This window comes from Harpia harpyja, chromosome 23, assembly GCF_026419915.1.
Source record: "Harpia harpyja isolate bHarHar1 chromosome 23, bHarHar1 primary haplotype, whole genome shotgun sequence".
NCBI lineage: Eukaryota > Metazoa > Chordata > Aves > Accipitriformes > Accipitridae > Harpia > Harpia harpyja.
The window spans coordinates 13,018,557-13,162,400 of NC_068962.1; the positions used below are offsets into that span (position 1 = coordinate 13,018,557).

At 41.3% G+C, this 143,844-nt stretch overlaps 2 protein-coding genes and 1 long non-coding RNA gene across 12 annotated transcripts; all 3 read left to right on the plus strand.

Moving 5' to 3' along the window:
- The first annotated feature begins 18,654 nt into the window (after nucleotides 1-18,654).
- Nucleotides 18,655-114,630, plus strand: OSBPL8 (oxysterol binding protein like 8). Of its 10 annotated transcripts, none has more exons than XM_052774297.1 (24): nucleotides 18,655-18,794; nucleotides 51,632-51,737; nucleotides 57,159-57,195; nucleotides 62,702-62,839; nucleotides 82,228-82,298; nucleotides 86,911-86,991; nucleotides 87,863-87,964; nucleotides 89,188-89,391; nucleotides 93,996-94,080; nucleotides 95,248-95,419; nucleotides 97,422-97,656; nucleotides 99,035-99,219; nucleotides 100,002-100,083; nucleotides 100,781-100,879; nucleotides 101,329-101,425; nucleotides 101,786-101,884; nucleotides 103,343-103,440; nucleotides 104,810-104,899; nucleotides 105,481-105,617; nucleotides 105,973-106,158; nucleotides 109,317-109,404; nucleotides 109,809-109,911; nucleotides 110,513-110,618; nucleotides 110,873-114,630. In XM_052774297.1, the coding sequence occupies exons 2-24, from the start codon at nucleotides 51,696-51,698 to the stop codon at nucleotides 111,006-111,008; spliced, it is 2,673 nt and encodes an 890-aa protein (XP_052630257.1). In that variant the 5' UTR covers nucleotides 18,655-18,794; nucleotides 51,632-51,695; the 3' UTR covers nucleotides 111,009-114,630. The 10 variants fall into 10 exon arrangements, with proteins under 10 accessions (XP_052630257.1, XP_052630261.1, XP_052630259.1 ...); XM_052774301.1 differs by having other exon boundaries at nucleotides 62,705-62,839; XM_052774299.1 differs by having other exon boundaries at nucleotides 18,735-18,868.
- A 520-nt stretch (nucleotides 114,631-115,150) lies between these two features.
- Nucleotides 115,151-117,532, plus strand: BBS10 (Bardet-Biedl syndrome 10). The gene is made up of 2 exons (XM_052774306.1): nucleotides 115,151-115,346; nucleotides 115,427-117,532. Exons 1-2 carry the CDS (start codon nucleotides 115,162-115,164, stop codon nucleotides 117,381-117,383), a joined length of 2,142 nt encoding a protein of 713 aa, XP_052630266.1. The 5' UTR covers nucleotides 115,151-115,161; the 3' UTR covers nucleotides 117,384-117,532.
- A 15,023-nt stretch (nucleotides 117,533-132,555) lies between these two features.
- Nucleotides 132,556-133,457, plus strand: LOC128135401 (uncharacterized). The gene is made up of 2 exons (XR_008233072.1): nucleotides 132,556-133,099; nucleotides 133,209-133,457. It is a non-coding gene; the product is annotated as an uncharacterized LOC128135401 (long non-coding RNA).
- The last annotated feature ends 10,387 nt before the right edge of the window (nucleotides 133,458-143,844 follow it).

The following is a 143,844-nucleotide window of genomic DNA, read 5'->3' on the forward strand; positions in this document are numbered from 1 at the left end:
TTGGCACAAGTTACGTGAGTGCCTGATAGCTAGTTGCGGTTCCCAGTGGCTCAGAAAACCCTTCCAACCTGGGCTATTCTACAGTTCTGTGAAGTTTCTAAACCCTCAAACAACAAATTCAGCAACGAAATGGAAATTACAGACAAAAGCCTCATATCATGAAGGAGAGCTGTTCTTACTTTGCAGCGGTTCACCTCTTCAAACCCAGATGTGTTCGGTGGTCCTGTCGCTCCTGCTTTTGCGAGCAGAAGTGAAAGAACTCCACTCAGGGAAAGAGTGTAATGGTTTTAGTAGTTAAGTCAGAATAAAATAAGAATTTAAACATGCAAATCCACCTAATACAGTAGGAATATGTTAGAATAAATCAAAATTTTATTTCCTCATATTGTTTATATAATTTACTAGAGTAAGTAACATAGCAAAGTATCATAAGAGCAGCCATATGGGGTCAGATCAAAGGTCTGTCTAGCCCAGTATCCTACCACCAGCAGTGGCTGAAAATAGATGTCGAGAAGTGTCGTGCCCACAAGGGTTCAGATCATTGGAAAAGCTCAGACTCAAAAGCTGAAATATCATTCTACTCGGCACATTTTCTTATCTGATCTCCCTAACCTGCATGTCAAAGCTATGTGGAAAACCACTGTCTGTGGGCTTTCATACATATTATGGACAAGCTGTGACAATTCAGCTGTAGTTTAAACCTGAGCTACACAGACTACTGCTAGCAGTCCTGCCAGGTAACTTCCAAATCTCTTCCAGCAGCTTTTGTTATCTACACAACTCCTAACTCCAGCAGATTTTTTAGGAATCTGCAAGTCAAAAAAGGCTGGAGATTGCTTCCTTAGAGATTAGGGTTTGGGTGATTCTTCTTGCTGTTACCTGTTCGTAGCTGAGAAAATCCTACCATCTGGTGGAGAGAAGAAAATCTGCTCTGGTTCCTGCAGCTGTAACTATTCATCTTCCTGCACTTCATGTGCTCTTGTCTCATTTTTGTTTCAGTACTTTTTTTTGTTTTGTTTTAAGATGGTTTAATTATCGTGTGTGCACAACGATTTGGCTAGGTCATTTTGTGTGTGTACACATGCGGATATCTCGGATGTTCACTCTATTCTTTAACTCCCACTGCTCTTTCGCAGTGAGGCAAACAGAGCCTCACTTCATTCATAGTAATTAGAAGCTTCACGTGGAGAAAGAAAAGCTTACTTCAGCATACTTTTATTGCTTCTTGAGGTTTAAGGTGACTCTATCCCGTATGTTTCTGAAAAACAGGCTTTTCATGCTGACTAGAACAGAATATAAAAAAATTAACCCAATAGTAGTGCTCCAAGAGTACAGCTCTTTACTTATCACTTTGGAATTTCCCACTAGGTTACTCCAAGGAAGCAAGACCAACAATCCTACCCGTGCCTTTGTCTGGGAACAGAACCGGCTCGAGTCAGCTCTTCAAATCCTGGTCAGTATTGCAGAGGGACTGAGCTGCTCGAGCAAAGCACTCGTCACAGCAGATACTTTTTCATACTTCAGAGGCCATCTAAGCATGAAAACAAAAAGAGAAGCCACTGCACTCCATTACCTGCTGCGACATTTGCCCCCCATTTCTTCTTAAAGCACACAGCAAATGCAGCACCGACCCATGCACGACCTGTCCCTTGCAGCGAAAGGAATGCTGTGGAAGACTAACATGGTCTGACTGCTTCTGGGGAACAAGATATCTCACCAAAGATTTTCAAAGAATCCAGCTCTTTGGCACCCTTTTCACAGCCAGCTTTCTTCAAGACCCCAACCCAGTATAGAGCATGTGCCCATTACATATTTAAAGCATGATAACAGTTTCTCTTTGTCTGTCCCACCAGCCTGGTATCTGTTTCAACATCGTTCAGGTTATCTGAAGAAAGAACACATTACAGCGACCCCCTTGTCTACATTAATGCATTAGATTCCACACCTTTATTAAAGAAAACAGAAGGCTGGCATATTTGCTGTCCCTAGCACATGGTGTTTACATCCTACTTTAAACACGGGACACCCGTTCTTACATGCAAGCGTACCATACATGCCTACGAGCTTGTTCATGCATCCTGGCTCCAGCTGCCAGGGGTTTGATGGATGCATTGGTAGGAGCCACAGCAATAGTTGTGGCCCTCTTAGACTTCTGCACCAGCACCATCCTGACTCCTACAGCAAGCCCAAGAGCGAAGACACCAGGAATGCATTCTCGGATGGGTCCGCTGCGGTCACTTGGAGCTTGGCTGTATCACAGACGGTTCTTGCAATTGTATCTATCTTACCCTTTTACCCGTGTAAATCCTGTTGGTGTTTTCTTTTCCAGCTAACCCCAGCTTTTGTGCTATGATGCAGCATAACAGAAACCAGCAGGAAGCCAGAGAGGCAGACAGAGAAGTTTTCTCCCCCACTCTCCCTCAGTTTCACTACTTAGGCCCAAAATGTAACCCCAAAGTCCTACACATATCTATTTAGGCTCCCAGTTTTCAAACAATATTTATAATGACATACTGTCTAAGAGTCCAACTCTTCCATAACTCTGCAAGTCACAGGTTTAAAAAATATTATTTTATTCTTTCTACCGTGTGTAAAGCAAGGAAACCAAAAGCAAAAAGTGACCCATATTTTGAACACCGTTACTCTGCTTTGGGTGTCTGCAGTAACACCATCAAAAGAAACAGAATGATTTATGGCCTAATATATAGCTGTATGCATTATGAAACAGTAAACCAAAAAGGAACACATAAAAATCCAGGAAGGTAGCAAAAGTATCTTTGATCTCATATATTATTTATCTCTTCAAGTACATAAAACAAAACAGTACGTTTTGCTCTGCGTTCTGTGCATCTTACACCTAGAATAATAATCTAAATCATGTAAAAGGACCCTTGTCTAACAATCCAAAATCCTTTCTATGAAAAGGTGAAAATCCCCCCAGCCCACAGCTTGTTCCTTCCTGGGTAGTCGGGGAAAAATGAAAAAGATGCGTTCTGCAGTGTATCCAAAGATTGAATAATCTAACTCTGGCAGATCATTGAGTTCCCAGGGAATTTTCTACATAAAGGAAGTCAAGTACGAGCTGACGGGGAATGAGGGCTCTGGGAGATTTTATTACAAAGCTACAGCCTGGAGTGGTAGTTACGAGATGCACCTCCACTGATTTCTGTTCCATGCATTTGCAGCAATCCAGCAGTTATCATAAACTTCAGCCTGACTAAAACGTGTTGGGCGTTAGGCAGGACATTTTTCTTGTTATAAACTTGTTCCCGCTGTTGTAGATTATAATTTCCTTTCATCATACAGCTAGAAAGGAATATAATGCTGGAATCTTTTGATGCTTTACGTTCTAATGGAAATAAATAGGTTCTTCTGTTCTAAAGCCACACACAGAGTTGAAAAAAAAAGCTAGAGAAATATTGTTTGCACCAAAATCAGTCCCTCGGTGTGCATAAGGTAGGCTAAACAAGAACACCACAGATTTTCTCAGGGAGTGTCAGAGAGTGACATTGTAAATAATTTAAATTGCATACAGCTAGTTACGAGATGCTACTGTATTCCACGGAGATGCAGGAAAGATATAGAAATAAAAAACCTGGAAGAATTAGAACAGCTAATTCTTATGATTTCTGAGTAACAAAGGGTAAGGATAGAAAATACACACCAGGATCTTGCCTGCAGGCATACCTCTATTACTTCAGTTAAATTATGACTTAAATTGGTTTATCTAATGTAACACCCCTATACAGATACCTGCATTATTTTATCAGTTATTTGTTTGGATAACCAGCTTGAGAAAAATCAACATTAAACAACTCAGGGCTACCTATAAATTGGCCTGCTCTGGTATAATGAAACAATTTCTAAAAATGTCATTAAATTCTGTGTACGGATAAGACTTGAAATTTCTCGCTGGATAGTGCTTGATCAAATAGCAAAAAATACTTCTGGGGAATTCACCGATATCAGTTCCATCATTCTGGAAATGAAGATTAGAGAAAAATGCATTTTTTCTCATAGGCATGTGAGTGAATTGACTGTAAGCACACCCCTGTTTTATAGCTGTTTGAGAGCTCTTGCTCCTTGACACAGCTAGGAATCTCAACACCACTCAAGTTTATGCATGCAGGGCCACACATCCCCCCAAAACTGGCATTAGAACATCAGTGTTTAAGAAATGCAGTAAGAGCCAGGCAGTGACCAAGAGAAGGATGCCTGTGTTGATGAGTTTCATGTGGCAGGATGCAGTCTTCACCCAGTACAATTACTCTTTTGGATTAGGACTCCTGCCTGACCCGAGGAAGAGGACAGAGGACGTACCTGCCCTGGGGATAAGCAAACAGTGAGCAACAGTAAGTAAACAATAGGTGTCTTCAGAGATCAAACCCGGGGTATTTTTAAAGGTACATATGCTAGGAATAACATACAGACACTGGAAACGTTCATCCAGTTTCCAAATCATGTTCAAAAGGTCACCACCATTAAAAATTTGTAAAGCTTTTTAAGTAGGAAAAAATCACGCCCGTCAGTAGAAACGAGAATTCTCACCTGGCCCTACCCTTACCAAATCATCAAGTTAGAGTCGCCATCTCTCACAGCCACTCCACCTAACCTTGCTCCATCTATAGATGTCTTCCCCTCACCCACAAGCTCTTTTCCTCCCAAACCCTAAGGGTTTCTGTTCACCCTATTTTTTTCCTATAGCCTTTTCTCTCTCAGACTGCACCATTCCATATTGCTTGCTCTCTGCAGCTAAGACAAGTTTAGGTTATTCCTTCACCTGGTGCCTTGCACCCCCCCTCCAAGTAAAAATTTCCTTGAATAAAACTCAACATGTAGCACAACCAACCTGCACTTAATGTCATTTATTCTAGACATGACTGTAGAAAGCCAAGTTTAACAAGCAGCATGCAAATAGCTTCCTATTGCCAGCATCAGAGTAAGAAGCTGTGAATTCTTTTTTTTCTGACAGCATGTTATTTATAGTAAGCAGGCAAGGCCAGGGGTGACTGCAAGTGACTCCAGGCCAAACAGAATGACGGTGAAATCTGTCAGGATACGAACTCATCATCACTCCCTCTCGCTGTAAAGCACAGAAAAACAGGGAATGAGGATTTCCTGCCTGATACCGCAGGCTTCCAAATAGCCTGTTCTCTACCTTGATAAGAGTACAAAACAAAGCAGGCATTTCTTCCTGCAGTGGAGTGACCAGCAAAATGCTGAGGCATGGGTTTTCCTGAGGGTTAAAGTTCAGTGTCTTGTGCTTTTTGGCAAAACCCTTGCAGTTTGGGATGAGTTTCCCTGCCACCTCCTAATGAGTTATAATGCCCAAGATGCTGAAAGAAATAGCAGGCAGATGGAGCTAGTGATTTATGCATCATTGGGAACAGAGGCTAAGTGAGAGTGTTTATAGGAGCCATCTGCAGCTTTATACACTGATCCTACAGTCCATTCATTATGTTTGGGCTCGACACCAGCAAGAGGATCCTTCAGTACACAAGCGGCAGTGAACTATAGGGAAAGTCTAGTAAGATCAGTTGTAATGGACATTTTGAGCTCCCTGAGAAGAGTAGCTTACGTCAGTCTTTTACTGAAGAAGGAAGCTCCTGCTGAAGGTACCCCAACGTATCACTCACAGGCATACTAGTCTTTTCAGGGTAAAGTTTTCCTATGTTTGAGAAACAAAGTCATAAATCCTGGCATGCTTATCCTCTGTAACTTGGGTCAAATCCTTTGACTTTCTTCTTCAATTTTTCCATCTATAAAAAAAAGAGGATACTTTATTTACCTCATATAGATATTGTGAGGACATTTTTATATTTCTATATTGCTTTTAACATGCAAATACATTCTACAGTGGAACACAGTGCATATTACTTTGAAAGGCCACCAGCCTACGTTTTAGAACATATGAAGCATGTGTTTCAAAACTTTTTCTTATGCACAGTAGAGATGGGTCCAAATTGTAGAAATTCAGACAAGGCTCACGCTGTACCAAAACACTGTGTTATTTAGACTTGAGTTCAGGGTCAGGTCTACCTCCTATGAACAGACACTGTTCATGCTTTAGAAAATACTCAGTGAAAGGTGAAATTAGAAAAAGATATAAACATTATTTTTAATATAACAGAGTGCTGATGTATGAGAACTGGAAAATAATAATCAAATGAGATCTTCTGAGTGTTCACAAGTGTTTTAAGGTTCTTTCTGTCCAACCACACAATGAAATTTGTCAAGACATTCTTCCCCAAAAGTAGTATCCTAATAACTACCTTTTTACATAGGAAAAGTAGAAAGGGTAAAAAGAGTATAAAGGAGAAATCCCATGGCAGCCCGATAAGGGTAAAATCCTGGTCCCACTGAATTTAATCAGAAGTTTGACAGGGCTCCTATTTTAGCACTTTGGGATGGAAAGTTTTGGCTGGGTAAGCAATATTATGTTCCCAACTTAAAATAGAAAGACAACTGTTGTGGTGCATCCCTACAGCTCTCAAAAACTACGGGCTGGAAAGCGCTGAAACGAATGCAGAAATTTATCAGAGAGACATTTTGCCCCATAATTCAATACACAAAGGGATGTCCCAGAGCTAAAGCACCTCTTCACTGATGTAGACAAATCTTCAGTGACATCTTAAAAAATCCTGAGCAAGCTGGGACAGTCTTGACATTGAGGAAATGAGTTGCAGGAAATTTTGTTTAAATCTAGACGTTGTGGCATTGAGATGCCAACTCAGCAAGAAAAAAAAAAATCTGCTTTTAGTGCTAATGGAAAACTGATTTCTGAGATTGTCCTTCACCTGAGGTCTCTGCAAGTAAAGCAACAGAAGGAAAAAGCTTTGTGCCTCTGGGGCTTTAGATTAAGATCACTTAAGAACGCAAGGTATTTTCGCAACTGGTCACCACCCTTACACAGTGGTATCACAACTAACGTTTTCTGTAGTACAGGATTTGCAGAGATAGAAGAAAGCAGGTCAAGCAAGAAGAACTTCCTCTCTTTTTCAAGAAAAAAACTTAGACTTCTGGGGACAAAAATAAACTTAGCTACCACTTGATTACATTATTTTTTCTAATGCTGTATTTAAATGACAAGTGAGTGCGCTAACAGGGGCAGAGTACCTGGAAGTATTTTACCTTGATTTTGGCTTGCTCCTCATTAAGCCATACATTGCAGAAAGGTTTAGTAAGAGACAGTCTCTATGCCATCATCAAAAGGCTGACGTCTGCTTTTAGCTGACACAGGAATTGTACCTGATGGAAGACAGAAGAGGGTATTTAGAGGAGGAAACACGCAATTATACCTGGATTTGGTTTGGATGTAATTTGTAGCCTTTCAGAATTTGTCAGTTTAAAAATTTTAAAAGCAACATTATTTTTTAAAATTTTTTTCATATATATATATATATATATGAATGCAATGATCACTCCACTGACTTAACAGAATCCTACCCATGAAGGCAGGATCGTATTCAGGACCACTACAATTTATTAGAAGTAATCATCTAGGTTCAGATTCAGCCAATTTTAGTGATGAGAAGCATTACTTAATGGAGCTGTTTATTAAGTGAAAACTTCCATGGAAAAATCAGGGAAATTCTGTTTTTCAGCCTTCTGAATGCGATAAACTTGAATCTGCACCCACCCCCACTGGTGCAACTCAGCTGGAAGAGGTGAGTTCATTTCTGTGGTATAGAAGTATCATGGAGCAGAATCAGGTCAGAAATACATGCTGGAGAATAGAATAATAAATTGTCCAACTGCAGTGGGTTTTTTCATCTTATGTTTTCATGACTATTGAAGACAACTGAAACTGTGCAAATGCTTACCTTTAGCAAATAAACACTGTGCACAGGCTGGACTTCATGAAGTTGCCTTCACAGAAGCAAGAAATGATTAATGAATGTTTTTTAACATTTCTATTGAATATAGTCCAGTTTGTTCAAAACAAGGAACACTGTGCCGCCATTCTATGTTGGATTTTGTAGCTCCACCTGCCAGGCAGATATTCCCAGTCTTCCTCTGTATTTTTTCCATTCCTCCCTCTCTTGGAAAATTTTTATTATGAGAAATTTGCTTCAGTTATGTTAGCAGAAGTCCTTAATTCAACAAAATATTTAAGCAGATTCTAGCCTTCTTCCATCTTACTTACATAGGGCTAAATTAAGATTGGTGGATTCCTATGTCTCTTTCTGTTTTCCATTGGACTTTGTTGCGGGGAAATTATTAAACACTCTGAACTGTTATAAAGACTTAATAATTTGCATTTACTTGCATCAGGGACATGTAATTGTCTCTGATTTTATATTAAGCATTTACTAGTTTATTGCACCACATGACACAAACTAAGTTGAGAAAAAAAAATCAAAAAAAATTCTTTCATTCCAACTAGAGGAAAAGCTTCCAGTGAACTAGATGATTAACACCATTTTTAGTTCCCCTAAAATTTTAAGCCAGTCCTATCCATTGCCAAACAAAGGATGCTTCACCTAAACATGACCAAAACATAACTGCTGTAAAAGTCACTAGGGACTAGAGAGACTTATATGCACAGAATTTGGAATAGAGCACAACTGTGCAATGATTTCTCATTTAAATCATTTAAAGACATTTCCTAACCAACTGAACATTGACTAGTGGTCACCTGAAAAGTAATTGCTGGACACAATTCTGAAAGCAATTGGTCCTATTAGTCACCGACACTCTCTGAGTAGAATAACACCTTTAATATCCAACACATTCAAAAGCAGTAGAAAAAAAAAATACTAGATTCTAGCTTTCCTGTTTTCTCAAAAGAAGAATTACCCATATAGGCAAGCTAGTTACCAAATGTTATGGAGACTGATACTGCTGATTAACACAGTATAAATATTACCCATTAGACCTACTACTATAATTAGCAATAATAACAACTCAGCTAAGAAAGGTCAGTTTGGAACCATCACTGAGGGATTAAACACTAACATGTTCCTGAATGCCTGATTTCCAGATATCACCTTGACCTGCATGGATACTGAAATACCATTCATGAAGTAGCAGTTGCTTTCAGGAGGGAGCAGCATTTTCTGTCCTGTCAATAAACTTCATGGACCACCTTAGCAGCAAGAGCATTTACCAGCTTCACTAGATTTTTGTATCCTATTGGAAACTTTCAAAAGATTTTTGGTTTTAATCTGCTAGTTAGATGATTTAACTATGAATCTCACTGCATTACACTTTTTGGAAGGACTCTCTATCCAAGCGAAACAACAATTTCAATTTATGGCCTACTCCTGGACTGTAACTTGTTCAAAAGTCTGTTTTTCCCAGCATCATCTGCCCAACGTGCTAGTTGTGCCAGACTAATTTCACTTCAGTTTGGGTTGCTGCTTTCCATACTTTAAATTTAAAGATAGAGGAAAATTAAAGCCAGCATAATTATCACTACTAAAAATCTTTCACATTAGTTTCAATACAGAACATGGTATTAAAGATACTATTAGGTCTCCTTTAGCCCTTTCCTAAAACCCACAGGAACCACAGGCAAGTTTCATGACAACTGTACTCACACAGATGAAACCTAAAAGGAAATGACAGTTCAGATATTTCATGAGACAGAAATGCAGAACCATCTAGGCAACTTCCAATTAGATTTGCAGACTGCAAGGTTGCAGCAGAAAGGAATGACAAGAAGTTTCCTGTAGCTGGGGCAATGATGAGTATATACATCATATTTCATTTGTGATGTTTATAGCTATTAAACATATGCCAAAATGAAGGGCATAGCTCTCAACTTATCAAGATCACCTGTCAAGGTCCAGATGTGAGATACTGGCCTTTAACATATTAAGAAGGTAACAAGAACTTGGTGAAGAATGAAAAATAGCATTGCATAACATGGAAAGGACCTAAAAACACATGGCATGAGTTGCTTTTACATAGTTTTCTACGCATCAGGCTTTCTTATGACAGAAATAAAGTGTCAGATAACACAGGAGCTGCGTGGTACAAGACCTAAAATAGAGAAAATTGCCTGAGTTGCCTTTCCCTGGTCAGAAGATGTTTCATAAGCTTCTGACAGGCTGGAGACCACATAATCACAACACACATTTGCAGAGGTGGATGGAGTCTTGATTCAATTGCCCTACTGCTAAATAAAAATCTTAACAAGACTCTGAGAGATGCCTGTGCTTTGCGCTGAATTAATGAATGCTCGTCTGTGAGAGGAAAATCAAATGTGACAGTTGACTTTTTTTGAAAAAAATCCCCCAAGCATTGACTAGATAACCCCCCTGAACAGTGAATATATAAGTTTTGTTTTCAGTAATGATGTGCTTAGCATTTACAAGCTAAGTGAACTTAGCATTCTACCAGGAAAATGAAGGAACTGAGACATGGTCAACCCTGCTTAAGGTTAAGATAAGGCCTGGAAATAGAATATGCTTTGAGGATTATGCACTAAGGACATACAATATAAAGACATAAAACCTACATACATTAAGGGTATGAATCAAGCTAGCAATCAAGGGTCAGGAGGGAGGCTTACAACAAGACACAAGCTTTAATTCGCAGTCTGCTAAGGATCAATTGCAGTTGCTGCTTCAACTGAAGCATTGATCTCAACAGCTAGTCACAAGGGAACCATGCTCATAGCTGTCACGGTCTAGCTGAATGGGCTTGCTTAGCCAGCAAGTGATAATAGGTCTGAGAGAAGGAAGGGCCTGGACTCACTGAGTTAAAAGCACTCACTTTTGTCTAAATTTAGGCCATAGAATGGTATTGCATCCAATATAGTAGACAGCTATCGAAAAAATAGGAGAAAGAATCATCCCAGGGAACACAAAGAACCATAAAAGGAGACTGAGAAGAGAGCCTTGATAAAAAGCCTATTATGGAGGGACCAGCAGATATTGCCTACTGACTTCGCAAGGGATCAGAAAGGAGCCTCACAGCTATGGAAGTCCCTTCCTCCCCCCACAAGCAGGTTATCTCCTTTTGGAAGACAGGCTTATGACTTTGAGTATGTTTTCTTCCACTCTGTATGAGAGTCCACAATGAGAAGGAAAACACAAAGAACATGTCAGCAAGAAGTTCTGGAAAAGAAGGTTCAACCCAGAGCACCTTGATCTTAATGTGCGCGTGTCTTTCTTCCTGCAAAATTGACATGTGGTGGAGGAATTGTGCCAATGGGTTAGCTCCAGCCAGCAGCTCAGCACCACACAGCCGCTCAGTCACTCTCCCTACGATGGGATGGGAGAAAGAACCAAAAGGGTAAGAGTGAGAAAACTTGTGGGCTGAGCTAAAGACAGTTTAATAGGTAAAGCAAAAGCTGCGCACACAAGCAAAGCAAAACAAGGAATTCATTCCCCACTTCCCACGGGCAGGCAGGTGTTCAGCCATCTCCAGGACAGCAGGGCTCCATCACGCCTAACGGTGACTTGGGAAGACAAACGCCATCACTCCCAACATCCCCCCCTTCCTTCTTCTTCCCCCAGCTTGATGTGCTGAGCATGACGTCCTATGGGCTGGAATGTCCCTTGGGTCAGTTGGGGTCAGCTGTCCCGGCTCTGTCCCCTCCCAACTTCTTGTGCCCCCCCAGCCTGCTCGCTGGTGGGGTGGGGGGAGAAGCAGAAAAGACTTTGACACTGAGTAAGCACAGTTCAGCAACAGCTAAAACATGGTGTGTTATCAACACTGTTTTGGTCACAAATCCAAAACTTAGCGCTATCAGAGGTACTGTGAAGAAAATTAACTCTCTCCCAGCCAAAACCAGTACACAATGGTACTCCAGTAATCCCACAGATCTCTGTAAAAGCTGCTGCTTTGCACTCTTGACAAGCCATGCAAGTATGGAGTAAGTGCTGGACCACTTACATTCCTTCCAGTCTAACATCCCAGCACCTGGAGTCAGGGGGTGGCAGATAAATGAGGGGCTTAATGGCAAGCTTTCAAAGGACAAGTGTTAGGATCAGATGGGAGTCCCTGTTCACAGTATGCATCTGAAAAAAGAACACATGGATGACAGCAGTCAGGCAGGTGGGATAGCCTGTGCAGAAGACTACCACCATGTAGTCCCGCAGGAGTGGTCCTGGCCACCAGCTTTGTGGCCTTTAGCCACAACTCCTTTACAATGAATTAGTGCTTCTGCAGTCAATGTTCTGTGAAGAAATCCAGTTGTGATGGTCCAGTCCAGGTGATGTGCCTGGACAAGGAAAAGACTGGCACCACAAAGCCTTGACATAAAAATACCCTTGGAAGCAGTGGACTTGACTTTGACCAAACATTCCAGAGCCTTATACAGCACCTGCAAGAATCCCATCCTGTCAGCATTGGCTAACAGCCTGAGAAGAACTTAGATTGATCTCAACCTGTTGCGGACACATATTTAGCTAACGGTCGCAAAAGTATTCCAGACGCCTTTAGAAGGCCTTGAACAGAATAAACAAGACAAAAAAAAGAAAGATGCCAATTAGAAGAACACAGGTGCACATTCCAAGATAAAGGGAACTTGGCACGAAGAACCTCAATTCGGCAGTTTATCTTAACCAATTAGGCTGAGACAAGTTTCGCATGTTTTAGTTAGTATAACCAATTGTGTCCTATGTTTAGGCGTGTGTACAGGGTTAGTATAACCAATTGTGTCCTATGTTTATGCGCGTGGACAGAGATAGTATAACCAATTATATTTTAGCTTTTGGCGCGTGGACCACTGATGTTTAGCTTGACAAGGTATATAAGCACGCTATTTGGGCAATAAAGGGGGAACAACTTTAACCGTATCGGCTCACGTCTCCAGATGGGTCCCTGCTACATCAACCTTACAGTGGTCCAGTTCAGCAACTCACTTTGGTTTTCTGTAATACCATTACAAGGACTAGAAGTTCCTCCCTCTGCAGTGAGTGTCTCATATTTTCACTTTTTTAGGTGGGGGATGATATTAATCATTTAAGTATTTTTAGGCAGAGGAAGAATTATCCCCATTTCCACCTAGGAACAACTGGCAATTACATATGATGGTGCAGAACCAGCCCTATACTCTTCAACCGTGAAGTTCAGATCTGGATTCATTAATAACTGTGTATTCTTGGCCTGAACAGGTTTTGGTCAATATTGCTGTCAATCAGATACAACTGTATGCTAAAAGAAGTGCACTGGGGCCTTTCACCTTCTCCCTCCTTGGTCCCCTCCTCCCCTCCAAGACCCTGGCCAATCTGAACTTCCCAAAACAAAAAGAAATGTTTCAAACCTTGGGAAGAGCGAGTCTGATGGTGTCACTTAAGCCTGATGCATCTGGTATTGGCAGAGAGCCTTACAATGAAGAGCTATGAAATTCATTATTGGCAAGGGTTGTTTCAGACCCAGAAGAGAGCTGACGTTCTGTATGACACGTGAATGTCTTACATCCTTTATGTACGTTTACCCTTTTGTGCAAGAGTCGGTGCATTTTTGTTTTCTATTTCCTCACAATACCAAATACTAACAACAAAAAGTTCTGAGAAACCTGACTGCAAAGGTATGCAAGCTAAGTAGCAGGTGAAACAGGTGCATTAGGTGTCCTTGCTGCCACGAACTTCCTCTCAGCAGGATTACTGGATTAAAATCCTACTGATACAGCTAAATATAATCTTATCAAGCTCAGTTCACTGTACATGAGAAATGTGAGGTTCTTTACATGAAAGTTGGAGGCTAAAAAGAGACACATGGGGAGAAGGAGTTTTTCCAAGACAGCAGAGGAGCTGATACAGCAGATATTTAAAGAGGACTTGTCAGACAAGAGCATACTGAAAACTGCAAAAATGACAAACCAGATCAGGGCTAAGAATACTTGAACACTGGGGATGCAAAAGAATAAAAATATGCTGGCACTTGAAAAATGCCTGAGTTGAATTAAAAATCCTGTAACATCATGTCCTAAATAACTAAATATAATGCAGATGAGCAGGACTGACATTTTATACAGACAAGCTTAGATCTAAGGAAAGGAGGAACATACATAATGGCATTCTGGAGTGCAAATGCCTGTGACAGAATGAGTAGTTCCAGCATCTTATAAAATAAAAATGTGATCTAACAGTGGAAAATAAGTTTTAATTTTTTTTTATGTTAGTCCCATGAATGACTGGAGTAAATTATGGATGACTGTTGACAAAAGTAATTTCATAATGATAGCATTCGTAACTGTGAACAGACTGAGGACAATGAGAATTACTGTAAGGTAAATTAGAAATACTTCAGATACCTGCAACACAGCTTTTAGAATCCAAGTTGAAATATTGTCATCTTATTTTTAATTTTTATTAGTACAACCATGCTGACTTCAAGTCAGAAGCTCAAACCAGTATTAGTAATGTCTGTAGTTTTAAAGCTTCAAAACATTTATTCTAATAGCCATGCATTACCAAACTCCATGATAAAAAGGCTACTACTAAACGTTGTCTTCTATCATGAACAATGTACTTACAACCAAGTAATAGTCCTTTTAAATTTCAATTAAAATTTTAAATTTAATTTAATTTTACTAATGTCACAATGCAGATAATTTCTCCAAAACAGAGCAGAGCAACACACTGAAGCAAGAAGTGTTGAGGGGCTGCAGAGCTGACTGCTCTGCAAGCAGTGCTGAGGCTCTCCCGCAGAGGGCAACGGAGGACCTCTGAAACTGGTTTTCTTTCCATAAGAAGAGGCTAAAACCATTTTAGGTGAACATTTAGCTAAAAAGTCTTTTGCTGTTCTGCTTTTTAATTATAACCAAGCTTTGTTAATTATGACTAAGAGCCCAATTTTAACTTTTATTTAAAATGGTTTTTTTTTTGGCTAAGCTGAGAACAAAAGCCTCAGTTCTCTTTGAGAGATGTGGGAAGCTGAAACTTCCAGGAAGAGCAAGCAAAGGACAACTTTCCTGAAAACATAAACCTGCTGTATCTTTCATAGTAATGTTTTTAATACAATATTTCTAGTTTATTTCTGGTTTGGCAAGGAGTTTTTTTCCAATTTTCAGAGCTGTTCGCACCTACAGATGTAGCAGGAAGCTATAGTATCCACTTCAGAGAAACCAAAAAGAAAAAAAAAGAGGGGGTGCAGAAGGCTCCCTTGCCAGGACTGCAGAATTCTCACTTTACTTCAGACTCTGCTGTTGCTTTTAATCTTTCTCTGTTTTGTTTTACCAGTAAAGCCCCATGTGGTATGTGTTACCACTAGATAATAAGATAACACCTAGCAGGATTACAATGAGTAATCCTTTAGTGACTCTGCAAGTATGTTATCTGAGAACAATACAAATTTTCTTATCTTCTTTTCTGAACAGAGCTAGTTTGTATTCCTCTAGCATCTACCAGCTCTAAACATAGCCCACAAAGATATGCACAACCACAAAACAAAACGCTCTGCCTTTTTGTTGTACACCTTCATCTCTAAAGTACTTTATCTTGTTTTCTGAACATGCAGTGGAGAACACACAAACTTGGAAGGAGCAGTGAGTTGGTGGCACTGTCATAAGCTCCCACGCTCCAGATGGAAGTTGTTCTTGCCCACGGCTGAGCCTCATGTCTAGCATACAGATCTTCTGCTCACCATTTCACCCTTCCTTTTGCAAGAGTTGAGTCAGGAAGGAGCAGCTGTAGGTAACTGAGGTGAAAGGCTTGCTTCAATATATTATTGCAAACTTTACCCTGTAAGGAAGAGAGGGACTAGATGAACTCTTTGTGGGTCCTGAGTGCACTAATGAGCCTTAATGGCTCCGAGCAGCCTCACCTGTAGCTTCTACTCACACCCACGGCCCCAGGAGCTCTATTTAAGCTCAGCCCCGGGCCTTCAATCCTCCCCTGAGCTGTGTTAGAAGAGTACTGTTTTCAGTGCAGTTGTGTCTGTGCTGTAGCAATTCTTGATCCAGGTCTCAATCTGTGAACTGACTTCAGCCTGGTCTCACTGCTGTGGATCTGCCTTGGTGGTTGCTGGACCTGATCCTAACCACAACTGAAGGATTTTGCTCCTGGCTTCACCTTGGACCTCTCTCTTCATCCTGATATTGCCTTATGATCTGGACTCTTGGCTGAATGTGACCTCTGTCTCCAGGTCTGTCCTGCTTAGGTGCTGTGAGAGGGGGTCCTGGGCAGCGAGGTCCCTGCCCTGCCAGCAAGGTTATCTACTTTGGCTCTGAGATCACCTGTGCCTTGGGGAACAGTCCTGTTCTTGCTGCTCCCTGAGAACCTCAAACGTCAGGTCCACTCTTAAGTTACCTGAATTCCTGCTACTTTAAAGGGGGTGGAAATATGCCCTAATTAAAAGCCTAGTTCAAAGATGGAACAGAGCTTCCCCCCTTTCACACAGCAGCTTCCACATCCTTTTCCTGATCCCCATGTTAACAGGGGTTGGGATCTGTGGCCTTCCCGCAGGAAAAATAGATCAGTCTTCCCCTGCTACCTGTGGGCCTCCTGTTCTATACGTGGTCACGGATGCACACAATGCAGGCAAATGCTTTCCCCAGTCCATGTGTTTGTGGTGACAGTGAAGTATTTCTTCCACCTGACAGCCCTGATGAGTGAGGTACAAACTCCCACTACTTATCAGTGCTCTGTGTCCTCAAATCTGGAAATGTGATACTTTGTGGTCGTTTCCCCCCATTTTCGCTATAAGAGGTCCTTTAACGCAGAATTTCTGTGACATGATGCGGCTTTGTGCAACCTATGAAAACATCAGTTGAAGCTGCCTGAGCTTCTCCGTAAGCTATTGCTGCTTTGGTGTGCCGCCAGCCTTCCCCCTCTATCGCAGACAGGAATACAAGAACTCTATAAAGACAGGAAAGCACTGCAAGGAATGAGTAACGGTTTACTGGTGACCTCCAGGAGAAGCAAAAGGCATAGTATGGATTCATCTGGCATACTCACCAAGCGAACCAATTCCCAGCTGTGCACAACTGCCTGGTGTCACATACTTTGTACATCTGGAACTGTGACCCCTCCACGGGTGTTTAGCATGACTTGAAGAACTCCATGTTTTTTATGGAGCTCTGAAAGTGTGAAATACGGTGTCCTTGAAAATAGCTTTAAAAGAATTGCTCTGTCACAAGGCAAGACGTGTACACACATGAGCAGGACTGCTTCCCAAAGCGAGATTCGGCCCATTCGCTAGACCACGACCAGCCTTCTGAATGAAAGCTCTACAGTGAGAAAGCCCATGTGTGTAACAACTCGTGGATAATTTGAGATAATTCAAAGGGAATTATCTCATTCCAGGGCCCTCCTTTGGGGAGAAGTAGAAGATTGTTTAATTATAGAAAGCCTTGTACAAAGAAGCTTCGTATCTAATGATGAAAACAAAATTGTTCTCCGTATTTTTCAACATTTTATACTTCATCGCTGAGAAGAAAAACCAATCTTCCACAGTCAGGAATATATACATATCTTTCTACAGAAGTATTAAAAAGAAAAAAATACTGGGGAAAGAATACTCAGCCTTTTAATTAACTCAGATTATTGAAGGAACAAAATGAAAAGAACGTGAGTGGAACATTAGCCCAAGATAATGGACTCCTAGCGACACTGCTACATAAATGAGGTACAGCAGATAATTCTATGAAAAATAGATTGAGCTAGAAGCCTTATTTTCAGAGTTGGAAATATTAATCCTTTGACAAGTTTTCTGCGTCATTAGTTAGCAGGTCAGTGCTGAAGGTGCCAGGCATTTTCTGAATGTACTGACAGTACTTTCTCTTGAAATAAGTGGCAAGAAGATGCTCAGCATTTCCAAAAGTTATTCAGCATTTTGCAACCGTTTTCAGTTAGCTCAACTGGCAGGTGATGAAAACCCGAGGTACACAACTGATTTTATTTTAAATACGGTAACATGCGCAAGCTGCTCACAGCGGAGCATGTTTAAAACTGCTAGTAGGGGACACATTTTGAGATGGGGAAAAAAAAAAAAAATCCAGAGCGGGGTTCCTGTTGGTGTGTTAACTGGCGACCGCATCTCTTGCTGATTTATGGGTATTGTTCAGAGCATATTTTATTTCCGTTGTTACTACTTTTTGGCTGCCTACGTTATTACTTAATACCACACTTGATGATTAATACAATGCTGCCGTGCTATTTATGACTGTACTTTTCCCAGCACAGTTCACAGTTTATACTTGAAGGAATAGTGCCGCTGGACAAAAAAGGGTTTTTCTCTCGTAAGACACAAGTACTGCTCCCTCACAGCTAGGCCTCCCTCCCAAAACGCTTTGGGTTCGCCCTGCGGATTGGATTCTGCCTTTTGCTCCCTGTGGAACGACCTCTGGACCCTCTTCCCCCCCCCTCCCCAGCCCCTCAGCCGCTTCACAGATCCAGAGCCGTCCCGCTTCCCGCCTCCGCCACCACATCGACCTTCCTCCTCCAGCCCCCTTCAGCGACTGCCAGCCCCCCCCCCACCCCGCCACTAAACCCCGTCCTCGCCCCGGGGTGGTTTATCGCTCCGTCCTTCCAGCACCCCCGCCATTCTCCAGGGGCCGCCTCAGGCTCCGACCCCGAGGCCGCGCTAACGGCTGAGGCGGGAGGGGCGGGGAGAAGAGCGCACACGTGACCTCGCAGCCGAGGGGGCGGGGCGCGCCGCCGCGGCGGATGAGGGGATCAAGCGGCGACCGCGCGCCGCGCAAGGCGGGAGGAGGGGGGGATCCGGGAGCGCGCGCGCGCGTGCGTGTGTGAGGGAAGGAGCCGTCGGTGCCGCGCGCGCGGCAGGCGGAGCCCGCGGCGGGGAGGGGAGGGGTCCCGGCCGCCGCACCCCCCCCCCCCCCCCCCCCCCGTACCCGCACCGGCCGTGCCTCCCGCCGGACCCGGCTGAGGGGAGAGGTGAGAGAGAGCGGGAGAGAGAGCCCGGCGGGAGCGCGGGGGTCCGCCGCCGGGCCCTGGGCCGTGCCGCAGCGGTGGGTCCGGGGCGCGGGGCAGCGCCGCAGCCTTCGCGGCGGAGGGGGGTGTGTGTGTGGGGGGGGGGGTTGCCGCTGAGGTCCGCGGCCAGGCCCCCGCCGGTGCTGCGCTGCCGGGGGGGGTGAGTGTGTGTGGGGGGGGGTTCTGGGAGCACCCCCCCCCCCCCCCGGGGTCTCCGGTAGGGGCTGGGCCTGGCGCTCGGGTTGAGGAGGTGGGGGGGGTGTCTCCGCGGCGGGAAGCCGAGCCGCCGGCCGCGCTAAGGCTCGGGTTGGTTTGGGACCGGCAGCCCGCGCCGCCGTGAAGCCCCCGCGCCTCGGCGGAGGCACCTCACGGTCGCCTGGGTTTTATTGACCGGCGTGTGCGCTCCTTGGGCCGGCGAGGACCCGCAAGCCGCGGTCTGAAAACAGTCGGGTTAAGTACCGAACGCGGGTAAAATTTAGCTCCTTTGATTGTCGGTAACCTCCTTCCCCTCGCCCCGGGGAAATAATCTTCTGATTGAGCAACGCCCCGGGGAATGAAACCTAAATCCCTGTTACTGTCCCTAGTCCCTCGTTGCTGCCAGCCGCTCTTCTGTATCTTTATTAGCAGGCCTTATAAATGGCTCGCTTCCAAAAGAGTGCGTTCTCCTGTTGTCTGAAGGCGTTTTGCTTAACGCACTCGGTGATAATTCGGACGAGCTTCAGACCTTAGCTTGAAATAATAGTCTTCGTAAATTGTATGTTATAGAAATGCTGTAGAGAATGCATTTTCTGAGAGGAATCAGTCCTGAGATTTTCTGAAAGCCATCAATTCCTGTGTGTCACTGAAGGTGTTTCTAACACGAGATATTGCTGCTTGTGAGCTACTGTCCGAACAAAACAGAGTTTTTCGGGCCGAGGACAGGAAACCTTCTAAAACTGCTGATTTTCATCTGGAAGTTTTGACTTCACTCATTTCAACTTAATCACAGGAGACATGAATCTGTTTGATCCATTAAGCGTTACACAGTTAGGGCCCTGCTGATGCTTGTTTAATATTAACCTGATTTGCAAAGTTTTGAAAAGACAGTAGTTGATACCGAGTTGTTAGTCTACGGCAAGTGTGGGAGACGTGTGTATGGGGTGTTGCTCCCTGCTTGTCTTTGTGAGGTCTGTTCTCCAGCTAGTGAGAGTTCAGAGTTGATATAGTACTGGCCTTAAATGAAGGGGAAAGAAGGCCAACAACATGATTTCACTTGTTGGCTATCGAGTAGCTGTAGAAGGGACTGGTGAAATTCTGTGTGCTGTTTCACTTTAGAGTTCCCTGCAAACTTCTGAGGATGTTTGTTGTTTCAGCCATGCACTAGTTTTTCATCAAAACTCCTGAGCTTTGAAGTAATTTGTTTTGTGAGTATATAACTCCGCTGTAGAGCCCTCCTTTCCAGATGCTGATTTAACGCAGTCTGCTTCAAAATTGAAACTAGTCGCAAAAAGAGAGATGCGCAATTGTGGTCACTTGTGGGCTCTTTGGCTTAATTTTTCTATTGTTGTAGAGTTATGAAGGTGTTGTAAGTAAAGTAAATTTGTTGAGACATCTAACTTAGATCTAGTGATGAATAGATCTTTCTTTTTTTCCTACTTTAATCATGGAGCAGGGAAAAGAGCTCCTTTTAAACATGCTGTTCTGTAAAATTAGTTAAAAACTGACTTTTCAGAAAAGAGTCATCTAGCTCATGATTTTTTGCCCACAAATGTGAACTTCTGGGGTACTTCAAACTCTGTTTTATAAATGCTTGTTAAAGCTTGTTAACTTTACAACATAAGGAGGAATTTTCTGATGTTGCAGGAAAAAGTGTTGGACTTGTACACTTTTTACAGGGATTTGAATCACAATAAAGTCAGACTGATGTGCTGCTGTTCTTTCATTAGTGCTTACTGTATTATCTCAGGGTTTTACTTCCAAGGGAAATAAAATCCTGAAATTAATAGAAAGTAATCTTGGGGGGAAAAAAGTTTATTGAAGATTGCTCTCTTTTAGATTGCTTTTTTTTTTTTTTTTAAATTCTGTTGAACTGATCAAGATGTGTCTTGGGTGATGCAGTACTTACCCTTTTCATTTTGTCTGCTCTTACGCTTTCAAAGGAATGTTTGTGCAATTACCTAGTACGAGAAACTATGCATGTTTTGTATTCTGTGAAGCTGTGTTCCAGCCTACTTTCCCTCCGGTAAATCTTTGCATAGACCACCTAGCCAAGTTTTGATAAACTCTGTCAAGTCAGTTATTAGGCTTTCACCTCTTCGCTGACTACTGTTTTACCACCTGCCCCCCCCACTGCGTTTTGCACAACTTCTGGTACCTGAAGTGTACAGGGGAGATTTCTAAGGGGTTTTTGTCCCTTCTCCTTCCCCGTGCTGTGAAATTGCTGTCACTTTAGGCTATCTGTCAAATAATTTATCTGTTAGTCTCTTGGGCTTCTCTTTTGGAACAGAAAATAAATTTGTTGCAGAAATCACATGCCATCATATAGTTAAATGGGCCTAGCAGTGTGGTTTGTTTGTTTTTTGTTTGGTTGGGTTTTTTTTAATGAACCTGCATTGGGCTCTGGGTTATTTAAATTTATGATTAAACACAGAACAACTTCTAGTGCTTGACAAACTAGAGAATTGTGAAGGAAGACAGAAAAAGACCTTCAGTGAAGCAATAGTGGCAGCTGTTTTCTGGGAAACGGGATAATCTTGCTACCTAAAAGTGTGGGGTTTTCTTCAGTACGTGCAATATGATAGAAGCAGTGCAAGCACAGAAGTTGATCCTATTCCCCAAACTGTAATGTGGAAATCGTGGTGGGTAAACTGTGGATCATAATACAGTATGCTGTTAATGAAGATCTTGCTTGTATGGCAGGTGTACTGTTGGGGAGGAGGGGAGCAGTAGCTGAAAGCTCTTTAAGGCAAGTATTTATACAGTCCCTGTTTTTACAGGAAATGAAACAGCATAGTTCTTCACCTAAGCTGTTTCGGTGAATTGGTGAGGAAGTAAAAAATACTACTACTAAATGTCAAACAATTCTTTACCAAGTGAACTGTCTTCCCCCCCCGCCCCCCATTCCGATGTGGTTGTAATGATATTGAATTAATAAAGCTTTTCTGTTTTGTTAGACAGCCTTTTCAATTAACTTTTATTATAACAGGTAGTTGATGGTAATATAGTTCAGAAATACATCTGTTTTAAGATAGAAGAGGTGATGGGCAGAGTCTTGGTGGTTTTTTTAAACAAGCAAACAAAAACCCCACAACAACAACAAAAAGTTTTTCCCGAAGGATTTGATTCATTTTAGAGGACTGTTTCTGGATTTTGAGTGATTTTTTTTTTTTTTTTTTTCTTCTGTTGTCTCTGTGTTTTGGGTAAAGTTGATAACCTCTCTGTTTAACTTCAGCCTCTCAATAGTTTCCTTCCTTCCCTCTGCTGCTTACAGCTCTTCCACTAACACAAAGTGGAGAGTCATTCTCGGAGTTTACAGCTGGAGCAACGTAAAGGGTTTTGTAAGCTTCTTGCTTCCATTGAAAACATATGAGCAAATATTGAGACTAATGTGACTTTCACAAGTTCTCAAGGTGTTGGAAGGTCTAATTGTAACCAGAAAGTAGAAAAAAATAAGTTATTTACTTTGAAAAATTAACATTCACTTTCATGATACTGGGAATTAGTAGAGGAGATACATTGTTTCTGCTTTGTGGACTTACTTTGACCCTGGATTTGGAGAATCTGCATCATTTTGGCAATGTTTTTGTAAACTAACTTCTGATCAAGGAGATGGTTTCTGTGCCTAAGAAACTCCCATCAGTTTAGACACAGCAGCAGCAGCTCTGTGTAGCTTTATCTTAAAACAAACACTTGGCCAGCTCGTGGGAACAGCAAGTTCCATGCTTTTCCAGTAATTTGTCTCAATTAATTCATTTTTGTAATTTCACACCATAGTAGAGAGACTTGGTGGAGCTTGATGTTTTGAGAACTGACATTGACTTTTAAAGGGAAGATGCATGTGCAATGTTGAACCCCATAAACTGAGCGAGTGATGTTTAGGAAACAGTGCTTGTAATAGGGCGCTGATTAGCAGCAGATACGTTAGTCAGAAGTGTTTTATTCAGAGTAACTGGTTCTGGATTGTACACAGTTGAAATCTGGTGCAGTATTTTGCTATGTTTGTTATAAAACAATGTTTTATTCCATCTGTACAACAAGAAAATCTGTTGCAGATGTAATGTATATAGTAGCATAAGAAGCCTCTTGAGAGCAGCTAAAAGTGTTTGGCAGATGGTAAGAGGCATTTGGGAAGTGAGATTTTCATTTTGGGGAAATAGCTTGGACTTCTGGTGTTAGGAATAAATAAACCTCATTTTCTTCACACTCTTAACTGTGGATATGAGGTTCTATCTCAGCTTGTTGCCTCAGCACAAGGTGCAGCACTGATCCTTCATCCACTAAAAATGCTACATCTGTCTCTTCGGAAGTTCTCAAGGTTCCAGTGACTTTGACGCAATACAGGAGTGTGTGTATCTGATCTTCCTCTTTTTTCATTCATCCGTTTAAAAGTGTTCTCATTGCATCTAAGCTTGGGCTGGTTCATATGCTATCTGTATGTTCATATGTTTTCCAGTGCAATAATCCTGTCACCCAGTCTTTGTGTTTTAGTACTGCAGAAGCTGTTAATATGACTATTCAGTTGAGATAAGGGCAAACAGCTTGTTTCTTCCAGAGTTATCTTTTGCTTGCCTGCAAACCGAAGCCATAGTATTTTGAAGGTTGTTTTAAAGACCAGCAGGTTGCTTTTTAAAAGGCTTGGACTTGGGAGTGCATCTATATTACTGGTCATTTAAACATGTGAAAAAATATTTTTATTGAATTTGGTGTTCTTGCACAACTTAGGGAAGCATACATATTGTATGTGACTTTTTTTGCTTGACAGTTTTGGCTGTTTAGGGAATTATACGTCAGAAGAAAATAGGTTGGTTTTAATATTCATGTGTTTAAAGCTGATACGAAGTGGGTGGCCCAGTAAACTGAGTGGGGTATTTGACTGTGGCTTGGGCTTTACTTATCTTAGGAATGCTTTATTTATCTTAGGAATAGCTTTAATAAATTAAAGGATGCTTTTCATGGCTCCTTTCCCCTCCAAAGTAACGAATAAAGCCTTCAAATGATTTACTTGCCTCTTCAAATGGCAGAAGCATCATTCCAAACCTGGGTTCGTCTCATATATAGTAGGTCTTTTTTTAAGTACCTATAGAGGGCCTCATCTCAGCGGTTGGCATATATTTCCTCAAAAAGATGTTCTTTAGATGTTGTATTTCTTATAGATGATTTGGAGAGTTAAGACAAACAGCTTACTACTTATAACTAGATGATGCTACTTAGAAAGAGTGTTACATTGTTGAGATGAGATTTGTGTGGTAAATTATAGGTTCAGTTGGTGTCTAGTTCATGAATTATAAAAGATTCCTGACTGCATTCTAAAGGAGAAATGTGACATTTTACTATTCATGAAACACTTGTTGCCAGGTACACAGCAAGTTCCTTTGCTTGAAATTTCATGTGGATTTTTTTTTCTAATTACTGGTAAGGCATGTGGTAAAAAAGGATGCTTGTACAGGCAAAGTGAGTACTTTTCTAGGTAAAACATGGGTGTTTGCTTAAATATTGCATTGACTGATCTCATTTTTTAGTTAATATATTCAGATTTTACAGTCTTGCAGTCTTTGCAAGGTTAGAAAAAAAGTATGATGCTGCTGTAAATCTGCAATGAGGTACTCCTCAAGTGGCGCTGAATTAAGAAACACGTTTACTTGACAGCTTAGCTTCCCTTGTCTAGTTACGGTATAGTGGAAAAGATCACTCAGTATGAACATACATGATGGCAGATATAAGCCCTTTTCAGTACTAAATAGCATATTTTTTCTTTATTCTTGTACGTTAAATTCTGTTGTAAATACCTGCTTGAGAGCCACTGTGTTTTCTTTGAAACAGGCCACAGCATGAGAGGTCCTCCATGGTCTGTTCCTGCAGGTGATAACTAATACTGTAGAGTGGATGCCTGGAGCTGGGGAATAATACTGCTCTCAGTCACACAAAGCTTTTGGAATAAATCTGCACAAGTTTGTCACCCCCTGCACAAGCTGTTTCTTCCAGACCCGTCTCAGAGGTGGCTGCCTGAGGGACCTGCTGCGGTGTGCTCCTCCGTGCCTGGGGATGTGTGGTAGAAAGGAGCAGGGTAGGAGTCTTGTTCCTCACGTGGTGGGACACCAGTGCTGCCAAGAAGAGGAGGAGGCAGTTTGTTCGCAGTGGAGGTTTTAGTGCGACTTGTGAACCTTTACGCTGCATAAAGCAAATACTGTTCTTAAACACAGAAGTGATAGCTAGGATATTGTTTAGACATTAAACCAGTGAGTCTGCATAAACTGCAGTTCGTTGTTTTGCAACTGTGGGAGTCGAATCCTGCAGCGCCATACTGTACCAGGACAGTGGGTTTACCATTGTTCGTCACTGGAGAACTAGTCTAAGAGAAGGACTACAGCCTGAAAACAAATATTTAATATGGCTCTAGAAGATCGTCAGTCTCCTTCCTTGCATGACTTTACCTTTGTCCGATAAGAGCTCCATTGTAAGGCTTTTGATGTAAGCAGTTTCTTTTGCATAATTGAGAGCTCTCATGATGTTTTCTTTCAGTATTTTTTCCAGTGGAAAGCAATCACAAGAACAAGTTTATTTGTATCTCTGAAGTGAACTGAGCCAGTTTAGATATCCATTAAGAGTAGTGCAACTGACCGCGTAATGCATGGAAAATGTTTTGGTTGAAACAAACGTATTATGACTTAACGTATATAACGCAGTCTATGTTACTTGGGCCTGACTCTGAGTGTGAACTATTTAACTTTCTCTTCCCCCTCATCCCCACCCTCACATGTGTAGTGTGAAAATGAAGCAGCTCATTTGCTCGATGGATTGATTTATTTGGCCTTTCTTAGGCAGTTTACCATTGGTGTATCTCGCACCTTGTAGACAGGCACAGATAATTTTTGTGCTTCTTGTATAGCAAGATGGCAGTAGTGCTGACTCCTTGTCTGTACTGCCACCCACACCCTGGCTGCTGAATGTGAACCTGCATTTGTTCGTGTGCTTTACTGAATGCTGGCTCTGTGGAGTTACAACTGGGAGCTCAACTAAATGTAATTGCTAGGAGTGGTGGTGGGTGGAGGTGGTATGGATGACCAGGGAAGCTTTGTTTCAGGCTTTGGTCATTTCCAGGTGAAGAGAGCCTGCGAAGTCAACCAAGCACTTGAGAAAGTGGACCGCTTTTCCCCTGAATAGGTGGATGTCTAATTTAATGTTTTTGGAAGAAGTCACCTGCTCTATGCTCTAATATGACTGGTGCCAGTATTACCCTGTTTTTTCCACTAGTCCTGGAAGCTGCTGCACTGCTCTTTTTGAGGCATATTGGACATTCAAGATTACTGATTTTTTTTTTTTTTTTACGATCTAGAAGACTGAGTAACTTCAGAAAAAGAATATGTACTTTAAATACTTAAAACACACTGATCTTATTAATACATAGTCCATGTATAAATACAGAATACAGTATCCACAGACATTAGGATGATGTGTATAGGATGGTAACTAAGGGAAACTTTAACTTTTTCTAATATACTAGTCCTAGAAATAAGGGGGTGGTCCTGTGTTGAAATATTAACATGATGAAAATGACAAGAATTGAAGAAAAATAGCACAGCTATTGTTCCTTTTAGCAAACAATCTTTGAGTAATCACTAATAGGTTTAATCCAAGTCTGGAGGAAACAAAGTTTGCATAGAAGCCAAAGCAGAGTTAAAAAAATTTAAAAAAATCTTTAAAATTATTTGTTGAAGACCTCAAATAATAGCTAGTGTTATTGGGAGGAAAAAACGCAGAGGAAAAGTTCTGTAGTCTTGGGTCAGAAACAGGCATCAACTCGGTGTGAATACCTTGTACTTAATAGCTCAGTCTCTTTGCAGCCGACATTGACACGTGGAGGTACGGTACCTCAGCTAGCCTTTGTTAACAGTCTTTGCACTGTAAACCTGGGGCAAATGCAGTGATAATTTGGCTTTGACTAGTCTCTGTGGGCTTGTTACATGCACTATACAGCCAACATACATTTATTCTGAGTATAGTATAATGGGTTCTGTCTAATTTTGGATAATACATTAAATTTTGCTAGTATGAGCTGTACAGTTGAGTAACTGGTTATGCTGCAGCAGAAGTTAATGCAGAAATGCTCTCTTCCCTTAATGGTCATTCTTCTTAATGCTCTCTTCCCCCTTTGGGAGGGGAAGAGAGAGGTCTGTGCATCAGAAGGAGAAGTCATTTAGGTCTTGTATTTGGGAGCCAAGATCCAAGGTATACAAGAAGAAATTTCAGGATGAATAATAGTCTTTAGACTTGTGTGATTTCCAGCTCTCCAGATGCTAGACCATGAGTAATTCTCTGAATAAGATATGTGCTTTTCTGCTATTTCCATTGCTTATAGGGAGAGCTTACAATGCTCTATGCTTCTCTGTTATTGACGACTTTTTTTTCCCCTGATTATACTCTTTTCCAATTCAGGCAATGTCATGAAAGTTATGGTAATATAGAAGGAGCAGGGCAGAAGGAGGATTGAGGAAGGCAGTTAAATTCTTACCTGAAGCAGCAGATAGGGTTAATTTAATGTGACTGAAAATCTGGCCACGCTGATGTGTAACATACTTAAGGTGGATGTAATGTGCACATCGCTGATGGAGAAGTATCTTTTGTGAGTGAAGATGACTTACATCACTTTCCTAACCTAATGGCATCTCTTCTCTGCCGTGTTGAGGTGGCCTTTTTGTTTCTTTTCCATCTGTTCTTCTGCCTATGTAGGATGGTGAAGGCCTTCTGCTTGTTAGTTTTGTTGAGGAAAAGGCATCTGGGATTACTGTTTTTCCCTGCGATGTATGACCTGTCTACTTTCTCCTGCAACTCCAGCTACACTGCCTGTTCCTATTTCCGTGGTTACTTACTGTCTTTCTCCTGCCTTGGTCTCCTACACAGGTCACGGTTAAATTGCTGCAGGGAATTTTCTGTCTCATTTCTTGTAACTCTAGGTACCATCTGACTAAGCATGGCTTTAGCTGTTTTCAGAAGATTATAGTTTTAGAAGAGGCCATGATCATAACCTTGTATTCCCTCCAGATAGCTCAGATGCTGTGGAAGACTACTAGCTGGGGGAGGGGACTGGGTTTTTTGGTTTTTTTGAAGCAATATGCTTTCCTGTGTTAGATAGATGGTGGTTTGTGCTGTCTGTATGTGATGCAGACAGTGCCTGTGTAGTATCTGCTTTACTGCAAGGACTTGCTTAACCCATAGAACATAATTTGCCTGTGTGCATGTATATATTTGTGTGTATAAAAGTGTGCTAGTAATATGTTAGAAGCAGATAACCTCCTGTAAACTGCTAGATGGCAATCCTCAGTCTTCAGGCTAAGGCAACAGTAGGGGTAGCCGTGACCTGAAGTCCTTCATGTTATTTGCAGTGTCCTTTAGAAAAAGAGGCTTTTTGTATGGATAAGAAAAGCAACTTTGATTAATCTGTACGATGCAAATTGTAGACTCTGAAGGTACCTCTTTGCTTTGATTAGCGTCTTTTAAAAAAAATTTCTAAGTTGAGTCTGCATGATACATGAGAAGTTGCAATTCTAAGCCAGTAATTCTAGCTTCAAAATTTACACTAAAGATTTTGTTAAGCTGTCCATTATGACCTCTTGGAGGCTGAAAGATTCACGTAGCGGTACATATTTCCTGTACCAAAATTACAATTTTGTAATGTTTCTTTTGTGATCAAATGAAATTCTTATCAGTAATTAAAATGTAGTCTTTGTGACTGTAGAGAGAAGCCAATAAGCTGACATTTGAATCTTGTTTTGTATGCAGAATTAAGGACTCCACACTTGCCTACCTATGAAGTTTTACTCTTTGCTGTTTTAAAAACAGTACCTTGATTCTAGCTTGCAAATAGGATTGTAGTTATACTTAACTGTCACTAACCTGTGCTGCAGTGAAAAGGGGCTGGATAAACCTTAATGCAAACAACTACATTAAAATACCAGTGACAGAAAATCATCAGGGGATAACAGGAGCTTAAGGTCTGTGATATTTACAAGCAAAAAGAAACCTCCTCTACACAAATGCCGATTCTACCTATTTGAATAACGCACAAAATTACTGACTGTAAGGAGAGGTTTTAAGACGGATTGTTGAAATCATCAACAAGAATGAATGTTTTCCCTTGATTGAAAAAGGTTCTCCTTTCATCAAAAAAGAAAGCCTGCTGAGGCAAAGCAGCACCGGGCAGAAAGCTTATACATGCTAATCAAGGTAGAAAACAGAATGGAGAGCAATGAGCTGCCTTATAAAATGAGGGAAAAAACAGTGAAAAATAAACCTGAGAGAGTGTACAGATGGGTCTGTACTATGTCGGCTACTTGAGTTAAATATTAACTATACACGCTTACTGTCAGTACTTTAAAGAACAGTGCTCGATATTCCTCTCTTTTTATGTAAACTAAGAACTGGTGTAAGGAAATGAGGCCTGTGGTGTGAGAGGGTTTGGTTTTTGGTAGTTTTGCTTTGTTTTGTTTTTTAAATTTGTAGAAGACCTCTGTTCTGGTCACTGTCACATCACAGGTTACAAATAGGTTACAAATCATACTGCTTTGGTTTTCAGAGGCATGTTCGTGTTGAATTAAAACAAGCTTTAGTGCTTTTTTTCTCTGATTTTGGCATATAAACTATATTTGTCTTCAGTGAACTTGGAAAAGTTGTCCTTGCGTATCTTATTGTGATTTCTACTTTCTTCCCAAACAGAGCTTGATTTATATCAAAAAGAAGATTAAAGATCTGGTAGGTGGTTGCTATTTTCAAGCATAATAAATCAGTGAGTGTATGTTGTAGCATTTATTGAGTATAAATATTTATTTTTTGTTAATAAAAAGTGACCAGAACAGATTTTTATGCATAATTTTTGACTATGTATTTTATTAATTATCAAAATTTATTTAATCCCTCTTTATGAAATGAACTGATTGGTTCTCACTTATCTTAAGCCACTTTCCTCTGTGACTGACATTGTTTTTGTAAATACAACCCACTAATGAACAGGGCTTGTGTTATCCTCTAATGTAAATATACTGAAAGAACCTCTGTTCTATTAATTGTAATATAAGCAGCATAGAGAATCAGGGCATGAATAGAATAAGGCAAATGTCAACATTCAGCTGTACTGTTTCAGTTGGTCTATTCTGTGAATGCTTCCAAGTATCACCTGTAGGCTTTCATTCAAAAAGAGAAGAAATTACTGATCTTTACATCTTGTATAGATTAAATATTTGCCAATAGGAGGCTCAGAAAAATACATTGTAGCTGTTGCTCTGCTTATCTTTCTGCATTGTAGTTCTTCTTTGTTCCCTTATGTGGATTTATTTCTGAACTCTGTTCCTTAATAATTCTGTATAATAAATTGTGGAGTCCTCCTTCCTCTTATTATAGGTACAAGAATTCATTATGCCTCTGAAATTCTTAACCAGCACGACAATTCTCATGCTGCGAACAGTTAAAAATCATCTTTCTGTCTAATACATTTGTTCTTCTTCAGCAGAACTTGCAATAATACCTTATGCATCAGATAATTGAAGATCCAGCAGAAAAATTACACTACTGCATGGCTTAGCTTTCAGAAAAAGAGACCAGTAACTCTTCTGTAACACCGTGGTCACTCAGTATTGCTGACTAATAATGGGAGGCTCAAGCCTCTCAAACCTCTGGCTCTTTTGTTTTTTATTTTAAACTTCAGGAAGCTAAGGCCTGTTGCATCTTAAGTAAATAATGTAAAGGGTAACTTGATTGTGTCTTGCTCGTGAGAATTATAGACTAAAGACAATGAGTTTTTCATTTTTGCTTAAAATTCTGAATACGGAATATTGTCTGGCAGTTGACCTTTTGTGAAGATAGTGTGTACAAAAGCATTTGTGCTGGCAGGCTTGGTAGAGGAAAGGGAAACTAGAGTGACAGAGATCTGACGTTACTCTCAATGCAGTGTCCAGAAGTGATAGCTGAAATATGTCTGAGATATTGCACGTAGGTCTGGGCTATTATTCATTGTAGGCATTTTTGTAGACATTTTTGTGGGTTTAAGAAAATGCTTAAGTTTCCAGTGCTAACAATCAATTTCATTAGGGTTTTTTTTACTGTTAGCTTCTCATAGGTGATTAAAATGTAAGCTGCTTGCTTAGCAGATATTTCTGCTTAAAAATGCAGACTTAAGAAGCTTGGGTTGTTTTTCTTGCAAGATGAGTAGCATCTGTTGTGATTCATATGGCTTTAAGGTGTTGGGGGAAGTGTTGTAGAAGCAAGCACTTGACTCGTAGAATGATTTTCTGAATATAGTTTAGTGCCTTGATAGAGATGTTTGAATTTGAGCCTATGTCTGTGAATTCTTGGGTGAAGGGAAGGAAGGGAGGTGGTTTTTTGGTGTTGTGGGGGTTTTTGGGGGGAGTTTTTTTGTTTGTTTGTTTTTGTCAGGGAGCAGCTGGCATTTTCATGACTTGGAACTTGCTATAGCTGACCTTCTGCAGCCTGCACCATGTGTTCTGTGGCAGGGCAGCCCAGACAGCGGAAAATCTAGAGTAGTGGAAAGTAATTGCTAAATAAGTTTCATGTCAGTGAAAACTTGGAAACAGACCTGAGTGAAGGAAGGTGTGTGTATGTTATCGGGGTTTTAACTTGTAATCTGATAAGCCGTCATTGAATCCTCACCCCTTCTCTGGTGTGGAGGGTCCAAGAGTTGAGTCTTGCGGGAGGAGAGCAGAGACTATGGGGCTTTTCTATTACCGCTTAAGGGTGTAGTAGATACAGTTTTCCAACTTCATTCAACATCTGCTCTCGTCTTGTGACACAATGTTGCTGTTGCCAGCCATACAGAATGAAAGCCTACTTTAGCTCTGGTGGGCTTATTCTCCTTCCTGTTAGGATCATGTTTGCTTGAAATTTATTCTATGTTTTTAAAAGAAATGGATTTTTTTTTTATCTCCATGTTTGTCCTGTTGTAGCCATCTTTTAGATGATTGCTCTGTCATTTAACTGTTTCAGTTACACTTGTCTGACACTTTTACATGCCTTTTCTCCATCCCAGCTCTATTCTTGGTTTCTGCTCGGATAATGAAGTTGCTCAGCATCATACACAACTACCTTGCCTTACCATCTCCTTCCATGTCCATAATAGTTTTCTCCTTAGCCCCATGCATCTCTCTTTTTCTTCGTTCACTTAAGCATATAGTAGCATATTTGTTTTCCTTCTTGGCTGCTATCCTACCTGTCTTAGCAACTCAGAAACCCAGTAGCGTTCTTCGCTGTTCTTCTGCCTGCCTTTACTTTCACTGGAGAAAAATACAGGTGTTCACTGATTGGAGCTTGCCAACATACATGCATATTTTGCTGCTGTGAATTTTTAAAGGTCTCTGCTTGAATCCTGTGCATGGCAATCTTTGCTGCTTAACTTGCAAAGATCATGCTATTGTAACAGTGTGGGAGAAGCTGCAGTGGAGGTGCTTATGTCAGCAAGTGTATCCTCCCTTCCCCAAACAAATTACTAAAAGCATAAGCTGTGCAAGCAAAAATAGTAACACTCTACTCCTCCCAGTACTGTGTCCAGGGAGGCTGTTATCAGCAGAAATTTATTTGCTAGGACCAACACTTGTAGGAGCCCTACTGCTGATACTCTGGTGGAATGCAGTGATACCAGTCTGCTCTGCATTGCAGCCTTGGACTTTGTTGTGTTCGCAGACTTAACAAAGATGCCATGTTATTGTGTCTTGGCTTGGGCTCCTCCTTCATCACTGTTTCTGATGTCTTATGCTTCTTGTAGCTTCCAGTGAATGTTTTGCTGAGTAGCAGTGACAGTAATTTTGATCTTAAGAGAAGCAGGCTGTCCTTTCTCATAGGAAGTGGAAATGCTGGTCTTTTATGAATTCTGATTTGTGAGCATTATGATGAGAACCTCTCATGCTTGGTGTCCTGGGAAAACCTGTTTGAACTAACATTTACGTACTTCGCTTGAGATGCATAATGAGGCTGACAGCTAGGAGAGAGTTTTTAGTTGGGGAAGCATTGAAATTGCTGTTGAGGTGGTTCCTAAAACTATTGTTTTTGCTAGTGATTGAGCCATTTTTCTACCCATTATGAAATAAATATGAACCCACCATGATGGCAGTGTGGGGTTTTCATAGTTGTTCTCTTAATTCAATCTGTGCAGCAATATCTGTAAGATTTGTAGCAGTGGGATATAGCATAGTTTCCTTTTATCAAAGAACTCCGCTTGAAATTTTACGAAGAAAGGGAATTACAGGTCAAGGCAGTACATACCTGAATGCATCTCACTTAGGTTTTCCTGGAGTGAGCAGTGGTTCATTTTTGTGAAGCTCATGCCATGTGTGTCATGAAGTGGGCAAAGTCACTTTTCAGAGAAGAGTGACTGCTTCTGGGAGGTTCTGCACGGAAAGCTTGTTGCTGACAGACTAGAGCCACCTTAAAGGAGTTGGAGAGATTAGTGTGAAACTCAGGTGTTTGCTGTGCAGGCCAGTATTTTCTGGAAAGTCTGTGCCCTGATTCCAGACAAATTGGAAGCCCAAAGGGTCCAGATGTAACCTCCTATAGCAGAATGGCACTTTCTAGTCAGGAATTTGAGGCTACTGCAGAAAACTTATTTTTATTCTGGTCAGCTGAAGTACAATGTCTGAGTGTGCTCAAATCCCATACACAGGAACAGTTTATTGTGGGTCTCTGTTTTAAGGATGTTACCTCACCTGCAGTAACTTAAAATTTTTATGTTTAATTGGCATTATGGTACATGTCTTTAGTCGGCTGAGAAAGGACCAAGATTTTGTTTTTCAAATTAATACATCTTGCATACTTTCTTACTACATACAGTATGTTCTGCAAATGCTTAAGCTGAAGGTTCTTGCAGCAACCTTACTGTGTATTCTGTATATTGTGCTACCTAACCCCAGGTTAAGGTAGAGAGCTAAGCTGTGTAAAATACTGCCATCTACAGCACAACTATGTGCAATAGCTGTCAAGGGTGACTTGACAGCAATCGAGATAACTCCTTGTCAAGTTAAGACCTATTTCAAGCATTTAACTCTGACATGAAGATGATTCTGACTTTTAGCCACCTCATAAAGGGGCTGCTTTCAAAATGACTAGCTTGTCTAAATACTTGAACAGATGCTTGTCAAGAAGATATATTGTGTATATTTGAAAAGAAATTAAGCCACTCTGAACTCCAGTAGTGAATGAATGAAGTTATACTAAGATATAACACACAGATCACTGGAAACAAAATTCTGATGTTAAAACTGTGTAGTAACTATAAAATGGTGATAATCAGCTCAGATTCACTAGAGAATCAGAAATCACTTTACTTACTTATCCTTCTGTTGAAAAAGTTATGTTTCTACATAGTGTTTTAACTGGAAAAAAAACCCCCATGAATTTACTTGCTCTGACACTAAAAACTAATAATGATGATTAATGTGAAGGACTAGGTGCAAGAAGAAACTATAAAGAGATGCAGATTCTTCTTCTGTTGTCATGATGTGACAGCCTCCTATACAGAATAGCAGGGAAAAATTGTAATGCTATTAAAAGAGCAGAGTTTCATGCTTGGCTTAAAATCTTTTATTATAATATGAATTTCAAGCTCAAATGGGAAAGTGTGGAAACCAGGAATGATAGTAATTTACTTTTAGGCAAACCTATGGGGTGCTTTTGGTCTGTACCTGTGACAGTATTTGTCATGCAAAATGGCTCTTGTTCAGAGTGTGGATACTTTGAAAGGCTTTTGTAAGTGGCTGGACATTGGTCTACTATAATCTTTTGTTCCTTTCATTATTTAGGGGTGTGACTATAATCTTCCATTCCCTTCATTATTCAGGGGTGTGGTAACAGAATAACATAGTGATTGCTTCAGCTGCAACAAAACCAAGGGGTTGAGAAGAAACCTGATCATCAGCTAGAGATCCACATGCGTCTGAATTTCATGGCAGGTCAACATGATTTTCTTCTTTTGTAAGAGGAAATACAATACCCATTGTAAAGTTGCTAAAAATGTTTTTGTTTCAAGAAGGAAGAAAAATTTAATATTCAACAAACTGTTTTAAAAGTTCAGAACCACTTTTGATCAGTTTAGAGCACTTTGTGTGTCTAAACTGGAATGGTGCCACTCTTAGAGATATTATTGAAAATGGGCAATTGCTTGTAGTTTTATGGTGTTTCTTATTATTTTAAAGCCACTTGGATTCACAGAGGTGATCTCCAAGGACACTCACTCTACCACTCTTAAATGTGCTTTTACATTTTTAATGAAGCTTTCAATGTGTAGGCTTTTAGTTGGCTGTGAAGTCTATCTGAAGCCTTACCTTGCAATTAAGTACTGTAGCACGGGATTTTCCATGCTTTTCACATCTAGGAAAGAAGCAGTTAGAAAAATGAGAATTCCAGGTTCATCTGCCTGTCTAGTCATTCTGCTAATTTAAAAATGGCAGCCATAGAAAATGCAGGTTTGGCAACATAAATTTTAAGTAGCTTTCCTTGTCAATACTCAATCCAAAAGGCAGAAGGAATAAGGTTACCTTACTAGGGGAGAATGAAGTTAAGGTCTGTGAATGTGAACTGTGCTGTGCAAGCTGAGAATGAGTTCTGGCCCGTATTGATATGATTAATATCTATTGTTATAGATAAGCATGAAAAGGCAAAATCAAACTTCATAGCCCACCTAGCTCATCTTTATCCTTTGTTTCTGTGCCTATTTTTTTTTCTGTTAAACCTTCAGCTTTGCTAGGATCAAAGAGTTCCCTTCATCAACCTTAAATGTTTCAGGGTTTTCATGGAGAATTGAAGAATTTTTTCAGTTCTTGTTAAAATGTGATTTATTTATGAGTTACGATTTTTAGTAAAACAACTAACAGATACTTGAAGGTGTCTAAGGAGACAATTGTGCTTTGCTGCTTTTTTTTAAATTGAATGCAGTATGCCATTCTCCAGTCCCAAAGTGGATAGACTGCTTAGCATTTTAATTGGTTTTCAAGCTGAATTCAGCTTTAATGTTCAAGGCCAAAGACAGGGTTGTGAAGGTTAATTATAGTTATCAACATTTGGAAACAGTCGATTCTCATTGTATGTGAAAGTGCTTTTCTCCTTGGGGGGGGAGAGTGGCTTATTACTTCATGATGCAACTGGAATGCTTATGTGCTTATCTTGGTTACGTGATTTCAATGGATAAGCTTCTCAGTTATTTTACAGTTTGGTGCTTATAAATGGCATTGAAATATCCAAGTGGCCATTCACTTAAAATCTGGATTTTATGAAGTTAATAGTGCTCCTGGAGTTACCAGATCTTAATTTCATATTCCATGTGTGTTGCAGACAATCTGGGTATGAAAAAGCTTAAGTTATGAATGTCACAGACTTTCTAAAAGCTGTCATGGGAGTGTAAAAGGTGCCATTGCATTAAGAACTACTGGCTTATAGTATTCTCAAGTTGTGATCATCAGGAGGAAAGGGCAGCTCGTCCTCTGAATTCTGTTGAGGGCTGCAAAACGAAGGAAAGAAATACTTATGGCAAAGATTTTGCATACCTAAGTGGTTTTGAGAATAAAGGGCTCTGCACACTTAAAAATACTGATTTCAATGAAAGCAACATGTGCTTTTGCTTTACAATTTTGGAAGAAAGCCCCAGCAAACCTTTATTCTCTTACATGTTCATCACAAGACTTCTTGAAGAAATCAGAGTTTTTAAAAGTTAAAGCTTCTAGATGTAAGTGCGGTGTACCTGCTGAAGTTCACTGCTTTGTATCCATGCCCACTGGTTTTGGATATTCAGTCTGGGCACTCAGTCAATAATGGATTGAAAACACAGGACACGAGATTTCTCCAGTCATCCCTTTCAGCGTAGCTCATTCTTGGAAACATGTGGTGCCAGTTATCCTTACAGCTACTCCTGCCGGAAATATAAATGGGTACATTCAGTTTTCTTCCTTCTGACATCTCAATGTGGTGTGTGAAAATGAGCATCAGAGATGGGATGTGCCCCAGGAAGTGGATGCATGGCTACGAGTAAGTTGGTACATACATTTCTGTTCAGTTATAGCTCTGAGACCTGAGCTATTGCTGCCTAGCTCCATTTACATTGTGAAGCATGGAAATTAGTCTTTTATTCTTTTCCTAAATGCTAGAGTTCCAAATACATGCGTAAACTGCCTTCAAGGGAATAAAATGTGTAACATGATACTTAGAGGTGTAGTTAACTGCTGTGGCAGAGATACAGGGTATTGAATTGCTTTATGCTAATATTATCTTGGTAGTTAAGCTAGTGTTATCTTGGTATTGTGTGTGATTTTTAAATGTGAAAGTAAACTATAAAATGCTGTTAAACTGATAACTCTTGTCAATTTTGGTGACAGTATTGGAATGAGGTAATGTCATGAAGGGAAGGATCTAGTTTTTCTCTTTTAAAAATAAATTCTCTCTTAGAATATTCTCTCTTAGAAGTATTCTTTATTGTAAAAACACAAACTGGATTTGCTGGAGCTCACAAGCATTGCATCCTTCCTTCCAGGCATTTGTGTCTGTCTTCTGTCTGTCCCTGGACTCCCAAACTGTGGCATGTCTCTTGCAACCTGCACCATGCTGTTCTGACTTCCCTTAACTAGCTGTGTATTGAAGGGATGGATAGAGGATGGTGGGGAAGCAGGATTCAAAACTTCCTATCACACAGTCCTATGGGATTGCACAGCTGAGAGGGTAGCATTCGCCTTAAATCACATGCTCAGGCTATCTGTTGGCCCTGTTAACCCATTTTATGGGAAGGAGAATTCCCAGTACTTGAGTAGACTGGGTGGAACGGCAAAAGGGGGTGTCTTGTCCGTTCAATATTTGTTTGGCCCTGAATGGAATAAGTCTTTGTCCAGGATGCTAGTTTTTTTTCTCTCTTTTATTTTCTGCTCTGAAGCATTTCAAAGAACTTCTAAGGAAGTGTCAAGACTTTGCTTTCCTGGCTGTGCTGTATGAAGTGACCTTACAACCACTCCCTGATTGTCAAGGAACAGAACCCTATTATTCCAACCATGACACATACTTTCTTTCCTGCTTGAATGAATTTAGTGTCTTCAATATTGGTCCCTGATGCAGAACTGCTCTTCAGAAATGGGATAGTTTTGGGAACAAATGTGTTTAACTCCTGTGCTTGAGAGCTGGCTTTGAGCTGTGAAAGGCTTGGCTTCTATTTTCAGCTCTGGCAAAAATTATTTTTATGTAAGTTGCTTGTTTATCGTTGCAAATAGGGTGAGCAGTTGCCTCACCTATGTTAGGCAGCGATATTGAGCTGATTTCTGAGGGCTGTGAGTTGCAGTTAAGTTGTCACTTGGCGACGGTTATATCTATTCCATAGCTGCTTGTTGTGGCAGGCTAGGTGATTCTCATTGCCCAAAGAAATGTCATGAAGGAACATGTAATTAGTTGAATAGAAATGGGTGGAGAAACAAGAGGTCTAGTGCTAGGTCACTTGCCAAATCTGCAATGCGACAGTATTTTACAGTTCTTGTGGATCAGGTTATATTGTTTAAATGCTATTGGTTCATCGTGTTAAACTAAAAGCTATGTGAGATTCTTGCAGCAGTTCCAAATCAAAGTTGATCAGTTACTCAGTTTCAGAAAGACAAGCTTGGATGTTTGTTGCTAAAAGCACTAGTCCTTGTTAAGCCTGTACAAAGGCTATTTGAAATATTTGTTTGTGACTTAAAAAACCCCCACAAAACAATGAAGAAAACACACCCACAAAAAAACTACTTCCCCCCCCCAATACCCCCCAAAAAACTCCCAAACCAAAACCGACCAAAAAAACCAAATAAAAAACCAAGCCCCCCAAAACCTATGAAAGATCCTGAATTGCAAACATGTAGAATAGCACTGACACCTAAAAACCCCAGAAATTAGGTTCATCAGCTCATTTTAATTAGGTAAGCAGTAAAGTAAAAAAACCCTAAACTTGGCATAAACAATGGAAATCTAAATTAGACTTTCTAAATCTTTTTAATAAACCATGATGTGTAAGCCAGATACTATCGCTGCCTGTTTGAACCTGCTGCTACTTTAAGTTAGAATTTCTAGGGTTTTTCCTATTGCAATAGGCTTCTCTGACCTTTTGTTCTTAAATTCTCGTACAGATATCCTGTATCTTGAAATTGTGGAAACTACGTTCTAGTGCTAGCCAAAAGAAATCCACATAAATGCCATCTCTTATGTCATCAACTCTATTTTAATATCAAGAAGAGGCACTGCTGTCAAGACAATAAAACTAAATTGTACATGAGAATAAACATTAGGATCCTGTTTGAAATATCCACAGTGTTTAATCCTGCAGAAAGTCCATTTCATAAAAACCTCTCAAACACGATATGACTATTGCAGCTAAGCACAGCTCGACTGAGACTTCTCTGTGTTAAGTCTTCTTTTATGCTTTTAATCTTAGAACTTGCATTGATTTTTCTGGTTTATGTATTTCAGGTTAGAGCAGAAATTAGGATTGCAGTTACTCTCTTACCTGAGCCCCTGTGAAGTGTGTTCATGGTACTTATTAGCAGGACCCAGTGAGGTAATCTCAGTTCTTTGGTGAAACTAAGCCATTGGGGTATAGGAAAGTGATTCTGTACTGGTAGGTCTTTGGGAGCTCTGGATGAGGAAGGCTGGTCTATTTTATTCACTTAACATTAATGCTATTCCTCAACAGTGCTTGCTAACAAAAAACTATTACCACTGTTAGACCTTTGGAAGCCTGTAATCTGGTGTTATTTCTGAATGAATGCAGTTAAATGGCATCATGCTCAGAATTTGAATCGTTGTATTCTTCTTGGGAAGGTCTTAGTGAGTCACCTAAGTCATATTTTGAGATTGGTCTTTTTTTCAGTGCACAGAACCAACTACCTCCCTCTCTACTTTATGAAACTGAAGGTGTCCTTTTAACAAGTATGAAAACTTAAGACCTCTTAAGGTATATTTCATCTCTTTAAAATGAGTTACCCATCCTTTTCAGTTCTGAGAAGCAGCAAAATGCACAGTGCAAAAGAAAGATTAAAAACCTAGTAGAATTGCCACTTGGAAGGTTGCTCCTTTGCACTGACTCAGTTTTGGAGGTATATTATTAGTTTGATGAATTTCGTTTTCTTCTTTTTGCTGTAGATGTGCATTAAGATCATTCTCTTCCCCTTCAACTCCTTTGTTTATTCAGCAATAGCTGTTTATATTGCTTTGAACTTGAGAACCCTCATCACATTTGGATCAAATGGAACTTGGTAGCATACAGATATGGAACAAAAGGATACTTTGTAATCGAGGGAGCTTCTAGTCAAACACTGACAGTTACTCGTTAAGAGATGCAGTAAGAAAAGTAAAGATTGGTATCTGCTTTGGTTAGTTATCGTCATTTCTGGGAAGACTGTGGTGGAACCTTATGTGATACGAAAAATCTGATACAGTATGTCACTCGTAGTCACCTCCTTACATGTTTCTGCTCTTTTGAAGGTGTGTGGGTTTGGGGGTTTTTTGGGGGTTGTTTTTTTAGTATGGTCTGTGCTGCATATTCTAAGCTTTGACCTTTAGAGCTGGGTGATGCAGAGGGTACATGTAGCCATTAATGTGGTATTAATTTGAATTTGCTTTAGTTACTTCAGATCTGTGTCCATTGTCAAGGAATGTACTGAGAAAGATTTGATCACTCTTGAGGAGGACAGTCATCCTATTCCTCCAGGTGTCTGTAACTCCTGCAAAGATGAGAGAGAGACCATAGGTGAGAAAAGCCGGTGGCTCTCCTTAAGCAGAGGATTGTGTAGTCTTTTGGACACAGTCTTGGAAAAATGTTCTTATCCACCCCCCAGCAACAGACATTTTTAAGCATAAATGGTATTGTAACGTAAGTAATACATGCTCTAATGCCTGAGATAGTTGCTTAGTGTTCATATTAAAACTGCAAATTGTTTGTAAACTCTTGGTAAGCGAAATGTTTTACAACAACTGTCTGACCAGGTACATATTCTGAAATCGTGGCAAGCTGGAATCTTGCTTGTGTTTGCTTAAGTCAGCTTGGAGAGAAGCAATGTAGGAAATCAACTGCAATAGCTTTTGATGTGGCAATGAACTGTCTGCAATGATGGTGCCTATCTCTCCAAGCAAAGTCACTGAGATACAGAAACTTTACAGTAGTTTAAGGTAACTTTTTACTTTATTTGCAATAGGTAAAGAGCACTCATCTAGTCACAAATAGTTCATCTGGCAGTTGGTAACTCATTTATCTGCAATAGTATGATTACTTGCCATCATGTATATGTAATCTCAGAATAGCTCTCTGAAACTTTATTCTTTATGAAGTTGACTGTATTCTTGACCTGCATGTGAGACTTAAAATATTTCTGTATCTGTGATTGCATTATAACGAAGATGTTTAGAGGGTTTCATCACTGAAGGTAGTATTCTGCATCATTTGAAGTATTAAAGTAGACTTTCAGCATCCCCTTATTGAGGCTTTTTCAGCACAATGAATTAGTTCTTATGTGCTTAAAGTGTTTTTCATAGGCTTGAAATAGTAAGTGTCCTTTTTTTTTTTTTTTCTCCTTTTTAATGCTTTGACTCTATTTGACAGTAACATCTGTCAAGGGGAAAAGAGAAAAATTTTCCTTTTAGAAAAAGCAAGGTTGGATTTTTGTTTTGGAAAGTTCCATGCAGAGGAAATCCAGATCTATCTTGTGTCTCAGGATGGCAACTGATTCGACTTTGGCATCAGAAACAGAATGACTTGTTCTGCCACCTACCCATCTTGTCTGTGGAAACATCTCTGCTGACTTATCTTACTTTTTCATTTCAGAAGAATGTTTAACAACAACATTGCTTTTCCTTTTGCCTTGGCTTGACTCCATTTCCCGCAGTAGTTTCCAGTCAGTGTTGGGTGAGTCTGTAGCTGTAGACATAGTCCATTCTTGCACAGGCTGTTGTGGTTGGAATGGAGGTGGGTGAAGAGGTGGCCTTCAGCTGTTCTTTACCGCTGCCATGCCAGACCTGCAAGCAGAAAGGCAGGTGCGAAGTCCCATGGCTTAGCTTAGTTTAAATGACCTGTGTTTTGAGAGTGTCTGTTTAAAATAATTTGCAATAGTGGGTGTCCCTCTGACAGAAGAGGGTTAGGGAGCACCTGCACAGACAGGCCTGTGGGCAGGTCTGAAAGGCAGCAGCCGTAGTGGGGAAGGCAGAGGACCAGGTGTGGAGGACTAGTAATCTCTTAACCCCTTTCAGCTGTGTCTAGAAGAGTGTGTCACGCTGCAACTTCATAGGCTGCCAACAGGAGAGGTGAGAAGCCATAGGGAGTACTAGCTGGCCTCTCATCACAGTGCAGAACAACTTTTTTTTACTCTGAGATATCAATAGGAGCGTTTTGGCTTCTAAAGCGAACCTCTAGATGAACATGAGTTGACTAGGTAGTGGGGGTGTGTGTGTGAGGCTATTAGCAGTACCTTTACAGTTGTGAAAGAAAACTTCTAACACTGTTAGAAGAAAGGCAGGATTCCCTGACTTAAAATGATTACATTTGTCATGTTCCTTTCTTAAACCTTTTTAGTTTGTCATCTTTGGGCAGGAAAAAACACAAGGCACAAATAGCAAATGTGCCTTTGTGTCTGGGGTGGAGTTCTGAAATGAAAACAGTTTGCAATGTGTCTAACCATTTAGTCTGACTGCATCTTTTTTTTTTTTTTTCTTCAAAGACTGTTGTTGACCAATTTAACCTTGTTTAAAATTGATACAAGTATATCTGCTGTAAGGTTGGTTTGGCATCCACTTGGTTATTTTGCTGGTTGGTATTGCAGCATCTTGAAATGTAAAAATAAAATGCTAGATTGGGCTATGTAAGGTTTGATCGAACCTTCTTTTTCTACATAATCACAACAAAGCAGAAAAAATCTTTTGAATATTTGAGGCTTCATAGGTGCTCTCTGGTTCAAGCTTAATAAATGCAAAGAATTTAATGATTTAATGCTTATCTTGTTCTTATCCTCAAAAGTTAGGCTGAACCCTAGGTAAAACTAGCCTGTAGAGGCAAAGTGAATAATGGTCTAGGTAACCAGACACCCTTATGTGAAGAAATAACCGTTTTTAGTATTGAGACTTAGAGCTCCTTTGGATTGTGGGAGCAGTCTTAGAAAATATACATTATGAAGACTGCGACAGGTTGGGGAGCTTTGAAGTGCATTTTAATGGCCAAAGGTCTCCAGAACACTTGGGACTTGACCTTTGAGAGGATGCTGGGTCTTAGTACCTGGAGGTGACTCTTACCACCTCTTCTGTACTCCTTCATTTTTATCAGGACAAGTTTATCTGTGGGACACCTGTTTAAGGTAGTAATTTATTAAAGTTGCAGTGGCTGTTCAGAAGTTTTCTATCCTTTTTGTTCACTGCCATCTATCACTCTCAAAAGATAGCTGAGGTATCTGAACTATGCTTCTGCTTTCCAAGGCTCTTTCTAGATAAGACATGTTTTCAAGTATTGTTCTTAAATGCTTCAACTTTACTGTTTGGGTTTTTTTTTTATACTTGGGGGGTGGGGGTGGTTGTTGTGGGGTGGGTTGGTTTTTTTTCCTCTTCTGAAAACAGCAATACAGAAACAGAGGAAACAGCTTTCTTTGCATGTGGATTGTTTATTCAGGAAGTGAGAAGGCAGGTGATGAAACTCAGGGTGGAAGGAAGCATTTCATAAGGGTGTACTTACTGGCTGATAGCATTAAGTGATCACAGTATACTTGGGGGACATATGTGAGGCAGTTGTTGAGTCTGGTGTGGTTATAGCTGTAGCGGACTTTTGAGCATTCAAACGTTACACTTCAGAGTTAACGTAACCATGCAGTTAGTTGTCTACGACTTCCCCTATATCATTACTGGTTTTGTCAAGCTCTCCTATTTGGCCTGACTTCACAGCAGAAGGAATTGAACCTAGAGATTTCCTAGCTCTCAAATTTCTCTTCTAGAATTGGAGAATAAAACCTGTTCCTAGTTCTTCCAAGTTCTTGTTAGCGTGTGTAAGATGCTTAGTTTGAAAGTTGAAGAAAAATTTATGATTTCTTTGTTTACCAGATCTTTTGCTGAATCTTTTGACCCTGTTGGCCTCATTCCATTTTTACCAGTAACTCAGCTTCAGTTCCTGCTTTCTTGGAACTGTTCTCAACAAACACAGGGTCCTTGGCATGCAGTGACATTGCGTCGTGTGCAAAAAGCTGGCCTGATCTGTAGCTTGTTAATGAAGTGTACTTAGTGTGTAGACTCATGAACTGAGAGACACGATCTGTGGCCTCGCACTACAGCCAGGGGGCTGTATGTCCTCCGATGCACTGGATTCAAAGAGCCTTGAAAGTAAGACATGTACCTTTATTGTCTACCTGGACTTCAGTAAGGCCTTTGACACTGGCTCTCATGCCGTACTCCTTGAGAAGCTGGCATCTCGTGGCTTAGACAAGTGTACTCTTTGCTGGGTAAAAACCTGGCTGGATGGACGAGCCCAGAGGGTTGTGGTGAATGGAGTTAAATCCAGTTGGCGGTGGGTCACAAGTGGTGTTCCCCAGGGCTCGGTGTTGGGCCCTGTTCTGTTTAATATCTTTATGGATGATTTGGATGAGGGGATCAAGTGCACCCTCAGTGAGTTTGCAGAGGACACCAATTTGGGCGGGAGTGTTGGTCTGCTGGAGGGTATGAAGGCTCTACAGAGGGATCTGGACAGGCTGGATCGATGGGCCCAGGCCAATTGTATGAGGTTCAACAAGGCCAAGTGCCGGGTCCTGCACTTGGGTCTCAACAACCCCATGCAACGCTACAGGCTTGGGGAAGAGTGGCTGGAAAGCTGCCCGGCAGAAGAGGACCTGGGGGTGCTGGTTGACAGCCGGCTGAATATGAGCCAGCAGTGTGCCCAGGTGGCCAAGAAGGCCAACGGCATCCTGGCCTGTATCAGAAATGGTGTGGCCAGCAGGAGCAGGGAGGTGATTGTTCCCCTGTACTTGGCGCTGGTGAGGTCACACTTCGAGTCCTGTGTTCAGTGTTGGGCCCCTCACTACAGGAAAGACACTGAGGTGCTGGAGCGTGTCCAGAGAAGGGCAACAGAGCTGGTGAGGGGTCTGGAGCACAAGTCTGATGAGGAGCGGCTGAGGGACCTGGGGTTGTTTAGCCTGGAGAAAAGGAGGCCGAGGGGAGACCTTATCACTCTCTACAACTACCTGAAAGGGGGTTGGAGTGAGGTGGGTGCTGGTCTCTTCTGTTAGGTGGCTGGAGATAGGATGAGAGGAAATGGCCTCAAGTTGCGGCAGGGGAGGTTTAGGTTGGATATTAGGAAAAATTTCTTTACTGAAAGGGTTGTCAGACATTGGAACAGGCTGCGCAGGGAAGTGGTTGAGTCACCATCCCTGGAGGTATTCAAAAAGCTCGTAGACAAGGCACTTCAGGACGTGGTTTAGTGGGCATGGTTGATGGTTGGACTCCATGATCTTGAAGGTCTTTTCCAACCTAAATGATTCTATGATTCTGTTACATTCTGTGCTATTGCTGTTCCCTTACTGCATGGAGCAAAGTGAAAGTGCCTTCACCCTGTCATATGACTACTGAATGACACTTAGATTATTTGAGAGCCTTGGTTTGATCACCCTAGTTAGATTTAGGATGTAGATTTCCTTTAATCTCTTAAAACTGATCGTATCCCTGTTAGCTCTTAATTTTTATGAACCTGTTCTTTTTTTTTTTTTTTTTTTTCTTTTTTAGCACTTAGATAACTTTCTCAAGAGTATTACCTTAAACTTCCTTGTGGACCTTACTGAACTGAATGCACTGATAACTACACCTGAGAACTGCTTACCTATGGGTCACCTGGTGATCCTGACAGGCAGCAAGTTGAACATGAGCCAGCAATGTGCCCTTGCTGCAAAGAAGGTGAATGGTGTCCTTGGATGCATTAGACAAAGCATTGCCTGCAGGTTGAGGGTAGTGATCCTTCCCCTCTGCTCAGCACTGGTGAGGCTACCCCTTGAATGCTGGGTCCAGTTCTGGGCTGCCCAGTACAAGAGAGACATGGACATGCTGGAGAGAGCCCAGTGAAGGGCCATGAAGATGATCAAGGGGCTGGATCATCTCTTATGTGAAGACAGGCTGAGAGTGCTGGGGTTGTTCAGCCTGGAGAAGAGAAGGCTTGGGGGGGATCTCATCAATGTGTATGAATACCTGAAAGGAGGGTGTAAAGATGACAAAGCCAGGCTCTGCTCAGTGGTGCCCAGTGACGGGACAAGAAGCAATGGGCACAAACTGAAACACAGGAGGATGTTCCTCTCACCATCAGGAAGCACTTTTTTACTGTGAGAGTGACAGCACTGACACAGGTTGCCCAGGCACGTTGTGGAGTCTTCATCCTTGGAGATATTCAAAAGCTGCCTAGATGGCCTCCCACAAAATGGGGGTTGGACAAGATGGAGTAAGGGACTTCTGCAGGTCCTCAGCCATTCTGTGATTCCCTGTGGAATAGCATTTCTCTGGTACTGTTGTGACTGCTTTACAGCAAGGGCCTAGGTGAATTATTACCCTTCTTGATGTCAATGTGAACAGCTAGGTTTCCTTTCTCCCATTGTGCCTCCATCCATGCTTGTTGCCACATTGATCTTTGAAGTTAAGTATATTATGCCTGTATCATCTTAAAGAAATTTACAGTATACTCTTATTTGATACCGATCTTGGGCAATTTAAGTGCATTAACTTATTTTAGGCCTTAAGGAAAGAAGGCAGGCATCCAGCAAAGCTTAGCAGGTCAGTTTTGGACGTCAGAGCCCTGGAGAACACTTCCCCTTTGGAAAGGCCAGATCAGCATGCAGTAGCCATTTCAGTGTCCACTCGGTGCAGCCTGTTGGCAGGTCACAGGTGAGGCTGTACCATGCCTATGAGGTACGACACTGGAGTGTAAGAGGGTACTCTGATACTATAACAGATCACAAAACAGTATCACAGTGCAAATGCCATATCTAATGACTGTAGGTGATAGGAAGAAAGCTAAAACCTGCCTATATAATACAGTATGCAGGCGTTCAAGTAACTTAGTCCATTGATTAAACAGAAAACATATTAGATTCAGGGCTCATCTCTACCACTTCCACTGAAATTCAGGAGCTCATGTAAGGGGCAGTGAGGATACAGGAGGTAGCATAGCAAGCATCTCAGCCATGAGATCAGGCAAAGACTCTTGATGAAATTCTCCAAATTTAGTGAAGTGTTTGAATGGAAGCTAATTTTCTGTGGGAGAAGGGGAAGAAGAGTCCTGCGAATTGAATTAAGGTTTTAATGTTAGAAACATACCTCCAATAGGGTGTTACTGCCATGGAGTCAGGTTTAAACTCTGATATGCCTGGAACAACGTACATATTTGGTGAGGAGCCTTTCTTACGCTGGAGGAAAAAAGGGCTTGTCATTCCTAATAATCTCTTTATTCAGTTAAATGAACATATCCCTACAATAAACACTGATATAATCTGGTTAACATATGGAATTTAAAAGTCAGTACAGAACACCGCCGAATCCTCTTGTTTGTAAAGGTGTGAATAAAGGCTTGCTGCCACAGAAACTTCTGGTATGGTCAAGGCATCTGCCTTCAGCTGCTTTTGGTCTGTGACCTGTGCAGCTGTACCTCAGAGAATGTCATGTAATGTTATAGAATCATTTAGGTTGGAAAAGACCTTTCAGATCATCAAGTCCAGCACCTCAATGTCTTTCTCATAGTGAGGGGCCCGAAACTGAACGCAGTATTCGAGGTGCGACCTCACCAGTGCTGAGTACAGGGGAACAATCACTGCCCTGCTCCTGCTGGCCACACTATTTCTCATACAAGCCAGGATGCCGTTGGCCTTCTTGGCCACCTGGGCACACTGCTGGCTCATATTCAGCTGGCTGTCGACCAGCACCCCCAGGTCTTTTTCTGCCAGGCAGATTTCCAGCCACTCTTCCCCAAGCCTGTAGCATTGTGTGGGGTTGTTGTGACCCAAGTGCAGGACTCGAGGCATACTCTTACAGCTTTTGAGATACTTTTTTTTAAAGGGTGGGAGTTAGGCAGAGGTAGGAAGTCACATAAGACATTTGAGTATGTGTATGTATAGATAGTTAGATAAAATCCTCTTCACACAGAGTACTAGCTTTCATTTATGCATGCTGTCCTTTGCTTCTATCAGAGACCCAAGCAGAGTTTTCCTATTCTTGAGGTGTAGCTCACTGAAAACCAGACTGTTACAAAAACTACCAATGTCTGAAGCAATCTGTTAAAATAAATTAAGATGAAATACAGATGTTAACATGACAGGTTGTCGATCATGTGGTAAGTGGGATGCATTTCCCTTCTGCTTTAAATATATGCTTCTGAGCTAATCACCCTAGATCCTCTTCATAGTGGGAGAGAAATAGCTTATTTTATGGCATGATTTGTCCAATTGGTACAGCTGCTTTAAAATGAGCAATACCTTTCTAAGTTCCTGTTTGTATCCATCATCTATAAAAGAAACATAGGTGATTAGCTGGGATGCCATCATATAATTTTTTTCAAATAATTTCAATTTGCATGTGCCCTTCTGAACATTTAAGCTCTTAAGAGTTGTGATTGTGAAGTAGGAACATCTGTTAACTAAAGCTCCAAACCAACCAACCAGGCAGACAACCAAATTGCAAACACTTGTGAATATGGAGAGAGCAGCAAAGGCATGTTGTAAATGTCCCCCGAAAGCTAAAAAGATGAGTTTTTAAATTTGGGGTTGTGTCTTCACATCTAATCTTGCTGAAGTAGAAAAGAGCTCACTTACTCATGGAAGCACACTTCATAATGACCTGGCTGCATTTACAAATAAATAAATTCCCCTTCCTTACATTGATTGGAAGGTTGTTTCAAAGCCTTGGGCTTGGATGGTTGGAAGCATTCTATAATTTTCAAAATAAATCTCTTGTCTAAGTTCATACTTACTTGCCTTTCTGGCAACATTGTTTTGCTGAGAGATCCTTTTTCCCTCCTTGGTGTTTATTTTGGCATATTTCAGAAGCAACATTGTTCACTTTCAGCCTTCATTTTGCCAAGAAAAATAAGCCAAGCCAGCTGGCTGCTCATAAGCTAAACAATGTGGGGGAAGGTAGTCCTTAACCATTTCTGCACCTGCTTTACTCTGTGTGTCTGTTCAAACATGAGCAGGCAGAATTTTCCCCCTCCGTCTCCCAGATAACTTCTCTGCAGTCTTTGGGATCCTGCTGGATTATGAGTTTCATGGGGACCATGGATGACCATGACTGCTAAGAATTAGAAGTTAGGCTATCTGTCTGATGATAGTACTCCTGAGACTGAGGTGAGGAAGGATGTGGTGGCTGTGGTCATGTGAACAAATGGAGGAGCAGAATACACCAGAAGTGTTGACAGTAAAAATTAAGAGTTTAAAAATTTCTGTTCAAAATAGAGATGGGTTTAAAACTGTTTTAGTGTGAATGTTCTTGTGTCAGGAAAGACCTGTTTATTTGGATAACTTCAGTATTGTTGCAAGTTTGTGTAACTAAAAAAGCTGACTAACTGTGTTAGATATCAGTGTATACATCTGTTTGCAATGCCACTCATTTTTCATCTTGTTTAAGAGAGTTTAGTGTTTCCATAAATTGAAAATGTATGCAGCCTGGTGCTGCTGAATTGCCTGCTAATAATAGAACCTAAAATGGGTGTGTGGGGGAGAGATGACAATGAGCAGTCTCCAAGAGTCATTACCCAATTCTGCATCCCTGTGCTGGTGTGTGGAAGGCGCGTGTTGCAGTGCCTGCCACCCTGGGAAACAGAACTTCTGGGGTGAATTCCTCTTTCTGTGGTAATGTCATTTTTCATTTTATTAATGCAAATTAATCACTTGTAGTCATCTCCCTTCAGATGTCTACTGTTTCTAATTTACTTGAAAACATCTAGCCATACGCTTCCCAGTTAGGTGCCACCACGGTAATTACTCAGGTACTTCAGTAAGATCCTCGTCGGTCCTTTGAACTGAGTCATAGGCAGCTATAAACTTTGTAGTTTCTTTAGCATGCAGTTGTTTTGTTAAACTTTTTATTAATGCTTCCTTTTGTGTTTTATGGCATATGTTATGGTAACTTGCTATAGTGTGTTAATACTGTATGTTCTTCCTAAGGGATTTTTAATTCTAATGTGCTTTACATAATACAAGAACAAAAAATATTGTAATGAAAACATTGAAAGCAGTTGAACAAATGGTTGCTCTTTATAGTGAGATTTGTTTTCATGAGTGCATATTTCCCGAGGCAGGCTTTGAACCGCAAGCTCTTGTTGTGTACTGTCCTGGTCCTCTCCTTGTGCCGCCTTCTGTCCCCCTGCACCCAGGATGCTCCTCAAGCTCCCTGGGGAGGCTGTGATGCCTCCTCCCACCTCACCCCTCTGTCCTCAGTTAATCTGTTTCTGCTAAAGCTTGAGCTGAAGTCGTAGCTTGATGTATACCCTAAGAACAATATGCTAGCACTGTAGCTTAAAAAAAAAGTCACCATCTCCATGCTACCCTGCTCTTGCACAAGTGTTGGTTTAGCAGTCTGGTTTGTAACTTAGCTGCTTCCTGCCCCTCCACCCCACCCAAGACAAAAAGAAAGAAAGAAAACAAACAAAAAAAATCCTTGAGCTAATTCTCTGATTAAACACTTGTTCTGGCTGGTGAGAAGGGCAGTGTGAACATGGCTTCGTGGAGGGTGGGACCGCAGGGTGTTCTCCCTGCGTGATACTGGTTTCTAGTGTTTTGAACAGGCCAGCTTACAGCCTTCTCATCTGCTTGTATCTTTTGCTGAGAAAGAAGCAGAGCAATGGGCTGTAGATGGGCATCTCTGTAGACAACCCATTTTGATCTGCTTCGCTCCTGAAACCCACTAAATGAATGAACAGTTAAGGCATGTTTTTTCCACTGAGTTTTGCTTGATTTCAAACTGTTTTCTGGTCTCACTGGTGACTTCAAATGTGGTGTGAATAATAGGGTTTATTGTAGCTTTCATTTTCTAGCAAAAAAAGTAAATAGGAAGTGTCTTGAGAACGAGGCATTGCTTTCTGGCTGTGTGTGGTGACTGCTAGCTGAGCGCCTGCTCTGCCTCAGAGGGTGCTGGTTTGCACAAATGATTTAATTTCTGTGTGTCTGTTCCACAAAGCAAAATGTGGCTGTTTCTGGAGTTATGCTGGGAAGCCCAAAACTCTGCTCCAGAATAGCATTTATGTACCCAAACAGCTTGTGTCCACATGCCTGCAGGGTGGGAGTGGTGTGCTGCTGGGGTATTTTTTTTTTTTTTTTTCTTGTATTCTTCCAGCATAACTCTTCCTTATTTGATGTAAGCGTGGTTAAAAGTAAATGCTTGCCTCTGTGAGCAGCTTTTGTTTTGGCTGTTTCATTTGAAACTCTTTTCTCCCTTCATTCCTAAAAAGTTGATTTTTATAGGTAATGAGCATGTTTTGCAAGGAACTGTAATATACACAGTTTACAATAGGAGACTATTTATCCTCTTAAAACATAGAGGAGAGAGAGAGAGCGCGTAGCTTTTTAATGGATTTCAGCCATTGGAAGTGAATTATTAATTTTTTTTTTTTTTTTGCCCCCCTCCAGGATCTCGAGTACCAGGATGGACGAACTCTAACTGACGGAGAGGCAGACAACACACCCTTTCAGCATGGAGACCGTTCCGGTTGATGGGGAACTTGATAGAAATTCAGTGAGTAGCTTAAACGTGGCTTCATGTAATTGGATGAACATGAAGGTGCTTTTGCAGGGAAAGAATTAAACAGCTTGAAGCTGTTCTAGTTTGGTTTGAATTGATACTTTTCTGGTGAATGCATTTGGAATATCGTGTAGTATCACCCATCATTTGCTAGATTCTCATGGCAAGAGGACCGGTTGTCAAGAAATATTTTGTTACTGGATTTGATCCTCGGTGTCTGTGAGTCCCAAAAGAAAAAGGTATTCCTCTCAGTTGTACTCACTGGCACTTTACCAGTTAGTGACTATGGACAAAAGAAAAAATAAGGTATTTCTTGGTGGAATGAGGAGCAGAAAAGGCAGGAGGAGTGAATATTATATGTTACCAGAGTCATTTCAGGTGTAAGAGTTGATAAACTGTGCTGATTATAAAATTTCTGAAGTAGTGAAAATACCAGCTCTTTCCTTCTAAGCACAATTTAAAAACAGGAAAGGCTAGTGGGTAATATGACACTTCATCATCATCATAATGCTGAAATTATTTAAGAATTTAATTTTTCCACAAGCTGTGTTATGTGGAAGCACTCTAATAGCTGAAGCAGGAAATGTTTTTTAGTTTCCAAAGCTGCTTTCTGATACAAAGCACTGCCTCCCAAAGGCAAAATAGGATATCTTTTCTGTAACTGAAGCGAAGCTCAAGTTTAACACCTCATTAGTGACAAACTTTATTTGTGATGGTTCAGCTACTACATAGACCTATTAATTTGATCAAGTGTTTTATTAGTGTTTTTATCTTAAGTGATGGATTTGGAGACAAGCTATTATGCAGTGCTCTAAGAAAATCCTTGGCTTTTTTCTGTAATACACAGATCCATTGATTTGTTGTGGGGCCAATGCATTTATATCCCAGGCACAATATGCTATAAGTATCATCTGTCAGCTGTGCAATAGGATATTTTTTTTTTAAAAAAACCTGTCAATTGAGTTGCTGTGCTGCTTGTTTCCTACAATAAAAAAAAAGTACCAGTTTACAAAAACTTTAAAGTAACTCGAAATGTGCTAGTTTTGTGACATGCTTTCACAATAGCATGATTTTAAGAAGGTATCTTGAAATGAGACTCTATATGTTTTACCAAGTCTGCTTCAGAAGAATGCTAAGTGTAAGGATAGATTTGCCTTTCATCCTATATACTTAGGCACCTGAAGTGTCATGTCAGAATAATTTTTTTTAACTGATGGTATACTGTGCCTGGCTACTCTAAACATGTCTTACCAAAATATCATTTAGTGGGATAATTGCCTATCTTAATTGCAGTTACAATGTAAAGTTTTTGTGTTGCACTACAGCTGTTAAAAACATTTTGGAAAGCTTATTTGGGAGTCTAATATACTTGGTCTGGTGTACACCATAGTAAAAAATTGAAACTGAAATATAAAAAAAACCCCCAAAACAACGTGCATATATTTTAAAAGAGATTGGACCCAGTAATTTTGAAGACCTTGAGTGTATGCAAATTTTGACACTTCCCAGAATTTTAAATTGTTTGAAGGGTCACATTTGAGATATTTCAGTATTCCAGACTTCTAGCTGCAATTTAATTTATTTTTTAAGTTCCGTTTGTCTGATTAAGAATAATGAAATACATGAATTGCGAACATGTATGAAGAATACTGATCAACGTTTTGCTACATGGTTTAAGTCCTTTGGGGGGTTTCTAGGAGGTACCTGAAAAAACCCTTTTTAGAGGTGTCAGCTTTCTAATGTGTTTTTTGGCTTGCGTGTAAAAGAAAGAGGAGGAGATCACAGAACTTAATGTTATGGGCTTTTCTTTCCAGAATCAGTCTAGGGAGAAAAGTCTTACATGAAATGCTTTTCCTGTCTAATAACTAGGTTGATATATACTGTATCTGAACACAAATGTTATCACAGCTCAGCAAACTACTTTTGTAATCTGGCACCATTAAAGCAATGCAAAATAGTAGACACTTTAGTTTAAGTTCTTGTTTGAGAACAGTTTTTGCCTATTTTTCTATAAAATAATAATTTAATTTAAACAAGCCTCACTGGCCCAGAACTCAGAACATTACATGGGAATGTTTGGTGTAAACCATTCTTTTTCTAAATACATTTTTTTTTAGAAAACTTTCTAGTTGGCGCTAATTTTTACCAAAACATATATTTCATAAATATGTTGCCTTTGATATAACTTGTACAGTCAGTCCTTGCTATTTAAATACATCAGCAGACATAGAAGTACCTTTTTTCCTTGAAGCATAGAATAGAGGTCCTCTTCTCTGGTCAGCTTTGCGGGCTGGGTTAGTGGTCCTGAATTTATATGTAACATGATTAATCTTAGTGATCTACTTGTATTAGAGACTGCTTTCAGGAAAAGTCTGTCTTCAGCAGGGTGAAAACTCTAACTTGGCTTTAAAAAGTGCATTTAAACTCTATTAAGAATTTAGCTGTAGGTTTAGATTGTAAATCTAGTAAGTATGTTTAACAAGCATCTTTTGTAGTGTGAGATTCAGATGTGCTAGCGTGACATATGTTTTTGCTTTTAGCCTAATCTTCAACAGGAAAAGGATTTTGTTTTATAAGACAAATTGGCAGATATAATTCTAGGTTTAGTAGCAGTTGTTATAAGCTTTATTTCTGAGAAATGAATGTCTAAAAATAGCATTTTTCTGAAGCACGGAGTTGCTTTTGTATGAAAACAGAATTATGGCTATCGTCTCATGTGATGGTTTATATTGCTGGTTTTATTCCTTAGTCTTAATCTAAAACTTTACTGGGAGGAGGGCTAGGTTTTGTATGTTTGATAGTAACATTTTTAACTAATTGTGCCTCAGCAGAAGCTAAATCAGTCATGTAGTGTTGAGAACCTCCCTTATCAAAGGACTTGTTCTGTAATCTGTAATCAAAGTCATCAATTAAATGTGAAAATAAGGGTTGGCTGTGTCTCTGGAAATAAGCATATCTTTCTCTTAATTTTATATATTTAGAATAAAAAATTGTGCAAGATAATGGACAGGAATGCCCTGAGGGCATTCTTTTCAGAGAAAACATTGAAGTAGTAAAACTGTCATTTTTTGTTCCCTTAGGGGTTTGAATCCCCGATCTGCAATGATATGAATTGCAGATGATAGAGGTGTAATAGGCTGTTGGAACACGAAGAGGTCTTTCTGGCCGAAATAGTCTCATTTCAGTATCTTTACTTCTTGCATCGATATTTCGAAATATATATTCTGCAGGTTTTAGGTAAATACACAGGCCCAAATAGTTCTAATCAAGAGACGGGGTTGACCAGCAACGGAGGCAGTTTGGTGTGTAAACAGAATGTCTGTTGGAGAAGATCAGGGACAGAGTTAGACAGGCTTGTGTTTCAGCCTCTGGCGTAGGAGCTGTTTGTACCAGTTCATAGGATTAACCATGCAATGCTAAAATATTTACATAAAAAAGCCCCTGCATCGTCTCGGGTGACAGATTGCCCTGCTCTGTGGTGTCACGTTGTATCTTGGTCAAGGCTGCTTGAGAGGCAGGCAGTGAGACAGGACCTGCTGCAGTGCTTTTTCACTCCATTTCTTCAACGCGTAAGTACGCACTGTGGGTGAACATGCTGTCTGAGTCTCAAACTTTTGATCCTGTATGTCTGTTAACAATTTATTTTTCCAGTTCTCTTCTCTTGCTTTCCAACTTTTAGTGTGAAATAAAGCAGACCCGTGCTGAATAGTGGTGTTCCCTCCCAGTCCTTCAGTCAGTTGCTGGATCTCTGTACAGTTACTGCAAACTCCTTTATCTTGCTCTCTTGTCAGTCACTATTCCCCTGAATCTAAAAGCAGCGTAGGGCAATACAGTTCCAGTCCAAACAAATTGTTTCCTAGTCTGTAGCATGCTACCTGTACATTAAGAAGAAACACTTTGCCTTGAAAACAGTTGAATTCTTGAATGTGTTTCATGTGCTAGTATGTAAACCTGTCTGCTAAGTTCATGGGTTCCCTTAGCAGTGTTTCACTCTTTGACCTAAATTTAGTCTCTGACAGGGATAGAAGGTTGTTTACCAAGTGCACTTATAATTTATTTCAGCTTCTCTTGTTTAACCAAGTCCATTTCCAGAAGGTGCAAAATTATGAAAGAAGGGTTCCCTCACCTTTCCAATGATGTGTACTGCAATTGTAGTATTCTTATTGCAGTGCTTTACATTTGCGTGTTGCAGTGTCAGTTTAACACCCCCAGGCAGCTGTGAGGGATAAAAATCTGTGTTTTGAGATCAGGAGTGTAAGACAAGACTCCTGCTTGCTGATATTTTTATTTTTCTTTTTTACGTTTCCTGCTGTTTAGTACTGATAACAGAGAGGCAAGATTGGATCCTCTTTAAGGCAGGGCAAGGATTTCTCTCCTTTATGGAGCAGAAGTTTTTTGTTTGGGATACAGAAGATACAGCATGTTTGGATTTATTTTATTTTTAAAGAGCAAATATTTATGCTGATCAGTATGCTTGTTTTCTCCTCCTTTTCTGTTATTTGTGGGTTTCAAATGTAGTAAATCCTTTAAGACGTAGGTGGAACTTACCTTACATCTGTACACGGCTGAGCACAGTGGGATCTGGGCTCTGGTTTTTATAGCCTTGGGTAGCAATGATTTATAGAAGATTCCAGATCAAATGTCAGAAAGGATTACAGACTACTACTATGTAATTACTCTCCTGTAGTGCCTATATTTGATGCATTCAGTGGGACAGAGATAATTTTTTTTATACAACTTGATTCTTTGGAAATACTTTGATATAAAATATCCTCTTAAATTTAAAACTGCACTGCTTGTCTTCCATCCTAAGCAATTTAAAATGTTACCTGTGTTTGTAGATGAACTGAATCTGTGGCTTCTAAGTTTGTGTTTGTGTGCAAAAGCAGTTAGGCTTGGATCTGGCATTGGTGGGTGCTCGCACATTACTGAAGGCTTAAAAGTTTTTGTCTTTCCAAAACACCTGTCTGAAAGTGGGCGGTTTTGGAAACAAATTTTGTGTTATTTCAGCTTTCTTCAGAGCTTTAGTCTTCTGAAAACATTCCAGCTAAAAATTTCTTAAAATATATTGTGTATCAAGTTATATGAGCACTAAATTGCTGATGGAGAGGTTCTACTCAGAATTAGCAGTTGGGGCAGTTGCTGTTTACTAACCATATATGATGATGGCTTCTAATAATGGCTTCGCTATAAGCATATTTGTCAGTTTTGTTGCTTCAACTTTTCTGAACTGCTAAGTCTCTTGAGGTCTTGCCTTTGGTATTGAGGTGCATGTTTTATTTTAGTTATGAACTAACACTGTTTTCATTGTCCTTCTTCTTTCCCGCTGCTGCTGCTGCTTTTGTGCACTTGCTTCTTCCTGGCCTGGATTTTTATGTTTGCTGTTCTTCGTTCTTCAATTGTATGTGTACACAGCATCATGGTGATAACAGAGACTCTCATGGACCATCAAGTAAGTGACTCCCCCCTCCTACAGTATGTTTGCACATATGTTCATAATTAGCATGTATCTTTACATATAGGCTGCTGGGCTAAATGCTATGTTTTCTTCCGTACTGTAATTGAGAAGCTCAAGTACAATGAAAATTTACTGTTGGAAAAGTATTTTACCTGGCATATACTCATCTAAATGTTTCCCTACATGAACCTTTTTTTTTTTTTTTTTTAGTGGGAAAAATTTATTCTTCACCTCTCCCAGTGATGGCTAGAAAAAAATAAGTCTTTTAAATTACTTATCTGGAAGAGAAAAAGATATATTTGTCAGTTTGAAATGAAACCTTCAAATGTTATTGTAGTATAGATAATAAAGACATGGAAATAATGGTTCAGAAACAAGTTTTATTTTTGAGCTTGTCTGTTTATAGTGCTATATGTTTCACTTGATTTCAGTAACTTTACATCTTCAGAAATGAACAGGTGTGTATACTGTAATACTCAAATAAGGATTGGATCTGATGTGGTGATAGGGAAAACTTCAGTGTGTGTATATATGTGTGTGCACACAGCCAAAGACTTATTAGTGCCATTGGTTCGTGGGTGTTAGTATGATCGTAGGATTGGCAGAATAATCTGGGATTAAGAGTCTGTGTATGCGGGGAAGGGAAAGGTGCAGGTACAAATTCTTTCTTTTTAGTGAGAAATCTGTGCAGAAGCCATGGTCTTAGCTGATACCACTTATTATAGACATCAAAAAATAATGCAGGATTGAATTATAATAAACCTGCTCCTATATCTGATGTCCTTGTGCTATTTTCAAGAGTGTAGGCACTTTGACATGCTCGTTATAGAAACAGAAGAACTGGGAATCTGCCACTTCAGATATAATTTTTTTTCATAGCTTTATCTGATTAAATAAATTGGCTGTAAAGACCACAATTTGTGTTTCTTCTGATGCATGAATCATACTGACAAACTGTATTTTAGTAATTTTATGGCCAGTATGTGGAAATGGAACAAAGCATGTATTATCAACTCTAATAGTTCTGTTGGTATTGAAATGTGCCCTCCAAAGAGTTGCAAGGAGGCTTTGATATTTACTAATTGACGTTTCTTCTCTAAAATAACCCTCTGCTCATCTTCAAGGAGGTAGATGGTATGGGTTTAAACTCACTCAGGTAAAGGAAGGGATTAACGGAGGTCGTCTTTCTCTTGGATGAGTGCTCTGAAGCCTGAGTGAAAGTCTAAAAATCAATCACCAGTTTGAGGCCTTTGAGTGAAAGGAATGGTTGGCCATGCTATTGTAGGTCTTGTCAGACACGTTGAGCATATGCCTAACAAATCCATCTTTCAAGTTGCAGAGATGGCACGTGAAACCTGAGAAGAATTAGAATCATAGAATGGTTTGGGTTGGAAGGGACTTTTAAAGATCATCTAGTCCAATGCCCCTGCCATAGGCAGGGACACCTTCCACTAGACCAGGTTGCTCAAAGCCCCATCCAGCCTGGCCTTGAACACTCCCAGGGATGGGGCAGCCACAACCTCTCTGGGCAACCTCTTCCAGTGCCTCACCACCCTCGTAGTAAAAAATTTCTTCCATATGTCCAATCTAAATCTATCCTCTTTCAGTTTAAAACCATTGCCCCTTGTCCTGTTGCTACAGGTCTTGGTAAAAAGTCTTTCTCTGTCTGTCTGATAAGCCCTCTTTGTATATTGAAAGCCTCCAGTGGGGTCTTTCTGAAGTCTTCTCTACTCCAGGCTGAACAGCCCCAACTCTGTCACCTTTCTTCGTAGGAGACATCTTCGAGCCCTCTGATCATTTCTGTAAGTGAGGTGTTCCCCAGGAACATTTAAAAAAAAAAAATCATATTTTGATTGTCCTCACCAAAACTCACTAGAAAGTGTGAGTGCTTTGAAGGTTAGAAACTGAGTGTGGTTTTTGAGACTTACACTTTTGATTAGTTTGCCAAGATTTCACTGCAGGTACATGGGGACAAGTGAATCTAAAACTTTAAGTTTCAGTTTGGTGTTTTGGGCAAATAAAACATGTTTGACTAGAAACATCATTTATTCATTTGTGCTAAGTTTTATTTCACAAGTGAGCAAGGTCACTAGAGTAAATGACCATTGATCTCTTTCAGGATCACTGTTGGTTTTATTCTGTGAATGTAATGAAATTCCAGGATAAAATCATTCAGTGCTTCAGATGAGTTCAAAATTAGCTATAGGACTGTCAAACATTGTCAGTAAATGGATGACTTAAGTATGTACCATACATTTTTATAGTGTTTATAAAATCAGTCCATCAGAAGCTATAAACAGCAGCCAAGGAGCCTCTACAAATTGCTGAGTTATCTATTAAAAGGTACTAATTAAATCTACGCTCTTAAAAAGATCTGCTTCCGAGTGGTAGGTGTTTGATTTAATGGCATCCTGAAAACTCAGGTTTGTTATGAGCATAACTTTTCCCCCTCCTCTCTCCTTTCTAAGCACTTTTTCCTTTTCCTTGTAATAGCTTTCTTTGTTTCCATCTCTGTCTTTTAAGGTTCCAGAGCTCCTGCCATAAGATGCTTGGCATATCTTTACAGAGATCATTAACTTCCTGAAGGTCCTGCTGATTTTACAGCTGTGACTGTACAGGCACCTCTAAAAATCAGGTCATTAGTCAGTCTTTTATAGAGAAAAGATGAAAGCCTCTTAGTAATCTTATTCACTGTCCCCTGCTCAAAGCAACAGGTAATGTTCTGCCTTGCCCTGTCTTTCCCCTCAACCCAAAGCAAACATCTGAGCATCAGGATGAGGCATTTTGAAGGAAGAGGACAAATTCTTCCTAGTGGCTGCTACAGTGGTGGATAGACATTTATGTACTTAACTGATTTATTTCCGTTTGTTTAGTACTTTTACAATGCTTTGTATAAAAAAGAGATTTTAAAACTCTACTGCTAATCTATAAAAGCTGAAGGATGATTGAATTTCTCAAAAGCCCTCTTGATTTAAGAAGTTCATCTTGAATCCCCAGGCATGCAAAATGATTACCACAAGATATTCTATGTTAGGTGATACATAAACTGTGTTTTTTAGGAAAGGAGCCTTTGTTAGTGCTAGCAGTCTTGGCAGGACCCAAACTGAGTCTGCAGACTAATGAAGGAGCATGAATTTAATAGTGAACTTGAAGCTTGTAACCCTGTGGGTGTTACCGAGTTAACATCACTGAATTCAGTTCATGCTTTGGTAGAACTTGTGTGCAGAGTTTGCTTATGCTGCAAATTACTGGCAAGTACTGCCTGAGAAGTGATCACGTCCTGACAGCTTAAAGAAACCTTTGGAATTCCCAAAGCTTAAAGCTTAAAGAAAAGTGAGCCATGCTGCATGCTGCCCGTACAGAAACGAGCCTGCTGCCCAGGTCACTCAAGAAAGGGTTGTTAGCGCAGTTCCCGCTGCAGAGCAGGTACTCGACGCAGGCGAGGAGCTCACCCGCAGAGCTGGAGCACTGCCCGCTGCAGCGGCCGGGGGCACCCGCAGAGCACGGTGGGCTGTGAAATCCCTTCCCTGTGAAGCTAAATGGCCGCTGGCTCTTCGAGAGCAGCTTTCAGCTAGTTGATTGAAAGCTGGTGCTACTTCGGTGTACCTTAAACATTTTTAAAACAAGTATAGCTCGCTCCCTCTGCAGGGACCTGTTTTGTGTGAGCCTGTGAAGCAGCTGTTTTCTACACACCCCACACCCCCTTTTATTTTTCATTTCAGATACCAGACCTTTTGTGGTACAGTCCCTTCCCAAGACTTCAGCAACTGCCCTGCTCCCCCCTTTTCCCTTACTTGTAGCTGTAGGACAATAAAAAGCTAGTTTGGTGGTACTACAAGAAGAGCAAAGTCAGTTACTGCTTTGAAGTGCTGGCCTTCTGGCACTGACAGACTTGAACTCTGACCTGGTAAAATGAGCTTTTTACCTCACTTGTCCATCTCCTCACGTGTTTTTCCTGAGCAGCAGTCTGCATAGGGTATAGTTTGTCCAGAGCAGAGCTTTAGATGGTTTATCTGATGTAGAAAAATAGTACAGGTGTGTATCCTGGCATTCTTGCATTCTTCATAGAATCATAGAATTGTTTATGTTGGAAAAGACCTTGGAAAAGATCATCGAGTCCACCCGTTAACCCAACACTGCCAAGTCCAACATTAAACCATGTCCCTAAGTGCCACGTCTACATGTCTTTTAAATACCTCCAGGGATGGTGACCCCACCACTTCCCTGGGCAGCCTGTTCCAGTGCGTGACAACCCTTTTGGTGAAGAAATTTTTCCTAATATCCAATCTAAACCTCCCCTGGTGCAACTTGAGGCCATTATCTCTTGTCCTATCACTTGTTACTTGGGAGAAGAGACCAACACCTGGCTACAACCTCCTTTCAGGTAGTTGTAGAGAGCAATAAGGTCTCCCCTGGGCCTCCTTTCCTCCAGGCTAAACAACCCCAGGTCCTTCAGCCACTCCTCATCAGACTTGTGCTCTAGACGCTTCACCAGCTTCATTGCTCTTCTTTGGAGACACTCAAGCACCTTCCGCCCTCCCCCCCCATACTGCCTTATGTTCATTCTAGGCTTTGCTGAAAAAATGTTTCCATTACTGTAATAATAGTACTGATCAAGCTAAGAAGAGGGCCTCTGTACTTCACAGAGTCCATCCAGAAAGTAGAACTTGTTTGTTTTGACTAGATCTTCTGCTGAACTTTTAAAATCATTTGAGGAAAGCTTGGGAACTCTTAAAATGAGCAGCGTAGTAAGTTTCAATCTTTTAGGCAGGCTCTTCTTTAGTAAGCACCTCTTGTTTCCCCCTCTGATCTCTTTTTGTCAGTATATCTACTTCCACAGGCCAGGTGTTACCGAGTCAGCCATTCTTCCATTACGAAAAAAGGTCCAGTTTTGTTGTGTGCAGCTTAAGGAAATGTACAGACACTGTAAACAGGATGGCTGGCCAGGTGATCTCATAAATAGCTAGAAGATGTCAGACAAGCCTTTCAGACTGATAAGGTTTGAGAGTAATTCTTCCGCTTGAAGCCTTTGCCTTGACAGAGTCTATACATGATCTTTATTAATAAGACTTGTTTCTTGTGATGTACATACATATGTTCATCTTAGCTTTCTGGGATGGTGGCACAGCTTGATCTAGCAAGTAATTTCCTGGCTTGGCTGCGTTGTGGCTAGTTAAACCAAGAACTATCACAAAAGTGATGAAGAAAGCAGGGTTTCAGAAGTTAAGTAACAGCTCAGTGCTGTATCTGTATTCAGTGGCAGCCTTTCCTCCTAGTTTTTGTTTTCACCTTCTGCCTCATGTCTTAGACCAGTCTTGTCAGCTTCTTTCTGCCATCCCTTTCAAAGCAAATCTCTGGTTTGAAATCCTCATTTTCTACAATGGAAAATTTCACAAGACAGCATTTGAATACCAGTTTCATAAATAGCAGTGAAGTTGTTAATAGAAATCTATGCACAAGCACATAACATCATTGAACGAGCATCCATTTTGTATTTCAGCAGTGGTAACAAACAGCGATGAATCACAGCTTTTAACTCCAGGAAAAATGAGCCAGCGCCAGGGGAAAGAAGCCTATTTTACTCCAACCAAAGAGTTACTCCAACCATCTCTCAGCCCAGGAACTACCCATAGCCATGGTAAGACAAAGCTATTTTTTACAGAGGTTTTAAAGAACTTAAATGCTGACATTAATTTTCTGTTCTAAATGTTGATTCAAAACCACTGTCTTTCACAATGAAGAGGTAAGGAAGAAAGCATATTGAAATTATTGTATGTAATTCTTTGTATCCTTATGTGTTAATCTGAAACAGAAAAAAATGCATTATGTGGTGCACTAATTTATTAAAGCATGCTATGATTTGTGGGAGAACAGTCCACTTGATGGTAAATCATTATCTGTGTGTAATCCTGTAACTAATGGTCATGTTAACGTCTCAGGTATTTAAGTTGTGTCTTCACACTGAAGTGGTGTGATACACGACCTAAGCCTGGAACCTTTGTGTAAAGACCTTTTAACAATTACTTCTACTGAAAGATCCTTCCCTTTAAGAAAAGGGGCGGGGGGGGGGGGGGGAAGTCTCAGCACTACTTTTTGCCAGCTTTCAAACAGTCCCTCTGCCTTGCTAAACCTGTTGAAAACAAACTGGGTGGATCCGTGTGAACTGATGGGATGTGAAGTGAAACTCATCAGCAGGCCTGACATGTTGATATCTGTTTAAAAAAAAAAAAACAACCACAAAAAAACCCCAAGCAATAGTTGCTCTCCCTGTGCTTATTTGCATTTAAAACTGCTTGTGTTGTCTTATTGCCTAGGATATCATTAGACATGTTTGTTATGGTGTGTGGAGTCCTTAGTGAAAACTTCAGCCTTTTTTTATTAATATTGTCTCTCCTTTTACTCATGGCAGCCATGCCAGTCATCTATGCTTCCTTTAGTTCTTGCCATGAGTAGTGTTCCTGAGATTTTTTTGGTATGAGCCTCCCTAACTCCCATAGCTTGCTTTGTCAAAGTAATGACATTAGTCCATCAGAGTAATAAAGGCAGTGTCTCAGGTAACTTTGAATCATTCTCCTGTTTTCCCATTCAGTACCGTTCACATAAAAAAAAAACTTTGAAACCAAAGATAGTTGTTACCATGTTGAATCTGGTAGTCTTTTAGTGTATTTTAAGAATTATTATGGTAGTTTTTTCAGTGCTACGAACAGCTGGCTTTCATATATTTTTCTCAAAGCTGCTGTTATCTCACTGGAACAGCACTTGATGTTCTCTGGCTTGCATTGTGCTTAATCGGAGAATATTTTCTGTAGAATATACATATTTAACCTGTTTGTAATTTTTATTATGTTTAAAGAAATTTTTGGTTATTCTCTCTACGTACTGTGTTGTATCCCTTACTAGACTAATGTTGTAGTTATATAAATGTATTTGAATATTCTAGTAAAATCTTCCTGCTATTCCCACTAATTTATTAAGTCAAACTGTTGTGCTTTTTTAAGGGCTTTTACTCATAGGAAAATCATTAAAATGGGCTTGAGAAGCACTAAGACTTGATTGTGCTACGTCAAATTTCTTGCAGATACTAGATCTTCTCTCCTGATTTTTTTTCCTCTGATTATTTCAGGGCTTATATAAGTGATTTTAAGCTGGTTAAATCTATCTGTGCCTTTTTTAGCATCAGTCATCACTGACTTAGTCTTCCAGGAGCGCTACTAGGAATGAGGCTGTAGTTTCATGAAACAAGGAATATGGCTTGCAGTCAATTTCAGTAGTGAAAAGGTAAAATGTGGGCTAGGCTTCAGCAACCTTTAATTGCTAACTTCTAGCCTATCTGCAGCTCGGGAGGCGTAGGTTTGATTTTTTTATGGAGGAGGTTGACCCACATTTAGAAGTTGGGTGATTATTCTGTCGTAGTTATTCCTATGGGAAAATTACAGTGCTGGTGAAAATGTGAGCTTATTACATAGAGAAAAAGAGATGCTGTGCCAGCCTGAAAAACATGAAGCAGAACAGAGTTTAAAATGGTGGAGTACTGGGGGCTGACTGTTGTAACTGAAATCCTATTAACAAAGGTGTTTACAATATACCTGTAGTATTGTGTGATGAGAATATGCAGAAATACGGGAAATGTTTAGGTACAGTACTTAAAGACATTTACTATGAACTAAATGGAGGTACTTGTAGTCATTGACACCTGAATGCACCTTTAGGAGATGGGTAATGTAAATAAACAATTCAAAAGCATGCTAGGCACAGGATAAAAGAGAATTGAAACAGAAAAATGTGTGATACAGTCTACAAAGAACTGATTAAATGTATATAAAGGGGAGCTGTGACATGGGTACTTGGCTTTTGCCACTGGACAGTTGGATGTTGTTGGATGCTTTTTGGCCACCATTACCTAAAGTATGTTTCCTGCTGCCTGAATAAAAGAGCCTGTGTAGCAAAGCCAGTTTTGTATAGAGCTTGTGGTTAAAAATAAATGAGTTGGAATGAAATGAAACCTGTGAAGAGGCAGCCTCTGGAGCAGCTAGCACTAACTTTGGTGTTAGTAGGGAAACACCACCACATGTGCTGGATTCTTTGGCTTGCCAGCAGCAGTCCAGGGACAGGCATGCTCAGTGCCTGTCACTTGGAAAATGTACTGGAACAAGCTTAATTTGTGTCTTCTGCTTGTGTTTAAAGTAAGATCCTAATGACAAGTATTACAAATATGAATAAAAGTAGATGACTCTTAATATGATGGAGTGGAGGTAAATATTTAACATCGGTTTGGGACACTGACTTCCTATTTGGAACAAAGAGGACAATACAACGTGTCACTGTGAAGTTGTAAGTGGTATGTATTTCATGATTTTAAGTGCTCCTGTGTATAAATACTGCATTTTCATTTATGTGACCATAGATCTGGATTTCAGAAAGCTTCTATTTTCCTGTACTTGGTTTCTTAGTTTAAGACACATGACTTCCTCCTTCATCACTCCTGTCGCTCTTGTGAGATGGAACTTACTATGTCATCTGAGCCAGAGATGGGAGTCGTCTTTTTGGAGTCCAATGCAGATCTGTTTCACAAATGTAGAGTAAAGTTTGATCTGGCTGCATTGTCTAGTGATTGTTCAGCAAAAGCCTATTTACACTATCATTGTTCTGTATAATCTTTGTGTGAAAAAGTTGCAGCTGCTTATTTTCCATAATATTTTTAAGATCCTTGAAGATAGGCTGTCCTTCGTTCTGAGGCTGAAGACTAGCTTGCCTTTGAGGCTACAGACTGACATTTACAGGTGTGGAGATCAGACTCGCTTCCATAGCAAGCTTCAGCAAGGTTGTCTGACAGCAATGTATTTAAAAAAACTGGTGGTGGGATTATGCTTCTATGATCTCAATCAGTTTATGTAGAAAGTTCAGAATTTTAGTGGTGAAAGGCTAACTCGGCTGTGTATAGCATTGGTCCTGAGACGGACAAGTGGTTAACTAGAGTGTCAGAATAAGCTAGTCCTGATCATAATATTTCAATTAAATTTGTTTTATAGAACAGATTGTATTGAGCCTGGAAATGTCAGTGGCTTTAAGTTGGAGAATACCAAAATCCAACTGCTATCTGTTGCTATCTGTGCAAAAACTGACACACTCAGATGTGCTGAGTTTTAAGAGACATCAAAACAAACCTAAAAAATAGCTTTTTGCGTCCACAGCGTGCAAGAAAGGATTTCATAAAAGCACAAAGTTGGCTTAACTAGACAACCATTTACATTCTGTGTGGTACCACCATTTCTAGAAAGCCAGCAATACAACTTGTTACGGAAGCTTTAAGCTGAACTACACAAGGAAAGATTTTTTATTATGGAGCTTCTCAGCATCATAACTCAGAAACTGCTTGTGAAAGTGGCCTTGAGCAGCTCCACATTGAGTTGATCTTGAAAACTTTTACTGATTTCCCTCTATTTTCATTGTATATGTTTAAGAAAGCAGTTTCTAGACTCGCTAACTCAACAGCTCACTCACTCACATGGATTACTTTGCTTCTCATGTCAGGCTGGGAAATGGTAAAACAGTGATAAAGAGTTGGCAAGAATTTGCAAGATCGAACTTTCTGAAGCAAATCTTTTTTCCCCACGTACGGTCTTTAATTCTAACTTTTGAAGTCTTTGTTCTTAATTGTCCTTTCATAGTATCTACCAAGTTAGTCCTGCCTCTAACTCATTAATGCTATATATCGTACATGAATGTTGCCTTCCAGTATGTTTTATTTTCATATCATTGTTGTTTTTCTTCTGAGTTATCTGCCAGGTAGTGAAACCTTCCTAGTTCTCTGTGCCTTGAACATTCTAAATGATCATACTGTGTTTTTTGCTAAGTATTTTATTTAGAATTGTCAGACTTGGAATTGGACGTAAATAATTCAGTAGCCTTTTGATGGAAACTTTTATGGGTTTGGGGAGTTAGCTTTAGCTGTAAAGTTTTGTTTATGTTTGTGGTATGGTGAGTTTTCAAGCTCTAGTGAAATAGTGTGGCCTTGCCAACTCACCAAGACCGTATTTTTGTAAGTGTAGTGCATATAGATGTTAGTACTGCTAAAATATCTTTCAGTTCTAGCAGTTGATGCATAGATTGAACAATGTTAATTTAGCTCATTTTTCTGTGTTTGCATTCTACGGTTGAAAATGTTATTAACCATTAATGGGCAAACAACTAAACTTTTATCAAGCTTTTTGGGGGGTTTTTACTTTTTTTTGACTTACCATAAGTGCGGCCAAAAGGAATTATTGACAAAACTATTTTATTATGGTTAAAAAAGGAACATGAAAAACATTGAGTACAAGACTGCATTTTCAAAAGCTATAAAGCAGAACTCTGCTTGCTGATGTAAGCTGTTTATGTTGTTATACAAATTATCCCTGGTAAATTGGATTCTGGTAAATCTTGTTAACTCAGGCTTACATTGGGATACCACTTTATTTGTTTGATAAAATGGGTTAATATAGAAATAGTGATCGCTTAAAATTTCTGAAAAAAATCAGAAGTCTCCTCAAAGGTTTTTAATATTTTTTAACTTACAAATATGCTGTTAAAAATATTTCAAACTTTTTATGAAAACAGTGTAGATGCTTAAATAATAATAAGCTGTACTTGTGGTAAATAGGGAAATCTAGTTAAGATAGTATTATTAAAAGTTCTGTAATAGGATGTTTGAAAATATCTGACTTTTCTGTATTTTTCTTGTCTATTCAAAGCATTGATGAGGTGCAGATGGGGTGAAAATGTGAGTAGTATGTGGGAAAAGCCTGTGTAGGATGATGAAGATTGAGGAGATATTTCACAATTACGTAAATCTTTGAGCTAAATTAACAGCTTCTTGCTGTCTTTTTTTTAAAGTCACCTCGTCGCATAAGGGGGTATGCAGTAGAAATGTGTGCCCAAAGGAGCTTTCTTGAGCTAAGAAACAGGATCTGCCTCTCCTTTCCAGGAGAGGAGTAGTAGTAGTTAATTCAGTTTGCAATATGATGAAAATGTGTTCTGTGTTACATGACTGAGAAACAGAAGTGGCTTAGGTGCAGGGAGGGGGGTTGACAGTGGAAGCAGAATTATAGGTCTGCCGATGATGATGATCACAATGAATAGAAAGGAGGAGGTGAGGCTGATTTGGGGCGAGAGTAAGGGTGGTTTTGGCTGTGCTGAGCTTGTATTGAAGACTGCTCCAGAGTAAACATCTAAAGGACATGCTAGGATTTTAATCCATAGGATGGTGCATTTGGGGAGAAAATAAAAATTTAACTATTTTTGCATGTGAGAGAGGATGGAGAGTGAAAAACAGATGTTTTCAAGCAGTAGGTCCTAAAGAACACTTATTACCCGTTGAAAGGATGAGAAGCCTTTGGAGCCATAATCACCAAGAAAATAAATTACTTGTCGATGTGAGACAGCTAACAAGTTAAAGGTGGTTTGTTGTAGACCTGTACAACTTCCAGCTTTTAAAAAAATGTTTGTTTCAGGTGTTTGGCTCAGTTGACAGCAGCAGCATGTTTTGTTTGACCAGGTGGTAAGAAATGTCTGGAGCTCCTGACTCATCATCCCAGTTCTGGCTTGCTGGTGGTCAGCTTGCAAGAAGCTCTGGTGATGTAGCACACATCTCTTAGCAGCTGTCAGGAAAGACAGATTACTGTGGTCCAGTGGAAGGAAAGATACAGCCCCGTGTCAGTGAACTCAAAGTATTGGTAACTCCTTCAGAGATAGGCACTTGGTTTCAGTGCTTTGGCCAGGTTTCTGCCAGGAGGTCACGAGTGCCTGTGCATTCATGTGGCCGTGTGAGACAAGCCACAGCGGAGAGGCACTGTATTGGAGCTGGAGAGAGAAATCCTGCATGCCTGTGGTTGTAGCAGATGCATGCATTGAGCATGGGGGAGGCTGTAACTCCACTGGTTACTGCTTAATACTGATCACTGCTTAAATGCCAGCTCCTGCTTTCCTTTCAACTAGCACTTTCAGTGTGTTAATGTTTCTTTTTGAAAATGGTATTTGGCTTGCAGATGGTAAAATCTTGCCAATCTATCTAGTTCCAAATCAAGCTGTTTCCGGAGTAGTTGGGTTATATCCAAACTTTGATACTGATTTCTGTTTTTCTTCTCATGTTTCCATTGACTTTACTCTCTAGAGTGTCTAGACAGAACTATTTGTGGAAGTAACTTCATGCAATCTCTCCTGTTTCCCTCCACTATATCTGTCCTTTGAATAGAGAAGCTGAAGAATGGCTAAATAATTTATTATCTTGACACAGTAAGAGCAACTTATTACTAAGCATGTCATACTTTTTTAACCTCACTTCATCTTTCCATAAGTCTGTCTCACTGTCTCAGCAGTAGAGAAGAAACTGCTAGATGGCTTGTTGAGGCTCTCCAACAAGCTTAATTTTTAACACTTCCATATTAACAGTAAATATTACTCCTGAAGTCAGGCACCTTCTCTGTAGAGGAAGTGCGTCAAACGTCTTAGAAAAATGTTAACGCTTTTGCTTTCTCCTGCCGCATGGGAATTCTGTCTAAAACCTTGCAAGCCTTTGCTCTTGGAGAGCCTTGGTCTCTCTTGCTGTGTTCTTGGGAGGTGTTTTAATTTGTATTACCTTATCTTTTGATGATGAGGAAGTATTTTGTAATCAGCAGTGTATAGGAGCCATGTGGACTGGTTGTTCTTTAGGTAGTTCTGGATTAATATCTGTTGTATTGCTGCGGGGACCTGAGTCCAGTGACACGCGTGGTCACTTTTCAGTTTTATGACGGAGCGTACCTCATGGAGGTGAAGCCCCAGTTCCGCAAAATTGTGTGACTTATTTGGAATAGCTTTAGTGATGCTTCTCTCAAACAGGATGTGAATGAGGTTCTAGTCACAGTAATCAAGGAGTTCAGCCCCTAAACAATGTGGTCTTAGCTGGTGTTACCAGACTGAATTTCTTGTGAAATCTTTTACGTTCTGCTGTGTGTGGTTGGTCTCCTGAATCTATTACCTTGACCTCCTGCTTTCTTACTGTAATGCATACTCTGGCAGATTCCTTTCTGCAAGTCATTGTGTGTTTATTAAAACTCACCATTTCTGAAATGCTACTCCACCCACTATTTGTGGCTTGGGTAAATAGCATGTACTCCTTTCTGTGTGGGTTATAGCTTTATGAAAGCGCGGTACTGGGTTTGAAAGGCACAGCAGGGCTGATTACTGTGAAACTTCTCGAGCAAGTTCTCTTTCCGTGACAATCTCTGCAGAGCTGGCCTGCTTGAACCTGAAATGTGACCTTGAGAACTTCATAAGGGCTGAGATGAAAACTGTTGAAACCTGAGCAGTGCGCAAGCCTATTTACTTTGGGGTGGGAGGAGCTGGGGAGGAGTGTTAGCAAGTGAGGAGGTATAGCCAAGTACAGTTGCCAACAGGGCACTGGGAGCCTTGGTGTTCATTCATAACCGCTCTCAGGCGTGCCTCTGGAATTACTCCTCAGCTAAATTGCACTCGACTTGGAAATACCAGAGAACAGAAGAATATTTGGTGAAAGAAACTTGCTACTCTAAACTGCCAACACAACTTGGAGCCTCATGGTTCAGATGTCTTTTTTTCTGCATCAGATATTGGTGTCTGAAGGCAAGTATATCTTTAATACCCTTTTTGTTAAATAGGAGTAAAATGCTTTCACTTAAAGTCCATGTGCAAAAATCAGGTGTTGGATAAAATGCATTTATAGGTGTAATAGCGTAGCAGTTTCCTTTTTCTGTTTCCTGCATGCTGCGAAGAATGTGTGTATGCTGCATGTAGAGAATTATTTATGACCTTTTCTTTTGTTGGACTGGGGGGAGAATTCTACTGGAAAACATAGCGTTGTCAAGATGTCAGGGCAAATTATTGTCAGACTTGAAGGGCAAGTCTAAAAAGCTTCTGTCTTCTCTGCTACACCATCAGTTTTCCTTCTTCCTTCTCCCTTTAGCTTTCACAGAGTTTGGTTTTAAGAAGGTTTTGGGTTTTCCTTGTATACCTCTAAGGGGAAAAGGAATACTTTTTTAGTTTGCATCACTAGATACACTGTTGTATTATTGCATCAGTATCAGTTTGTATAATCTGTTCATTATTTTAAACTTATCCATATTAAAAGGATTATTATATTTAAAATTCCTCAGTTGGATAGTTCAGAATATATATGATTTGAGTTCAATTTTCATGCTTGGAATTCATACATGTGCAGTTCAGAGAGGTCTTATTTGATGAGCCTATGTTTTTTTCAGCTGTAAATATTTTTCAGTTGGAGAATTTTTTTAAAACTAAAAGCAGGCTTTGTCAAAAGCGTTCATGCGCTGTTGGAATTGCACGTGTCTTCTATTTGCCTTTGTTTTGGTATTCTGAGAGTAAAGTTTTGCCTCAGGCAATATCCTGGAAGAAGGTTTTAAGCATGGGACTATGGGGTTTTTTTGGCCAGCGTTTACTACTGAAGAAGCCCTGATTGAGTAGTTGATATGAGAAATGCATTCTGTACTTTAGAAACTGTATACAACAGATAAGTTTTCCTCCTCTAAAGAGATGTTCAACAGATTGACTGAGAATGAATTCTTTCCCTGCTCCCCCTACCCCACCACCCCCCGAGATAGATGAACTAAATATTTGTCATGGTTTTTTCGTCTTCATACTGATTTAGGTATTGTATAAAACAGAGAAACCAGGAGACTTTTTCTTCCTTTCAGTGCTTTAATGAAGTACTTAACTTTTGTTATGAGGAATCTTATTTTTTCATGTACAGATACGCAGTGGCACACACCTCATGCATTTAGGCTAGAGTGCAGATACTTTCCTGTTTATGCAGGCTCTTCAGCTGTGTCTGACTTCCACAGTTGGACTTGGCTGTAGTTCCATTTGTGAGTGTTTTGAAACCATGTAAATTTCCAAGCTGTCTGTGTTAGTGCATTTTCGAAGTATATCAATTATTAAGGCACTGGGAACTGGTATCAAAAGGATAGAATGCTTCCTGGGACATTAGTATCATTCATTAGGTGATCTTAGACTAATTCTGAATTTATCAGTAGGTTGACCTAATCTGTCTGAAATTATTTTCAGGGAGGGGAGAAGAGGAGAAAGGATTTTTTTTTTTTTTTTTTTTTTTTTTTTTTTTTCCTGTGTCTAATATGTGGTGGCTAATGAAGTGCACCTTTCCATTGTCATGTACAGAACATGCAAATATAAGTACTTCCAACTACTTTAAAAGTATGTCTGTGTCCTTTCAGGAATCAAATTTATTACAAGGAATTAAAAGGCTTTCTAAAAATCTTTGGGCACTAACTGTGTGGAGAGCAGAAACCCCTTTAATATTGCAGGCCGATGCTCAAGAGTTACAATAAACTTTAGCTTACAATCACACCACGGAGATGAATGCTTATTTTTATTAAATGTTGCAGATTCCTTTTGATCTAACAGCCTTTTGGTTGTGTGTCAGCTATCTCTCCGGCAACATATACTGCTTTGAAGTAGTTGAAGCAAATGAGCATGTATATACAAGTATTAGCAGGCATAATAAATCACAAGCTGTTGAAAAGGTGGAGAACTAATGAATTTTTACAGCCAAACCATGTAATTAACTGTTTTACCACTGCAGATTTAAGTGAAATATGAAGATGGCTTGGTGGTGGGGAAGGGAGATGGAGGAAGCTTCAATAAGGTTATTTTTTTTTTCTTTTCCCCCTCCTTTGTGGTGGTGAGACAGAGTCGTATTTTGGCAAAAGGCACAGAGTCTGCCCCTCCTATAATGCTGTGGAGTTAAAGCAGAAGGTACTTAGAATACCCATATAACAGCTTCCTTGGTTGGGAGATAGCCTCATAGAGGGGAAAAGTAACATTAACTGTATTGAAATTCTTAATTTTATCTACCCAAAGATTTCAGTTTCACTTCTAAATGGAGAAAAGGGCATAGGAAGGAGAAAGAGGTTTTTAATCTATTCTCATTTACAGTTTGGCTACATGAACAGTGTCAAGGGACCTGAGAGGACATGGAGAAAAATAAGGTGAAAACCTTCAGGACTACATTGTTTCCTGGAACCCCTGGATGTCTAGCCACTTTCTAGTAACACGAACATAACGTGGCAGAGAAGACTATGTTGTGGAAGAGCCCGCTAGGCTGGCAGTCATGCTCAGTAGTGGCTCCAGAACAGTGGCACAGCAGCTGGAGGCAGATGCAGACAAAGCGGTGTGGGTGGCTGGTGGTGGACCCTCCTGTTAGTCTGTATGACCCTGCCGTTCCGGTACAAGACATGGAAATGTCCTGATACCAGTGTCAGCAGAGTGTTCCTGGGCAGGGTCATTGCCCTGACTCTGAAAGCTGAGATAACAGACCCATTAACTGGGCAAGATAGGTCTGTAATGAGAGGATACAGTTCCTTCTGTGTGTAAGGGGAGTTTTTCTACTGTAGCTTTCTCTCGACTTTAATTAGAAATAAGAAAATGCATATTCTGAAGAGATTTGGACCAAGGTAGTTGCTCTGTTTTGTAGTTAAGCAGATAGATTTGGAGAAGTGATGTGGAGCTGTGTTTATTTAAAAAAAAAAAAAGAAAAAAGAAGAAGAAAAAAGTGGTGTTCTCCCTCCTTGCATTTCTTCCTCATTGGCCCACCATTCCACTCCTTAAGTTTTTCAGCTGCTCTTTCTGTTCTTTCTGGGACATCTGGACAAGGACTGCTTCAGCTGAGGGAAGTATGAGACACAGTAATGGATAAGTGGAGACAGGCCTGAATACATGATGTGCTCATCCAGTTTCTCCCCCTCCCTGTGCACAAGTGAATAGAGGTTTTTCACTTCTTGTACAAAAGAAGTGAAAGTTACGTATTGCATATAATGGTTTCTATTGATGGGTCATATTTGGTTTTTTCAGTTACATCTTTTTTCCTTGGCATGTATTGGGACATTAGTCTGTTAAGAGGCATGAAGAAATTCTAGTGATTCATAGGATGCTGGAAGCTACTATGTTTCATAATCAGAAAAATTATTTTCAGTGTTTTCTGTTATGTGTCTTAGTGTATGTATCTATAGGTACTAATGCACATACACTTTGCACAGTTAAAACCTTTCATAGGAGTTATAAAATACTTCAGTCTACTGTATTATCCTTAAGCCAATGTGAACTGAAATTACTGAGCCGCGAATAGTAAGTACACTTCTTTGCATAAGAGCTGGAGCAAACAGTATTATTTGAGGATTAATCAAATTCACACGACCATTGATTTAATTTGTGGGATGTGTTTCACTTTGTAAGAAGAGGAGACCTCTAGTATAGAGTAAGGGAGAATACAAGTTCTTATTTCAAGCCAATTTTTAGTGTCATATTTTTCTGCTTTCCAGCAAGCAAAGTAGGTTTCAAAACGTATTTTGTCAGAAATAAGGTGTGGTGGGAAAAACAGGATCAGCAGAGAAGCACCAGACGGGAAGGAGATTCCACGTGTGGAAGAGGGTGGCCATGCATGCTAGTTGTCAGGGCAAAGAAGCAGCTGATCTAATGAGCAGTGGATGAAGGAGGTTAGGGAGAGCTTATTTGACTTTATTCTCGTAGCTATCAGCAAGAGCAGTTTGGATCAGCTGATTTCTAGTCTTGAAGAACAATTTACTGGGATTTTTTTATGTTTGAAATTTAAGATCATTTTAAGTGTTTTATTCATTGCATAAAATATTTGGGGCATTAATAATAAAAAAAACTTTTTGTGGAGCTTATTTTGTGCAACTCTTCCAGGAGTCAGGCTGGTTTGTATATATAAATATGGCAGAGTCTTAGAGAAGAAAAAGCTGTCACCTCACCTTTTAAATAAAAATAAGAAATGAAGATGTAGAAGCCACGACAATCAGTTGATGAAAACTAGCTAGGTAAGTGCCTAAACAGGAAAGTTCAACATGGCTGCGTAACACAAAACATTGGCTCCCTTTTCAGATTCCTGTAGTGTACCACAATATCAAATAGGGAAGCCACATAGATCACAAGTTGTGCTTTGTGCAATATAAATCTGGGACTTGAAAGACTAACAGGAAAAAGAATAGATTTAAGGAATCCTTAAAACCTAAATAATCACCATTTTTGTGTGCTTAGAAAGCAGAGATGAGTAGGACCAAAACTGAGATGTAAAAAATGAGATGCAATGTATTTGTGGAAAAGAGGAGCTGAAGCAAAGCCATTCTGCTTTAAGTGTCCTAATGGGTTTGATGAGAGGAGTATAGTGTTGCTTGGCTTGCTGCTGATTTGGCAGCCTCTGTCTCTTCACTGCATTTCTCACATGTGCCCTTCGTTTGTTTCTTTTTTTTTTTTTCCTTTTGTATCTTACTCATCAGAATGTGAGGTAAAAGGCTGTTACTGCAACACTCTTGTTCCAAGCAGCTAATGCTAACCAGCTTTCACAGAGAACATAATCCTTACACAAACACGTTAACTCATGAAGGAAGAGGGTCCAGTGCGACGTAGGTTTTCTTCATGTGCTGGGATTTCATCTGTGTTTTCTCCAAGAGCTGATGGCCGAAAGCTTGTCCGGAATGCTTCATTTGGAGGATATAATGAACTCTCTCCTGCTTTACCAGGTTTGTTTTGGTCTTGCATTTCTTAAAATGTACAGAAGAGAATATAATTTCCACCTCAAATTTTTCAGTTTGAATGAAAGTAATGTACCGAGATGTTGGTAGAAATCAGAAATAATATTGCTTGTATGCATTTAGATAACAGCTCTTTGTAGTGGCAAGATTTGCAGATAGGCAAGTGAGCAAGTTAGCTTACACTGCAGCAAATCTCTCTTTAAAAGGCATTTGTGTATTTGGTACTGACTGGAATATTTGTTTTGGTTGTTTGGGCTTTTATGACTGAAGTTCTTTGATGTGGTTTAGAAACGCCTTCCTCCCTTGTACTTTCCACTCCCTCCGCAGACGATGGACTTGCTTTAAAATAGTAAGGTACAGCAGAAGCTTTTAATTTGGCTATAACTACTGAAGAATCTACGTGCTTGTCATCAGTGGTTTGACATAAAATGACAACATAGAATGAGTTAAGGCTAAAAGCATAGCCTTCCTAAACTCTGTAGTGCAAGGTTTTTAAGACATTTGACACCAGAAAGGACTTGAATCTCCTTTTGCTCAGATTTGCTGTCTCCTGAAAATCAATACTGGAATATTGAAATGAATTTCTAGTTTCATTGTCCATAACGTGCACTTCTGATATAGGTACCTGAATTTCAGCAGTTTGCTTCAGGAAACTTCGGTGCTTGAAAATACGTTACAAGGTCATCCCCTCCTGAAAGGGGACATTGTAGAAATTGTACATTCTTACCAGAATTACTCTGTATGTGTGATTTGTCTCGTGCATGCACACGTACATACTTTGTTGCGTAGTCCCATCAGGCCAGAATGCTGGGGGGGGGGGGGGGGGGGAATAGTTTTCACTTTTTATTGTATGCCTTCTGCAGAATGGCTCACTGGATTTGTAAGCCCTGGCTCTGAAGCCATGGAAAAGAGTTGGGGTGCAGAGCATAGGGGTGGCTGCAGGCTGGCAGTTAGGGAGCTCTCTGCATCGCTGGCTGGTGCTGGCTTGCAGAATCACTGGAGCAGCATGTTCAGCCTCAAGCGGGTGGGGGCAGTTGCTTGGGACACCATGTTCTATTAAACTTCATGTTTTATTCTATAACATTTCCTTTCACTCTGCTTCAGGAAATGATTAGCCTTCTACCAGGAATCTAACACTGAGTTTTATTCAAGCTGCTCAGGAAATAAAGATCTCAAAGCTTGAAAGAGTAGAGTTGGCAACTAGACAGATCCTCCCTACCTTTAAAATAAATGCGTGTAGTCTGGTGATTACTGAAACAAAAGGGATTCGTTTCCTATTCGCTTCCTTCCTGTATAGAATTCTACATTAAAGCTGATCACTGTCCATAAGTGGACAATGAATGACTTCTTAAAATGCAGAACAAATGGAAAACAGTTTTTAATGGGGGGGGGGGGGAATCAAGTATAAACATATAACTAAAAAATGTTTTGGAATCTTCCATATATCTGAAGAATTTAAACAATATTATTATGCTGGAAGGTATGCTCTTTCAGTTTGGTTTAAGCAGGCAGTAGTTATTGCCTGTCTAAAAGATACTCATGTATAGTTAGTGAGGACAATCTTTGGTTGTTATTGTTTATTTTATATGGTGTTTGCAAAAGAAAACATGACCGTGAGAAAATACAGAAAAGGACTTTGCTTCCTTTTCTGATTACTTCAGTTTCAAAATCCACGGAGGAATCTGAATTAGTTAATATGGGATTGTATTCTTAAAACTGTTTGTCAGCAAGCCTTTGAAAATCAGTCAGTTAAAAAGGCTATTGTCTCCTGTGTTCAATTCTTTAAAAAGTTTTTTCCATTTTTTTTCCTGCCGTGTTTATTATATAACACCAGTATTGATATATCTCACTAAGTATAGCTCATAGTTCTTCCAGAAGCATATAGTTTTTCAGCTCAATTATTTGTTCTTCACAACTGCACATGCACAGCAGTAATCAAATCAGGCTGTTCCTTGCTTTTCATTTGGAAGTCAGTAATATTGTTGCTTAGCTTGCTATTTGTGAATTTGTCATGCATTGCATTACTTTTTTAGTAGTTCTTCTGTTTGTTGGAAAACAGCCACCAGTGGATAGTAATTCTTTCTTTTTAGATAAAACAGATATGATATTAAAAAGCAACATGGTCTTTCTGATCTTTTCCTCGAGTATCATAATTGCACATAGTATTTGAGAGGTACAAAACCAGTATTTGAGATGAAGATGTTACATGGTTGGTTTTGGTTTTTCCCTTCCCTCAAGACTGATTGAAGGGACAGATTGCGGGTGCGACTTTAAAGAATACCTGTGTTATGCTTCAAAATTGAAATCTCTTAACAGTTTTGTTTTAAAATGTACTCTGCCACAGACTTTATCCTAAAGATTCGTTAACGCTAATCGTACAGTGTATATACTCCTCATTTTTTGTCGAAGGCAATGTTCTGGAGGATTTTTTTCTTTTGGTATTGACTGCGTATTCCAGCTCAGTCTCTAAAGAACTGCTGTTTCATTTTGTTTCATTGACATCTTGTGTGTATAGAGTTCTGGTTGTTCCAGTTGCATGCAGGTGTCAGGTTCTTGCATCTGTCTGAAAGCTCATCATGAGTTTTCACGTAGATTTCCACCTGCAAGTCTTGGAAGGACATGCTGAGTGCTCACGGTAGGAACGTACTAATGAACAGTTTTCCTTGGCTTCCAAGGTCATACCATGAACTGTGGCTGACTGCACTGGCATTGGGATCAGCTTTCAGAGCCCGTGGGGCCTGTGATGTTAAGACAAGGAAGGTCACACTAGGAGAAAGTCTGTTAAGACATAGTGTTGCTCTGAACACAATCCATGATGTCCAGAACTGCTTTAGAGGCTACAGTAGTGGAGCTTGTGTTTAAAAGAAAAATAACTCTTTTTAAATCTGCAGGTGTCTTAATACTGGGAGCTCAATCTGCAGCTCTGAAGGTTGATTCAAATGGCACTTGACCACTGTCTCCTAACTCTGAAAATTGCTTTCAGGTGTTATGTAGAAAATAATATACACATCCAAGAGACTTGATAGAGAGGAAGTTACAGAAAGAGACTGCATCTTCAACACCTGAATTTCTACATTGTGAAATGTGAGCTCAGGTTATCTTGTTAAAGAGTTCCTGACTGAATTACAGGATGGGAAACAGCAAGTAGGCTAAAATATTAAGCTCAAACCCACTGCTGATAAACACTGAAAAACTTGGAACACATTCTTCTTATTAGACCATGCCTCTAGCCCCTCATACCCTGGCAGTGTCTGCTCCAGCCACTGATTTGATGACTTTCTGTGGTGCAATGTGCAGTACCTCTGAGGTGAACAAAACTACAAAGAACAATAACTCAAAGCAACATTTAGAGGTGCAGCTTTCTTGGCTTTGCTATTATCTTTGTCAGAAATCCATAAAGAAATTTGTTCTTCGTAACTGGTAGCAGAAAGGGGGAAAACAGTATTTGTTATGGTTGATTCTCTGAATATAGTTGTTCTGTTGTTGTTGTTTCCTTGACCAAGTATTTCCACGACAAAATGTATATCATCCTCAGTTTGGGCCCATATATAGCTCTTTGTGATGTTTCAGTTCAAATTTCCTTGCAGGTATTAGTATCAAACTGTTCTTGTTAGAAGTGAGACTGCTTATGGTATTGAGGTCTCTCCATCTTAATAGAGGCTCCCTGGAAAACGTGCCCTTACAGTGGGTGAGGCTGTGTCTGGCTCAGCACCTGAATTACTATTTATTTTTTTAACATATGTTTTAGCATATGGGAAGAAAAGCCTTCTGTCTGTATTCTAAGTGAGCTTATCCCTTCTACAGAGAGGGGTGTTACAAATAGGATGGTGCGAGATAGGAAGCTGACTGGTTGAGTTTCCTCACAGACCGAGATGGAGCAGTGCAAGGTGTTCCAAGATCTGCAGCACCCTGACTTGGTTTCACTAGCAAACCCCTCAGACCGCCCTTTGCTGAGCGTTTGGGTAAGGAAGGGAACAGCGAGTGTGGTGGCACGTTTATGAAGCAGCAAGCACGCACACCTCTCGGGCTCAAGACACTGGAAGCAAGGAGGTGAAATTCATGGAAATGCGACTGAACTTTCGTCTTTGTGTCTGATTCTCTGGGACAGAGTAGTTCTTTCTGTTTTCATTTCTGCTTGGTGATACTGATGAAAAGCTTGTTTATGAAAGTAACAACATATGTTTGTTAGATAAGGATGTGTAAAGCCCTTAAAACTGTAGTGCTTTAGAAAGCAAGCTGTGAATTATAGCTTTTCGTTTGTAAGAACAATCCTGACTTGGCACTTTCTCGTTGATTTCCGTCACTAAGTCTTCTCTATGTGCCTATAAACAAATAAGTAAAAATGGGAAAGCCATTAGAAAATGCCTGCATTACATTTTCAGTGGAACTTGGTTCCTAATGAGGGATTTCTTTTGGGTATGGGGGTGAGGAGAAAACCTCATTACTACAGTTCTGGTGTGTGTTTGACTGCCTAAGACTGGCATCAAATCTAATAACTTCTCAGTGAGCCAAGGCAGGTCTGTCCTCTAAGGCTTGAAGCAACCTTTGTTTTGTTTCGGCACCTGATGACTGGTGCTGTAGAAAATGTGCTGTTGTATTTGGCGTTACATAGGAAAAGTGGCTTCTGGCCTCTGGATCTTGACATGCCTTTTTGGTTTTTTTCCAGATTCCCTAGTACTACAAGTCTTCTGCCTGTCTAGGCACTTCTTCCCTGGGGTCAAATAGTCTTCTGCATTATAGGGTTTTTTTTAGCTGAACAAACCTATCATGGATGTACTGTAAGAATTTCAAAAGGAAGGGTTTAATGAACTGTGCACAGAGGGGCTTCTGTAAAGACATGTAAAGGTTTCTTTAAAGGCACTGTAAAGTTTACTTTGTGTAAACATAAAATGAAATATCATTGTATTGCAGTATATAATTTTTAAAAAAACTGGTCTTAAAAAAGAATGTCTGCAAAAGGTAATACAAATAAACAAAAAAATCCCCCAAAACTGATTACCGGACCAAAGCTAAGAGGAATCTCAGATTTCTCATGTAACCTGAAGACCAACATAATGCCTCTATAAGTCAGTGAAACTTCCCAAGATGTGTATTTGTGATAGATGAATCAGTTCTGTCTTAGAGTTTCTAGGTATTGTAAGTTGTGGAAGGGTGAAAATACTGATTTAAAAAAAAAAAAAAAATCCTGCACTGAACAAACTACTCAACACTGCTATAGAGAGTTAATAAAAATTCTTTTAAAGCTCGTAGTTTCCCCACACATCCACACACTCCCCTTTAAAAATGTGAAGTCAAACTGTTTCTCTGATAAATCTCATTTTAGAGATCTGAGTACTGATTTCTGTTTCAAAGTTCGGAAGACCTTCAAAGGGAAGCCCAGAAGAGCTTTTGGTGTGTGTTTATACAATTTCTCTGCTGATGTAGTGCCCTCTGGTGGGTTGAAGCTCTAGGGTACCACTGTCAGAGCCACGCAAGGCTTTTCAGCTGCCTGGATTATTCCTGAAATTCATGTACGGCTTCATATTTATCTACCTTCTATCTGGAGGGCATGCAAATGATGGCATTTTTACTTACTCAGGTAAATGCAGTGTGCAATTTGTTTTATTCCTGTTTATAAAAGCTTTATGCTACCACCAGTCTCTTCAAAGAAAATGGATCACTGAGATGTTCTGTCTCATAACCAGAGTAGGTTATTTTTCCCTAAGAGGGTGCTAGGTTCTCAGTATATGTTCTGTAGCACATAGCAGCTGTGCAGCAGCACTAATGCCAGTTGTGACCCCTCTTTCCGTTGTCACACATATACTGGCTACAGCCCTTGTCTCACTTTGCTTTTTGGATACTGGGAAAGTGTGGGGTTTGTACTGAGTCACTCACAGAACATAAATGTGGGATTTTGACGACTGTTTTAACATAAAGCCTTGTAGTCACCCTTATGCAGCGTCAAGTTGAAAGTGTAAATTCAAGGCTAATGTAAGCAACCTTTTCCATTTTCTTGCAAAAAACTGACTGGCGATCTTAATCAGTGTTTTAGATTTGCTTTCATGTAGGTGGTATTTAACAATTATTTCTAGCTACAGAAATGAACAAACCAAAAAAGGTTCCATTTAGCATTCTGCTCTGTGCATGCATTTATGCAGATGGGGGAGAATGAGAAGATAAAAGGACAAAAGTTTGCACACTGTATTTACTATTTGTCAGCTTATTGGATCAGGTGCAGCACCATCCAAATAGAGTGGACTGTTCTCACCTCTTGGTATTAAATTAGTTTTTATTGTAGTAGCTGGTATGTTTTCAACTGGTGTGATGGACTGGTATGTATGCATTGTTTGAAAATCCAATTTTCTTGTGCTGTTTTATGCTAAACACAATTTGCAAATTTATTTCAAAGACTAGCTCATATAAAATGTTAATGTCTTCAAATCATTGGCAACAATGCTGTCTTTTCTTTAAGGTTTTGACAAAGGGAAGGATGATGTGTCACAAAGTAAAGAGGATACAGCACATTCTATGTCAAAAAGCAAGGTAAGGAAAGCAGCCTCCTAATCTGGCTTAAAAATGTCTGTGCAAGGGAGTTCTGTGTTTTTAATTAAATGCAAATGTATTTAACTTTCATTGTAGATAATCTTGAAGATTACTTTTCAGATTCAGCAACAGATAAACATTAAAGGGAATTTCTTAATATAATTCTCAGGATGACATCATGTGAAAATCTACAGTTCAAATTAGTGAAAATGAAACGTGGAGTCTTCTCACTGTCATCTTGGGGTGGGATGTTGCCTTGCCAAATGTAACGATGGGTGGTAGCCAACTCTTGCTACAGAACACAATTTAAAATCCTTTTAAGCTGTGGGTGAGGATGCTGTTCACTGAGCTGTAGCAAATCTTCTTATAAGAATGTTAAGGAAACTGTAATTGGAGCAGGTTTAGTTTAATGGTTTAAATTGCCAGAGTAAAACACAGTTAAGTGTAATCTGTTGTCCTGTCTGTTGCAAGGGCTTCTGTACCTCAGAATTCAAGTACAAAGGCCCATTTCGTTGAGGCAATGAGTGTGCAAAGGAAAGCATACTCAGTAGAAAATTAAACTAGATATAATTGCTATGCATGTTTATGCTTTCTGGTCGTCTTGATAATAGAAGTGAAAAAGGCAGGAGCCAGGCAAATTCATAATCATCATTGTGTAGTCCCAAGATGGAAGAGGCTCCCTGAGATGCAGTGAAAACTGAGAACATCCAAAGTGGAGTTGGGAGATGGACACAGCAGTCACCAAAACCATAGCATCTTGGGGTGCCTAAACTTTAAAAAGGAAGAAAACATGAACTACCTGAGCAACTAGAAAGACTCTTTTTATGTAGTGATCCCAGGTCTTTTCTCTCCAGAGCTGTGTTTTGTTTTGATCACAATTACTTACACGAATAGTTTGCAATAGCATTCTTTCTCAGAATAAAATGTTCTTTTCTGATGGTATTGAAATAGTAGGCACATGATGAGGGACTTGTGTAAAAAGTCCTTGTACCGTCTGCGCTAGTGTCTACAATGTAGAAAAATCTACCATAGCTATCTTTTCCTTTCCTAAATCCTTTATAATTTGTAGGTTACAATTACAGAAGCTGACATTGTATAGCCACTCTGATGCAAACTTCTTTATTTGTTGGCCTATTATAACTTTTAAAGTGCGTGAACATTTTGGTCAGCAAAAGTGCCTGGCATGTCAATGCGCTGAATTTTTACTTAGTGATTTCTATGTATTTAGAGTGTGGAATTCCAGGAAAAAAATATTTTCAATTGGGTGTGTCACAAAACAGGCATGTCTCTTTCTCTTCAAGACATTAAAGAGAAGAGGGACGGACTGCATTTTGCAGAGGGGGAGGTTGTGTATGATTTGATCGCTGAGTGGAGTAGCTAAGTTCACTTGTTTTTCTTATTTAGGCATTGCTACAGGGTAGAGTTTAAAGGCTTTAAATTACGCAGTTGTGTGGGTTTCTATTTTCTGCTAGGACGTCCACTGTTTTTTACAGAGGCAAATGTGGTAACAGACACTTAAACAGATTGTCAGGGCACAGCAAGCGTGGGCTGCTCTGTAGGGGAAGGCGAGGACCTGATCTTGAACACAACTAGCTCCCAAGGGAAATGGGGGGGTGCCTGCTTCTTGCCGCTTTCGCGCCCAGCTCTTTCCATAGCGCTCTGCTGCAAGGTTGGCACTGCAGTCTGTCAGAGCTGGCCCTGGGCACGGGCAGCTGCACCCCTAGGAGACAGAGGGATTGCACTGGAGGCCTTGACAAACTTTTCTGTGATATTTCATGTGTCAGAGCCTTAAAGAGAAACATTAAAGAGATATTGAAGGAAATCAAAGCGACTTAAAGATTATAGTAGCATTTCCCTGCTTCAGTGGTGTCATCAGAATTGCACTGGGGTGAGCAGGTTAGTTTCTGCAGCTGAAGCTGCAGTTTTGTGGTGTGTAGCTAAGCATTTCAAGCTGTTGGTGTCTTACATCTGACTTGGAATGACAAAAATTTGCATCTTTCAGCTTTACTGCATCCTAGAGCCCCGCTTGTCAGGGAGATCAAGGAAGCATACTTTACCATCCAGCTTGCTTCTGATCAAAATACTTACGTTGGTCCAGAAACCTCTAAATCATTTTTGACTTGGACATCAATGCTGTCTCTTTTAACTTGGATTTATTTCAGACTCTATTAATCATTTATCTTTGACTATCCAATTTGTTTTTTCTCTTCCTTATATTTATTTTTCTTGGTTCTTGTCTTTCTAGGATCTTAAGTCTTTGTGTGCTTTGCTGTTACTTTTGCTTGTGTCTTTCTACTATCAAAGATGAGACCAGTATTCCTACTTCTCCTAATACATATTTTTCTTCATCCCTGTTTTTGCAATTACTGCATGTGGGGCTTGATAAGACTAGTGGTTCCTTTATAACCCACAAATAAACTTCAGGCTAACAGAAAATGGTAACTGTCTGTCACAGCTGTGGAGGTGAAGTAGCAGCCCTTCTTTCTAAGTAAGGATGGAAAAGCAGTGATTAGACTTGCCCAGAATCTGGTACTGAATGTACCTCGCTGGGACTTGCAGTAGTTTCTCTTAAAATGTTTTCTTCTTTTAAATTTTGATCCTATCCACTTTGTGTGGATCTAACACTGAGAAAGTTACTAGCTTAAAAATCTACCAATCACTGATCTGTCTCATAATCCGTTGGACAGGTAAATACGGACCTTTACTCAGTGTCATATGAGTGAGCTTTAAAACTGAGATGCTGAGAAAATGAGTTTTTGTAACCTGTGATACTTACTGGTTTGGGGCTTTTATATGCATGACCTTTAGATTGCATTAGCTTTCTGTTAGCGAGCAACTAGAATATTTATGAGTGTTTTGCTTAAGTTGCTCCATTATAGCTTGCATAACGAGTTCATTACCTCTTCTTATGTGACAGTGATAAGCATTTTTCCCTCTTCTGTTATTACATTTAAAGTACTGTATTTCCTTTAACTTCTAGACAGAGGAATTAAATTTCAAGTTGTATGCCTGTCTTAAAGCTAAATTTCGAGTGTTAAGAACATATCTTTAATACAAAATGAAGAGGCTTCCTTCATTTTTCCAAGATGTATATATCGAAGTTAGAGAACGTTTACTTATCATTGAAATGATTTTGAGGTAAAATTACTTTTTGCCAGTTATTGCACATATCTTTTTGACACTAGCTAAGTAGACTCCTGTAAAGTCTTAGTTCTGAATTAAAGGCGTCAAAGTGGGATCAAAGTTAAATTGCTTTGTTCCACTTGTAAATCTTTCATTTTTATTTCTTTGGTTTGAGCAACTTTTGTGTTAAGAAAAATAGTGCTCAAGTGCACTGTTTTTATTATTGCAGTAAGTTTTCTCAAAACTTGCATATTTTTTTACTCTCATTCTATAGTATTCCAAAATAGAAATTTGGTGAATAGACTTTGCATTGTAGCGTAAGATTTGAAATGGCTAGTCAGAAGTGTTGAACAGCTTGAGAAGCAGTTTGCATAAACTGTCCTTGAATTTACCCAGTTTAGAAGGTTACATTGATTTTTCTTCCTTCCCTTTTTTTTTTTTTTTTTTTTGACTAGGCAAGAACTTTGGGTCCATCAGGCTTATATTTCAGCGCACAAAGAAATGCAACTCTCTGTAATTTATCTGAAGTTTATGTATATACCTACTCAGTGTTCTCTGACTTGCAGTAGGAATGATAACCCTGTGATAGATTCCTTTTTATTAAGAGCTCTGTATCCCAAGGCGAATATTTGGTGGCTCTAATTCCCTTTCAACTAGTAGGCAACAGATGCCAAAGAATAAACTTTGAACCTTACAAGATGTGGGGAGAGGCAGGAGGGAGAAATCACGTGGTGCTGAGGCAGCATATTGTCCTGCCATGAACAAGGACTTGGGTTTCATGAACAAACCTGAGTCTCGTTCCCCTGTCTATTGCCACTGTGAGCTTCTCGAAGATGACTTGCGAAGTAATCAGAGCGTGGGATTAGGGAGGAAGGAGCAGAACGAGTGGCATTAGTGGTCAGTTGTACTCTGATGATTTATAGAGCACTGAATTCTGGATTGAAGAGGCTGTATTTTCCTTCATGGGTCACGGGGTAAGTGCCTCTATAGCAATCCATTTGGAGGAGCTAAGTTACGAATGAAGACGTTGGGATTCATATGTGTTGGGAACGACTCCTGTTTTTAAACACCAGGATCCTCCTAAAACTTTCTCTTGGCTAAAATAATGCCTAACTAGTCAAGACTGTGACATATCAAGTAACAGGCTACATAGGCTAAATATTTACTGTATATAGTTTAGCTTTTTCTGGAGGAATCTGACTTCTTTCCCATAAAACACTTATGAAAAAAGACTCCATAAATAGGTGGTGAACAGCTCTTGATACAAGTTGTGGTTTGTTGTTTCTGTTGTTGGTTTTGGGGGGGGGGTTGTTTGTTTTTTGTTTGGGGTTTTTTTTTTTTTTGAAGTGGGTGAAACAGTAGAGGAGTAGGAATGGGAACCTTACAAACATAACTGTGCACTTCAAACACTTTCTAAACTGCCTGCAACAGTAATATATCCTTGTATCTATCATCATCATTTATTTATTATGTGCTTTGTGAATTCCAGTCTGAATCCAAGCTTTTCAATGGCTCTGAGAAGGACATATCTTTATCTTCAAGCAAACTTACAAAAAAAGAATCTCTCAAGGTGAATTAATTTCCTACTAACTCCTCATGGACTATAAATGCATTCACATAGTTTTACCATATTCTCTAATGAGAAGACAAAAATACCAAGTAGTGATGAGACCTATGGAATATTTAAGTATTGTGAGAAGTTGTGGTGTTGATTCTCTTCAAATCTTATTGTACTGTTTCTTGAGTATGGGCTTCTATAATGCAGGCTTTAAGATGGCACAAGATTATAGGATAACTCAGAAGATTATAAGATTGGCAGGGATCTCAGGACATCTACATGCAATGAAATGATGAATTGAATTATCAAAGTTACAATTTGCATGCAGTACCTGTGTTTTTTCTACTGCCTTCTTCCCACTGTGTTTTAACAAGACCAAACTCCACTGTTTGGCAGATGTCATGTCAGGAGAAACATAAAATTATTTGCCTCTAAAAGAGGGAGATACATCGCTGCGAATTTCTACTGGGAGGGGGATAATTGGTGGGTAAAGACTACTGATCAGATAATGTATCTGTAAATCTGAATGTAGCCTAAATTTGGTTTTGTACTTTACACCAGGAAAGGAAGGGGCGGAGGGGGTTGGTTTGGTTGGTTGGTTTTCCCTCTGTGTTTCTAACAGGAGTTTCAAAGTCCTCGGTCTTAAAAGCAAATAGCAGAAGAATCTGAAATTGGTTATGTCATAGCTGCTCTTGAAACAGAGCATGAAATAGTTGTTCGCACCTTGAAGTCAAATGCTGTGTTTTAAAGCTACTTCTCTGTATCTGTATTGCAAATTGAGTTTAGCTGGTTTTTCCTCAGCTTGTATTGATAGATGTCTTTGTGTGCTCTGATTACTGACTTATGGCTGTGACATTGTAAGTATTTTTATTATTATTTACAGGTTCAAAAGAAAAATTACAGAGAAGAAAAGAAGAGAGCTACGAAAGAATTACTTAGCACTATCACAGACCCATCAGTTATTGTTATGGCTGACTGGTTGAAGGTCAGAATCCAAGTGTGCAACTTGACTTGAAGATGTAGCAGCTGCTTACTGCTTTCTGACCAGAATAGAAAAGGCTCAATCTTTTACTTGCTGTTAATTTTTTTCTACAAGCACAGCAGCCACTAATTGCATCCCAGGGTCAATCCTAGGGGAGTAATAGAGAAACCTAGCTCCCACTTACTGTAGTCACCATAGTCACATGCATCTTATGTGTATAGCCATTAACTTCAGATGAGTTGGCTTTACAATTCTTATTTTGTCCTTTTTATTTTACACTTTGAATTGAAGCTCTGTTACATCTGTAACAATAGTGAAAATGGTTCAGTCAGATATTTGAATACGGATTTCTTTGTGTATTTCTGGTAATTTTCCTTTCCTTTCTTAAGAACTAACTGTCATCTAATACTGGTACAAAAGGTGAGGAATTGATTTCTCAAAGATAGTAGTCAGTGTCATCAACAGTAGTGCAGTTTCTATATTTGTATATAATTCCTTAAATTTGTAAATATATTCCTTGGAAATTGTACAAGAAAAAAGATCTGTTACCCATTTTTACAGTTTGTTCCAAACAATAGCTTGTCTGGAAAAAGTTTCTCCAGCTTTTGTAAAAATCACTGTAAACAGGCTAAAACATTGCTCAGATGTCAAGTTGGCATTCAGTCGTACAGACACAAAGTAATTAAAATCCAGAGTTGATAGAATTGATGCAAGCAGTCTAATCAGATGTGCAAATTCAGGGACTTGAAAGGATCTTACATTTCACATATGGGTTGAAGCTAACAGCTGTTATAAGAGGTTTTATCTAAGAAATTCAAATATATCTAAGTTATTTTGTGAATATCCTGTTTTTCTTATCGGACGCCTGCCCTGTTTTCAGAGGAGCTCTGTTTCCAAAGGTTATTGTGTCTTCATGCTAGTGATAAAATATGTTCCAGACAGGAAAACTCATGAAGGTTTCAGATGAATAGTCATACTTCCTATATCTGGATGTGTGTATACCCATTTGTAGAATAAGTATTCATCAAGAAAGAATGGAAGAGTGAGCATTGAAACTGTACCTTTGTATTGTCTTTGATAAACCTGGGTAAACTTGTGATAGACCTGATAAACTTTGTTTGAAATAAAAACTAGTGAGTAATTTCAATTTTAATTTTCATTTTGTTAAGGGGTATGGTTTTGGTATTGGCTTCACTGAGATATAACAGTAACTGTTTATCTTCTAGATTCGTGGTACCTTGAAAAGCTGGACCAAACTGTGGTGTGTACTGAAACCAGGAGTGTTGCTTGTTTACAAAACTCCCCAAAATGGCCAGTGGGTAGGAACAGTGCTCCTGAACGCTTGTGAACTCATTGAGAGGCCTTCTAAAAAAGATGGCTTTTGTTTCAAACTTTTTCATCCTTTGGAGCAGTCCATATGGGCTATAAAGGTTAGTGGTAGCATATATGGTTCTTAACAGATGACTAGTATTAGCCAGCTATGAGTAAAGACAACCTTAATGAAAAGCTGAACTGCATTTTTTTGTTGTAGCTTTAATAGTTTGTTTATTGTGAATATAAGTGTTCAACATCTAGTCCTCTTCATCACAAAAAGTGTTTGATTTATGCTGCTCTGTATACTTAAATAGCTTCAGAAGTGTGGTGTGCAGAGGGTTGCCATTGAAGAGGTTAATGCCATCACTGGCAATCATGTAAGTGGGAGGAATGAGTGTATAACGTTGTATTTTACATCAGTTGAATCTGGGAAATTGAGGAGGGAAGTAATTTGCCAAAATGAAAGAGCTGAGATGTGTTATAAACATGTCTTGGGCTTCCAACCCTATATTCACGTAATAAAATGCCAGCTTAGTTCAATTTGCTTGTAAGAGTAGAAATTCAAATGACATCCTTGTGCAGTAATAGCTTATATTGCAACTTGTTAGCCAGTTGTGTTCCTTTTTGGCTACAATTTTAGGAAGATAAATGTTTTCCTTCAGTTCTGATGTCTATTTGCTTTGTCATATGTGGCACAATATTGTGAGGAGCTCTTACCTGTAAGTGTTGAAAAGCACAGTGTGTTCTGCACAGCAAAGGTTTATTTCCATTTCTTATAAGAATCTTTAAACAATGAGTAATAGCAAACATTATACTCTAGTAAACGAACTATTGTAGTCCTTGGTTTGTGTTTGCATATGGAGAGGGGGTGCAGAAGCACAGCACAAGTGAACATACTTACCTCCTGAAATGACATCTTGCTTTAGATGAAATTACTGTACAATATTAGGACCCTTGTCATAATAAATTAATTATGGCCTCTGCAACATACCTCTTCAGAAAACTACTAATTGTGAGATTGTATCTTCTGAATCTTAAATTGATATAGATGTACTGTTGCATCTGTAGAATATGCTGCGTTGATTTTGTCTTCCTTATCTCAGACTGGGAAGTCAGTCAGCTAGTATAATTCCTGATGTTTGTTTGTGGTCTTTCTGAATTGTTATCATTATCAATGTTATCTAAATTTACCAAACTTAGATCAAATCTTCTGTAGCTGCTTTTGAATTTTATGTCAATATTGCTTAGGAGGACTTTTCACTAATTAGTGGTGATTTCACATTTGCAGAACACAGACTTCATATCCTTTTTCAAAGCTATAGGGTTTGGTGTTAACGTGCTTTAATTATTTATGATCATGTATACATACATTGCAAAGTGGTGGCCTGTCTGCAGAAGATCACAAATCAGTCTTATATTTCTTTATTGCTTGGCAATGAGAAATGGATTTGTTTGTTTTTTTAACTAGATATTTAGAATTTAGAGGACATGCCCCACCAGATTTTTACTTTTTTAAGGTAGGTCAAATTTTGAACCTGAACAAGTTGATATTGTCCATTCTAAATGTGCTGAGAGCTGGAGTGGCGTTTGTTCATTTTGGTATGGCTATTTGCAGTTGAGAATTACTGGATTTAATTAGATGAAAGGCCTTGAATTTTGAAACCTTTTTCTGCCTTGTTTACCTAGTCAATTATAATGTCCTAGTTACAGATTTATTATCATGAGGCAAACTTTCATAAGCGTAACAGCAATTGACTGATTTACAGAGTAGATTTACCAGAAGAAGCCTGAAGTCTAAGGCAAAATGACCCTTGTTTGCAGTCAGTGCAGGAAGATGACATTGCAAGAAACATTTACACAGGTATAAGTATTGCAGGAGATTTTCTCACTTGAGCACACTTCACATAGTGTGTCCTTCTGGCAGACTGCAAATTCTCTTCTGCAGTAGTTTGTGGCCAGTCACTTCACACACTCCCTTAAGCCTGTTGCTGTGGTCTTTGATGTTCCTCCTGCACTCTGAGGTAGCTGATGCACTGTACCTTGTTCTGTCTTCCTCATGTGCCCCGTCCTGATGCCATTTCAGTTTTCTACAATTAATAACTAGAAAAGTTACTGCAAATGATTTTTCTGAAGTAAATTTAGTCAAGTGTGACTGCTTATCAGTTTTTATTGCTTCCTCTGAATGTTCATGACACTTGAGTTTTATTGGCATGGATGTTCTGTAGGAAGTGAACTTCAAAGTTTTTCTTTAATCTAGTGGAATTTTTAACTCGCCCATTACCTTGTATTGGAGTAGTTGTACCATCATTCTGTCAGGAACAGAGACAGTTCAAATAAAGTCACCTAACAAATGGAAACTAATGTGTCTCTCGTACAGAACACTAACATACTGAAAATTGATTTTGAAACCATAATGGGTGATATCAAAGAAAAATATCCAGTGCTTTTTGGAACAGTAATCAATTAGAGGAAATCAAGATCCACAAGCAGTTATTCCAAAATAAGTCAACCTGCTCAAACATTCACTGCAAATTATTCATTTGATTTTAACCAATGTATTGTCAAAGCACCTAGGGGAGTGTAGCTTTCTTGCATTAAAAAAAACCCAAACCTGAACACCAAAACCACACTTCATCTCCAAATTATAGTTGTTTGGTACAGAGTAAGCAGTGTGCCCTGCATGCCCATAGTATAACCCTAAAGGGGAGACCTCGCGGGCAGAGATCTGCCGTTAGTCCGTGTCCCGTGACCTGAGAGTCTCGAGGACTTGCGATGGCCGAGACCTTTGCATGGTGCTGGCGCACCTGCGGTGCGGCGGTCCCCTCCGTGCAGCCCCCCCAGCACCTCTCCCACCCCTGCCTGGGGCTGCACTGTGCCGTGGTGCTCTCCCCTCCCCAGGGGCCCGGCGAGAGCCAGACCTCTTCCCTGCCTGCCACCCTCGGGGCAGGGAGTGCTCACGCATGGGGTTGTCCCTCCTGGTTCTCGGTACCAGCTAACTCCTAATCCCCGTGTTGCCGCTTCACCAAAGACTTTTCGTAGGCCCACGTTTCCGCTCACTCGGAGGGAGACTGAGGTTTGGAATCTTGCTTCTAACACCCAAGTTGCTGATACCCCGTACTGACTGTTCGGGAGTTTCTGAACATCATTTACACCAGCACTAGCTTGCCTGTATTGGTATTTAAGTGCCACCAAGACTCCTCGTTACCTGCCTCTCGCCCTCAGAAATGTTCTGGCTGTTTCATTTGCTTGCTTCTAAAATATCTGCCTTTATCTGCTTTTGCTCAAAACTTCTGCTGGCTTTCCAATTCCCTCTTCTAAGCCTTGTAGTGGCTTTTCATTAGGCTTCTCTGGGGGAAATCAGTCAAGACCAAAATGTGTTAACTCATTAGTTAGGCAGGCTTAACCCAGCTTTCAACAATAGCTTTCAAGTATGTTTAATACAGCCCTCTTTGCCTATCAGTTGTCTTAAAGTTACCATAGGTAAACTTTTTTTGAAGGGGCTTTAAAATGGTTGTTTAGCATTTTATTCCAAAATGAAGCTTGACAGAGATGGAAAGGTCTTTTGGATTTTTATTTTTTTTGCTTTTTAATTTGTGAAGTAGTGAAAATTGAACTTTGACATTTGACATCCTCTGTGTGTCTTTTGGTTGAACATAATATCATGGTGTCCTGCTGATACCCTTTATAGAGAGACTTAAGCATCTAAATATCTTTTATGGACCTGGGCATCATCTCTTCTTTTTTCTTATTTAAATGCCAAGCCTACAGTTAAGCACCTAAATATTGTGTGGACTTGAGTACTGAATAGGTAGACAGGTTGAAGGGGAAGGAGGGAGGGAGAAAGGATGAATGGGTTCCTATAGCAATACACAGTGAGTGGGAGGAATTACTTCCATTTTATTTAAATATTGATTGACTTACCTGTCTACTGAAGACAGGCAAAAATCATGCGGTTCTGGAGCATAGCATGCTGCTGAGACACCAAACACATTGTCGTGTAAAATAAGCATGAAGTGGATCACTGAAGGCGGCCTCCCGTTCTCTGCAAGGGTTTGGCTTGCCCTCGTGTCTCTCTGCGCTATGAACCATAGCATCCTTGTAGGAATTGAGAGGAACCTTTGCTCTCATCGAGAACAAATGGGACTGGAGGGGGAAGAGCCAGCTGCTGTACAAATGTGGGGTCTTCTACTAGGCAGCATTTGTGGTAGATCAGCTCTCTTAAACCACCCCACAGATACGTCTTTTGTTTTCTTGCTTTCAGTCTTACCTCTTCAGCTGAAATACTGAGCTGAAGAGGAAGAGCTTGTCCCTTGTGAGCTCTCTACACCCAACTGCAGGAATCGCCGGACAGTGAGGGTGACTCCCCCATGGCGTTCCTTTTGATGCTTTTGTCGTCTTGCTATAAGTAGCATCAGCAGAGCATTTCCAAGTTACTATGCCAAGTCTGATTTACAAAAAAGAAAAACCACCAAAAATTATTGGAATCCCAAAGACCGTTCTTTTTAAAGTGGGGCTGAATTGGGAGCTATACTTAGAATGAAGTGTTTGAAGAAGAAATCCAGTAAAAGAGGGCTGTCCATCTTTCCATCATGTCTTCATTAGATGTTGCTGAGTGACAGTAAATAGCCCTGCAGTGTGTCAGCTTGTTATTACATTGAATAATAAACTGTAAAACTGAATTAAAATATCTGATGCTGTTGTTTGTTTTGTGTATTTCAAGGGTCCCAAAGGTGAAGCAGTTGGTTCTATAACTCAGCCATTGCCCAGCAGCTATTTGATCATCCGAGCTGCTTCAGAATCAGATGGTAAATATATATATGAGTTCTTCCGCGGTGACAGCAGTTAGTTATTAGAAAGAGATGGTTTCAGTTGTCTTACCATGTCTATTACAGCACTGTCATTGCAGTTTAATTGTTGTTAAGGTTATCCCTTAAGTTAGTGCATTCAGTTGTGTTGGTACTAGTAGTTTTTCATGGTTATTAAAGGAAAATTTTGACCTGAAGAAACTGTCATTGAACTCCTTGCAGTTGCCTTGCATTGGCTGGGTAGAGGAGGGGGACAGGGTTCAGATTTAAATATATTAATGTATGTCTAAATACTCAAGCTAGTGCCTTTCTAAAGTGCTAATGTGGACATTCTTTTTAATGAAAGCATTTGTGTGTTATAAAGTGCAGCAGTTGCATAGAGTTCTAGTAGTAAAAATTACCTCAAAATATAGTTTTGTTAACACCCTTTATCACTGGGGAGGTGGTGGTCAATATCAGTGCAACCATCTTCAAAGGTTACAATGAGGAAACAAAACTTAAGACTGTTGTGTAACCTTTCTAGCAGCTGCTTTCCTTCTACTGGTTGATTAAGCATACCCCTGCAGACTTTAAAAACAGGACTCTATTTGTCTTCCATATTGAAAAATGGATTAGATATATGGAAATGAAGACATAAGGAACGGAAAGAACGCACAAATTTGTTTAGTTACTTTTTTTGCCAACCCCCCCCCCCAAATTTAGAATATCTGCTATTTTATATTGAAATGGCATTTATATTCTGTCAGCATAGCTCCTTATCCGTATTGTCATTGTATTACATCAATAAATTTTGCCAACTGATGCAGTTCCTTAATCTTCAAAACTAGAGCAGGGCTGTGGGCAACTTTGGAGGAAGTCAACAGTCAGGGCCTGGGTGGAACCATACTTGCATTAAGGAAGAAATACTGGAATATGCTCTAACAGAATCATGATTTACCTTGCTTGTCCTACGCTTGAAGCATCCCTTGTACTAGAGCTGGGTAGTTGTGAGTCGTTTTTATGTCCCCACCAGATTATAAAATCCAATGCATGTAACATGGAACAACTCTGAAGTGTGTTTTCAAAGACAATGTAAGCAGACCCAAGAGGATTGTGAAGTTAGGAAATGGAAGTTGTATAGTTCAGTTAAATCCTTAATTTTTAGTCTAATAATAAATTTGTCTTTAGGCAGGTGTTGGATGGATGCTTTGGAGCTGGCACTGAAATGTTCAAGTCTGCTTAAACGTACAATGATTAGAGAAGGTAAAGAACATGATTTGAACTCTTCAGCAGACAGTACTCATGTCTCTCTCTATGGTCTGCTTCGTGCTAACAACTTGCACAGTGGAGAAAACTTACCGTAAGTGAATTAATTACTAAACCTAATTATCCTTTTGGCAGAACCTTGTAGTGAAAAATTCTCCACAGGGAGAACCTCCTTCTAAGGTTGTGGTTCTTTTTGCTCCTGAATTCTCTTTATATGCCTTATTTCCACTGTGGTTTATATTGTATGTGGATAAAATGAAAAAAAAAAAAAAAAAAATCTTTTTTCGAACAAAGTGGGTACAGAGGAAAGTTTGGCCCAAGGAACTCAAAAGTTGAGTATCGCATCAGTAAGTTTAAGTACTCAGTTAAACTGTTAAAAGTTTAAATTTTTTGTATCTTGAAGTTGGTCTCTTATGTTAGCTTCACCTGAAAATAAGAAGTTTAATACATGTGACAACAGTTGGTAAATGTGAATATAAATTGCTGTTCTTTGGGTAAAGAAATGACTAATCCTATCATTACTGAAGTGGTTTCAGCATGTCTCGGCTTTGAATCATCAGATGGATGAATAATGATTCAGTCACCCTATTATTATATTAAATTAAATGCACAAAAGTTGAAATAATCTGGTATCACCTGCTATCTAATGTCTGAGTGCCCTTGAGTAACTCCCTGTTTATTTCAATAAATACTCTCATCCAGATTTTTGGGAGCATAAGCTTTTGTGGAAATATATTATTAAACAAGCATGGCGAATGAATGGTGTTTTCAAACACTTCAGTTGTGGTACCAAAGTGCATTACAAAACATAAAATATTTAGTCCTTTATTTGAAATAATTGGGTCTGAAGCTTGTGCTATGCACAGTTTCTCTTGGTAATTTTCCACCAATTCAATGTACTTTCAGGTGGACGTAAATTTATTTCAAATAATCCCTCCCACCCATGAAGAGTTAGCTGCCCATCTGTCTTTTCTGGGTGGGCAGGAATTTTGTACTGCTGTTAAGAGTATGCTCCTGTATTTGAGACAGAAGACCTAGACTGCAAGAAATGGCAATTCTTTCTGGCATAGATAGTCTAGGAAAAGCACAGAAAAGGCAAATTATTGCCCCCTGTCCAGATGACCAAGCAGGCTCAGCTACAGTTTTGTTCCTTCTATTATCTCATGGAAACAATAAAACTGCTGTGTACAATTCAGCTGGAGATCTGTACTCATGAATAGTAGTTTGATATCAGCAGCTGGCCCAGATTACAATCACAGCAATTAGCTACAACTGTTAAGTCTAATTAAGACTAATGGTTTAATTAAGTAGATCTTTGGATATAGCATATTCTAAGAGTGTGCTTAACTATCTAAGCAACAAAACCTGCAGGCCTAATTTTAATGGTGTTGGCAAGAGAGAAAGAAGAAAGGTAAAAGCAATTTTAGCTTCAACTGAGAGCTAGCTTTTAAAAGTACGTTAATAGCAAGAGGGGGTCCACAGAATACATTGGACTGATACTTTAAGATGGTCACCTGAAAAATAGGGATGAAGAAAAAGCAGAGACACTCAATGCTTTTTTGAAGGAGGCTGAGAGTTGACCTCGTTGCTCTCTCCAGCTTCCTGAGAGGGGAAGTGGGGAGGGAGGTGCTGAGCTCTTCTCCCTGGGATCTAGTGGTGGGACATGTGGGAATGGTTCAAACCTGTCCCACGGGAGGTTTAGACTGGACGTTAGGAAGCATTTCTTTACCGAGAGGGTGGTCAAACACTGAGACAAGCTTCCTAGAGAGGTAGTCGATGCCTCAAGCCTGTCAGTGTTTAAGAGGCATTTGGACAATGCCCTTAATAGCATGCTTTATCTGTTGGTCAGCCCTGAGGTGGTCCAGCAGTTGGACTAGAAGACTGTTGCAGGTCCCTTCCAGTGTGACTATTCTAAACTTGGTGCATTTGACAGTTCAGTGAGAAGAGCGTATCCTATATGCTTCCAGCAAAGCTAGTTTGACATTGCTGCCACATCAGGCTTGATGTTAGCAATTTTAGTGTGTATTTTATTAAGATCCTGGTTTGGAAGCATGAAATTATTGTGTGAAGATTCATTTAACCTTTATTTTTTGTAGGTTAAATGACAGTGAAATTGAAAGGCATCACTTTAAAGATCAAGATATGTACTCTGACAAATCTGATAAGGAAAATGACCATGACCACGAGGAATCTGATAATGATGGATTGGGGAAAAGCGAAGAAAGCGATAGCGACACATCGGAGCGACAGGATGATTCTTACGTTGATCCAGAACCAATTGATGTCAAGGAAACTACTTATTTAGAACAGAGTCATGAAGAACTTGGGGAGGTAAAAGTGCTGTTGATGTAATGAGCAAGCGGCTTCTCCAAATAAAAAGCTGATATTTTAGGGGTCAGACTATGCCTGAAAGCTGACTTGCAGGATTGGCTTTCATATTTTCAGCAATAATGGGGGAAAAAGTTCTGTTCACCCATGTTCTGCTTTGCTTTGCTACTCTTGTGCTTGTGTCTGAGATTTTAACAGAGGTAATGAGATTATCTGGAATATTGCTCAGACAGAAGGTGCTCAGTTTGAAAGGGCCACCTACAGCAGAAGCTGACCATGTCTACCCATCTTTTTGTTGTTATTTCTATTTGGTTTTTATTAACTTACTCCTGTTTTTTTTCTTCATTTAAAAATCTTCAAGTTGAAGATTTTAATGCAAGCTGACACTTTTTTCTACTGCAAGAGAGGAGTTAAGCATCCTTGGGGTCTGCAGAATTCAGTGGAAGACTTGCTGTGTTTCTGATGTCACCTTGCATTTTAATATGATGCCCCAGAGCTGCCATTCCACTTCTGCAGGTTGTCTGACGTATCTACACAGGCAAATATGATAGGGTTTTGTATGTTTCACTTGCTATAAAGATACCAAAAAACTTAGTAACAGAAATTGAGATGAGCTTTTTCACAGATCTCCCCTTTCTTCTCAAGTGCTAACTATGAGGGGGTTTTTTTAGTACTGATGGGACATAAATACGTTGTGCTTTATTGCTTTCTAGTATTGTTTCTAGAAGAAGCAGTAGTTTAGGAAAAGTTGAGGAGTTGATAATAAATTCTTGACTGTGTGTTTTAGAACTGTTCTGGAAAGAGGGCTGCCTTTCCTACAATCTTTGCTTTTGATTTCAGAAACTGCAAGGAAGAGTATCTCCCCTCTTCTTGGTCAGAAAGGAGCATATAGTAGTGTGGCTGCTGGTGTTGCTCACTTACCCCTAAGTAGTGGTTTTCGGGAAACCACCAATACTGTTGACTGGTCAAGGCAGTAAAAAGCAAAACTGTGGCAGCTTTCATGGTGGGGAAAAGTTGGTAGAATGAACAGCCCTTTGCTATATAAGACCTGCACATGAGAACACAGAGTAATGTACTTGATGCCTAGGAAAGGACTAAGGAAGGATTTCTGAGCAAAATTCAACCTCAAATTTTTCTGGTTTAGGGCTGATGAAAACAAATGCGTTTTTTAATGCCGAATAGTACATCTATCATACTTCATTAAAGATGTATCATAAGTGTATTTAGAGAAACTTGATTTTTCTTCCATAGTTGCTTCAGCTTCTCTGAGTTGTTCATTTTAAGTATCCGTTTTCCAATCTCATCCTTGGAATGTGTTGACCTGTCTTCTGGAGGATTATTTTCTTTCTCCTTTCTGTAAGCAGTTTCTTGTTCATCCTAGGCAGGGGAGGCTGCTCAGACAGAAGTAGTGTCAGAAGAAAACAAAAGTCTGATCTGGACACTGTTGAAGCAAGTCCGGCCAGGAATGGACTTGTCCAAGGTTGTACTGCCTACGTTTATCTTGGAACCTCGTTCTTTCCTGGACAAGCTGTCTGATTACTACTACCATGCAGACTTTCTGTCTGAGTGAGTCAATCCTGTCTCTGGTTTTCATTCTTTTCATTTTTTTAAACTAAACTGGGGTAATGGTGTATACTGAAAAGTTTGATCCTCTCTACTTAAACAGTGTCATAGACTGCTTAGAGTTTGAATGTTTGTCTGACAATGTATCATTCAGCAGATATCCTTGTTTTCTGAAAGCTAACTGCCTGAGAGCTCCTACGGTACATCTTGAAGTCTGGCCCCTCTTGGTAATTTAATAGCAAATGTGTTGCAGACATTTCTGGTTTAGCTTTTGGAGACTGGTTAGAAGACTTCTCAAAATTAGTTTAATTTTTTTTCTCTAAGAGGTATATTTAAAATGGTAAAACAGTACCAGTTAACCTTTTTAATACAGTGTTAAGTTCCATTCAGATTTATAGTTGCCTGCTCAAATGTAGCTAATAAATTAAAGACTGTAAATTGAAATATTATTCAACTCTGAGTTCTGTACGTGGGTAGGCCGGTTCTCTAAAGTAGTATCTTATAAATGGAAGAACTTCAGTGGGGGTGGAACAGGATTTAATGTTACAAAGAACAGACTCAATCATGGAAATACAATTTCTGATTTTTTGTTTGATTAGCGTTTTCAGACAATTATTTGAAAACTTTGAATTTGATGCGATCGGGCTGAAAGTTTTACATTACTGCAAGTCACAAGACCTTTGTTTTAGTCAGCTCCTAGATTCAAGATATATCACAGCGACTGATAGCGTGTTATAACTGAAACTATACTGATATTTGATCTGTGAGTTCTGTTTGTTTCATAGAGCTGCCCTTGAAGAGAATGCTTACAACCGCATGAAAAAAGTAGTGAAGTGGTATTTGTCGGGATTCTACAAAAAGCCAAAGGTGTCCTCTCACATACTATTTTGTCTTTACTTTAGTCATTGCATCTAGTTTGAGGGCTTAGGGATGTGCTGGAGTAAGTTTTCTTTTTGAATTATATCACTATGCATTTTTTAAAAGCAAGGTTAAGTTTTTGTTATTTACACAAATGCATCATGGACCTTTTTGGTCCCTAGCCATGCTTAAAATAGACTATATTCAATTGTTTTTTTCCATTGGAGTAGAAGTTGAACTAAACATTTTGTGATAAAGTTGAGCCAGTTCTATGTTTACCATTCTCCAGTGATAACATGCGGCAGTTAGAGGAATAATATTTCCACTACTTCACTTTATCTTTGCACTAAATACTTTTTATAGTCATGTTGGTGGGAAACAGTATTGAAAGAAGAAAGTACTTACTACTAAACTTCAGACAAAAGGTCTGTAATAATTCTCCTGCAAAAAAATCTTATATTCTGTTTGTCCTTATGTGTAGCCTGGAATAGTTTAGCAGATTTAGTATATCTATGCCGATTTCTTTAGAATGAAGAGCAGAGTAACTGAGCATAATATTCAAATGATGAAATCAAGTACAATGTACTTTAGCATATAAATTAGATCATATTTTTTTTGTGTCTTATCTTCAGTGAAAGACTGATAAAGTATTTCATGGGTTCTGTACCTGCATTGTATGGTTACTCTCTGTTCTATTTCTGTTTAGGGACTAAAAAAGCCGTACAATCCTATACTTGGTGAGACTTTCCGCTGCATGTGGATTCATCCAAGGACGAATAGCAAGACTTTCTACATTGCAGAACAGGTAGCTGCAATAACCGGTCAAATATTTTTAAGAAAAATAAATGTGCTGCATTTTCGTGCTAGCCAAACAATATGGTAGTTTCAGAAAATGTATTTAAATGTATGAATAGTATCCTAAAAGCTCTCCTGGTGAGCATAGTTTTTTTACAGATGTCTCTCTTAAGTGTGTCTTCCTAGAGAGACAGAAAGGTGTTTCCAGCTTTTCTGTTTGCTCTTCCTCCAGGAAAAAGTCAGGTGCTAATTTTCTTAACTCTTGAAATTCAGTAAGTGTTTTCTTGATCTTTATCTCTAAAGATTATAGTCTCATTTCACATATATTAACTGTATTCTATTATGTGCAGCTTGAATTTTGCATTCTGTCATTATTAGCTCAAGGTTTATACTATGTTGCATGGGGGTTTTTGTTGTTTTGGTTTGGTTTTTTTTCAAATATGTGGTTTTTTTCAACAGGTATCGCATCATCCTCCAATATCTGCCTTCTATGTTAGCAACCGCAAGGATGGTTTTTGCCTTAGTGGTAGCATTCTGGCCAAATCAAAATTCTATGGTAAATAATGGGTTTTTTGGTTGTACCTTTATTGAGGAGTGTAAAATTGGTGCAAATGAGCTGTGTTTTGTGGATGAAAGAAGGCTGTTAGAAGAATCAGGGGTTTGATGATTGTATTACCCTTTCCTTACAAAGTTATTGCTACTGGTCTTTGGAATTTTAATTTCTACTTTTGGATTCTATATTGGATTCTATTTTAATTTTTAATTGGAGATGCTGTGTATTATAGTGGCTTCACTAGAGAGGATAGATTGCAATGCTAAATATACTGATGTTCTTAATTTTATTGCTCATTTAACAGGAAATGTTGACTGTTGTCTTGCAGGGTGAGAAATGTGATTTTCTGTCTTTGAATTTCAGGGAATTCATTATCTGCCATACTAGATGGAGAAGGACGGCTGACGTTCCTAAATAGGGGAGAAGATTATGTAATGACAATGCCATATGCTCATTGTAAAGGTAGTGGGTTTTTTTCATTCTCTATCATAACAGAAGTTTATTATTCTAAATAGTTCATTATTCTAAATAGTATAGTGTGTTGGATTCGAACTTGTCATCCAAGAAGAGTGTTCTGAACATTGGCAACATTGGTGGCTCTAGGCTTCCACATATTTTATCACGAGGAAAATACATCTGTTGTTTAAGCAATGATCTACGTTTTGGCACAGAAAAAGATTTTTTTTTTTTTTTTTTTCATAAATAGTAACAGCATATATATATAGCTATCTGTCATTACATGGCAGCAATGTACTGTTTGGGTTGTATTTTTTTTTTTTAAAGAACAGTTTTGAGCTCTTCCAGTATTTTCCTCCTGTAAACATAAAAGGCAATGTAGTATCTACACTTCACTGTGTGACTTGAGTGTAAATTGTGAGCATTTGTCTTTAGTTTCACTGTGGGAAGCCAGTCAGTAATTTGTAAAGCTTTCTGGAAGGTCGGTAGTAGTACACTGTAGAACTGCTGATTTTTAAACTGCTACTTACTTAGGTTTATCTACCCATATATTCTCTGCCACAATTCTCTTTCGGAAGCCTTACAGTCAGCAACTATAATATTTTCCTTCACTTGAGATGTATGAAAATCAATTAGCAGAATTAGGTAATTTGACATTAGTTTGGTAGACTCTTCTCTTTCCATTGTTCGTGGGTGTTTTTAATATTCTGTTGGATTTTTTTTTTTATGGCTTTGGTGACAAAAATAATACTTAACAATTAAAAAGCACATAACATATACATACATTCAAGTCAAACAGGAAGAAGAACTGGTGTGACTAATAAACCTGATAGAAAGGTAGAAAAATACGCAGGGACGGAGAATGTGCATGGTGAAAAAAACATATTTGCACATGCATCCACTGTATGTAAAATATATTCAGTGTTTCAAAAGCTGGATTGCAGGGGGAAAGACAGTAATGGTGGGAAAGAAAGTGTACTTAGCATTGTCACTCTTGTGCTTCCAAAAATCTTCAGGGAGGTGATCAGTGTTGTCTTATATTGCTTGTCCATGATTGTCTTCCCCTGCGGTCTGACTGTACATACTGCTTCTGTTCAAGTTAAGTTTTTCTTTGCTCTCTTTGTCATAGAGTTATTTTCCTGTCTTAACCTCAAAAGCTTCCCTCCTCCAATCATCTCCAATAAGACTAAATACCGCCCTTGCTAGAGGCAGCAGCGTATGCTGCCAAAGATATGTCTTAATACACAATTTTTCCTGCTTACCTGTAGTTGACTTAGGTCTTTTTATTTCTGTTTCGGTTATCTTATTTGGCAGAAAGATCATGCTTATCAGTAGGAAAGGTCATCTGAAAAGATGATTTTTCTTCTGGCACAGACATGTTTACTCTAGGAATTGTGCCCAAAGAACTTAGGGGTTTTGTCTTGTTCAGTTATAAACATTCATTTTAGCTGTGTTCTCCTGCAGGAATTCTTTATGGCACAATGACCTTAGAGCTTGGGGGAACAGTCAACATCACCTGTGAGAAAACCGGCTACAGTGCAACAATTGAATTCAAACTCAAGGTTAGTAAATGCTGTGAGTGGGCACAAGAAGGAGAATGAGCATAATGATAATTTAAATAAATAAACAGGTCACTCCTTAGATATGATCTGATTTAATATGGAATTGTCTTTTTGTCTTTTTGGAAGCAGGGATTTTAATTTCAATTGCTACATATGCAGCTACGTGTATCTAGCAAATAGTGATTATTTTTAAAAAAAAAAAAGGGAACTACATTGTCATCTCTTTTCTTAATGTATTCTTCTGGGTCCAAAGGTTTTGACTGAAACTTACAGTTCTGTCTTCATCTCTAGTGATAAGAGATGCAAACGTATTGCTAGTTGTATGAATCTTAAGAACAGCTCTAGTGGTGGAAAAGCAATGGTCTGTCTTATCTCCAGCAGTAGCAACAGTGTATGTCTAGGAAGGTGTAAGAACAGGGGAATTGTTTAGTGATCTGATCAGTGGTTCAGGTATTTTGTGTGGTGTTGTTAATATACTTTGTTGATTTTTAGTTCTCTAAAAATAGTCAGGGTCTTTTTAAACTGGAGAGCTCTTGGAGGAGAACTCAGACCCAGGTTCCCCTCTTCCATCGTAGGTAAATTTAAGTTGCTCATGACACCTTGAATAAAGATGATGCAAAGGCTTTGGCTAACATTTACATCAGCCTAATGTCCAGTGCTAAGCAACAGTTTACATGGACTATTTTTGGCAGCTGTGCATGCTGTAGGAGCACCTCCCCACTCGCAAAAGCTAAACAAAGGTTTCTAAACTACTTATAGATGACTTGCACTTCTGAAAAATACATTTGCCATCTTTGAGGCAGAAACTAATTTAAAGCTGAACAAATAGTTGTTAAGAAATGTGGACGTGGAGAGGGAAACTGTATTTGGTTGAAATTAGAGGGGAAACATAAAAGTTAGGAGGCTGTGTTAATCGATATTTTGCCTCATCAGCCCACAGGATACATGTGCAGCGTGTCAAAAAGGCCAAAGAAAATCCCTGGCAATCATTTTTGTTGTTGCTTCTGCAAGAGTTAATCTCTAGTAACAAATGGTCTTTGGCAAAGTGGTGAAATTAGTGTAGCAAATTACCATGTCCTCCAAGATATCAGTGTCACTGTTTTCTGCATTATTTTATGGGGTTTTTTCCACTTTTCTTCAACAATGCTTTTGCTCAGCAAATCTTTTAAGAAAATACAGCATGAGAGAACAATTTACTGTGTTTTAGACTTGTTTTGGGGATTAAAGAGGCAGAAGTTATAATACTAAAAGCCATCAGGGCTGTTTCCTTCACATTTCGTAAATGCACTTTTTTCCTTAACACTAAACATAAATGCAAAAATAATTTGCTATTAAAATAAACATTAAAGTATTTCTTTTTGTTTTGCAGCCTTTTTTGGGTAACAATGACAGTGTTAACCAAATATCAGGGAAAATCAAGCTTGGCAAAGAAGTTCTGGCTATTTTGGAGGGTCACTGGGTAAGTAGTGAGTGATGATATTTTAAAAATGCTGGCTGACAGCTGAGGTGAAAATAGCACTTAGTTACAAAAAAGACTGAAGTTTAAAAAAAAAAAGAGTTGATTGAGTACCGCTTTTATAGAACGTATCTCTTTATCGTTAGTTCTCTAGAGAGTATAGAATCAGCATAGTGTTATTTGCAACTGTTAAAAGGTGGAAAAGTTGTGTGTATTTGAGTAGTTCATGAAGAAAATACATTTCAGCTTGTGAAATGTTTTTAGCATATGTGTTAGTACTATAAAGAATTGTTATGGCACCAGCATGAAATGTTTATAATTGTTTCAGTTCTGGTGAGATGACACTGGCACCGCTGGGTTTTGGCCGTGGTAATGGTTCCATTGCATCTCTGTTCCAAGTTAGAACTAGCACAGCGTGCAGAAATTGAATTTTAAAGTTAGCATATCTAATTATTCTTAACTACGTGCATCCAAAAGAAAAGAAATTCTTGTTACAAAAAAAATTGCTTATTCCTCCCTTTTGTGTTATTTTGGCACTCTCTGAGATTATTACAATTAAGGTAACTGAATTATATATGTTACAGGACAGTGAAGTTACTATTAGTGACAAGAAGACAGATGTTTCAGAGACATTCTGGAATCCGACATCTGATATCAAGCAGCGTAGATTACCTAGATATACAGTGAAGTTTGAAGAGCAAGATGAATTTGAGTCAGAGAAGTAAGTTCACTTTAGAACCATATATCATTATTTTGAAAAAATAAAACTCATCATCTTCTCCAAATTATGAACAAATTTTATGGTTTGAACATGGAACAAATTAGGAACAAAATATGGTTTCTTTCCTTCCCATGTTTGCTGGTACTCACCTGTAAAACAAGAAAGCAACACTGTTAAATACAAGGTCGTTATTTACAAACCTTACAGTCATGGAGATTCTTGATGGAAATGTAGAAAAAACATATATTACAACATGGTAATACCCTGTTAGGGGTTACTTAGCCTATAATTAAGGAAATGTTTGCAATTATTTCTGTCAATCAGATTGTAACTCTCTATATTGCTCGTTTGTCAGGCTTTGGCAACAAGTGACAAGAGCAATAAATAACAAAGACCAAACAGAAGCTACTCAAGAGAAATATGTTCTGGAAGAAGCTCAGAGAAAGAGTGCCAAAGAAAGGAAACTTAAGGGTGAAGAGTGGATGTGCAAACTGTTCGATCAGGACTCAGTCTCAGGAGAATGGCACTACAAATATGCTGAGTGAGTCCTGCAGTGCTTGTAACAAAAACTGTTTGTTAAATGCCTCGTAGCGTCACTGAGCCTCTTGCTGTGGTTTCAGGAGGAAAAGAATTCAGATATATAGCTGAGTTCAAACTCATGATATGTGCAGTGCTACTTAATATTCCTGTTCATACATTTTCATTAAAATGCATAATTTTTTAGCTCAACCTGGTAGGCCTTTCACCAAAGAGAGGATGTTAATATGTCGTGTTGAAAAGGCAGTGCTTGCTAATGCAGGAAACCATGTTTCATGTAACCATTGCAATGGGCTTTTTCTTTTTTTTCTTTTTTTTCTTTTTTTTCTTTTTTTTCTTTTTTTTCTTTTTTTTCTTTTTTTTCTTTTTTTTCTTTTTTTTCTTTTTTTTTTTTTTCTTTTTTTTCTTTTTTTTCTTTTTTTTCTTTTTTTTCTTTTTTTTCTTTTTTTTCTTTTTTTTCTTTTTTTCTCTTTTTTCTTTTTTTTCTCTTTTTTCTTTTCTCTTTTTTCTTTTTTCTTTTTTCTTTTTTCTTTTTTCTTTTTTCTTTTTTCTTTTTTCTTTTTTCTTTTTTCTTTTTTCTTTTTTCTTTTTTCTTTTTTCTTTTTTCTTTTTTCTTTTTTCTTTTTTCTTTTTTCTTTTTTCTTTTTTCTTTTTTCTTTTTTCTTTTTTTCCTTTTTTTCCTTTTTTTCCTTTTTCCTTTTTCCTTTTTTTCCTTTTTTTCCTTTTTTTCCTTTTTTTCCTTTTTTCCTTTTTTCCTTTTTTCCTTTTTTCCTTTTTTCCTTTTTTTCCTTTTTTTCCTTTTTTCCTTTTTTTCCTTTTTTTCCTTTTTTTCCTTTTTTTCCTTTTTTTCCTTTTTTTCTCTTTTTTTCCTTTTTTTCTTTTTTTTCTCTTTTTTCTTTTTTCTTTTTTCTTTTTTCTTTTTTTTCTTTATGGTTATGTGCCTCGACAAATTTGTGCTATGTTCTAGAGTTCCTTGGGCATGGCACTTTGGGATGCATTGTGCTTCTTCCCTGCCCCCCCCACCCCGCCCCTGTGACTGACCAGAGCAGCTACACAGATTTTCCCAGACTGGAAAATATGGTACACATGGGCGTATCAACTGAAAATCAGAAAGGCCTGTGCTTAATTGAACTGAGCTGTTTAATTTGTTCTATGTTAGAATAACTCTGAGAGTAACAGGTTTACAGCAGTGGTTAATGCTGGGACCTCGTAGCTCAGTTGTCAAATATGCCCTGCGCACATGAGTGTCTGTGAAGCTCTTTGTGTGATGATCTGTATCAGAGATGAAGATGCAGCTGCATCTCTAACTGCTGGGGTGCATTCTGTGTTCTCACCAACTCTTGCAAGAGTCAGCCTGGAGCTGAGCTCTTTGCTACTGATGGTTTTCACAGACCACCCACGTTCTCCTGATTCTTTTACAATACCCTTTTATAATATTGCAAGGATTGTAAATGTAAAATATCCAAAGATAATATACTCTGAGTTAAGTAATTCTGAAGCCATTGATGCTGGAAGTATATTCCCATGGCTAAACCTGGGAACCCTTCACCTTTATGTACAAGAATGGCAATATTGGGGCAGGGGCCTAAGTGTACGTATAGGGAAGAGTACAAGCATCCTGAGTGCTCTTCACGTCTCCAGCAAATTTGCAACTCAGAGGTTTCCTGGAACAAAATAGGGATTCTGTGTATTTAGCAACTCCCAATAGATTTCTTTTCCATGTATTTCCTTGGTTTCCTCTTAAGTCTGTGCAGACTTTTACCGCCCAAAACATCCTGCAGCAGGGAATTCCCCAACTAGACTAAAAGTTCTGTGAAACACCCTCTCTTGGTTTGAACCTTCTAGTGCTGTTGATGCTTCTTGCTTGTTGGAAGAGTTGTGAATAGTCCAGCTGAACTCTGACTGCCCATACTGTTGAACCCTGTGTAAAACTGTCAGGAAAAGTACTGTGCTTCAAATCTGTTTAGGTCTTAAAGCTGCAGGGGATAGTCTGTCATGTTAATCTGCATTATTTCTTGTCTCCTTGAAGCCATGTGGTTCAAGGATGGACCACGGAAATGTGCTAGAAAGCAGTCTGCACTGTCAGCAGTCCCTGGAAGAAACTTCTGTCTCCTTTTACGCATATAATGCTGGCTCACTACCTGGTCCATGTAGCAGTCTTTTATGCTTACCATGAAAGATATGTTCAGTGAGCTGTGGCATTTGTTAAGGTATCTGGATTATGGATTTAGGCATCTGGATTACAGATACAAGAGACCTTTGGGAGACCAATGCCTAGTTCTTACCCAGTTACCTTAGATGACATTTAATTCAAGTCAGGTTAAGCTAAGATGTAAATGCAGATCTATGTTCACAACATCTGAAACAGCTACAAATGTTTTAAAAGGCATACAGGAGATGAAAGGAAATCCATGCTTAATCTACTCTCAGTAAAGCTGTGCATCAGAACAGTCTTCATGCAGCTCACTTGCAGTTTCTATCCTGAGAAGGCTGTAATCAGGGGGGATGTTGGTCTTTGCCTTTGGCTGCTTGTTGTTCTCCAGTGAGCTATGTGTCTTTTGCTTTTTTTTTTTTTTTTTAATTCTATATCAACCTGTACTTGGAAAAGCACTCTTAAAAAAAAATCAGAACAAGAAAACTTTGTATAGCTCATTAGTGCCTCTTTAAACCACTCTTAATTACCATTAGCCACTTTGGGATGAAGGCAGGTTTTGAGGTAACTGATTCTTAACCTCTCCTTCCTAGGCATCTTTTAAAAGAAAAAAACAAAAAGCAGTCCAAAATAATAATACTTTTAAAAATTCTTTAATTCCCTGTAGTTCTAAAATAATAGCTGTACAGTAGGCAGAAAACCTCTCCAAGTTTGACAAATACTAATCACTAGCCAGATAAATTCTTAATGATATTGTTGGTTAATACAATAGTTTGTACTCCTACCAGCTGGCTGAGGGTTTCACCTGGCTGTGAAATTTATTTTTTGGCTCTCTTGGCCCTTCAGGTTAGGACTGGGCTGTAGGTGGAAGATAAGATCACTTATTCCATGTCTGACATCTGTATGGGGAGAGAGTGCTTTAACCCGTTCATTCCGAGTAGTTTCTGAGCAGGAAAATAGTTCTTATTTAAATTGCTGCGGTATTGATCAATTATATTCACTTTGTCTAGTACTAGACCATGGGACCCTTTGAATGATATGATCCAATTTGAAAAAGATGGCACCATCCAAACAAAAGTTCGACATCGGACACCAATGGTATGTTCCAGTTCTGTTAGCACACGCAGGAAGGTCCAGGGACTTGTATATGTTGCGTTATGTGTATAAAGGTCATCAAAGCATTGGGAGCAATAGGAAATACAATTGTTATCCTACAAAAATGTAAATTTACCCAGTCCATAGTCTTTCACTTCTGTGTTGCTTCCTAAGAGGTAGAGATGACTTGATTGGATAGGAATATAAAATATGCAAACTGGAACTCAACATTTTAATGTGTATTTTCCCTTAAATGGGAAGATGGACAAATTTTAGACTGCTTATACTTTAAAAATTTTAACTTGGACTTCTATTAGATATTGTGCTTTTAACTATTACTATTAGAATGTGCTGCTTTGCTACAGTTCTGGTTCTCTGGAAATAATTCGTAAGTTTATCAATTGTAGGTTAGTGTTCCAAAAATCAAACGAAAGCCAGCTGGTCAGAAGAAAGGAGAGTGTGGTTTCTCATCCCCAGAGCCTGATAACCAGGACTCCTCTGGGAGTGAAGGTAGGAAAAGATACATTTGCATACAGAAATAATAAATTTATTTGACAGTGAAACAGAGTTCTGTAGTCACACATATTCTTCTTATCTCAATGTTTGTATTATGAAATAATGCATGTTTTAGATCACAGTTCTGTCCAACATGAAGCGCATTCTGGAAAAACAAAAAGGAGCAGAATGGCTCGTGGTTTTAATTGCAAACTTTCCTGTACTTTTAAACATCAGTATGTAGTGTAGGTAGGTTTAAGTGCTGCACATATTTAGTATCTGGGGTAAAAAACATGTTTTTAAACTCTTTTCTTTCTTAAAACAAGATTAATTAATTTGTAGGTCAGTATGTTGCTGGAAGGCAGATTTTTGTTGTTGATAATGCTTGCAAAAATTAAACAATACAGTGAGTGTTTCAAGATATTTGAAGCGCTTAACTTGCTGTCCTTCTGTGCTATAGGTGACTCTGAAATAAAGCTTTAGTTTTCAGTAGAAGCTTAGTTAGAAAACTTTCTCCTTATTTTTGCAGCTGATTTAGTTTGTCATTAGTACTTCGTTCCTTTTTGACTTGGCAGTCACTTCTGTGAATTACATCTGGCTTTTTGTATCTTTCTAGCGCAACTTTTGAAGCATAATACTAGAATAAGGAAAAAAGGGGCAGACCTTGGTGAACTGCAGAGTGCCATTGAATCTATAAAGGAAACACAAGAAGACATTAAGAGGTAGTACTAAATAAAATGCTTTAAAATGGTTTAGAGAATATTAATTTTCTAGCTTTTTTTCCTTGGAGGCTGGTATGTATCCTTCTGCTTTAAAGCCTTGATGTCTTTAAACTACCCTTCATCCCAAATACTGATTGCTCATTGATGTTTCATAATTTTCCTCAAAAACTGTCTTCTGTAGGGAGCTGTAACATACTAGAAAATGTCAAATTGTCTAGATTGTAATTTACAAGATAATATTTTCTTTCTTACAGGGACATTATGGCTCTACGAAATAGAGTCACGTCTAATTCACCACCTGTGGACTACCATTTCTTGCAGTTTAAGCACTATGTCTTCATTTTACTCGTGGTTCTGCTACAGCTTATCATTAATTTCTTGTTCAAATAGGAAATGTGAACAAGGGCCTTTCTGAACTGTTACTGGGGACCATATTTTAAGTTGGGACTTTAAATGATGCAATATTATCTAAAAGAGCCCTGTAGCAACAACTTACAGAACTTTGCCTCAGCGTCCATGGTTCAGAGTCATACTCCCATCTACCCAGTTGAAGTAAGAATTGTGTAAGTGCCAGTACGCTCTTGCTCCTGGTGTGTGCCTCTGTCTCGCAGACATACGACATCAGCCTTGTGTTTTATATTATGTCATATGCTGTACTGATGAATCTTCACCACAGAATAGATGAAGTTAAAAATTCAGAGGTCAGACCCTGTAGGTAGGATGTGATTCTAGTTATGGTAGAATGATAAACAAGCATACTTTGTTACATTTAAACTTACCGTTTTTGTAGCAAAGGAACTTTTGAAGTAGCCAACAGTTTTTGTAAATGGCATTGGGTGTTTGGAAGTAAACTTTAGTTTAAGGTCAAACAAATACATTATTATACAAAGATCATGAGTGTTAGGAACTGGCAGGTAAAAAGCTGAAGTCTTTGGGAATTCTGCAATGCAATGTCCTTGATTTGTTTCGGAAGTATGAGGGTTTTTTATCCTGAATTACTATAGTGGCTTGTAAGCCAGCTGTTTTATTTTTATAGTTTTAAAACTTCAGATTCTTCATAAAAACATTCCTGCATCTCCTGTATGGAGCACATTTTTTAACAGTACAGCACCTGGGAAGGTACTGTCTTAGTCCCCTCTCTCTCGTGAATTGCTTATGTCAAGGATTTATGGTATGTTTGCAAGTCTTGATAAATCTACAGCTTTGAATTTACATTTGTGTATGGCCACGTCACAGTAAGGAGGCAGACTGCTGATGCCAGGACTCTTTCTTATTTTTGAAACAAAATGTGAAGATGCAAACGAGCGCTTAGTATGTAGCTTGAGTTGAACCTCCCAAAAGGCAGACGATGTAGAACAGAATTTGGGCACGGTCATAAGTTCACTTGCAAATGAAAACCTGTGTGTTTACAAGGGGAAGGTCTTCAGAAATTGTAGGATGGCTAACACCACACATATCGAGACAAATGAGAGTGAAACCCTAAGTCTTCGTTAAATTCCTCCTTACTGCAGTATATACTACCTAACAGAACACACGGATGCACCTATTCATTATGCTGTAGCCATACGAATTAATGTGAAGCTTAAGTTTCAATTTAAAACCAGGGTGTCTAACATTTTTATTTGAAGAAATATATGCATGTATAAACTTGTAAAATTCCAGCAAAAAAATTTAGTGCCAGTGTTTATCTGGTGAATTCCTTATACCCGTCAAGCGCGCCAAGTCAAAAAGGAGCTGTAGTATTGTAAAGGTACTCTCTGTAACCCAGATGAGACAACAGGAGGGTGAGCGGCACAATGCAAAGGGCAGCCAAGTTTGTTTTCAGAGGATCCCCTCAGAAATCAAATCCATCACGGGCAGTGGAACAGTTCAAAGGTCACATTTGGTGCTTTGCCACAGCCCGGTTATCCCTCTGCCTTGGCCAGCCTCCCTGACTCTCCAGGTGATCTACCTTTCTGTTCTGTGTCAGTCTCACCGGTGTTTAGTGAAAATACTATTTACGTGGTTTTTATCAGTCTAGCTCGTATATTCCTGTGGCTGACACCTTCGCACAACTCCCCTTCTCTTTTACCTTTACCTTTCTTTGGGCCTCAGCTACGTAGAAGTTTATTGCTTAAGCAGTCAACTTCAGCTTATTTGTTACAGCTTCATATTAGCATAGTTTGGTCTTGAATTGTTTTTTGGAATGTGGCACCTTAACCAGAGGGATCTTGTATACGTGGGCAAGACCAAACTTGGGTGGACTTCTATTATATCTACAGCTGATGAGGTAAAATTTGTGAATGTAGAAAGTCCCTCTGTAAAAAAAAAAAAAAAAAAAAAAAAAAAACAACCACCAAAAAACAAAACAAAAAAACCCCAAAAACAAACCACAACAAAAAAAACCACCAAAATATAAGTTAAGTCCCTAAACAGAAACTGAAGTTGCTAGCCATGTATAAAATGGCATAAAGAAAGCAGAATATTATAGCATTAATTTAATGTTCTCAGCCTGGATTTTGGCCATTCATTATTGCGTTCAGATGTCAAAGCTTCACCTGTCTTAAGATCTACAAGCCTTTAATCATACTCTGTGCGTAAGAGTAATAAAAGAGGAAATGAGAATTTGGGCAATAACTTCAACCCCCTAAAATAATACTCTGCTAAATTTGTGGTGCTAAAACTTTTGACTGATAGTTACAAGCTTTTATCTCTCTTGTAAATAGAAATGTCCTTCTGCCCTTTCGTGTTGATTTTTTTTTTTAATCTCTTCTATTCTAGATCAGTTAATAACAGTCTGCGTGTATTTTTACACGGACTGCATGGTAGGAACTGTGGATTTGACCCAGCCAGCTGGCTGGCAGTGCAGTGTTGGATAATGTCAGACTAAACAGATACTCTGTATCTGAAATTCTTGCTCAGCTCAAGATAAGTAGACTTGAACAGAGCCAGACATAATGCCTGTGCTTATTTTCCTTTTCAGCGTATTTTTTAGAGTTTAATTCTGGTTTTAGTGATGATCCAGGAAGGTAAAGGATATATGATGAAACTTTTTGAAAAGTAAAATTGCAGACTTCCGCTTGCCTGTATGATTAGATAACTTAAATTCTGAAAAGCACATCGAAAACCTAGTAATTCCTATTTTGCTGGGTTTGGTATGATGTTCCCTCATGTGAATAGAACAAAGACATTTCTTGCCTATTTTTTACAGTACAGCTGGTCACAGGCATGTATGAAGCCTGTTCTTTAGTGCATCACCATTGTCCTATTTAACCATGATGTGTAGCTGATCTTGAATGTTACATACTTAAGACTGAGCTCTGCGCATAGTTATAAAAATTGATTGTACAGTTTGCAGATGTTTGAGGGCTGTGGCCTCCTACTAGAAGTTTAAAACAGCACTTGTTTTCACATTGGATTTACAAATCTTGTTTTAGGGTTTTTTTTTTCTTGTACAGGAAATATTTTTCAGAATTTGTTGCCATGTGGTTTTGTTGTTTTGGGTTTGTTTGGTTTTTTTCAAGTGCACTCTAAGCCTTTAATTTGCCATTTAGGTACAGATTGCCTAGTTAAGGTACAGGTGACCTAAGAAAAAGTAAATATGCCATGTGAAACGTAGCAAGTATCAGTGTCAGCAGTAGATGATGTTTCTTGCATTTCACATGTTGATTCCTCTTAAATAGTTGACATTACTTAATGAGGGTATAGCCCAGTTGTTCCCCCCCACTCCCCCTGCAATTAAATCTCATAAATTATTTAAAAGGTTGTCCCATGAAATGTAGTGATGGTGGTTTCTTCCCTTGTTCGTTTGTTGTTCGCTGCCCTCCTGTGCCTTTGGCAATTTTATTTTTTGCTGGACCGGTGTTTATGAAACCGACTTTGGATTCAGTGTTTGTTATAGTTTCTTAAAGGCTGTTACTTCACCACTGTTTGTGTAAATAACGTATAACAAGGATTCTGTACATCTGTAAGTTTTGATTATTGTTATTTCAAGCGGTATCCTCAAATCACAGAAAATCTCGCAGATATTCAAGTATTGTAAACAGTGCCTTCTTGATGGGATTCTTGCTGTTCCGAGACACGTAAAGAAGATTTGTCAAGCGTGTGCCATATGTAACATCCGACCTTTCGTGAGGGCTTTCGTGTTTGAAAACTAACTTTCCTGCTGAGTCAGGCTCTGGGGGAGGAGGGGAAAAAAAGAAAAAAAAAATCAACTATTAAAACACGTTAAACGACTCGCTCTTCTGGCTGGATTTCTGGGGGTCGATCCCAGGAGGCGGCAGCCCTTTCCCCCTACGGCCCCTCAGCCCCGGGCGGCCACACGCCCGCCCTCTGTGGAGCAAGGCCCTTCGGCTCCGACCGGGCGGCGGCAGCGGGCCGTGTCGTCCCCCCCCCGCCGCGATCGGGCCGAGCCGCGTCGCTGGGCTCCGTGTCCCGCTGTCCGTCCCCCCCCGGGTCTCCCTCCCGCCGCTCCCGGCTCCGCGCCCTCCCTGAGGCGGGCGCTCCCGCCCTCCCGCCGCGCATGCGCCGGCCTTCCCGCCCTCAGCTCCCCGCCGCGGTCGCCATGGCGTGTGGGCCGCAGCCGGGCCGGCTGGCGCAGGAGGCGGCGGCGCTGGCGGGCGCCGTGCGCGGAGCCCTGGGACCGCGGGGCGGGCGGGCGCTGCTGGTGCGGCCCACCGGGCAGGCGCTGCTGACGCGGGACGGGCGGTGCTTGCTGGAGGCGCTCAGCCTGGAGCCGCCGACGGCCAGGTACCGGCGGGGAGGCGGGGGTGTGGGGTGTGGGGGCGGGCGGGCCGCCGTTCCGCCTAACCGCCCCCGTCTGCCCGCAGGATGATGGCGGCCTGCGCCTGCAGCCACCGCGCCGCGACGGGGGACGGCGCCAAGACCTTCGTGCTGCTGCTGGCCGGTCTGCTGCACGGCCTGCGGGCGGCGGCCGGCGGCGGCCTGCGGCGGGCGCTGCGGGCCTTCGAGGCGCGGGTGCTGGAGCGGGCCGTGGCGCGGGGCCTGCGCGGCCATCTTCTGTCGGTGCTGGCCGGGCGGCAGGCGGAGGCGGGAGGCCTGGAGGCGCTGCTGGAGGCCTACCTGGGCGGACGGCTGGGGCCGGGCGAGCGGCGGCGGCTGGCGCGGCTCTGCTGCGAGTACTGCCGCCGCTGCGACCCGGGGGCCGCCGCCGTCCCCCGCCCGCGGGTGCTGCGCCTCCTCGGCCGCCGCTTCGCGGAGCTGCACGCCGCCGTGGCCGGTCTCCCCGTGGAGAGCTCCAGGGTCCTGCCCGGGCTCGTCCTCCGCAGGGACTTCGCGGCCTACTGCCCGGCGGGAGGGGAGCTGCGGGCCGTGCTGGTCACCGAGCCCCTCCGGCCCCCGCTCTCGGCCCCCGGCGGCGAGTTCGCGGTCGGCTCCGAGGGTCAGTACGAGGCCTCCCGGCGCTGGATGGCGAGGAGGACGGAAGACTTGATGAAGCGCTTGCGGAGTGGCAACGTTAAGCTGCTGCTGTCGAGCGTGAAGCAAGAGGAGGTCGTTATCTACTACGCGAAGTTACACGGCGTGTCTGTGGTGGAGTGCTTATCGTCGGAGGAAGTGGCCCTCGTCTGTGAAATCACGGGAGTCGCGCCTTACGCGCCTTTCGGCGATAACGCGCACGGAGAAATCGCCGACGCCGCAGCCGCGACCTTTTGCCGGCCCTTGCTGCTGGGCTCAAAGAGGTGCGCTCACATTGGCTTCACCGGCCTGCGCGCCTTTCGGCCCCACTGCCTCCTCCTCTGTGGGCCGGTCGACAGCGTTAACGAGCAGCACGCTGCTGCTTTACAGGGAGCGTTTACGATGCTGCAGCAGCTATTTAAAACGGTCGATCAGAGGGAGGAATGCAGAGGAGAAGGTGAAAGCCAGAATGAGGCCTCAGAGGTCTGCAGCTGGCATCCTTCAGCTGCTCGGCAGCAACTCGTAATAGAAAATATTTCTTGTAACGGTGATCGGGTTTCTGAACGTCAGCTGAAGGCACATAGGGACGAAACAGAGACGCAGATTGTAGACCCTGGTTTGCAGGGAAGTGAAAATGCAGCACGTGTGCAAACAGACTTGCAAATACCCTCAAATCCCGTCTCGCACGCCAAAGAATTCAGCGTTGCCACTGAAGGAATTGGCTCTTCAGGAGGCGTACAGAAACCGCACGCGAAAGGCGAGCGGCCGAGTGGCGTGCACGAGAGCTGTAAAAGCGATTCACTTGTGGACAGTCAAAAGAACTACAACACTGCTGTGTTTGCCGCACGCAACGCTAATGCAGTCACTGCATGTGAACACCTAGATGTTGGCAAAGACCTAGAGAAAACAAGTTGCAATATAGTTCCATGTAAGCATGAAAACAGTTGTGTAAGTATTGCACAGAATTACTCCAACTCCCTCATAGAAGCAGGATCAGTTTTGCCAGTAGGAGGTTACTTTGAAATCCTGCTACATTATTATATTCGGTACTATGCAAAACAGTTTCAGCAGTCAGAGGTAACTTTCGTATCTAATGTAGTTGCTGATGCTTTGCTAAGTATTCCCAGGTCCTTGTACAGGACAACAGAACAAAACAGCTTTACCAAATTCTATCTCAAAGCCGTAAATGCAATCAGAAAAAATCAGCCACTGCCTGTGAACGAAAAAGGCTTAGAATCGGTGTATTGCAAATACCAGTTAGTCATTTCAGTTCTTCATTGTGCTACAGAGCTTCTCTCCATAGATTTAATAATTGGTATTAAGCGGCCACTGAAAAAAATTGAGGATTATGACTCAGAAGATGACTTCTGAAATCGTTAATAAAGAATGTTTTTGATTATGTGTTTTCCTGTGTCTTCTTGTCAAATGGGCGTGTCTCAAAATTCAGTGCTAGAGACTAAAAGATGCCTTTTTAGGCTCAGAGACCTAATGTGCTGCTTTTCTTTTAGAAGGAAAGGAAGGCTAACCAGCGGAGATTTGTGGAAAACTCTGTTGTGCTGTCTGAACAGCACAAACGTGAAGTTTCAAACGTGAGAAAGCGTAGCTGATTTCCACTGCAGAAGATGCGCAGTGCCATCTCTATCCTCATGCAGAGGCTCCTGTGTACGTTCTAGCCGAGGGTGAACTTTACCTCGTTTGGCGGTTTTGAGTATTTATGCAAGCTAGAAGTGATTGGTTTTCCTGGCACGTTAAAAGTTGCCAGTATGGCGTGAGCCACGGAGCTTGCAAGTTATAAGTAAGGGGGTTTTTTTAGCTTTCATTATAGGCTGAATTAAATAAAAATATTTCTGTATATATTGTGGTTTTGAATATAGTGGGAAAAACATAGCTGTTGTTAGCCTGTTCAGCATTGGGGTAGGCAGTGGTAGGCCACTGCAGCATGTCCCAGTGAAGAATTTCTCATCGGATAGGAGATGCAGCATTTTTATCCTCCATGGAGTTCACTTCAGTCAAACTAGTAGAATTAAGAATAACTTCATATTGTGCATGGCTGGCATTTGCTCTGGCAAATTAGTTTATGTGACGTCACTTAGTACGACTTAATTTTAATTACCCTGGGTTGAGTTGTGCTGCTACTATAAAAGGCCGTGTAATCATGGGAAAAGCATACACAGGCCATAATGCAGTTTTGTGTGAAAAACCTGAGGCGGTGTTTCAGTTCAGACACTGATCATTCGGGATTTTATTCTGGGGGGGGGGGGTTGTTTGCTTGCTTGTTTTTTCTTTTATTCTTTTTTTTCCCCACAGGATTTTCACTCTAATACAATTTGCTTTAAGCTCAGTATCACCTGGATGTCAGTATACCTCCTTTTCTGCAGTGTCTTAAAAACTTCTGGTTTGGTGAGAGAGTTTTTTGAGTAACTGAACAGCTGCAGCTGATAACAGTATCACATTGGTTCTCTTTGTGCCATGGCCAGTATTGCGTAATACTTGGAATAACTGGGTTTTTTTTTAATCTGCCATTAAATCAAATTTAGTGAGGATATTTAAAATCATAAGCACAAATCGTATTTATCTGCGATACCTGAGATGATTACAACTGGAAATCAGATGTATTTTTTTTTCTCCATTAATTTATGCTGTTGCTTTCCCTTTTTCAGTTTCTTCAGAAGAGTCTCATCTACCAAAGTTCTTCAGACGTTCTGGCAGCAATGCTTTGTTTGACTGCAACTTTCTGGTGATATTCTTGGTAATACGAAATGTTGTAATAATTTTTTTTTCCCCTGACTAATACATTCTTACAGGTATCTGCATATGAAAACCAGCAAAACTCGGTGTTCGGTAGAGTGATTTCTTTAATGAAGGACTACGGACAGTAATTCGTTTTTTTAGAATCATTTTTGGTGGGTGCAGAGGTGGGACCAAATTAAAATCACATTCTTGCTGTTGCCACATGCTTTCGGTGGGTGCTTAATGTGACAGGTCCAGTACGAGCGAAGAGAAGCCTCCCTTGTAGAAGAGCTGGTGTTTTGGAGCTGCGTGCCCTGCTTGCCCGCATGGTCTGGACGCCACTTGGGACCTTCCACCAGCACTGGCACTTCAGCAGGCACTTGGGTTCTGTATTTTAACGTTGTAATTAGCTGCCGAGACAGTTTTGCTGTTGCACAAGTTTCTGCATACTCTCTTCAAACTGCTGACCCAACGTGCTGGCTAAAGATTAATGATTTGCTTTGTGGTAGTCTTTTAACAACTGCGGCGCAGAGCATGTGAAGCCTGGCAGCTGTGGGGGTTGTCTGCAGAAGCTGCTGTTGTATTCGGAAGCAAGGTGCTCTCTAAATACAGGTAAAATAAAGAGAATACTGTATCGTTTCATGTTATTTTATACCCTTTGCACATCTGCACACTTTTAAGTTTACTGCAGTTCCTTGAAAAAGGTTAAACCAAAAATATTTTGGTATGTGAACGGTCTTTTGGCTGTTTCCTTTAAATTGTGTCATTCTTGCCGTTGAGAAGAAGAAAGTCCAAAAATTTTATGCTACTCAAAACTCGTATGCCAGAGGTACAAGGGAGAATTTAAAATTGGCAATTATATAAAACTTCTCTTTCTGACCTGTTTCTGGTGAAACCTCTTGAGCCTGAGGGCTCATTGACTCAGGTGCTGTATTTTGTTGACTCCTCTGTCTTTTTGTAATTTGCAAATGATCAGTTTTCCCTTTCGAACTACTGATTCCTTGTTTTGTGCAGAGAACTGAGAACATGGCATGCCTTTGCCTTGGAGAGGAATATCTCTGTCCTGGACTGTTGGGGTGGATGCTTCTTCAGGACATGGCTGTTTGGTTTCCAGTCCTGGAGTCTAAGCGCATTACAAGATGTGCACCAGCTCAAGGGAAAAAAAAAAAGGCATTAACTTAGTCTTTTGGGAGAAGAGCAGATTTACTTCTGGATTCAGCCCTTTCTTATCTTCAGGAGTCTTTTCCGTTAATTAGCCCAGAAGTGTAATCATGACCTAATCTTAGAAAATATTTTGGGTTCCCTGCTGTCACGTCTACTCTTAAAGAGAAGAGCTGTTTGTAGCCCTGAGAAGCGGCGCAGCCTGTGTGCTGGGCTGCGGCTCAGGTGCTGTCAGTGCCATTCCTCCTCCGCTGACGTTTCTGACCCACTTCAGCAGCTGACCCCCGACCGCAGAGGCTGCGGTTACCCAGTCACCCTGCTCGGGCTGTTACTGCTCCTTGGTACCTAAGCCTTAGGTATGCAATTATTTGTGACATCTTACAGCTATCTCAAATTTGAAAGCTATGTATAAATCTAGCGTGCCCTTTGGCAGGTGACATGGGGACGATTCTAAGAGTGATTTCTTGACATAGTGGCAGGGACAAAGGGGTTACTTGGGAGAATGTGTTTAACTCGGTCAAAACCGCAGGGAGCGGTATGTTTGGGCACGCGCTAAGGTTGTAAAAGCCCATGGGTTTTTCTTCTTGTACTGTTTCCCAGAGACTATTTCTATTTTGTGCTATTATTCTATTATTTTTATATTTCTAAGTACAGATTGGCCTTCACACAAAGTGAACGTCGGCTACATGTGGACATGTGTGTGGACTCGGGTCCAAACTTGAAATGCAATGTAAAGTACAGGGATACTGTTACTAACAGCCTAAAATTAAAAGAATGGTTTTAGAAAAATCTTGACGTTTAACTCTCCTTTTTGCAGCCCCTAGCAAACCTATTTTCTACCCCATGTGAAATTCCTCAGAATATTTTGAAGGCGCTCGCCCCAGTCCCAAGGAGTGTGGGTGCATTTTAAGCAAGGTAATCCCATTTGTCAGGTAGCAAATTCACATATACAGGCAGATAGTTTCTTTTTTTTAAAATCTAAAGAAAAAAAAAAAAAGGGTTTCAAGATGTATGTACGGTGAGACAAGATTGAAACTGCATCCTGCACGCAGCTCTCGAGAATGGGAATAATCTGTTTACTTGACAAGGATACACCGGTTTTGTTTGTTGATTTGGGTGGGGGTTGAGTCTCAATGGACTTTTAACGGCTGCTGGGACTGCACCAAGACAGCCTCTGTTCCCCAGCGCTCCTCCAGCTGCCTTTCCCCATTGCCTTACCCTGGCAGCTCACTGCTCAGCACCTTCCCGGGCCCTTCTCGCTATTAGGAACCTAAATATGGCCAGTTGATTACTGACCTTTAGCCTTTCTGGCAGCTATACAGAGCGTATTGCTAATAGGAACCAGTTGCAACAAAGAATATTGTTCTGCTGTGTCACAAATCACACACTACTGAATCACATTTGCAAGAGGGAGTAGGGGAATGCAAGATTTTGTTTAGGAGCTTAACTGTATAGTGGCATAACTCTGGTGATTTTATATTGTTTCTGTTGTTATCTTCATGACAGTCATCTTCCAGAGTCCACAGGTGGGTGATTAATCGTACCACGTAAGAAGATTAAGGAAGATTAAATTATTCACTTGCATATATCTCCTGGACTTCACTAGAATTGCATTCATCTGAGCCTGTACTTAGTTTGCTTTTTGTTATGTAACAAATCTGCTATTAGCAGTAGAGACTTCCATTTTTGATTACTAAATTTATTTCTATGCTTGTTTAGGTTAATCTGTCCCCTTGTGTATTTTTTGGTGAGGTTCTTTTAAATCTCATGTCAAGAGAGAAACCATTTCAATGTTCGGTTGCAAAAATCTCTTTAGTTTCATTACCTTGAAATCTAAGAAACCTCTTTTTTGTCACCAGTAAACCCAGAGATTAAATACGTGCTTTATTTACTATACCATTTATCGCTTTATTACTATTAAGACTGAACAAATCAAGAGAGTAATGTCTGAATTTGTAAACAGTAGCTTTGGAAATGCATTGGCTGTAATTAACACGATTGTAATTTTGCAGTAGCTTTTTGTTTAGGGCGTTATTTGTGTTCTGTTAATGAGACTAGAAATAGATGTTTGGATCTAGGATTATACAAATTGCTTCCCTCTGAGAATATTAAACTAATAATTCCTTCCAGGAATAAGAATTTTAATTTTAGCGTTCCAAAGCTAAAAATAATGGTAGCAAAAATGTAACAGATTTAATATATAGTAGCTCCTTCTTTATTATGTGATTCAATAGAAGACTAGACTTTGGAAACGATGCTTATTCCTGTGAGAGATGGAGCAGTGTACTCTTTTTAAAAACAGTCCTGGCAAAAAGAATACAAAATAGTTTTGCGTAGGAAAACCATTCCTGCTGGTTCAGCAGACAGTTTATCTCTCATGAAATTGCCAGCAGATAAAAGAACTGTTACACTGAGGCTCTGGTTCAGTGCAGGATTAAGGGCACACCAGTAATATTGTCTCCTGTGTGGCTGCGTCCTCAGCCACCCACAGCAGAACTCACTATGAAAGGTAATATTTCCATTGAAGGTATTTTTAAAAAGGTATTGGTTTACCAAACAGAATCTCTAACCTGTGCTTATTTTGAGATTTCCAGTAAAACAATCCAGCATGGTGATCTTTCTTTTGATAATAATCATGACCTCTTTTCAGTGAGTGTCTTCATTTTCCAGGCTAAGCATCTGATTAAATATTACCTTAAAATGTGAATGCAGAGTGAACACATGGCAGGGATTTCTCTCTGTATGTGGGGAGAAGGCAGCTCCAGATGAGAGTTACGTCCGTTGAGATTTTAACATTAGATGTGATACGTGTCTGGTATCATGTATGAGGATTATATTTAGGCTTTTGGAGCAATGAAAGTCACTGTAGAAACTGCTGGATTATATTCATAGGGCAAATAAATTGCATGGGAACTGTTTCCTAAAACCACAAATACTCTGAGGCTCCTGATTACCGATGCTGTACTGAAAAAAGTACAGAATAGTTACATAGTGCTGGAAAAAAATTTAATCTCTCACCAGTGTCGGCTGTATTGGAGATGTTTATTGACATGAGGGTTTTTTAATGTACTGGTTTTAGGAGTACAATCCTGAGCACCGGTGTCCCGCTGCAGGGCTGCTTCTGCCGTTCCTGCGGGTACTGGGGGTCACTCTGCCCTTGCGCTCTAGCAGTCATCTGTTGCCTCGCTGTTAAGCTTTTTAGTACGTGTAGCTTCAAGAAGTCTGTTGTTTCAGTGTGACTAGTGGATTTTTGATTCATAGAACAAAGGGCAGCTTGTTTAATTTTGTGATTGGAGAATTTGTGTGTGTAAAACCTTTCTTTATAACTTAATATCTAAAAAGCTTAGAACTGCGGTGCCGTAAAGGCAGTTTTAGTAAGAAGTACCCAGCACTTCCCATTGTGAAAGTCAGGTTTTAGTATTTGTAATTCAGCCTGGATGCTCTCTCTCTCCACCCTGGACAAGGGGTGACTGCTTCTTGCTGGCTTACATGGAAAATGTTGGCCAAGCAGTTCGATTGCTTCCAGAAAACAAAGTAGAAAAGATACTTTGGTTTGCCTTCGTTTTGTAAGATTGATCTTTTATTTGAGATTCTTTGCAATCCCTTTGCTTCACTGCTGGGAGCACAGTTCTCTACTTCTTCTCTACTAAGAGAGCTGGAAGGAGATACGAAGCAGGGAGCAAAAATAATCTGAACCCAAATCCTCTTCTCCCTGTCCTCGGTCTCCAAAATAACGTGCTGCTGGGCCGCCTGCTTACCAGGTTCACTCTGGTGACGCTTATGTACTGAAAAAAAGAAAAGCTGCCCAGTCACATCTAAGAGGGGTCCTACTGTGCCAAGCTTAGATGCGATACCGTTCAGCTTTCTGTAGAGTATATGGATGAATTTGGACAGCTCGGTAAACCTTGCAAGCTGCGATGTAGGTAGATGGAAGGGTTTTGTGGCATTTCCAAATAACCGGTGCTTATGATACAGCAAGTATCCAAAATTATGTTCCCTGTAATCTGAGATGTTTTTATCACCTAGCAGAATTTTTCAGTGAGGCACTTCTGAAGCCTTGGTGGTTATTATCCAATATCATCAGCGCCATTTTGTTCTAGGTCTCCCCTCTATTTCAAAAGTTTGCCACCTTGGCCATAATCCTAAGTGTTGCAGAAGATAAATGGCTTGGGTCAATGAAGAGGAGCCAGTCTGTGATCAAGCAGAAAGCAGGAAATTTTCTCCTCCTGTTTCATTGTTTCTACTCTCTGCTTGACTGTAGAGCTCATGAGACACTGCGATACAATAATAACTCCAGTTATACTGGGGTATAACTGGGTGGAGAGAAGGAAGGACAACAATCGGAGAAGACAGGAGATAAGACGACCCAGTTCAACAGGAAGAGGGGGGAAAGTTGAAGGTTGAATGATGAATAGAGCGTAGAAAAGGACTGTCGCGTAGAAGGAAGAATATAGAATCTCAGATACGTGAATGGGAAGAAGCAGCCCCAGCTTCCACACATCCCTCCCTGGAGATGCGGTAGCAAAGGGGAAACATTAAGTTCTGCTCTCTCCTTGGAAGAGTGGCAAAAGATGGTTGCCAAATGGAAAAAAAAAAAAAAAAAAATCCATGAAACTGATTTTCTCCTGTGCTGGTGTGGGAGGGTAGCTACCTTGGAAAGCATTAGGGGCCGCGGAGACAGCCTGTCTGCATATCCCAAGGCAGTCTGGGCTGTAAACTTGCGACAGCCTGAGATAACGATTCACGTTTCTGTTGCTGAAGCTCAGAGAGTCAGGGGGTGGGCGCAGAAATTACTGGGTGTGGATTACATTTATTTACATAGCACATCTTGCCCTCGCGGGCCTGAGCCTCTGGAATGTGCTTTGATCCTTAGGTACTTCCAGGATACAAGCTGGAGTCATCAATAACGCCGTGTTTTGCTCCCCAGCCTCAGTGGCGAGGGGTTCTGGGCTCGGGCTTGTGAGGTTACTTGTGCCTGGGGAATACCGCACAAGTTCACGTTACAGGTCATGCAGTGAGTAACGCAGGATTGTAATGGGAAGCTTCTGGGTTTGCTGCTTTGAAAATAATTGTACAAAGTCTTACTGAAGTCATAAATCATCATCTGATAAATTTGCCATCTGCTAGGCCTTAGATAATTAATCTAAATTTACTTGTGTTAAAGCGTAGAAAGCCTGTCTAGGACCTCTAAGCTTATTTTTCATAGTGAAATGTAACAGGAGTTCAGTGCTTTTAGCCTCCTTATGGAATTGTAGGGAAAAATTAATTTTCTTGTATAGTTCTGACTTCTCATAAGACTGAGAAGTTTCCAGAGAAACAGTTATTCTAAAAATCATAGATTTCCAGCATCTGAAATACCAATTTCTTCTTGATAGCATCTTGTTTGTTTAATAGCTAGCACTTGCGACCACGAAAAGGGTCTATCCCCACTGAAAACAGCAGGTTTCTACTTCTGCATATTCAGACCACAAACCTCTAATCCAAACGTATTCAAGCGATTGTAAACAGAAGATACCGAATTTACAGGGTACCAAACCAGTAAAATTAATTACCTAGTACTTTGGAGCAGATGATGATCAATACCGGGTTCTTTCTAATTAATAATTCTCATTGTTTTTCCCGCTGGAAAAAAAAAAAAAAAAAAGGTGGTTGAAATAAAATGCATGAACAAGATCATAGATCGTTCTCTCACTGCTGTATCTAACATATTTGAGTTTTAACCATTCATTCTGCGGTATCTGTAGGATTTTGTAAATATGATTAATACCTGGTTTTAAAAACTTTTTATTGATTCAGTAACTGCCTGACTTTGGCTGTAACATTTTAACTGCAAAGATCAAATTATAATAAAAATGTGGCAAACAGCTCTGAATATCTTGGAAATCTATTACCATGACCCATTGGGGAAAAACAGTGAATTTTGTCTTCTGGAGTTTCATAACAACGTATGCCTGAGGTTAGGATTGGGTCCCGAACCAGCAGCATCTGCAAACTTGTGTTTAGTATCTCATAAATTGTACAGCTTTTTAACAATTTCAGCTTTACATCTTGGCACTGCTCGGGTTTACAACAAAGTCGGAATCGATATCGAAATGCAGAGAAATAATTTTCTCGTCCTTATTCCCTCTGGATTCCTGTTGTCAGAATGAGTGGGTGTTCACGTCAGAAGGTAGAATAAATGCGACTGCCTTGAAATGCTGCCTCTGCAGCTCCTAGTGTTATTGCACTTGTCATCGTGAGCGTTCTCAATGCTCCAGTTTTGAGCTTGGAATAAATTTGTTCCACTCATAACAACACCCACATCTGTAGGAAGAAATGTGTGTGTGTGTACCTTTCTTTAGTTTCCATGATGTGACATGTCTTTTCCCTCACTGATTTTCCTCCCTTGCACTGTTTTGATGTGCCATGTGACACTGGCCATTATTTATCCATATTTTTTCCTCAAGGTTGAGAGTTGTCATGTTTTGTTAAAATCTTAGATGCCAGAATTTCTCTTGGCTTACTATTTATCTGTTCACATATATTTTAACCAACCCGTTCAAAAACTACTTTAATACAAGAGTCATTGAATGATTCAGTAGAGAATAGCAGATACGAATATTCAATTTAAAGAAGGTAAGTGCTGAGGACTTTTTGAACTTTTCACAGTAACAAACAGCACAGCATTAATATCTTAGAGTTGGTGATAACTGGGTTCTCCTAAAATGGTTTTTGTTTACCAGAAATTTCCAGGTTGGCTTTATAGTTGGACAGTATCACCATATAATTAGTTTGCTGCTATTGGTATATTTAGTCAGTGCAATGGTAATACAGCAACCTACATTTCTTGTAAAAACAACTAACCAGGTCTTCTGCAGGAATAGCTGTTAAGTATCATGGGGTAAAGATGTCAGCTAGAGGAGGTGGCAGAGGTTAAGACCCCAGGGTTTTATCATCGCTGGCACTGATTTACTGCAAAGTCCAGAGTAAGTCACTTAATGCCCATGTGATTAATTTTTCATCATGAGATAGCAGTGGGCTTCATACTCATAAAGGTTTCAGGCTGTGCTTTAAATCTCTGGGAGTCCAAAGGTGGATGCAGATGCAATCATTGTGTGTTAAAAAAAATAAATACAATATATTGGATGTCCTCTCAGTCTCTCAATTATCTTTTTATGAAGTGTGGAAAACTGTTTCTACCAGGATTGCAGATGGTGTATATTTTATTCCTTTACCCATGACTACTGTAGGAAAAGGGACATGTTAATGCGGAAGCAGACACCATTTCCTATGTTCTTTCCCTTCTAATACAAGAAAAACTCCCTCACATATTAAGAATTTCCGCACGCGGTACGGTGAAATGTTTAAAACGCAGTGGTTTTAATGAGCCTGTCCCTTTCCCTTGATGCAGCCCCATATTTATTCCTGTGTTTCCCTGAGCCGTTGCACAGGACTTGCGCTCCAAGCCCCTTGGAACAAGTGGTAACCAGAAGATCTGGCACAGCCCAGCCGGGACGGGTAGCGGTGACTTCCGAAAGGTGGGAGGAGAATCCCCGGCTGAGCGGATGGCGCGGAGCTGGGTCGAGGAGCTGGAAAAGTTGGCAGACTCGGCGGGGTTTGGCATCGGCCTCCCCGTCTGGGTGAGGTGCTTGGGATTTTGTCAGAAAGCGCGTCCGGGGGCGTAAGCTGGTGACCCTGGACGTGCTCCGTGGGTTCCCTTCTCGGCTGGATGGACGGCTCAACGGCCGGCCGCCCGCGCTGACAAAGGGACGTTTCTGCACCCAGCAGCCTGGGCGGCCCTGAGCGCTTTGGCCCGCGGCTGCCGTGCCCCGCAGCACCGCGTTCAGCCCGGAGACCCTTCCGAAGGAGGCTGAGGTGGTCCCGCTGTCCGGCCTGAGAGCTGATGGCACAGCACAGCAGTTCGCCTGCCTGGAGCCCGTCACCGCCCGCGGAGACGCTCTAAGGAGCAGGCTCAGCGCCTCGTTGCTTTTTCATCCAAACCTTCGTGCCCGCCGTCTGAAGGTGCCGGCGTTCGCTTACAGCCGGGTGAAGAATAACGTTGCTTTTGGAGAGCTAATCAGCGGGAGACTGCTCTCGAGGGCACTACTCGGCATCGTTGTGGCCGTGCAACGCGTTTCCTCAGCCTGCGCGACTGCCCAGAGCTCCAGCTCAGCGTGTATGTGGTATAATGGGGTCCAGTTCCATCGTATGACCTTCTCCGTAGCTGACCCATGAGGAGTCTTGTCATACAGCCTGGCACCAACGCTGCCTCCTGAAAGCGGTGGAGGAAAGGGGTATGGACAGGCGCTGCGTGGGAAGATGTCTCTTCTTCCCGTGCAGCCATATTTTTGATTTATTAGTTCCTTAATCCAAGCCCAGGTCTAATTTTTGAGGGAACAACACATGCCAAATTGTTATCTGGTGTGTCATTTGGTTTGCTAGGAGAGAGCGTTGAGTGTGCAGCGGACTTATCTGTGTGACACTGGATGATTACATTAGAATAAAACGTATAGAGACAGAGACCATGTAGTGGGTTATGCGTGTCACGTAATTCCAAGATGTGCTTCTGTTAATCACCAGCACAGGTAAAAATGTCTTGTGATTTTCCTTTGACTGCTGAACTTTAATAATAATCTTCATGAAATAGTCTACCTTTTGGAAGACTTACTACTGCCATTAAAATAATGAGTCCAACACCTACATCTCTCTCATTTATCTGTGGAATTTTGCTTCTTTCTCCTTAGATATTGGAAATCACATTTTTTTAATAGACTATAAACTTTGTGTTTATACTAGTAAAAGGTCCAGCGCAAATTTCTAGGTCAAAATAAGATACTTATCTGGGATCCTAATCCACATTTTCAATTTCAGTGCATCAGCCCTAATGTACACAGGAGAAAGAAGCAATTTGCTCAGATTTTGTCCCACTGGGCCAAAAGCAACCTTTTTTTTTTTTTTCCTTTTGGTACAAGTGGTGCTTTGGGTTGCCGGGGAGACAGCTGTGTATTACCTAATTCACAGGATGCCATTTCTATAGCAATTCTTGTACTCTGAATGTGTAGAGCATTAGATGTTTATTCACAGACTTGTGTATATTAGTTGTAGTCATGTTATGATACTCTTGACTTTGAACTTTAATTTCCACAGATACCTTGACAGAGCATCCTAGCAGCAGGGAGAAGGACAGAGAGGTATGACTGTACTGAAAAGCTGACTAATTATCCTGAAGGGTATATGGGAAAATCAGAGAGAACTGAATCATGTGCCATTAGCAACTGAACCCCCAATCTTCTGTTAAAAAAAAAAAGGTTGATGCATATTGTCACTCATAAAACCAGCAACAGATTTGGGTTAAAATCGGACTGCTGCTGCAAAGGAGATTGACTGGAGAACCACAGCCACACCGGTGTATGGGTGACATTAAACATCAGAGCATCGACGGCACTGGGAAGGAGGGAAAGCTTTTTTTTGGCTTTGCCTTGCCCAGGAGGGACAGACTGGTCTCATGCCCTGGGTTGCGCATAGCTGGAAAGCTGCCTTGCCTTACTGCCTGCTGAAATAAGTCACTTGCAGTGGTTTGTCCTAATACATACAAGTCAAATTCCAGAGTACAAATGGAAAAGACACAGAGTGTACGGTCCTGGGGCTTGAAATCCCCTGCACATTTGGTGAAACTGAGACCTCTTTTAGGTTTAAAATTTTGCTAACTTTTTTCTTAAATTCAAGGTACTTCACAGAACGTGGGTTCCTGCAGGACGCAGGTTTGAAGGATTCAGGTTTATGAGGCAAGGGACGGTTGGGAAGGGCTGATCCTGACTCGGTAGAGCTGATAAAATGCTCCCATCGACTCCACAAATGTGAATTCAGGCTGCACGGAGATAGGAGTTGGGGATTGGACTGAGGGGGCCTGCTTGCATTTGTCTCCGGTTTCGTTGAGAGCACCGTGCTTGCTTAGCGAGCCAAGGATGATATCTGCTGTCTGCGAGGCAATGACTCCCAGTTCCCACTGAGCTGCCAGAGCTGCGGGAGCCAGAGCCGGCCGTATTCCGGAGGCGAGCCACCAACGCCGCCGGGGAGCGGCAGCCTGCCGTGCCCGGGTCGGCAGTCTCTCTCCCGCTGCTGCGCGCTACTCTAGAAAACCTTCCGAAGAAGAGAATTTTTAGAAAAGAAACAATCCTTCCTATTAGGAATGGGAACAGATGTTGACCTCGGATGCCACGTCTGCTTCGGGTATCCTGGGTGCTCTGCAGTGCCTTATGCGAAAGCAGTTTAGGCGCATTTATACCAAATGAACCCCGCTCCCCTCTGTCTCTTTTTTACCCCAGATGAAGGGAAGCCTCTTTCTTTTCTCTTTCCCTGGAGGCCCTGCTTCCTATCCCAGACACCACATCCCAACGCGGGAGACCAGGTAAAGGCTGTGCGCGCTCCCCGCGTTGTTGGTCTGCTTGAAACGTCGCCAGATGATGATGGAGGAACCGGGAGTCCCGAGAGGCTTTGCAGGCATTTCCCTGGGAGGTGTCAACCAAGAGGTGAAGGACTGGAGAGCCCTTTGGGCTCAGCTAGTAGTCCTGCTGTTATCTTCTGGTGCCCTTCTTCCTGTCCCCTTCCTTCTTTATTGCTAATATATTTTTGTAAACTGTTCGCCAGCAGCTCTCACTGAAGCACCTGGTCTCCTCCAGGCTGCTGCTTGCTCCTGGTTCCTTCAGTTCTTTGAGGTTGAGAGGAAAACCAACTCCAAAGTGTGGAATAGCATGGTATTTGGGGCGATGGACAGGATTTGGATTTTCAGCTTTTTTAATCCTTGCTTGTCTCCAGATTTTAGGTGTGAGGGTACGTGCCCCCTGGACTTGTCTTAGGCCAGCTGGGTCAGAGGGAGCCATGGGCTCTCCCCGTTTCTCATGACAATTAGGCAGTAATCCAGATTTTGGACGTAAGAGAGAGGCAGACTGCAGGGCTGAGTGTTTCACAGCTGTCCAGGCAGGCTGCCTTTCAGTTCGCATTCGCTCCCTGTAAGACAGACTGGCACAGCTCTGTCTACAGCTAATATCCCCGAAGGGATGGGGTGGGCTGGGAGGGAGAAGAGCATGGCACGCAGAAATCTGCCTAATGCTCCCCACTAAATACAAGCCAAGAAAGGCTCGTCTTCCTGATGATGGCATAGCAGGCAATTGCACATAAATGCGTGCTGTTAAAATTCATATTTGTCTATAATTAAGTTGTGTCCCCCACTGACTTTGTCCACTTCTCTGCTCGGTTTGTGTACAGCATTTATTTAGTGTTTTTTAGTAAATGGTGGTCTCAGTGCAGCTGGCGGTCACAAGAAACAGCAGAGGAGAAAGTTCCTCCCGTAGGAAAGCCACGGATTAAAAATAATGACTCTCCTGGAAGAGGCAGTAGTTGATGCTGAAACATTTCAACTCTCTTCATTTGCTAATGTTGTAAAGTTGGCAGCTCTTTAAATTGATGACAGCCTTCTAAATTCATCAAGCTTTTTATGTTTTTTAAATAAGTAATCCATCAGAATGACAAAGTACCTTTGGAAAGAAGAGCATTGTGATACTAAGTTCATCTAGAAGTTACAGAGAAAAACATAGCCTATCTGTTAATTGTTCTGCTTCAATGTCTTTTGCTGATGTTGAGAGCTTAGAAGAGCTCAATAGTGATTTCAATTACTTGGGAATAAATCCAGAAAATGACAGTGGAGTTAGTCCAGATTTACATAAGTATAAATGAGATTTTAAGAAATGTCTGCATAGTTTTCTTTCAGGCTTTAGATCTAATTATCTTAATTAGCCTCTCAATTCAAGGGTCTAATTTCCGCCACGGTTAATGAATTGCACTTATACTTGGTGACTGAATTATCTTGCCATTTTTTTAGGGAATATTCTAAAGACTCCTAATGAGAAAAATAGCCTCAAAGTTCTCCGGCTTTGTTTTTCCAAGTATAAAGACTAAATATAGTACGTGTTCTCCAGAAAATGGGAGTGACAGGTATTAGTAATTCATGAACGAAGTGGCCTATTTACAGTCCTACCAGCACAGAATTCACCGTGGCATGGAGAACATCAAACAAAACAACTCGGTTGACTTTCATGCATTTAAAACAATGAGGAATAAAGGCTTAATCCAGACTAAAACTGCAAGTGCTACCTGGGTTTAGTTAATGCTGATGAAAATATTGAATAATAGCTAAGAAATAAGATGAAAACTGAATTTTAAAAGGCTGAAAAATAATGAATAAAAGCCCCAAAGTATTAGGAGTTGTGGTTGAAAATGAAGTTGTGTTCCGTGAGAAGGCTGTCCTTTGCTCAAAGAAGTCTTTCAGAAAGTCCTCCCCAAACCCATGGCTTGTATTTGATTGTCAGCGTTTTAAATCCCTGCCAGCCCATTTCGAGAGATGGTACGTTGCCACTGCGAGCAGCCCTTCGTGTCTACGGTATTTCTTAGCGGTTGATCATTTTCACGCGGTTTTCTTTTAAAATAGATCTCCGTGCTGGGTCGCGGGGTCCCCAGTTCCTCCAGCCTCCTCTAGGAAGGGATGCCCTTGCGGTTTAAGCTTGATGCCCTGGGCGGTGGTGGAAAGGAGAGCAGAGCAGAGCGGTGCTCCAAGCAAGGTGCCGCCTGTTATCGCCGGAGGAAGGTGGGCAGTTGCCGGAGGGGCTTGTTACGGATGCTCCAAAGCCCCGGGCAGGGACGGGACACCAGGCAAACGTTACCGTGTCATGCAGGGCTCGAGTGCTGCAGCCGCCTTCACGCCTTGCTATCCGTCTAGTGACTCCTGCAGTGCCAGCAAAGGAGCGGCAAGCTTCAAATGTCCTGAAATTACCAGGTAAGCTGCGGGATCGAGTAACCTTTAAATGACTGGCGTATCTCCAGTTCTTGAGACGCATACCGCAAGCCTGTTTTTTGCTGCGTTGCCATAAAGTAACGCGGGAGCTTAAGCAGGGATTAGTGCCCTTCCCGACAGAGGTAATGTGAATTTTCCAACAAAAGCACTCCTACTCGCCGTCTTAAAATATTGCGTATTGTATCCTCAGAACTGGCCTTTTCCCTAATTACAGCCTCGTTTTGTTCTCCTCAGCCAGCTTCTTAGAGCACAACCCGCTATTTAAGCCTGCTTCCGTGCGTGACTTCAACCCAGTCTTTTTCTAATGCCATGCTTCTGGAAAAGGTGAAGTTAGTCCAGCTGCACCTCCAGTAGCTGTCAATAGGAGAAGGTATTGGTTTGCTGGTTTCTATTCCCTTATAGAAATAACCCAAGTCCTTCTTGGAGCAGATGTGCAACAGTGCCTCGGAGTTTCACTGTGAACCTCTGCTTTCCTTCAGGTATAAATTAACCACAGCAGGCATTTGCTGCCTGCTATACTACAAAACATCAGATATTATCCGGAAGCGCTGCACGCAATTTTGCAGCAGTTCAGTAAACAGCGTACATGGCTGCAGTGCTCCGAGTGAGTCAGGGCCCTGGAAATGAGCTGTTACTAACGAGCAAGGTACAAACAAGGCCTTTCTTTACTCCACTGAAGCACATAAAGCAATTTATTGCTGGAAATGCTTCTCTCTCTGCAAAAAGAGGTACATTCCTAACAGCTGTTGGAGATCCAAACCACAAACATATTAAAATATACTTGCCTTCTTTATTGTAGCATTTTAATCTGCTAGCTCCTGTGATGCTAATACAAATGAAAAAGGCACCTTTTCCCATGTGTGGTTCTGTTCGTGGTGCATCCAGTGCAGCAGCTTTATCTTCAGAAAACCCCCAAACCATCTTTTTGCATTTATTTTTTCTTTTTTTAACCTATTAGGCAAAAATCTTTGCATCTCTTCTGCTGGAATCGGCTAATAATCCCGTGTCTGTATTCCCCACTGAAGAAAGTGGCATAGGATGAAAACCTCGCCTGGCCTCAGCTGCCTTCAGGAGCTGGGCCCCTGGGATGAATTAGGCTGGCAACTGGGCTCCGGTGGCACAGCTGGCTCCGGCCGAACGCTGACCTTGGTTTCCCCTGTGTTTCACCATGTGGGCTGATAAGAAAGCAGCTGGTGTGATGGGCGTTTGATTTGTTGCTGTGCCGCAGTAACCCTTGGCATTAGAAACGCCCAAGGATAGGTTTGCTCCTGAAATCTCCAGCCTTTCCTCTGGTTAAGCCTTGGATTAAGCAGCAGGAGCCTCCTCCGGTACGTGTGAATGGTGTCATAAAGGGAAAATGGATTCCAAGTGTATTTTTGGTGGCTGACAGCAGAAGCCTTGCTGCGCCTCACCTTCCCACCCGGTTCTCCATCTCCTGACGTTCCCAGCCTCCCCCAGCCCAGCCTACCGCTGGACCCCCCCGCCTGACCCCACAGCCAGCCACCTGAGCCCTCCCGGCCTCCTCTCAGAGCCCCCAAAGCAAAACACCAGTGGTCCTCCACCTTCTTGTCCCTACCCAAAGCTTCGAAACCGGGAGGTCGTCTTCTGCCATGCCACGAAAACGACGTTCTTCCAGCCTTTAGCCCCACCTGCCATTTGCCTCCTGCTTTCCTTCGGAGCTAGAAGGGCTGCGGTAATGGGAAGGAGAGGACGGCTTCTAGTCGTTTTCCTTCACGTAGTCGTGTCTCTTGTGTCCCACCTCGGTTTGGGGAGGCACAAACAAGCAGAGAAGTCCCGGCAGCCCCGGCCGTCACCAGCCTGTGTCCTGCAGTACCCCTGCAGAGAGCGGGGAGGCTGCCTGTCCAGCCCCTTCCATTTGTTGGAAAATGAGAAACAAACCGAAATCCTCAAGGGAGGGAGCCGGGGAGGGCAGAAGGAGAAACCTGCGATCGCTCACTGGTATGAGAGATTCCCCTACGAGCTGGTTAGCTGCACACAAGCCCGCGGTGCTGGCTCTCGTGCACGGCTCTCGGCCTCGTTATCTGCCGACGCACGGACGCAGCGGGGATGTCTGGTGCTGGGATAATTGGGGAGTTGCTGGGGAAAAGCTTCCCATCAGGGGATGGAGCCTAGGGAGGGTTAGGTCCGTGGGGGCTGCCGATGAAAGAGCTGCAGAAACACTGAGTTGTCTATATGCTTGCCACATACTGAAGCCTCTTAACTTACTGAGACGAGGATCAATGCCCCTCGTCGTTCCCTTCTCCTGCCAGAGTCCCTCTTCATCCTGGACATCGGCGTCTTCTGTGTCTCTCTGGCACGGCTCTGTAACCCGGCACACAGCACCTGGATTTTTGGTAGTAATTAAACTCTTTTTTCTAATCATAATTACTCATTTATTCTAGGCTTTTTGTGTATTCCTACTAACTGCCTTGAACAGGCATTTTCAGGCACTTGTTCTCCTCCCCGCTTGCTGATGGAAGATGTCTGTAGGGCCACTTTCTCACCACGTCTAAAGAAGGCTTTGTCCTTTTTACATTATTTTTAATTGCCACCACTGGCCTTATCCTGGGTGAATCTATTTGGGTTTTGAACTAAGATCAAAACCCTTGGGTTTTGCCCCGAGGCCACATGTTTATAGTGCAGTGGTGGGTTGACCGAGGACCCGCTTCCCCTGGTTTACGTTAACCCGAGTGGCAGGTCACTTTCTGTGTGTCCCTTCTAGGGGCACTAGGGATTTTGTAGACCTCATACCCCTTCCTCTCCTTCATTTCTCACTTCCAAGCAGAAGAGTCTAGTCTTTCTCATACAAAGCCTTTCTACGCCTCTATGTTTACCCCCCTCGCCCTTTTCTTTATATTTTCTACCCCTGCTATATATATATATGTATATACTTTTAAAAGAACTGGTCGGAACAGTGCATGATACCTAAGGCACGCACTTGCCCAGGCTTATTCCAGTCACAGAATGGTATTTCCCCTCCTTCTCACCCCTAACATTGCTTCCCTTGTGACTGTTGTTACCTGATCAGAAAGTAACTCCCGAAACACACAAAGTATGTTTAGAGAGGAGACATTGCTTTATTCTGCGCAGGGTGCAAGGTGGAAGATTTCCACAACTGGAGCACACCTACTGAGGTTTTCAGTCCATACTTCTACACTACAGGTAAAACACCACGCCTATCTAATACATATGTTCCGCCTAACTATTCCATATTCATTATGTTGAGCAAGCATGACGTGTTGTTCTCTTGAGCAGACATCCCAGAGTCTTCTACGCCTGCGCAGGGGTCTCTGGTGGTCTTCGGGGGTCGGTTGGGGAAGAATACCCCTTCTCCTTTTGTCCTTTTGTGGTCAGGCTTCATCCGAGGACACCAGGGTCTTTGTTTCTCTTGCCAACCCCTCATTTCTCAATGCCGGAGGAGGATGTATGTCCTTAATTAGCAAGTCTGTGACTCTGAAACGTCCATTTTCTGCTGCGTTGACTATTATCCAAACACTCCTTAAGCATCCTCTATTGTAAGCAGAATCTTAAACTAGATAAGCTTTACCTTGAGTACACATAATCTAAACAGTCCTTTAATAGCGAGCGTATCACACTTCTCATGTGTTCGGTTTTTTTCTTTAAGCCATCACCGCCGCCTTATTTGTTAATCAGTCTTTTGAAGGCTTGAGGCAACACCGTCACTTACTTCCGAGCCGAGGTTTTGGGATTCCCAGCGCCGTTGAGGTCTCGGCCCTGAGCGCCCACAGCCGGCCCAGCACCAACGCCGTGGATGGAGAGCTCTGCCCGCGCTGGTGGGGCCGGCACTGCTGAACTTCATCTCTCCATCACTACCCAGCTCCACACCGCGGGGCTGACACCCTCAGCTCTCCCCCGGGCAGCAGCGTCGGAGCGGGTGGTCCTCGCTGTCCCCAAGCAAGCCCCTTCCTCGCCAGGACCTGCTCGGTGTTGTGCCCTCGAAGGCTGGGCACCAGCTGCCACGGGTAGATGCCAGCTGCCGTAGGAGAATTCGGAGAAGGCAGCATCTGCCATCATCCAGCTGCGCCGGCGCTTGAGTATTTGTTTTATCGCCTTCCAACGAGGCAGGAACAAAAATGTCACGCGTGGTCCCTGGTCCTTGTGCTGCCTGGGAGGAGGACGGGCCAGGTGAGCTTGCGATGCGACGGCGAAGTCCCTCTGGTCCGTCTGGGAAACGGAGGAGACGCGCGATCTGGGTGGGAGCCGACTAGAGCTGCCAGGCCCAGCTCTTTGATCGCATCTTGGAAGGATTACAGTGTTGAGGACAAAGTGATACCTGCTGATGAGCGGTGTGTAATTACGCAGCCCGGCTGGGCAGGATGGGCTGTGCAAGGGGGGAGCACCGCTCCGAGGAGCTCGGCATCTGTGCTGGCAGCCTGCCTTCCTCCCACCTCATCCCTGAAGTCCGTGGGGTAAAAACACCCCGGCTAACGGGACAAACCCAGACCAGCTCAGTGACAAGCATTTGGCGTCGCTGTGACACCGAGCTAGCAGTGATTTGCAGCGCAGGTTGTTTCTCAGGAATAGCCAACGTTTGCTCGTAGAGCTAGGGACACGAGAGCTGCGCTGATGGGTTTGCAGTGATAATTATGCCTTGTACAAAGCTCTTGCTTAAAAGGACTGTGTTCTCCCCAGCCAAGCCCTCTCTGAGCGTTTTTGGGACGCCTCGACTCCTACTAGATGCTGCCACTTAAAGCATTTCGAGAAGGCTCTGCCGTGAAGGTCTGGGTTGCCCTTGGCTCCCGAAACAGCCCCTGGGATGAGGGAGATGTCTCTGAAGGGTGGCTTTGTCCCCCGGAGCGGAATCGCTGCGTGAGGTGTGCCCCTCTTTCCCCGACCCGGGGAGGTGAGGAATTCCTCCCAGCTGCGCATTTGATGCCTGGTAGTAGGTGGGATGAATTTGGGCTCTTTCCGAGTGCCAGAGAGGGAAGTGTCCTATCCCTTTTGGCATGAGGCCAGGCACTGGATTCTTCCAGAGGTAAATAAATCTTTGGGGCTAATTAATAGCTCCCTTACACTAGCACAAGTCTGCTGGAGTTATTACAGCGAACAGTCACTCATCTTATTCTGAGGGAGGAGAAAGCCTCCAGAGAATTTTTTTTCCTTAATTTTGATTCTGTCCCTTTTGGTTTTAATTTAATCCATTTCTCAACAAATAAACGAAGGCTTCCAAATAAAATTTGCTCTGCGTGAGTGAATCACTGCCATGCTTTTTCTCCCTTGCCTTTAAGAAATGTTATAGGATGAACAGTGTTGCCCATGTTGAATAACTAGAAAATAACGAAGAAGACAAAGTGAAAGAAGTGAATCTCATTTTCAGCTGAGATGACTGTAAGACAGAGGCAGGAGTCATGAGCTATCAGCTGTGTGTGGTCTGCAGCCAAAAACCTTCCTGAAAAGTGGGAGCAAGCTTGATGTGCCTCACCTGTGGGCAGGCAGGAGACTTACCAGGTACAAAGACTGAGGACTTATAATATCTTAAATCAGACAAGAGGAGAAAATGCAGATCCATTTTCCTTGCCATGGAGGTAGCTGCTGGCATAGCAGCTGCAGGGGAGTCGTGCAAAGCCAAGCAGTGAGGCAAACTCCAGGAAAACTCTGAGCCTATTACTTAGCTAACTCCTGCATGGGCAATTGGCATCAGGCTGGCAAGAGGTCAGCTGTGAGAGAGGAATGGCAGATTGATTGGCTTAATTCTGGGGTTTTTTGGTTTTGTGTTTTTTTGTTTTCATCTCAGCTGCTTATGCTTTTTTTCTTTTTTCCTTTTTTTCTGCCCCATGCACTGTTGTGGTTTAACCCCAGCCAGTAACTAAGCACCATGCAGGCGCTCACTCACTCCCCCGCCTCCAGTGGGATGGGGGAGGGAGTCGGGGAAAAAAAAGTAAAACTTGTGGGTTAAGATAAGAACAGTTTAATAGGACAGAAGGAAGAAAATAATAATGATAATAATAATCATAAAATGACAATAATAATAATAAAAGCATTAGAATATACAAAACAAGTGATGCACAATGCAGTTGCTCACCACTCACCGACCAATGCCCAGTTGGTTCCCAAGCAGCGATCCACCCCCCTGGTGAACTCCCTCCAGTTTGTATACTGGGCATGACATCACATGGTATGGAATACCCCCTTGGCCAGTTGGGGTCAGCTGTCCTGGCTGTGTCCCCTCCCAACTTCTTGTGCCCCTCCAGCCTTCTTGCTGGGTGGACATGAGAAGCTGAAAAACCCTTGACTTGGTATAAACGCTACTGAGCAACAACTGAAAACATCAGTATGGTATCAACATTCTTCTCCTACTGAACCCAAAATATAACACTATACCAGCTACTAGGAAGACAGTTAACTCTATCCCAGCCAAAACCAGGACATGCACCTACAGCTCTTTTCCTCTCTCCTTACCTCACCTGACCCTGGGACAACAAGCAGATGTTATACTCTGTCGGCTCATCTGCTGCAACAATTTTTTCATCCCATGAAACGGAATCTGGAATAAAGCTTTGGGAGAGCTGACCCCGGCGGAGCACACACACAGAGTCCACGCAGGGACGGCCTCCGGGGAAGAAGCAGCTGCCCCAGGACCTGACTCCCCCAAAATCCTCTCCTGAATCGCTTCTGCCTCTACCTCATAGCGCTTACACAGGGTAAACCCATTCAGTCGCAGCCTGCCTGCCGACGCGTTTTGGTTGTAATAAACCCACGGCAATTGTACGTTACGCAGGCAGCGTAACGGTCTTCGTGTTCGCTGTTGTGCCCGTAGTGGAGAGCACGGGCTGGACGGGGCCGCCAGCCCAGCTCTGGGACCAGGCTGCTTGCTCACTGGTTTCTCCTCCTGAGGTGTTTCCACGCTCTACGTGGCCCAAAGCAACAGCTTTGGTCTCAAGGGAGGGATGCAGAGCTCCGGCGGTGGCCTCCCCCCGCCTGCCCGCTCCTCTCGCAGCAGGTCTCCAGAGAAGGGCTGCTGCAGGTGCTGGGAAACCTGCTCCAGCTGGATTTGAATAAATCTTGTCCTCTGCACCCGGGAAGGACAACTGCAAAGGGCATCTCACGTTGCAGTCTCTTGCAGCAAGCTCCTTCATTTCCCTGTTCTTTCTGCACGGCTACAGACCTATCCTAGCCTGTGTTTCCATCAGTTTTAACGTCTGTATCCGACTGCACATAATAAAAGCATCTGTTCCCTGAGACAACTTCTGAAGAATGTGTGTGAATTCATTGAAATGTGAACTTGGGAGTTTGCTTCAACGTACTATGCAGATTTACTTTCCCGCTTGCTAATTAGGGCCACAGTGATGGCACAAGCATTAGTCCTTGGGCAGAAATTGCTGCACGGCTCGTGGGCGCCCGATCCGTACGTGCTCCTGGTTCGCTTACCTCCCCCAGCACTGACCTGATGGTTGACGTGCATCAGGCGAGCTCTTGGGAACCTCTGCCCGCCGGTCCCGCCTGCGCGGCGCCCGCAGGACTCCGGGGTGTCCGGTCGCACAGCCGAACCCCCGACTTGGTGCTTCCTTCAGCTCACCGGTGCCTTCCAGAAGGGGAAGGAGATGAGTGAAAGCCGCTCTTTCTGCTGTGTCACCTCCGCTTTGCTGAAGAATTGGCTGCTGGAGCGAGCCGCGAGCCTGGCAGAGGGGCAGGACACGCTGCGCTCCGGCAGGCAGCCAGCTGCCTGCGGCTGCCAGCTCGAGATTACTGACGGGCAGCGCGGTCGTCCTGGGACACCTCGGCAGGTCCGGGGCAGCTCGGATGAGGGTGTGCGCTCACGGTTTGGGCGGGCGCTGCTAAATTAGCCGGAGGACTCCTATGGCTTTGGCCACCGGGCACAACGGGCATGTCACCTGCTGTCCCTGGGGATGCTGCACCCAGACTCGGACCTGTTCGCCCAAAGAAGTGGGAGAGGGGCCTTGCGGGGGTCTGGGCTTCTTCGCAGGCAGCTGCCCACTGGGGCTCTGCCTGCTGTTTCCACGCCGGCCGCTGCACCGGGGAACGGCTGCCCCGTGGCTCTGTGCCACGGCTCTCCCCGTCTCCGTGCCACCGGAGCACCCTGCCGCTTGCACGGGAGAGGCTCGGCACCCATCCGGGTCTGACGGGACCCGTGCGAGCGGTGTGTGCGCGTAAAGCCTCCTGCCTCTGGGCACGAGCTTCTCTGCTCACTGTGGACCACATCCAGGAAGAGTGCGTGCGTGTACCTGTATGTACACATGTGCACATATATACGTATGTATACATACACGTATGTGTAATAGCAGGCTAAACTGGCTACGTAGCTCAATGCCCTCAGTCTCGATGAAGAACTACCCCTTCTGCACAGGGTCAGGGTTTGGGAGAAGACTGGTACCTGGTGGCAGAGGTGGGGATGCAAAGGTGGAAGCTTGCGATGGGAAGACGTTCAGCATGGGCCACGCAGGCATCGTGGAGACCTGCGCTAGGCTAATGACTCATTTCGGGTAGAAAACAAACACCAGGAGTGCCATGGTGTTGAGAGGAGAGCTGCAGGGCCATTTGAATGCTGTTAATCTCTCATTTCCCATTGCTGGTCAGTTGGGGAAACCGGCAGTGGGAAAGTGATTTGGGAGGTAAGGTCTGCTGTGTGGGAAGTTTTCACCTTGCATCTTCTTTAGATGAGGACATGCAGGTGATGAAAGCAGGTTTGGCTCACACAGGCTCCTTAATTCCCCTTTTGCTTCATTAGCAAGGGATATCACTGCACCACAGTAGTCATGAAGCCCCAGCAAAGACCCAGCATTGCTGACTCCAGCTCTGGACGGTGTTCACCAGCAACTCTGACTCTAACCGAGACAGCCTTCAACTGGTCCCGGAGGAACTGCCCAGCGGGTACGGATTGAACATCCACGTGGAGGTACTCGGCAGCTCATCACTCGCCTGGGAGGCCAGTCCGGGAGAAATAACACCAAACTTCTGGCTACCTCTTGTGCTGGAAAAGTGTGTCTGTGCTGGCCTGAGAGCAGTCACTCAGTCTCCTCTGAACATTTTGCCTTCCGCCTCTGTTTTCTGTGGCTGGTTGATACTGAGAGTTGGGCTCAAGGTCCTTGACAGCTGAGACCGGCAGCCTAGGCTGGCTTCAGAGACCGCATAAACGAAAAAAAATCACAGCTGAGCAAAAGCAGCAGCTGCCCCCAGCTGACTTTTGCTTTGTCCAGATGCTCTACCAACAGTGTTAGCCATTGCCAATTTTCCTTTGTTTCTTTCTCTCCCTTATCTCTAAAGAATTAATCTTGTGCCATTGTGTTGCCCAACTGCTCTGTAGTCACCTTGAGCACCCTCGTTATTTTCTTGTAAAGAAAAGCCCAAAGGACTTCAGTTTCCTTTCAGTCCCAACCGTACCAGCTGAAAGCAGCTGCCCAGGCTGTTGGTGCTTCCCAAGGGCTCGGCTGTCCAGATGTGCGTTTCCTCCAGAGCTTGAAAATGGGAATGTCACACCGGGCTTCTTATGTCTTTTGGGCTTTCAGGAGGAATATGGATATTCTGCATCAGCCGGCCTATTTTTTGATATCACAGCTTGTTGTTACGTGATGTGCTCTGTGGTGTTGATGCCGCAGCAGACCCCGAAGGGGTGTCCGCCCTGATGTTGGGTGTGTAGCCCCAAGTTTCGGCTCTGCTGCCGCTCCTTGTCCACGTGCCCTCGGCCGGTCTGAGTCCTCGCCATCGGGGCGAGCAACCGCCTCCTCCAGCACGCAGCCTCCCGACCCGGAGCGGGGGCTCCGGGGGCTCGTGGTGGTGCAGCTGGCATGGCTCGCAGCCGCCTGCCCAGGGCTAGAGGGGCTTCAGGTCCACCTCGGGCACTGGGTAGCATCACCCGCAGCAAGGGGCAGTGGCCACGGGTGCAGAAATTGTCTGTCACGCTCTGGGAGAGGGCGAGTCACCCGCAGCCGTTCTCGTTTTACCCCTCTGAAGCTCAGCCCAGAGCTGTGGCTCCTAAAAATAAATGCTTCTGGAGGGCAGGCTCCTCCTCGGGGACATCTCCTGGCTGGGATCGGAGGTTACTAAGGCAGCCGTATCTCCTGACTGACTGCCCAAGCGCTGATGGTTTTAGTGCTGCTCTCAGGACCTCTGGAGCAGAGTCATCCTGCAGTATAGATTACTTGACACATGCCAGCCCCGTGGATATGGCCTTCATTAAGCAGAGATGCCATTTGCCTGGGGAGAGGAAAGCAGGCTAAGCCACGTCTACCAGCACGTGGGGATCCCTGCCAGACCCTCTGCTCCCAGGAAGATGAGCCGCTGGTATCTGATCCAGTGCGAGACAAGCAAAAGCTAGTCAAACAAACCCACCCGCCGAGACCCTAATCCACCTCCAAAAATATCCCCCGGCCATGAGAGGACAGGCTCAGGGGGTTGTTGGCTGCCTGCTTCACTTTAGCAGGTGAAAAGGAAAAAGCATCAGCCTCGCAGAGGCAAGGCTGGGGCGATGTGGGGTGCTTTGGGGCTCCTCCCCGGGCACGGCGCGAGGGTGAACGGTCCCGAGGTGAAAGCGGACCCTGCCCCGGCACTTGGGTTTCACTGCAGGGTGGTTTGCCAAGGCCACCAGCTGTCCCTGCCAGCGCTTGTCCTTGTCCTCGGCGCACGTCTCCTTCAGGATTGCATACGCTGGCTTTTCTCTTTCAGGTTGGAAAAAAGATAAATCCATCTCGTTCTGCCTAGCAGACCTCTGCAGTTTCCTCATTTTCATTGGGATTTGCGACTGAGGCAGATATTGTGTATTAATAGAAACAGTCAAATGGGCTTCCAGAGTTCAGACTAGTTGCAGGGGGTGGCTATTTGCATACTTTTGATGAAACACTGAATCAGAGCCCTGAGACTGAACGATGCTACGAGTGACCACAGGTGAAAGGAGCTCACACAGCTCACACGTGGGTGTGAAAATCGAATGCACAAAAGAAGCTGTGTCGTTATCGGTGTCCCCCGCCGCCCGGCCGGGGACCCAGACGGCTGCGTTTGAGGGAAGGGAGCTCGGAGAGGAGCAGTTGGTACGGCCACTGCCTCCAAAGAGCAATCTGAATACAAGAGCAAGCAAACTCGTTCCCTGTTTTTACCCTCTTTTGATATTTCTGCAAAACTGAAATCAGTCAGAAAGCGCAG

What these genes read in the sequence shown, in the direction of transcription:
- BBS10 (XM_052774306.1), top strand. Translation starts at nt 115,162, where the DNA reads ATGGCGTGTGGGCCGCAGCCGGGCCGGCTGGCGCAGGAGGCGGCGGCG. An exon ending in CTGGAGCCGCCGACGGCCAG is followed by an intron (nt 115,347 to 115,426) that starts GTACCGGCGGGG and finishes GTCTGCCCGCAG; the next exon opens with GATGATGGCGGCCTGCGCCT.
- OSBPL8 (XM_052774295.1), top strand. Translation starts at nt 55,157, where the DNA reads ATGCTAAAATATTTACATAAAAAAGCCCCTGCATCGTCTCGGGTGACA. An exon ending in TCACTCCATTTCTTCAACGC is followed by an intron (nt 55,313 to 57,158) that starts GTAAGTACGCAC and finishes ATGTGTACACAG; the next exon opens with CATCATGGTGATAACAGAGA. An exon ending in CATGCAGACTTTCTGTCTGA is followed by an intron (nt 99,220 to 100,001) that starts GTGAGTCAATCC and finishes TTTGTTTCATAG; the next exon opens with AGCTGCCCTTGAAGAGAATG.